At 47.3% G+C, this 143,483-nt stretch overlaps 1 protein-coding gene and 1 non-coding gene across 2 annotated transcripts; both read left to right on the forward strand.

Moving 5' to 3' along the window:
- The first annotated feature begins 22,760 nt into the window (after positions 1-22,760).
- Positions 22,761-22,947, forward strand: LOC119260035 (small Cajal body-specific RNA 16). The gene has a single exon (XR_005128675.1). It is a non-coding gene; the product is annotated as a small Cajal body-specific RNA 16 (non-coding RNA).
- Positions 22,948-24,600: 1,653 nt separating this feature from the next.
- TET3 (tet methylcytosine dioxygenase 3) lies at positions 24,601-118,111 on the forward strand. The gene is made up of 12 exons (XM_054701742.1): positions 24,601-24,649; positions 25,398-26,159; positions 40,338-40,397; positions 76,255-78,385; positions 94,964-95,054; positions 102,175-102,268; positions 107,250-107,458; positions 108,622-108,772; positions 110,935-111,024; positions 111,453-111,590; positions 114,964-115,300; positions 115,935-118,111. The coding sequence occupies exons 2-12, from the start codon at positions 25,857-25,859 to the stop codon at positions 117,722-117,724; spliced, it is 5,394 nt and encodes a 1,797-aa protein (XP_054557717.1). The 5' UTR covers positions 24,601-24,649; positions 25,398-25,856; the 3' UTR covers positions 117,725-118,111.
- The last annotated feature ends 25,372 nt before the right edge of the window (positions 118,112-143,483 follow it).

Consider the following 143,483-nt stretch of genomic DNA (forward strand, 5'->3'; position numbering starts at 1 on the left):
TAACATGCACTTTAAAATAGAAAGACTGTTCAACCTTCTTCAACTCTCACTTTAAAGAGTAGGCAGCTTAGATCTCTGGACCACTTTCTCCTTTTCGAACTTTTGTTTGGTGTCCTCTGGCTCTCTCCCTGCTTGGACTCTGACTTTCTGTCTCCTCCAATGACACATCTTTTCCTTCTCTCCCCTGAAGTGCTTGGTGTACCCAAGGCCCTCTGTGGCTCATCTGTCTTCATTCACTTCTCTGGTTGATCTTGTATTGGTTGTCTATTGCTCTCATACCAAATTACCTCAGTAGTTTAAGGCAACACAAATTTGTTATCTTCCTGCTCAGAACTTAACATGGGTCCTCTAACATTGAGTTAACTACTAACAGAGCTGCATTTCTCTCTGGAGGTTCTAGAAGATAATCCCTTTACTTATTTTTTCTGTCTTCTGGAAGCTGCCTGTATTCCTTGGCCCACGGCCCCTTCCCCCACCTTCACAGCAGCAGCTGTGAAGTTGCATTTCTGATCTTTCTTCCATCATCACAACTCTCTGACCACAGAGAGCCAGGGAAGGTTCTCTGCTCACATTGGGTCCTCATTATGTGGTTAGCTGGGTAATCCAACATGCCCCCCGCCACCCGATGGGAAATTTTGCTATGTGTAAGGTGACATTCCCCAGGTTCTGGGGATTAGATGTGGAGGTTTTTGATGGGCTATTATTATGCCTTCCACAGATCTCAAACACTGTCATGGCTCGTAATATTATGGGGTGAGGACTTTTTAAAGATGTGGAAATGTTACAGAAAAAGGAATCATTTGCAGCAGTGAAGGGAGTAGCATAAAGGACTCTGATATCCCCTTTATCCATGTTGTGGCACAGACAGCCCAAGATCGCCAGGAAAAAATGTGCAGTTTCACAGAATCGTATGTATTAACTCATTGCAATGGAGGAGACCACACACTAGAGGAACTGTGGGATGTCTCACCTAAAGGGAGAGACTTGTAGGATTTGGAGGGAAATTAGAGTTGCGTAAAATTTCAATGAAGCAGTATTTTGGTAGGCTCAAAACAAAGCAAGACTGTATACAGGAGTCGACACCTGGTCTGAACTGCACAGTACGCCCAGGTTCATTTCCTTCATAAGTACAAAGTTAAGATAAATGTGGATCTTTTTTTGTTTGTTTGTTTTTGTGGGACCCTCACCTGCGGCTGCGGCTGCGGCCGGGGAACAAACCGGCGCTGCAGAGGCTGCGGGCAGCCTCGCAGCCCAGCGCTCAACCGCTGCGCCACCAGGGGAGGCCCTAAATGTGGATCTTAAGTTCTGAAGCTCTGAATCTGGGTGGCAAGACAAGATGGCTTCTCTGTGTCAAAGTGGCTTAGATCCTTCTGCTAAGAGAAGCAAGTTTCATTTTCATTCTAAAATTTCTAACAGCGAAGTTTCGGATGGTCTATCATAGAGAACAAGATTTCTCAGTGAGTCAGACAGCAATAATCATGCAAAGAAAGGGGTCCTTAGGACACTTAAGGTGCAGCTGCCCTTGGGAGGAATATATTGAATAGTTTCATGATAACTTTGTAGCTGACCTTCCTTCTGAATCCTGGGCAGTTTTCTTTCTTTCTTTCTTTCTTTTTTTTTTTAAGATTTATTCATTATTTATATATGCAAGAACTGGGGTACAGGCCAGAGGTGCGGGAATGAGAAGGCTCACCAGAGACAGAGTGAGGAACAGAACAGGCAGACTGACTGAAATACACTGCTGAGGGGAGCAGCGGGCGAGTCAGGAGAGGTCTGCTGTGCCATGTGGGTCAGCTCCCTGGCTGGGGATTGAACTCGTTCTGCAGAGGCAGCGGATAGCTTCATAGGTTGTGTCTTAACTCCTTGTGCCACCAGGGAGGCCCCAGTTTTCTCTTTCTTAGTCTGAGCTACCTTTTATTTTCTCATCCACTTCAGTTATCTCCTCATAATCCATCTTGTTTCACTCATAGTGTACCCATCATTGTCAGGTTATTTTTAACAAGTCCCAGACAAAAAGGTGACTTAGAAAGCTGGAGCCTTTTTCACCTCCAGATGTCCTTTCTGCTTAATGGGTACCAGATTCCTCATCCCATCCTCTCTCCTGCTCTTTCCCACCCAGACAACAAAGCCTGCTTCTCCTGCTCTGTCACCCAGTTGACCACATCGGAAGCCCTGGAGTCATCTTGGCCCCTCCAGCTCTCTTCGCACATCCATTTCTCACGAAGTTGTGCCTGCCCATCTCTGAATTCCCTCAGAGCTTCTCTGTTTCTCTAGTTGAAGTTATAGTGGATATAATGGTTGGCTCCCCAGTTTTCACTCCACCTCTTCTCTCTTAGTGGTCACATAGCTCCCTCCCTAACAATAGCTGAGAGATTTGCTGCCCCCCACCCCCCCTGCCCACCCATTACTGCTACCCAAAGCTATCTCAACTAAACCCTGCACAGGAAAAAAAGTGGTCGCTCTGCAGGAGGACAGCATTGAGTCAGGACTCCTGCCACCAGGTAGCTACTGGCAGCCCTTATATGCAGAGGTGCTAGAGCCACCCTGCTTTTTCGTCTACCTCACCACTCATGCTGTCACCTCACTGCTCCCTGCAGTTCTAGAATACATCATTTCTGCTATATGAACTGCTTCTCTTTCTCTTTCTCTCACCTCATCCTTACTTGCTGGGAGAACTACTTATTCTGCCCGTCTCACGTATGCTTACTCCCTCTGAGGCTTTTCCCTCACCTTACACAAAAGTAGCCAGTCTTTGTGCTCTATTTATTAAGCTATGTCAAATGTATCAGACCCAAATAAAAGTTATATGGAGATATCTCTCCCCTCCTAGCTTTGTCATTCTTGATACAGACTATGTCTTGGTCACTTAGTACAGTGCTGGCACTTATCTATTTATTGCTGTTTAGTGGATGCCTAATAGAGACTTGATAAATAAATGAATGATGTAACTGAAGACACGATCTGCCCATTCTGAGGTCATTGGGTTTGTGAGCTCCACATTACAATCATCAATTTATGGTGTGCCTTGTATGCTCAGCCCTAGGAAGGAGAAAATAACAGGCCCAGACCCCACCCTCAAGTTGTCAAGAGAGCTGGAGATTATTTAATGCCTACTGTGTGCCAGCTACCCTATTGAGCACTTCTAAAATGTTCATTTCTCTCAATCCTATGAAGGAAGCCGAAGACCCCAGTTTTTATCAGTGGGGAGGTGGACGTTCAGAGTTTAGTAACTTACCCAGGGATCCTCAGAGCCAGGCCTCAAACCCAGGTCCATCCTGATTCCAGAGCATGTTCTTTTCCACAACATCTGTCTTGTAACAGAGACAATATTAACCCACTCGGGTTAATCTAGCCAGGAAAACCTATGCAGTTGCTGGTGCTGCAAGGTGGAGGCCCCATCGATGCTTCCAGTGGTGCAGATTTCTTCTTTGTAGCAACTGCCCCTTCAAGGTGTGAGTCCCTTCAGGGACTAGGTATTGGGGAGCAGTTGGAAGTTTGGTGAAAGTTCTGGAATTTCTATCCAATTCTCCATCCAACCAGTAGGCTGCTGTCAGATATTTTTCTTGATTGTATTAATAGTCTCCTTTAAATCTAAATGCAAAATGGTATAGTGGATTGAACCCAGGAATAGAAAAAAGACTTAGTGGAGAAACTAGTGAAATCTAAATCATGTCTAGCATTTAATTAATAGTAATGTACCAGTGCTGGTCTCTTAGTTATGACAAATGTACCATATAAGATTGTATGGGCAGGAATGGACACAGTGCAGGTTTTCTGATCCAGCAGACCAGGTAAAGGAGTCCTAGAGAGTCCTTGGTGGGTTTTGCAGACTTTTTATTTAGATTACCAGGCATATGGCAGGCAAGGGTGCTGGGGGGCCGGAAGGCTGGCAGTCCTCCCAGCCCCCAACAAGTCTTCGCTCTCTCTGGGCTCTCCGGCCTTCTCTCTGCTTCTCTGCTCTTCCGTTCATTCTGCTGCTTCTCGGCTTCTCTCCCTGCTTCTACTGGCATCCCCGTGACGCCGCCCTTAAAAAGCCCAGTCTCAGCCCAGGTGAATCCCATCTACCTATGCCCATACCCTATTCCAGGTGCCCGCCATCAGGCATGCATTCAGGACCGCAAGGATCCATCATCTATCCTGATGGCGGCATGGCAGAAAAGCCTGACATTTTTCTTTACCCTACAAAGATGTTAGTGGAAATTTGGCGAGGGGGTATATGGAAACTCTGCACTATCTTTGCAACTTTTCTCTAAGTTGGAAATTATTCCAGAATAAAAGTTCACAAGATGATCAAGCTCCTTAACCCGACTTTTGGGGTCCTCCAACCTTATCTTCCCTGCCCCCATGGAAGACACTTCTGTTCTAGATAAACACTTTTATCCACTGCAGCTCTGAACAGAGCGGTGCTCTCCCGACCCCTGCATTTGGCCTAGTCGTGTATCTTGCTGGACTGATAAACTGCCAGGGACTCCATCACGGGCCTTAATTGCAAACAAGCAAGTTACTGTGAACCCAATGAAGTTTAAGCTTACAGGCCTTTCATTTGCAAGACCTGGGAGCATCTGCCACAGCTATTAGGAGGATGTGATCTCCCTGCAAAGGCTGCTGCCCCGGAAAGTCCCTCACCAGCCTGAGTTTCTGGAAGCCACATCAGACTTGCAGGTCTAAGCCACATGCCCCTGACAGCCAAGCAGCTGCATGTGAGTCTGGAAAAGACCGTGTCTGATTTTTGTCTTCACCGCGGGAGGCAGGCTCTGCCTCCAGCCAAGGTGGGTACGTCTCCAAACACCTGAAGGGGATTCTTTTCCCAGTTCTCGACAAAGTGGCACATACTTAAGATGGTTTCTCCAGAGCCCATGCTTCTGCTGGGGACCATGAGGTTCAGGTGACACTGTGAAACTCCAGCTTGGTTGGGCCTGGAAATTGCGTGGCACAGACTACACTCCTACGTATGATTCACTAGACCATGGTCAAGGGAACTTAATCTCCCAGGGGCACTGGAATTAAAACCCTTGAAGTGAAAAGGCTCATGTGCCCACCTTGGGGAGTAGTGATGGAAAAGAGTGACACTGTGCTAGTGCTTGCCGCCTCTGAAACTGGGGTGTGTCCCTCAGGGCAAGAAAGCCCTCAGTCACTGGGAGAAAGCCCTGTATTCTGTCTAATCAGTTCCCATGCTCTACCAACCACTGTGGCTAGAAAACCAGGAGCATCTGACTCCTCCCTCTCATCCCTGTCAGCCTGGCAATCATCTGGGGTTAGCAGCTCCCCCCCAATACTTCTCAGGCATGTCTCATTAGCAGGCATCCTCCTCAGGCAAACTTGGCTGACCCCTCCCCAGATGTCCTGCATGCACTAATGGATGAGGGTATCTTATGGTTGCACTTATGTATTCAAATGATCTCGTTCCTTGTCTCTTTATTAGAGCATGGCATAAGTCTTACCCTTCTTTGTTTCTCTGGGACTTGGCTCAATAAATATTAGACAAATGGAAAGAAGAGAGAAAAGTGGAACGAACTTGAGAAGGGCCCTGAAATGCCCCCACATCCTTACTTCTGTCCTGCCTGCATGTGCTAGGCAGCCCCCAGCTGGGCTCAGAATAGCCTCTCCGCCCCTGAACCAGATTATGTGCTTACGAGATCTTTAGAAATAGAGATGGGCAATGAGTCCTTTGATTCTGCTCTCAGAACTCCCTCCAGGTGATCCTGGAGGACCACTGTGACCATGAAGTGCCTCATGAGCGGGTGTTGCAGAAAACAGAAGTCCCAGTAAACCTGCAGCGTCAGGCCTGGACTGCCCCACTCAGACTGCTTTTATAAGGGAGAAACTACGCAGTCAATTGCTTGATTCTCTCATTTTATCACAGCTGTGCTAGTACCTCCTGCAGTTCTGGGCTGTGGCAACATTCTCTTATCTAATTTGGGGCCCTGCTTGCAGGGCGGGTGCGTGTCAGAGGGCTTGCAACTAGGAACCCTAGGGATGCTGCCTGGTCCTGGGGACCCCCTGAACTTGTAGGTGGGTTCTGGACCAGCAGTGCTGGCACATGGGAAGAACAAGGAAAGGAGGTAGGGAGAAGCTGTGTCACCTTGAGCAAGTCAGCAGGTCTTCATACATTGTCTTCCTTATTTTGAAAGCAAGAACAATGATCTTCAAGGTCTTTAGTTTCACGTTCAAATCATTTACCTTATAAGTGAAGTGGTATTAAATAGATGGAGAAGGCCTCCCTGGTGGACAAGGGGTTAAGTCTCAGCACTATGAAGCTATGAGCAACCACTACAGCATGAGTTCAATCCCCAGCCAGGGAGCTAACCCACATGGCACAGCAGACCTCTCCTGTCTTGCCCGCTGCTTACCTGTAGGGTCAGGAATGACACAGTGCAGGTTTTCTGATCCAGCAGACCGGGTAAAGGAGGAATCCGAGTCCTCAGTGGTTTTTGCAGCTCTTTTATTGGGGTTCACCAGGCATACGGCAGGCAGGGGTGCTGGGGGGCCGGGAGGCTAGCAGTCCTCCCAGCCCCCAGCAAATCTTCACTCTATCTGGGCTCTCTGGCATTCTCTCTGCTTCTCTTCTCTCAGCTTCCGTTCGTTCTTGGCTTCTCCTTAGCTTCTCTTTCAGCTTCTACTGGCATCCTCATGACGCCACCCTTAAAAGCACAGTCTCAGGCCAGGTGAATCCCATCTACCTATACCCACACCCTACTCCAGGTGCCCGCCATCAGGCATGCATTCAGGACCACAAGGATCCATCATCTATCCTGATGGCGGGAGGGCAGAAAAGCCTGACATTTTTTCCTTAACCTACATCCCCTCAGCAGTGTATTTCAGTGGATCCGCCTGTTCTGCTTCCCACTCTGTCCCTGGTGAATCCTCTCACCCCCCTGTAGGGTAAGGAAAAAAAAAAATCAGGCTTTTCTGCCCTCCCGCCATCAGGATAGATGAGAGAACCCTGTGATCCTGAATGCATGCCTGATGGCGGGCACCTGAAGTGGGTACACCTGAGCTAAGACTGTGCTTTTTAAGGGCGGTGTCACGGGGACGCCAGTAGAAGCCAAAAGAGAAGCCCGAAGCAGAAGCAGAGAACGCCAGAGAGCCCAGATAGAGTGAGGATTTGCTGGGGGCTGGGATGACTGCCAGCCTCCTGGCCCCCCAGCACCCCTGCCTGCCACATACCCGCTGAACCCCAATAAAAACCTGCAAAACCAGGGCCTCCCCCGTGGTGCAGCGGTTGAGCGCTGGGTTGCGAAGCTGCCCGCGGCCTCTGCGGCGCCGGTTCGATCCCCGACTGCTCCCCGGCCACCGGAGGAGGGTCCCACATGGCGCGCAGACCTCTCCTGCCGCCCGCTGCTCCCCTCAGCAGTGTACTTCGGTCCTTCTGCCTGTTCTGCTCCCCGCTCTGGCTCTGGTGAATTCTCTCGCCCTCCCGCACTTCTGACTGTACCCAGTGCATGTATAAACAAAACAAACAAATAAATAAATAAAAACATGCCTCTATTAAAAAAAAAAAAAAAAAAAAAGAGAAAAAAAAAGGAAAAAAAAAAAAAAAAACCTGCAAAACCACTGAGGACTCTGACTCCTCCTTTACCTGGTCTGCATGGGATCAGAAAACCTGCTCAGTGGCCATTCCTGCCCTTACACCCCCATACCTCTGGCCTGTATGCCACCCCTTGTATGCATAAAAAAAATTTAAAAAAAAATAGATGGAAGGCTTGCATCAGAAAAACCTGGGTTCCAATTCTGGATGGGCTGCTGACGAGCAGAGCAGTGCAGCCTAGACAAGTTCCTAAACCTCTCTGAGCTTGTTTTCCTTAAATCTGAAAGTGAAACTAACTCTACTCCTACTTTGCAGGGGGTGTTCCTAAGTTTAGAAATACTATAGACAAACTTCTGGGCACTCAAGAAATGGAGCCAGTAGGTCTGTGTGGGTGGAGAGATGCAGAGAGTTGCCAAGTCCCTCACTAGAGTCCAGCTGAGCTGAGCCTTGAATGGTGAGGTAAGGAGTATGTTTGCAGGTGGCTTGCTAAAATATGCCAGGCAGGTGAGCAGCACGGGCAAAGGAATGAGTATGCATGATGTTATGGTGAAGAGAGGGTACATTGTGATCCCAAATGGGGAGAGACAGTATTTGCCTGTTTTTGTTTTTTTTTTAAGATTTATTTATTTATACAAGCACTGGGTACAGTCAGAAGCGTGGGAGGGTGACAGTATTCACCAGAGCCAGAGCAGGTAGCACAACAGGCAGACAGATGGAGGACACTGCTGAAGGGAGCAGCGGGCCCAGCAGGAGAGGTGGGACCCTTGCCCCTCGCCGGTGGCCGGGGATTGAACTGGCGCTGCAGAGGCTGCGGGCACCTTTGCAGCCCAGCACTCAACCTCTGCGCCACTGGGGAAGCCCTGTGCCTAAGTTTTATAAAAGACATTGTAACCAGTGCTTCCAGCTAAGGGAGCTTCATGGATCACATGGCATTCGAGCAGGGTGTTAAACGATGGTAGGGTTTTAGAGCAAAAATTGGGGTGAGAGTGGCTTTGGAGTAAACACCATGGGCAAAGGCAGGAAGTAAGAAGGTGTCTTGTGTGTTTGGGGGAAGGGCAGCTGCAAGGCTGGAGGAGAGAGCCACAGTGGATGAGGAATGCTCAACTGTTTTAAATAGAGTGTGGGGTCTCTCCTCTGCAAGGCAAAGAAGAGGCTAACTCTCCCTGCGTCCCTCTGAGGCCAGAGCCAGAACACCTGGGTCTGAAAGGAGCCCTGAGGGTCCCCTGGGCAAACTGGCAAGTGGCTATTGTGGGACTTCTGTTTAGAAGGTGCCTGGCAGAGAGAGCAGGCGGGCAGGCGTTCACTGCAGCTTCCTTCCCTCCTGGCAGCTGGCTTAGTGCCTTGAACTTGACCTCAGATGACCCGTGTTCCCCTCCTGGAAAAGGTTCCATTGCCAGGAGAGCAGTTGAGCTCCCTCTCTGGTTTTCTTTTTCCTTCAAAGCAGGGACGTTGTCTCAGGTCAGAGTGGCTGCTGGTGCTTCCTAAAGTCTCCCCATTACCTCAGCAGGACCTTGCTTTCCTCTGTATTGCATGACACCAGCACCTACTATTAGCAACCTATACTCTGCCTCTTGTCAGCCTTCCTTGTTCTCAGTTTAGATTCAGTGACTTTAAGAATGTGAGATCATTGCATAGATAAGGACATAAAGACCAAGGTGGGGGAGTGGGTGTGAAGTGTTTTCCCCAAGGCTGCAGAGCTAGTTAACAGCTAAGCTAGAAAACCCCAGAGTTGTGACTCTGGGCCCATCCTCTCTGTCCTGATTGTGAGCTGCTTAACTCCGACTCCTGAGTTCATTAAAGCATGGAAGGGTGGGCCTCAGCTAATTTGCAAGTGCAGATTAATGTCAGTGTCTGGCAGTCCTCGTGTGAAAAAGTGAGTTATGTTTCAGGCATTGTCCCTGTTAACAATACCATGTTTGAATGTTTTGTGGGTTGGTTTGGCATGAAAAATAATTCCAAAAATGTTTGGATCTGTCCAGTGTTGCTGCTTAGTGTTGCCTTAGGAAACAAAATCCAGTATTATCCCCAGGAAGGGGAAGGAACTGTAACGTTTTTCTCCATAGTCAAATGCATAGAATAATATATATATTAATAGCATACTTATCAAAGGAAGGGACTGATTTCTTTTTTTGTTTTTTTTTAAAGATTTATTGATTGATTGATTGATTGATTGATACATACATACATGCACTGGGTACAGTCAGAAGCGTGGGAGGGTGAGAGAATTCACCAGAGCCAGAGCAGGGAGCAGAGCAGGCAGAAGGACCGAAGTACACTGCTGAGGGGAGCAGCGGGCAGCAGGAGAGGTCTGAGCGCCATGTGGGACCCTCCTCCAGTGGCCTGGGAGCAGTCAGGGATCAAACCGGCGCCGCAGAGGCGGCGGGCAGCTTCGCAACCCAGCGCTCAACCGCTGCGCCACCGGGGAGGCCCAGAAGGGACTGATTTCTAATCAGCATACAAGTTATAATGCATTAGTCCCAAATAGGTTACTTTGCTCAAAAACATTTTCAGACATACCTTTGGAACCAGTTTATGGGTCCCAAAAGAGAGTCGAGTTCTGTTCACCGCTTAATAAAAATACATTGAACATCTGGGTCCCAGGCGCTGTTCGGGGCACTAGGGATACACTGGGGAGCAGCGTTGGTGCATGTACACACACACACACACACACACACACACACACACAGATCTTACAAGTGACCTCTTGAAAAATAAAATGTCTGGGCCTCCCCGGTGGCGCAGCGGCTGGGCGCTGGGTTGCGAGGCTGCCCGCGGCCTCTGCGGCGCCGGTTCGATCCCCGGCTGCTCCCCGGCCACTGGAGCGCAGACCTCTCCTGCCGCCCGCTGCGCCCCTCAGCAGTGTACTTCGGTCCTTCTGCCTGCTCTGCTCCCCGCTCTGGCTCTGGTGAATTCTCTCACCCTCCCGCGCTTCTGACTGTACCCAGTGCATGTATAAACAAAACAAACAAACAAATAAATAAAACATGAAAAAAAAATAAATAAAATGTCTTACATAGGTTTGAATGCCACCTTAATCATTAGGTCTGGTTCCGAAAGATATTTTTGGCTGTTTTCTAAAATTAAGCTCCTCTTCAAAGGGTAGAGAACTAATTCACTGATTGAAAATACTCAGAAAAAAAAAAATGTAGCTTAGACAAAGGGAAACTCAAAAGAGGAATTCCCAAGCATTGTAAGTAATGGTCACATAACACCTTCCCACCCCCACCCCCAAGGAGGCAATTTAGATCAGAACAATTATTTGGAAGTATTCATTCAGGGGTGTTAGTTTGTGAGAACAAGGTTTTGGCTTCTGGAGACCAGTCACCTCTTGCAAGATGACCAAATGGTCTGAACTAACCAGATCTATTGGCAGCCGTCCACTGCCCATGAGCCCTGTGGCTAGGACTGCCCTGGGGCATCCTCATTTGACAGCGCCTGCCTGCAGGATCTCTAAATCAAATCAAATTACAAGACTGACACAGCTTAGAAATCAACTTGCTTATTTGCCAAGAATATTTCATTGATCAAAGATAAGTCCTATCATCTGAGTTTCAAAGTTCTGGTAAAGAACACATTCTAAACGGTTTTTCTATTTCACATAGCATTTCCTCATTTATCATATCCTTGAAGCCACACCCCAACTTGCGCAGCATTAAATATTCCCATTTTGCAGACAGACAAATAGGGAAATAGAGAAGGCTGCTTATGGGGCTTGAATTACTAGGTCTTGCAGATCCTCCACCAGATGACAGTGGCCTAAACTTTAGAAACCAGTAATGGCTCATATAAGCAGTGTTTTACAGCCTGGCTGCACATGACACCCCATCTCGGTATGACTGGATGTTGCCAAGAACATGGGACCTGAGCCTCCATCCAGAGTCACCTAACTAGGATTTCTGGAACAACCGCAGAGTTATGTCTTTGGGCCCATCCTCTCTGTCCTGATTGTGAGCTGCTTAACTCCATATTTCTCAGTTCGTTAAAGCATGGAGGTGTGGGCCTCAGCTAATTTGCATGGGTAGTCCTTAAATTCTCCAGGTGGTTCCAAAGTGCAAAGTCACAATCAATAATCATTCCGATAAGAATCAGGAGTTGCTTCTCTTTCTCTTAAGGCATTGTTGTTCTATTTGTCCTTTATTAAAAAATAATTTTCTACTCATCAGTTACAAGGATAAGAACTATTTATTGTAGAAACTTTAAAAGAAAGGTGTGAGGCCAAGGGGGAGTGGGGTCAGGGAGAGACAGGTGGGAGGTCTAGGAAGGTGACCAGGACACAGAACCTAGGAGACTCCATTTAGAGAGGCCCTGCCTGGGCTTCTGAGGGCAGAGGAGCTGTGAAGGCACCAAGCAGGAGCAAGGCTGTGATGGGCAGCCTGCCTTATGCCAACATGCTGGGTGGTGGCCAGGACTCATCCTCAGGTAGCTCAGTAGGCCCATCACCACCTGGCCCCCTGGCGGGCACGCTGCAAGAAAGAAAATCCTCTGGGTTGCCTTGTGCACAGGAATCTCTGGCTGCAGGATGAATATTTTAGAAAAGCAGCTGGGAAAGGCAGCGCCTTTTTAATCTCAGCTGAAAAAAAAAAAAAAAAAAAAGAAAGGTGTGAGGACAAAAACAAAAACCACCCAGAGAGCCATTGTTAGTATTTTGATGTGTTCTCTTCCAGTCTTTGTGCATATTTATAAATTGTTTGATAATACAATATATACTGATTATTTCCATTTGACTTCATGTGGCAAATATTTTCCAGTGTTACCAAATATTTTTCAAAAACACTATTTTCAAAACAAAAGATTTTGAAAATGATTATCACTGGCCAGCAAATTCTTCTTAGATTTCTTTTTGTTTGTATATTCATGTTTTTCTATAATTAACCTATATTTAATTTTTAAATTAAAAAAATTATGATGGCTGCATCACATAGCAATGTGCCCATATCATATTAGCTAATTTTTCTTTAATGTTGGGCCTTTGGGCTGTTTTCTAATTTTTTTTTTTAGTGGATTACTTTTATTTTCTAAGTATATTTATTACATCATCCTTCTGTTTTCTAATTTTTAAAAAATATTTATTTATGCATAGAAGAACTGGAGTATAGGCCAAAGGTGGCGGTGGGGGCGCGGGGGTGGTGAGAGGATTCACCTGCTGCACCATGTGGGTAGCTCCCTGGCCAGGGATCCAACACAGGCTGATGTGGTGATTGAGACTTAACCTCTATGCCACCAGGGAGGCCCTTGTTTCTAATTTTTTTTGTTGTTATAAACAAGTCTCCCATGAAGATCCTTGTACCTATACTTTTGTGTACCACTTTCCTGGAAGTGAAACTATTGAGTCCGAGGACGTAAACATTGTAAAGAGTATTGATAAATATTGCTGAATCACTTCCCAGAATGGTACATGAGTAAATGGCCTCATCATTGGCATAACTTGGGAAAGAAAATTGTTAGTCTTTGCAAAATTGAGTATTTTCATTTTGTGATCTCTTGATTTGCCATGATTATTAGTGAGGTTAGACTTTTTAATATCTTTATTGGTTATTTGTATTTCATCTTTTGTGAATATTCATATCCTTTGCCTCCTTCTCCCCCTAATTTTGGGTATTTTTTTTTCTTACGCACTATATATCACTTTCCCTGTTCATTTGTTTTGTAACTATTTCCCTTGGTTTATCATTTAATTTGGGTTGTTGATATACAGAAGGATATAATGATTTTATGCCTAGAATACTTTTTGATTGCTCAATCATGTAAATAGTTACCAACATTTGTTTCTACCAGTCAATGAACAAAATGCCTGTTTATAGGGCCTCCCTGGTGGCGCAGCGGTTGAGCGCTGGGTTGCGAAGCTGCCCGCGGCCTCTGCGGCGCCGGTTCGATCCCCGGCTGCTCCCCGGCCACCGGAGGAGGGTCCCACATGGCGCGCGGGCCTCTCCTGCCGCCCGCTGCTCCCCTCAGCAGTGTACTTCGGTCCTTCTGCCTGCTCTGCTCCCAGCTCTGGCTCTGGTGAATTCTCTCAATTCTCTCGCCCTCCCGCGCTTCTGACTGTGCCCAGTGCATGTATAAACAAAACAAACAAACAAATAAAATAAATAAATAAATAAAACATGCCTCTATTAAAAAAAAATAAATAAACAAAATGCCTGTTTATAGAAGAGCAATTTTTCTGGTTAAGCAGAATTTTATCGGTCTGGACTAAGAAACAGTCTATCTTCTACAGAAACTTGACTTGGAATTATCAAAACTACAATAATTTTATATAAATCAGACATATTGCAGGGGAGGAGGAGGGAGAGGAACAGAGGGGGGGAGGGAAGAGCCCAGAAGACTAGTGATGGTACACGGGTGCCTTGAGGAAAAAAAGTCTGGGGACTCAATCTGAGGGGTGGGGGGAAGCAAATATTGTTTAAAAATAAAAAAAAATTTTAAAAACAAAAAAACTACAATAATTTTAGACCATTCACCAATCAGCTCATAGCTCACACCTGATGGGTCCACTGGTCTTGATGGGTCCTGATGGGTCCACAATCCACCAAATCTTTGGACCTCTCTACTACCTGCAGCCGGAGGGAGCCACAGCGTTAGGAGCTGGCCCTTTGGGGCCCCAGGGGCTGCATGCCCTGGAATGGTGGGATAGGGGAGCCACTGCTGTCTGCCATCACTGCTGGCCTGTGCCAGCAGCCTGGGCCCCAGTGGTGACTAATCTTTCTTTAATGTTGGACCTTTTGGTTGTTTCTAACTTTTTAAAAAAAAAATTAGAACTGGGGCCTCCTCTGGTGGCACAGCGGTTGAGCGCTGGGCTGCGAGGCTACCCACAGCCTCTGCAGCGCTGGTTTGTTCCCCTGCCGCCAGCGAGGGTCCCACAAAAATAAATAAACAAACAAACAAATAAACAAATTTTTAAGAATTTAAAAAATAAAATAAAATAATAATGCCACTGAAAATCCTAACAAAGATATTTTAAAAAAATTAGAACTGGAGTATAGGCCAGAGGTATGGGGGTGAGAGGATTCATCAGAAACAGTGGGGAGCAGGACAGATGGATTTACAGAAATACACTGCTAAGGAGAGGTCTGTGGTGCCATGTGGGTTAGCTCCCTGGCCAGGGATCAAACTCAGGCTGTCAAGGTAATAGTGCTAAGACATAACCCGTAGACCATCAGGGAGGCCTGAGAAGCCAGCTTGGGAAACACGCTCCCTCACTGGACTCTCAAGTCTTGCTTAGACGGCTGCACTCCTGCACTATCTGAGACTTGCTCACTCGGGCTCACTGGACTCACTTTGGTTCACTGGACTCCCTTGTACTGCACACTTGATCACGCAGGCTGGATGCTCTTAGACACATCCAGCAGCCAACCTCTGATTTTTTTTTTATTTTTAACTCTGCTGTATTCACTTTTCTGTGACCACACAGATCAACATGTGCTTATAAACCTAAGCTCTTCCCCAGGGCCTCACAGGTTGCTCCCAGGCTTCCTGCACTTCATTGTTGTTCTTCCTCCTTTTTCTAGCAGCTGTGAGGCTCCCTTGGACCCGAGGGTCTGAGTGGGTGCCATTGAGTGCCCACTACTGCCTCACTTAGGTGCCCTTAGTCCACTGCATGTTCTGTGTGAGTGGCCAATCTGTGTTCCCTATGACCTCTTTATCCCTCTAACAACCTATTGTCTTGTAGGCTTTTGATTAAATAGATTTTCCAAAGCCTGGAGGTTCAAATTCAAGTTTTCCTGTGGTATGAGAAGGCCATCTGTCATGTGGATACGGGTCATGTCCTAGTCATGCCACCATTAGGACAGTCCTAAAGAATGGCAAGAAGATTGAGCCATCAGCTGAGGCCTTGTTCCCTGGCTTAGCAGATAAGTAAGACAATGTTGGGAATACAGTTTCTCCCCAGGAACGGTGCTACACCTCAGATGACTTAATTCATTAATGCAGATGTTTCCAAGAACACTTTTCCCAGCACAATAGGAGATGCCTGTGTCCTTTTCCCCTTTAATCTATTATACTTTGCCCTAGCCCCTGAAGCCTTCTAAAATAGAGTTTCTCAGTCTTCAGGTGCCTGTGAGCCATTTGCAGGTCTTGTTAAAATGCCATTTCTCATGTACCTAGATGTAGCTCTGAGGCCTGTGAGATTTTGCGCTCCTACAAACTCTGGGTGCCACTGCAGCAGGGCCACAGAGCACACTGGCAAGAGTCTGAAACTTCTTTTCCTCATTGACTGCAGGATGACCGGGGCACCTGGTGTTTTCAATGCCAAGACCCTGGAAGGGACTGCCAGGACCCAGGCAATCTGAATCAAAAGCAGTGTGATCCACATCTATGAGAAAGGAGAGCACGGAGTGAGGGCTGGAGAGAGAGAGCAGGGTGGGGCAGGAAGGCAGGGAGAGTGAACAAGCTCAGGAGAGTCTAGAGTGGACAAGGGCTGATAGAATATGGAGGGAGCAGCGTCATTTCTGGCATTGACTCCTACTTAGCACTAAGCTGCACCTTGAGAACCTGCACACCATTCTCTGCTTGCCTTGGTGCTACATAATATCCTCCCTGGTTTTGCATCTCTTTGAGTCCTGGTGGTCATGGCTATATAAGGTGAGAATATTATAAGACCCTTCTCTTTGAGGTAGGAAGAAAATTCAGAGGGATGGAGATGAAAGAATGGGACTGTTTGAGTGCCTCCTGTATACCAAGGTCCAAGGTAAGACCTAGCCACTGCATGACTCATTAGAGCCTCTGCAAAGGAATCCGCAGAGGAGGCATCATTAGCCCATTTTCACAGACAGGAAGGAGGCCAGCCGGGAATTACTTCACCCGCCGTCACAAAAGAGTACATGAAGGAGCTGGAAATGGAGCCTGGTTAATTCAGAGGGAACATCTCAGTACGTGGGGAGGAGAGAGGTATCTTTGGGAGGTGGGGGGAGGGGGCAAAATGGGCAAGTGGGAAGAAGAAGTCTCTTCTAGGGGCTCTAAGGATTGGTTCCCCTGCACTGTGCAGTGGCTGCAAATGGGGCTTGACACTCTCCCATAACAGATATAGGGAAAGGGGACTCTCCAGAATGAAAGGGCTTAATATCAAGTTCAAGTTCAGATGGGACTAATAAGCTCTTGCTTAGCAGGGTATGGGTAGGAGCAACACATGGAAACAAGGTTATGGGCCAAATCAGTCAAAATTGAACCAGTCTTTTAGGGACACAGCTCTTTCCAATAAGTTTTTGCACTGCTGACTGGATCCTGAGCATTTGGAGTTCAAGAATTTCACCTTTTTTATACTCTACATATAGTCTGTGGTTTCCTCTCCCAGCTCCCCACCTGTTTTGTTTTGGTTTTGGTTAGGTTTACAAGTTCTTTTTTTAAAAAATACTGACCTTGTTGGAGGGTTTGATGTTGAAGTTTAACCAAGAAGTAGAGCAAAGGCTCTGGGCCCTGCCAGTTTCCTCTACTTGAACCTCAGCCCCCTTAATATGTGCTGCTTCCTGGGGTGTCTCGGTGGGCTTGTCCCAAAGGCATACAAATGGGACATGTCTCCGCTGTCCTCATTCGCCAGCCTGCCCCTCTAGGCCTCTGGGTATTACCGTCCACACTGGTGCCCTCCCAGGAACCTCTCTCCCTCTCCCCTCATCCAGTCAACCCCCATCCTATTGATTTGACTCCCTAAGTCTCTCTCCAACACTTCTTTCCATCCCCACTATCCGAATGAGACCGTCACTTTTTCCTCACCTGAGTTCTGACAATAGCCTTCTAGCTGGCCTCTCTGTCCCCCTTCTGAGCTCTTATCACGCTTGTCACAGGGGAAGACAGAGCCCCTGTCCACAGCTCATGGATGGGACAGACCAAGACACACCTTCGATCTGATTGGCTGGCCCATTCTCCAGAGCCTGTCAAAGGCTTCCTGGAGTGTCACCTCATGTACACAAGAAGGATGAGTGGGAGTGAATGGCAAGAAAGCAGGAAATACTTGTGCCAAAATTGTGCTATTTTCAAAGTTTCCTTTAGCCGGCAGGCCCCATTGACAAATATGCCCCGAGTCCTTTCCCTCAATGGATTTCTTTCTCTATTTACAAAATAATTTCTACTGCACTTGCCCCACTGCCATTCACCTTTTCCACCAAGCTTCCTTCAACGCAGATTTCTTTCTCCCTGATCTGCATCTCTGAACCAGTTATTTTTTAATACATTATTTTATTTTATTTTAAAGATTTATTTATACAAGAACCGGGGTACAGGCCAGATGTGCAGGAGGGTAAGAAGATTCACCAGAGACAGAGCGGGGAACAGAACAGGCAGACTGACAAAATACACTGCTGAGGGGAGCAGCGGACGAGACAGGAGAGGTCTACTGCGCCCTGTGGGATTCTCCCCGGCCAGCTGGGATCGAACCCGCACCCACGCGGCAGAGGCTGCGGACAGCTTCACAGTGTGGCGCTCAGCCACCTGTGCCACCAGGGAGGACCTGAACCAGTTCTTGTGTATAGAATGACAATACATTAGAGTGGGGACCTCAAAGGTATGTTCCCAGGAGGGAGAAGCACCCTGGAAATGGGCACTAATTGCATTAACACATATTTCAAATGCATGTGCATGCATACACACACAAACACACACACACACACACACATTCCCTGTATATAACTAGTCATTAGTGCTGCTAACCAAATTTTTTTTAAAGATTTATTTATTTATGCATACAAAAACTGGGATACAGGCCAGAGGTGCGGAGAGGGGGTGAGAGGATTCACCAGAGACACAGTGGGGAACAGAACAGGCAGACTGAAATACACTGCTGAGGGGAGCAGCAGGCGAGACAGGAGAGGTCTGCTGCACCATGTGAGTAGCTCCCTGCTGGCCAGGATCGAAATTGTGCTGCAGAGGCTGAGTATAGCTTTATAGTGCTGTGTTTAACCATTTGTTTGTGCCACCAGGGAAGCCACTGCCAACCAAATATTTTTGCTCCTCTTTCCAGCTACATGGGAGTATTATACCTATTGAAACTCCCAGATCCCTGTGCCCTTGTGACTGCTTTGGCCAGTGAAAGGAGAGCAAAATTTATGCATATTTTTTTATTTTTTAAAGATTTATTTTTATTTATTTACACATGCACTGGGTACAGTCAGAAGCGCGGGAGGGTGAGAGAATTCACAGAGCCAGAGTGGGAAGCAGAGCAGGCAGAAGGACCGAAGTACACTGCTGAGGGGAGCAGTGGGCGGCAGGAGAGGTCTACGCGCCATGTGGGACCCTCCTCTGATAGCCGGGGAGCAGCCGGGGATCGAACCGGCGCTGCAGAGGCTGCGGGCAGCTTCGCAACCCAGGGCTCAACTGCTGCGCCACCGGGGAGGCTCTATTTATGCATATTTCTTGTAGGTAAAAGTTAGTACTTGATTTGCCCCATCCTCATGCCCTGCCTTGAGGAGACAACCTGTCCAATTGCAGCAGCCTGTCTTCTTGAGCAGCTATGGAAAACAACATACTTCATGAATGGGGAAAAAAAATGTTATGTTAAACTACTGAGTGTTACTATAATACAATCTGACTGATACACCCCGTCAAATCCAGGTTGGGGGTACCAAGATTTTATGGCTCTTTGGTATTCAGCAACCTGAGTCTTTGCACCAGAGTTGCCTTCCTCCTGCCTAGCCCCCATAGGTTGGAAGATTTCCAGGTTATTATTCTTTTTCCCATTACAATGGGGACCATTATAGTCTCCTTGTAAGTTTTGAAGTTTACCCAAATCAACTTAAATTCAAGATGAAGTTGCAGAAATAGTTATAGAACATGAAAACATTTGCTGAGCTATTCAAAAACAGTCTAATTACTTTATATCTGTCACACTAACCAATGTATGACCAAAAGAATCCACTAATAAATCTCCCTTTCTCCAAAAGCAAAATGCCAGCTTCTGCTCCATATCAGCTCTGGTAGGCTAATTGTAGGTTAATTTCAGAGGTCCTGTCACATGGTAGTGAATGACTTTGGACAAATTACTTCTGAGTCCCAGTTCCCTATCTGAAAATGGTGATGGTGATGATGATGATGATGATATCATAAAAAAAAAGGAAAGGTGCATTTGGGCATTGAACATACTATCCACTCTACACATGGAAAGATAATGTGTGTGTACATGCTTTGAAAAGGGAAAGCTCTATACAAATACTAGTTGATAATATTTTTAACCAATACATGGCCCCCCCCAAAAAAAAAACCATCCAAAATCAAACTCCTCAACTTGTCCAATCTTTATAAACCAACCCCAGGTGTGGACATTGGTGTATATTTAATTTCTGCAAAATACCCCATAGTACAGAGCTCATTCTTTTTTTTTTTAAAGATTTATTTATTTATGCATACAAGAGCTGGGGTACAGGCCAGAGATGGGGGCGGGGGGCTGAGAGGATTCACCAGAGACAGAGTAGGGGGCAGAACAGGCAGACTGACTGAAATACACTGCTGAGGGGAGCAGCGGATGAATCAGGAGAGGTCTGCTGCGCCATGTGGGTTGCTCCCTGGCCGGCCGGGATTGAACTTGTGCTGCAGAGACTGTGGATTGCTTCATAGTGTGGTGCTTAACCCCTTGAGCCACCAGGGAGGCCTGGAGCTCATTCTTTAAATAGGACAAATTGCACATTAGCTAAAGAGTGGGGCCAGGCACCGCAGAGGAGGCAAGTCACATTCAATAATAATTGGCAGGCTCAGCAAACACCATGGCAGTGTTGGTTTCACAAAATTATTTCCTGAAGAACCACCCAGCATATCCAATTATACTTTGTGTGTCCTTTACCCAATGCTGAATCAACTTCAGTTCATCAATGGAGCTTTCAGAAGCCTTCACTTCCCAGCCCCACCTTCAGCCCCATCCAAGGAAAGGGCGCCTGCCTGCACCTCTTTATTCCTGCAGTCCTTCAGGCTTTTTCCTCACACTAGGGGAGTTCCCTTTCTTGCCCTTGGGGCAGCTGCTCAGCCAGGTCCTGACCTCTCCGGAACAGAAGCCTAAAAAAGGAGCCCTCAGCCGCTAAGGGTGGAGCCCGCCAAGCCAGCTTATAAAACAGCTTCCCTCGGTCTACCGCCTTTAAGCGCCTGGGGCCTGAGTGTGGCCACCGTCTAAGTGCTGACCTTGCTCTCAAGCGCTCTTCCAGTCCAGTGCTTCCCAAACTTATCACCTGAAGGGGCTGTTAGAACTTCCCTAAGCTGGGTTTCTCTCCCCAGTTTCTGATTGAGTGGGTTCAGGGTGGGGCCCAAGAGCTTGCTTTTCTAACGGGTTCACCATGTTGCTGCTGCTTGTGGTCCCGACCACACTTAGGGAATCACTACCTCTAACTTAATGCTGCTCCCACACAGAGGTGCCCGTCGCGCACCACAGTGCAGACCCCAGTGACTCTCCTGCCCCCCAGCACCACACAAGTAGGGATTGCCTGCAGCAACGGAGCTGAAGACCCAGGAAGGCAAAGCCTTCATTTCGGGGGGTTCCTGAAGGGTTTGTGTAGGTAGGAAAGCAGATAGGAATAATACCTTGGAAGCCTGGGGGTCCTCAGACTTAACAGGATATTTCATCGATAAGGTTGTACTCACCTGGTTTCTTCATTCAGCATATATTGATGGGTGCTAGGCCTAGGGTTACCAAAGTGAAAAGACGGGGTCTCAGCCCTCCAGGAGTTCATGGTAACTGGGAGGGAAATGTGCAAGCAGTTATAGGGCAGATAAGACAACTTCCTAGGGAGGGAATGTCAAACTCCTGTGCTGGGTGGGTAGGCTCTAAAATCTATCTGAGGAGCTGGGAGTTTTTATGGAAGAACTGGCACTTATGCCAAGACTTGTAGGATGTGTGGGAATTTGGCAGGTAAAAGGAGTAGATGGGAGGGGGTAAAGTGGGAAGGGGTTTCCCCAGGCAGAAGGCATAAGCAAGGGAACTGCTGTAGTGCAAGGTTCCAGAGGGAGAAGCAGCTGGGAAGATTTAACAAGCAGGTCTCAGGTCTGGGCCTAGTCTCCCTCTTCTTTGAGTGCTCCTTCTCTGTTTCCTGTTTGTCTCTTGTCAGCAGCTGGCCCTCATTAGTCCTGTCTTGACATTAGCCTTCTCTCACTGTCCATGTCCACTCCCAATGAGCGCCTCTACATCTGAGGCCTTACTTTCAATATGTTCACTGAGGCGGCCCTCATTTGTGTCTCCAGCCTAGGGTTCTCATGTCCCCAAGTATCTCTCCTCCTACTGTCTTGGTGAACGGTACCAACATCCAGCTACTTCTGTAAGCCAGAGGATTTTGTGAAATGACATCTCATAGAAGGCTGGTGAAAAGTAATTTGGTACGTTAAACTGCTGGTGCCATTTATTAAAACAGAATAGAGGAGGAAAGATGCAGGGTTCTAATTCCAAGTCTACACTCATTAGCTGAGTGACCTTGAGCAAATTACTTAAGCTATCTCTTATCTTTTTTAAAAAAAATATTTATGCATACAAGAGCTGGGGTACAGGCCAGAGGTGCGGGGTGTGAGAGGATTCACCAGAGACAGATTGGGGAACAGAACAGGCAGATTGACCGAAGTACACTGCTGAGGGGAGCAGCGGGCCAGACAGGAGAGGTCTGCTTCACCACGTGGGTTGCTCTCTGGCTAGCCAGGGATTGAATTCGTGCTGCAGAGGCTGCAGATTGCTTCATAGTGTGGTGCTTAACCCCTTGCGCCACCAGGGAGGCCCCTCTTTTCTTATCTTTAAAATGGATATAATGATGGTACTTACCTCACAAAGTTGTTCTATGGATTAAACAATTACATTGCTGCCAGTTATTAACTCCTGTGTGAAGTACTTTCCCTGGATTCTCTTGGAAATGGTGAGTTTCTGGCCCAAGGTCACTCTGCTGGCAAGTGGCAAAGCCAGATCTGGAACCCTGAGCTCTCTGGCTCCTAAGTCACCTTCACCTCATTGTCACAATGTTGATCTGGAGATTGTATCACAAAAGAGGAAAATGTATATGGTAGAATACTAAGTGAAAGAGCACAGCAGATTGTATAATCAATGTGAGTACAACTGTGTTATTAAAAAAGGGAAACTAATCTACAAATAGAAAAGGCTAGAAGGAAATACAGCAAATGGCTCAATGTGTTTGTATTGGGGTGATGCTTGTCTTCTAATTCTCTGTATTTTCTACATTTCCTTTAATACCCACAACTTTCATTGAAAATAAATGATTTAAAACATTAAAAATTTATTACATTAAAAACAGTTACAAGCCCACAACCTGTTTGATTGAAAATTACACTCTCTGTGGTCTAGGGAGAGGCTCCTGTGTTTCTAAACCTGCCCAATGGTGGGGGCTGCCTCGTAGCAGGAGCCCGCCTCCTGACCTGGAGTAAATTCCCAGGAGAAGTTTCTCCTGGGCTTTGAATTTGCACTAACAGGTGTGAACATCCTAGTAGTGGTTTGATGATTATATCTGATACTGCAAACAGACAAAAAAACTTTACACTTTATTGGTTTCTCTTCTCAGTTCTTGACTTACTTCCCTGAACAGAAAACTCTTCAGTCTGTAAAAGCCACGATAGGAAGTAGGTGTTGTAGCCATGTTGGACCACTCACCCACAGCTGACAACCTGGCCACTGGAGCAGGATGTCAAAATATGGCCTGTCAGGAGGGAAGTTCCAGACGGAACCCGGCTTCTCCAACCGCCTAGGGCTTTCTGGACAGCGCTCCTTGAGATCAGTTACATTTTTTTTTCTTCTTCTAAATAGCCGGCCGAATGCTCCTTTTACAGTTCTGGCTGAGTTGCTAGCTTCAGCCGAGCGGGGACGCCTGCCAGGTACCTGGCTCCCTGAACACCGCCCAAACTGGTCAGGCCGGTCCGCCCCGTGGCTGTTTCTGCCAGCACTTGCCCGCGTGTGTGTAGATGTGTGAGTTAGGGACCCACCCTTCTCCCCAGCAACTCAGGTGGATGGAAGGCAGCTGCGGGCACTATCAGCCGGGCAGTCAGGCCAGATGGGTGGAGCTGAATTAATCTAACCTGGAATTTCAACTTGGCCTGCACAACAGGTGAGGGAAAAAAGCAGACTGCCGAGAGAAGGGCAGTCTGGCAACCTGGAGCTATCTTGGTGCCTTGCCCCATGCCCCAGCCTGGAAAATCGCCCGGGAGGGACTTTTCAAAGTGCCTGCGCCGGGCGTTAGGGCTCGCTTGTTGGGGCCCGGCGGAGGCGCTGCGCGCCCGGCCCGAGGGCTGTCCTCCGCGGCTACCCCCGCGGCGCGCCCGTCCCCCTCCTCTGGGAGCAGGGCGGGGGGATCCGATTAGTCTTTGTTTTCGACGCGAAAGAGTCGAGCGCGGCGCGGGGGAGGCCGGCGATGGCAGGGCCCGGGGGTCCGCGGGGGCGCGGCGCTGGCGCTGACCCGAGCGAGGGTGCCCCGCGGCCGGCCTCTGCCCCCAGGTACCCCCTCTGCGCCGGCCAGGCTGCCCCGGCCCGCAGCCGCGCGCCGTCCCCCATTGTCCTGCCGCGGGAGGAGCGGGCGGCCGCCGGCGATGAGGGCCCGGCGGGCCCGGGGCGCAGGGGGGCCGGGGCGCGGGGGCCGCCCCGACCGCCCGGCCGCAGGGAGCGGCAGGAAGTGGGGCCGCCGCGCGGCGCCCGGCGCGGGCCCGGCCGAGCGGTCCGCGAGCCCCACCCGCGCGGCCCGCCTGGCCCGCCGGGCGGCAGCGGCGAGGGCAGGGCGGGCCGGCGCGGGGCCGCCGCCCGGGAGGCCGCGCGGCGCGGGCTCTGCAGGTGCAGGGGCTCCGCGGCGCCCGCCCGGCCCCGCGCCCGCGGGCGGCCGGCCGCCCCTCCCCCCGGAGCGCCCCCCGCGCGGCCCGGGGCCGGCGGCGGGGGCGGCGGGGCTCGGCGGGGCCGCACGTGCGCGCCCTCCCGGGCGGGGGAGTCCCCGGGCGAGCACGTGCCGCGGCGCGCGGGGGGCGGGGAGTCCCGCGGCCGCCTTCATTGCTGCTGCTGCTGCCGCCGCGGCCGCCGCTGCCTCTTCCTTCCTCCTGCGCCGTCCCCGCGGCCGGGCAGGGGCTCCCCGCGCGCAGCGAGGCCGGCGGGCGCTCCGGGAGGCGCGCGCCCCAGGCGGCGGCGGCGGCGGCGGCGCGGGCCGGGAAACTTTGCCCCTTTGTGCGCTCCGCCCCGGAGGCGGCGGGCAGGTCGGTGCAGTCGGTGCCTTTCCGGCTCCGGGGTGGGGGAGGGGCGGCGGGAGGCGTGGGGGGCCCGGCGGGGGAGGGGACGCCCTGGGGGGCCGCTACTTTGTGGCGGGGGACGCGCGGGGGGCCGCGGGCGGCCGCGGAGCGGCGCGGCCGGGGCGGCGGGGCGGGGCGGGGGCTGCGGAGCCGCCGGAGCCGAGCGGCCGAGGCCCCAGAACAAAGGAGCCCGAGCGGCGGCGCGCGCGCGGCCCGGCCCGCGGCAGGAGCGCGCCCCCCACCCGCCCCTCGGCGCCGCGGGCCGCCCTCCGCGCTGGCGGCGGCCCCGGGCGCCCGCGCTGCCCGTCCCGGCCGCACCCCTCGAGCCGCGGCCGTGGCGGGGGCGCGGGGGCGCCGCGGAGCCGCCGACAAACTTTATCCTGGAAGCCCCGCGCCCCTGGGGAGGGCCCGGCCACCTCCGGCGAGGGGAGCGCGGGCGTCGGAGGCGCTGCCCGGGCCGCGGGGGGGCGCGGGACAACTTTCCTAGAAATCTCACCCTGACCGCCCCCTTCGGCTTTTCCTCCGACCCCCGGCACCCCGTCCGCCCTCGGCCCTCCTCCCCGAGACAGGGAGCCGGCGGTGCCCAGCACACACTTTCGTCTGAAGAAGCCCCTGCTTCCCCCATTTTCTCTTTCCCAGAAGCAGGAAGAGGTGGCCTGTGAAAGTTGTCCCCGAGCCCCTGGTGATGTGCTTCCCCTTTCTGTGTCTCTTTCAGGCAGCGCTGCCTTCTCCATCATCCTGTTCAGGAGGAGAGAGAAATACCAGCAGGAGAAATCCCTCGCCCTGCCCTGCCCTGCCCTGCCCTGCCCTGCCCTGCCCCCGCCACACACTCACCTGCTCACCTCATGCCTGGGTCCGGGGTGTGTGAGGGTGAAGAGCCCACCCAGCCAAGATGATCCCATCTCTGGGGACTGCTGCTGGTGTCCTCCCCCAGATCCTGGGCCCCAGCAGGTGGGAGAGTGGCCCCCGACTGAGCCCTGACAGACTGCTGCAGAGAAGGTGAAGAGGGTTGCGAAGAGGCACCCATCCAGGAGACTGAAGCTAACATTACCTTCACCCTTGTAGACTCTTGACTGTTTTAGGAGAGAAGGACCTGTTGGTGGCCTTTGCAGGCAGCCAGGAAGCTGGACAGTGGCTCTGCCCCAGCACCTATGCCCCCATCCCTGGTCACATCATGAGCCAGTTTCAGGTGCCCCTGGCAGTCCAGCCGGACCTGCCAGGCCTTTATGACTTTCCTCAGGGCCAGGTGGTGGTAGGGGGCTTCCAGGGCCCCGGGCTCCCAATGGCTGGAAGTGAACCCCAACTCCGAGGGGGTGGAGATGGGCGGAAGAAACGGAAAAGGTGTGGTACTTGCGAGCCCTGCCGGAGGCTAGAAAACTGTGGGGCTTGCACCAGCTGTACCAACCGCCGCACACACCAGATCTGCAAACTGCGCAAGTGTGAGGTGCTCAAGAAAAAAGTGGGGCTTCTCAAGGAGGTAAGCTGGCCCTTGCTTGGCTATCCTGCACCGTCCTCGAGGGCACTGTGTTCACAGGTGTCTTTTAAAAGGCAGTTAAGTCCTTCACCTGTTCTCATCCTCTTGGTCCAGCGTCGAGGGGGGCCGAGAATAGGACTGCGCACCTGGTGGCAGCTGGTTTGTGCTCCTTGACCGGCCTGCCATTGTGAGAGAGTGACCAGGGCATGGAGGGCTCTGTGCTAGTGCTCTCATTTCTGATGCTTGCATGGGACACAGGACAGTGATAACCAACTTTATTTCTAGAAGTTTCTTACCCTGCTTGAAGCCTCACATGTTGTATTTCAAGGCCACACCAATGGGTGGGTGATACGGAGAGTCGTGGTGTCAGGTAAGGGATGGAGACAGGTGGATTTGGAAAGATTTAGAGTGACAAGGTGATTTTGTCCTGCTCTGGTAGGGTGAGAGGTTTCTTTCCCCAAACCTTTTCTTGGGTACCATCGTTTTTCTCAGAAAGACAGCAGGAGAGCCAGCTTAAACTGTTTGGGCGTTTAATGAGAAGCCCGTGATTTGGATTTCCCTATTAGACTGAGTAATTTTGAGGTCAAAGACCATTTTCTGTCTCTGTAGTCTCCCGACCTGGCTCAGTTCCTCGGCGTGTAGTAAGCACTCAGCTGTTAATTGAATGAATGATGTGCAGTTGAGTCAACCCGGGGAGGAGTCTTCCCGTTATTTGGAGTAGGGGGTAGAGGGAGGGAAGGAGGAGTTGGGATGCGAGTAGGGGGAAGTGGTGAGACAGCGACCCTGCATTGGCCATCTTTCCCTTCCATGCCGGTGGCGGACTGCTGACACAAGGTTGGTGGCAGCCGCGACAGCAGAGAGTTGGCAGAAGTAGGGACGCGCGAAGTTGAGCAGCATGGGAGGAGCGGTGTAGCGGCTGAGGTCGCTCCAGGCAACAGAACTGGCGCTGGACAGAGACGGAGGCCTGCGCTGTCTGTGGACTCCCCGCCTCCACCACTGATTTGTCTACGGGCTCATACAACTCGCGGCCCCTCTCTGGGCCTGTCTTCTCCCTGGGGAAATGGAAGGGTTGTGCTTGATGGCCTTTGAAGCCCTTTCCAGCTGGGCTGTGCGTCTGAGGGCTGGGGCACCTGTGGCTTCAGTGGGCTGGTGTCAGCTCAGGATTTCCCTGACTGCTGAGTGCAGAACTGTGCTGCAAGGTTGGTGGGGCTGTTGTGGCCCCACGGCTGGGGAGAAAGGCCCAAGTGTGGGGGCAGGGATGTTTCCACCCCTTCTCTCTTCTCATGTCCACTCCCTGTGCAAGTTGCATGTCACGGTCCAGGGAGTAGTCACGTTGGTGCCCTATTTCCCCAGTTTTTGGTTAAAGCGGACATCTGGATCAAAATAAGCAGACAACTGCAAGAAAGAGAACTGCTGTTTCCCACCCCAGCCTGGGAGACAGTGTCCAGCCCCTTAATGTTGCTGGTGTTGGGGGGAGTTGGCATCCTGCAGCCCCAGTGCCCGGAAGGTCATTTTGAAAGGGGAGGGTGGGATCTGGGCTTGGCATTCTTCCTAGACATGAGATCTAGTGTTTCAGTGTCGGGAAGCTCTATCCCTTCTACTTTGTAAAGCTTGGTTCCCTTCTCCATCCCCATTGTTTCACTACATTCTGCCCATAGTCAAACCCAAAGGCTCTCCAGGCTCTGCTTTATGGCCTGGATGTTCCTGGAATCAGTGGCCCTTGTGAGCTGGGTTCAGGCTCTTCTTTCAGCTGTAATGAAGCATACCTGTGTGAAAGGGGCTGGGCGTGAGCCCCGGGTTATCCTGTGTGTAAACTGCCAGCGCCGGCTGCCAGGTGGTTATGGTTAAGATCCTGGGGATCTGGGTTGCCTGAGGCTTAGAGGCAACCACCGCTGAGAGATGTCTGCCTCCCTGTGGACCTTGCCATGGCCGGCTGCCCCGCTTGGCCCCCACATTCCGGGGAAATGCAGCTGGTAGACTGCTGGCCCACAATAGAGTTCTCCCATTTTCTAGAGAAACAATGGAAAAGGGGCAATGATGTGCGCTTTTTCTTCAAGCTGACTTTCTTTGAAACAATAGTACTTTAAGAATACATCCTTTTACTTCTTTCTTCTATGTTCTTTCTCTTATGGAATGAAGATCTACTTTTCTTTTCTTTTTTTTTTTTTTGTAGTCCTGGTTAAATACACAGTGTCAGCTAGTGTCTGTCTCCACAACTTTTTTACTTGGCCCGTGCAGGCTGAAAGCGTGGGACTCACTTTATAGCGGTCCAGGCTCCGCTGTGTTTCACAAATACACTTCTGGCGGTGCTGACATGCCTGAGGGGCTCTGCCCCAGTGAGGGAGCCCGGAGAACCAGCTCAGCACTCACCATTCCCCCAGGGGACCACTGAGACATTAACCATCAGATCCGAGCAGCCAGCAGCCGTGTAGTAGGGGGGATTTGTCCAGCAATCTGGGGAGGCCAGGAACTGGGGTGGGGAAACATTCCTGGAGCCTGCGTTTTCTTTGGTTTTGGCTCAGGAACAGAGCTTTAGAATTTGACTTTGACTCCTCAGGTGGAGCAAGATTTAGCATCCCAGGAACCTCTTGGGATTAGCCCTTCTTTGCAAGATTGTTTGACGCTTAATTGAGATAAAATATGCATAAGGTTGAGCACATAGTAGTTAATCAGTGTGTGGTGACAAAACATTGCTAGAACATCTGGAAAAGAATTCATCTTCATGCATATTGTACATTAGTCTCTGAGTTGTAGTTTTCATTTTTTTATTTTATTTTTTTAAAGATTTATATTTATTTTTATACAAGAGCTGGGGTACAGGCCAGAGGTGCGGGAGGGTGAGAGGATTCACCAGAGACAGAGTGGGGAGCAGAACAGGCAGACGACTGAAATACACTGCTGAGGGGAGCAGCGGGCGTGACAGGAGAGGTCTGCCTCGCCATGTGGGAATCTCCCTGGCTGGCAGGGAATCGAACCAGCACAGTAGAGGCTGCGGACAGCTTCACAGTGCTGCGCTCAACCCGCTCTGTCACCCGGGAGGCCCTGAGTTGCACTTTTTAAAGATGAAATTATGTGTTTATCTCAAAACATCCCTTAACTTTTTCATAAAAGAATTGTGGGGCCAGGTAGAAGGACAGAGGAGTTTGCTTGGTTCTTTGGGGAGGAGGCTGGACACCCAATAGCAAGGAACTACTGTGCTGCTGGGCCGCACCGAAAGGTGCTAATGGGTGAGGGGAGTAGAGACCTGACAGGGAGGGTAGGAGAATAACCCTCTGTGAAAAGGACCTGCTTAGAAAAATGTGTGCATAAGGTCAGAAGCATGACTGAAAAAATGAAGAGGAATAGAAATATATATATATGGTGATATATGGTGGGAGAATCCTGGTTAGCCCTCAGCCAAGAGAATTCGGTGGCTGAAGCAGATCTCTATGCCAGACTCCTTGCAAATGGGACTCTCAACAGTATCAGAACACTTGACACGTCCTGGCTGTCCTTGCCAGTTCCCTTTCTGAAGATGGAGGCTGTGAAGAGGCATGCGTTCAGGCTGGACTAGTTCCCACCATAGAGGGAGGATTGGTTAATATTCTTTAGAGCAGTGATAATATTCTATAGAGCAAGGGACCCCACCTCAGGGTTTGTGAAGCCTGAGAGAAGACCTCTCAGGGCGTGGTGTTTACCATAGACTTTAGAAAGTTGTTTTTCAAATGCAGACTGTTTTAAACCCCATGGCCATACACTCTAAAAGGGAAGTTAGAGCTCCCTGCTAAAAGGGAAGAGAGAGAGTTAGTGGCTTTTTAAGAAAGAAATGCTGATGGACTATCCTCAATGGTGCCCTGAGGAGGGAGGCGTTGAAACTGGGGAAGAACTGAAGGGTCTGTGAGCGCAGATGGCCAAACTTTGCTCTTGTGTGGAAAGGGTTATGTGTCACTGAAGGCAGATGGAAGGGCAAGAGGAATGTCAGAAAGTCCAGTAGCCAGGATGTGCTGAGGTTGCTGGAAAATACTCAAGACGATAAAAGGCTTTTACATGTTCCCAGCAAGAACAAGAAGGAAAGGATAGGCTTACAACTGCCCAGAGCATCATGAATGACAGAGAGTGGCCAGGTCCCTGTGGTGTTAGGAAATGTCAACTGGGGAAAGACCTCAGCATGTGTGCTGGGGGAGCCAGCCTGCCTGAGGCTGAGTCATTCACTGCCCATGCCACACCTCCAGATACGCACGTGGAGCGATGTCTGGGAATTATGATTGAAAGAGGGCCGAAAGGCCAGAGAAAGGTAAAATGTCCAGTTTTTCAAGGAGATTTTGGAAATTATAAATGTGTAAACTCAAGTCAGCTTTTGACAGTTTTAAAGCAGATTGTTAAAAAGGTGGTTTGTGAGACTTTAGAAAGGCAAGTGGTAAGCTTTGGGGGGTCCCTGTGTTCTTTGCAATACAGCCCAGTCAAACTAATGGATTGGAATTTCTGCAAATAAATGAAGATATCACCTGCCAGTTCTTGAACAGTTCAGAGGGCCAGTTTCTTATTTAAGGTCACCCTAAAGAGAGGGCATTAGAATAACTGCCCTGTTCAATCTTTTTCCCCGCCCCCCGAATCTTTTGTATCAACCATGTGGATCAGGGGTGTCACATTGGGTCCCACCCCGAGGGATTCTGATGTAATTGGCCTGCCATCACCTTGGTGTATTTAATCTCTAATGAGAGTGGAAACTGATGCAGATGAGAGACGAATGTGGTGGGCACCTACCTGACTCTTCCAATGCAGTTGGCTTCCCTGGGCCACTGGAATGGCTCACAGCCATACTTCCACATTGCTGATCAGTGGGCCAGTGCCATTGACATTATTTAGGAGCTTCTTAGAAGTGCAGATACTGGTCCTACCTCAGATCTGCAGCCTCAGAATCTGCACCTTAACCAGGTCCCCAGGTGATTGCATGTTGAAGGTTAGAAGAGCTGACCTTACACCGCGTTTGTGACTGGGAGAAGGACATAGAAGTAAGTCTTGAACACAGGTAAAGAATTTCACTTGCCATCAAGGTTAGGAAGGAACCCTCATCCATTTCTTTACCCTGTAGGCCAGGGAGACAAGAACACTGTGAGATTTACTCCATATTTATTGTTATTCTTCTGGAATCCATTTTCTTCTAGTCTAGTAAGCTATCAATAAACCTAAGAACCTTGTATTCCTTCTGTTTGCTGCTCAGAAGCCTGACTTGGGAGTGAGTAGTGGCTGCTGGTAGTTGTAAAGAGGGTGGGTATGTCCATAGACTCTTGGGTCATGGAAGGATCTGGTGGTTTATGGAGCAGAGGGATGTGTGCCCTTTCCACATGATGTAGACATTAAGTGTGTCAGATCTCGGGTGGTTGTGGTGGTGCAGGTATTATATTAAATGATATTGAATAGAATAAGAGGTGAAGGAGAGTGGGCCATTGTGGAACAGTTGACCCCACCAAAATTGGTGGAATCTAATCATGGTAAATCCAAAATCCATTCTTGTTTAAAAAAAAATAAGTAAATGTACCAGTAAGGAACCTGGCTGCCTAACAGGTGGGAAGAGCTGAAACTCCAAAAAGGATGTTGACATCCTGTCTTGAGAAGCTCTGTCAGAGTGGTCCTATGTAGGACAATAGAAGGAAACAGGGTTGTTCAGCTTGGAAATGAGTAGAGGAACGCAGATTAAGGTTATTCTTGTATGGAAGAGGGTGTCAATTACTTCGTGTTGAGGGTATGCAGAACTTTTATTAGTGGATAGAAGTTATAAGCACGCAGACTAAACCTGTGTTAGAAAATCAACTGTCTAGTGCACAGCTCTTCCAAGACTGCAGCGCCAACCCCATGCCTGCATGTGTCTGGGTGGAGGCAGGGTGCTGACTGGCAGGGATGTTACAAGGACACCATTATGTGGGAGCTTCTACACTTGGTGGTCTCTTGTTAAAGACTATATAAAATACTGTCAGTTCTTTTTTTTTAAAGAATTATTTATGCATACAAGAACTGGGGTACAGGCCAGAGGTGTAGGGGATGAGAGGATTCACCAGAGACCGAGTGGGGAGCATTACAGGCAGATTGACTGAAATAACACTGCTGAGGGGAGCAGTGGGCAAGTCAGGAGAGGTCTCCTGTGCCATGTGAGTAGCTCCCGGGCTGGGGATTGAAGTCATGCTGCAGTGGCTGCGGATAGCTTCATAGACTGCGTCTTAACCCCTTGTGCCACCGGGGAGGCCCTGTGAGGTCTGTTTTTATAGACAACTACTTATAGAAGAAACATCTTTTCTTAGGCTGAATTAAGTTTTTGGTCAAGCCTAGACTTAATCTTTTACCAAGACCTAATCTCAGATCTGGGTTGGAATAGTTTGTGAACTTTCTGTAAACTTCAGCCAAAAATGTATGACTGTGCAGGATTGTGTTTTCTCAGGGAGAGGTCCACGGATTTTAGCAGACTCTCAAGTATTCATGACCTCCAGAAATTTAAGAAGCATCTCTGAATTATCCAGTATGTTAGTGTTGGGGGAGGTGCCATGTCCTCTGCCCCTGCTTACATGCAGCCTCCTTGGACTAGCCACTGGGATCGAGAGGGTGGGGCTGGGCGGCCAGGTGAAGGCAGGTAGTCTGAGAGAGGAGTCTTGTTCCTGCCGCCCAACTTGTACCTTGGTACTGCTGGGAAGGAGACATGTGGGGAGGCTGATGATGGCAGTCATTATCTTGATGTGGAATCTGTGAGTCGGCTTTGCTTTGGGGAGTGTGGATGGCCAGATCCCGTTAGTGGGTGCAAGTTTGTGGGTCCCGGGGTGCCCCTCGGTAGCATGCTAACAGTAGCCATTAACTATTTAAATTTGGTGGGTGAGTGATACATGTACATATATGAAAGAGTTAAAATGTAACCCTGAAGTTATGTAGGTATGTAAAAACGTGGCTAATTAACAACTGAGAATTTAAATTAATTAAAAATTAAATTCAGTAACTCGGTGGCATTAGCTGTTTTTCACTTGCTCCATAGCCATGTGTGGCTAGTGGCTTGTGTTTTGTAGGGCAGATGCAAGCCCCTTCCACCCTGTGGGAAGTTCTGCTGGACATCGTTGCAAGTAGACAGGAGTTTCCCCTGCTGGGTCTCTGAACCCTTCTCTGAAGCCTGTTTCTGGGTTGGGGAAATAGCTGTTTGGGTTGGTTAGCTGTTATGGGAAGGATTTTTTTTTTGGGTTAGGGTCCCTGTCCCCAACTCTAGGTGAGGTGAGGGATGTGGAAGGGGTGCGGGTGGGTTCCAACCCTCCAGGAAGCTCTTTGTTTCTCCCCTGAGGGTATGGGCTTGGGCCCCTTTTATTACCTGCTGGGAGGGAGGAATAACAATAGGAACTGGGCGTGGCTCCTCACCCATGGGCGGGCTCCAAAACTCCCAAGGGGAAAGTGGCCTCACCCACCCCGTAGCCCTGGTGAACCTTAGTCATGTTTCTTACCTGTCCCTAACTTCTGCTTGGACCCTGCCCTGAGTCATATTTTTTAGATTTATTTTATTTATGCATACAAGAACTGCGTGTAGGCCAGAGGTGTGGGGGGTGAGAGGATTCACCAGAGACAGAGTGGGGAGCAGAACAGGCAAATGGACCGAAATACACTGAGGGGAGCAGCGGGCAAGACAGGAGAGGTCTGCCGCGCCATGTGGGTCAGCTCCCTGGCCGAGGATCAAACTTATGCTGCAGTGGCTGCCGATAGCTTTTTAGTGCTGAGGCTTAACCCCTATGCCACCAGGGAGGCCCTGTTGCCCTGAGTCTTCTGCTTGGGCCTCTCATCCTGGAGAAGGCAGTCTGGTGACAGCAAGTTGGAAGACCACATCAGGGGTCTCAGGAGTTGTCCCTGACTTACCAGTCCCTCCCCTCAGTTCTTTCCAGGTCAGCTGGCTGTTTCTGGGAGAGGCCTTTAGCATCGTGTGGGCCTCTTCTCGGGTGCGTCTGTGGGAACTCAGGCTGCTGGCAAAACTAGAGTGGACACAAGCCCTCTGTGGCCTTGTTGCCTCTCATTTGCATAAGAAATTCTGGGTTTTTGTCACCAAGGAGGGCAAAAAAGAAAGCCAGTGGTCTAATGTGGGGTAACTGGCCAGGCTTTAGGTGGCCACAGGTCTGTGAGTTGCTTGTGTCTTCAGGGGGCACAAGTTCTGTTTCCATGCCCAGACTCTGACCTGTACAAGTTCCAGCTCAGCAGTGCCTACCGTCCTGCATGTTGGGGGGGCAGTTAGTGGACAGAATAATGCACCTCCTACTGCTGCTAGAGCTGCAATTCTAGATTGTCCCAATCAAAGAGGAGTTGTGTTAGGGACATTTGCCAGACTGCATATGCCCTATCGACCCCCCCCCCCTTCTACCCCCCAGTCCCACTTCTCCTGCCAAAGGAAACCTCTGGAAGGCATGTACAGACACTGGGTGAAAAACAAGTAAAAAGGTCTGAATTAGAGTCTGCCCTGCTTTTGTGCCATTCTTGTGGCTCCTCCTGTCTTATTGTCTCTGCTCTTGCTCTGCCCTGACATGGTGAGCTTTGGGTGTCCTGGCTCCCCTGTTGATACTGGGAATTTCCCTGGAGCCCTGGAAGTGAGACGGGATGGCAGACTGCGAGGGCTGGGTCCTGTCTGTATTGTGTTCTTGCTGCAGGGTGGGCCGGGGTGTGGTGGGTAGAGCGGTGGGAACCAGTGGGAGGAGAAGAGGTGGCGCTAGAGGATGAGAAGAGGCACCTTCCTGCAGCGCGTCCTCAGCCCCAGGACTTGCAGTGTCCCCTGTGCCCCGGGGAGGGCGGGGGCAGCGCCTCTTTCTGGCATTGCTTCAGTTTTCAAGAGCAGGATGTCATCTGCTTTAACTTGTGGATCCACAAGTTGCCTTCCCAGCCTCATTTAGTAAATCCCGCCTGGGACTGTCTGTGTGCGCGGCGCCACAGGACCCTGAGCATAAAGGGGAGGGGAGTGGCGTTAACGCCGTCCTTAATGAGCTCCTGGTCTGCGGAGAGAGACTAGCATGGAAACAAACAATCACAGCTCACTCTGGCGGGGTTGTAAGGGAGGGACACATTGAGGGCAGAGACCTGCTTTAGTCACCTTTGGGTCCAGAGATCCCCATGGGGGAAGGGAAGGGAAGAGAAGGGAAGGGAAAGGAAAGGAAAGGGCAAGTTTGGAGAGCTTCAGTAGTGGTATGTGAAGGATGATGGGTTTCCAGGAGGAGGCAGGCATCTCCCCTGAACCTGAGGTGTGTAGAGAGGCTCCTCCGATGCTCGTGGCTGGTGACGGGTGTGGATGGATGCAGGCTGCTCGGTGCCTGCCGAGGGTGCTCATGGACCTGTGGGCAGAAGGTAAGACACTTTGTGTTCATTCCTGTTACGTGTCTTCTTCTCGACTGCCCTCAGGTTTCCAAACCATTCAGCATTCCTGTCCTATCTTCTCAAGGACCTTTGTAATTTTGGGGGGGAGGGGGTGCTGGAACATTTGGTGATCCAAGCTATTGAATTTGGGACGGGGAAATTCTGTTGAGGTTTGGAGAGCGTAAGACCTTCCCACAAACATGCAGTTTGTGCGCAGAACCACAGCTTCTACTACCTGTCAGCCTGGAGGGCCAAATACGTTCTTTTGGTTGTTGTGGGAGGTACATGGGGAGTGGTCGGCGAGTCCTTTCTCCCAGCCTCACTTGGTGCTTGGGCTCAGTCTGGTTCTGCTGCCTCTTCAAGGAGGAGCAGCACCTTTTCTTCTGTTGCTGCTGCTGCTACTCCTCTTCCTCCTCCTCAGCTTCTTCCTCCCCGCTATTGCCATTGACACAGACTTCCGCTGCCAAAGCTAATTGTGAGGCCTGATCAGTGAATGAAGGCACAGGCAGTTCCCATGACAACCGCAAAGAGTTTCAAATATAGGGGATGATGTGTCTGTGATGGGCTGCAATTACTTGGGTGGAAATTGATGCGTGGACACCAGGGACTTCAAACATAGGCTCTGAAGGTGGAGGGGGTGTTGGGTTTCTTTGGCAGGATCTTTTGTGTGATGGAGAGGGAAGGAAGGAGGTCACAGACTCCCTCACAGTCTATTCCAAGTACCTTCGGTGTGTGGAATGTTGGGCAGAATCCTGCAGGGACTTTGGAGAGACACAGCTCCAGCTATTCTGGTTGGAGAGACAAGACACAAAGGCAGAGACAAATAGCAGTACGAGTGGCAGATGAGAAACACAGAAGTGCTGTCAGCCGGCAGAGGACTGGGGTAACCCGAGAAGGCTTCCTAGAGGAAATGGGTCTTGAACTGAACTTGTGGTGACTGACCTCGCTCAGGACACAGTCATGGCCAGGGAGGAAGAGAATGCCTTCTACCCACTGCCAGCTCTAGAGGAGGTAGGTTGATAAGAAAATCACAAGCTGCATAGAAAAGCTCCAACGGTGTCGCTGTGAGTGAGGGGTTGGCAAGGACCGGAGCAGCTGTTCTTAGCTCTGTGAATGGCTAAGTGTGTCACCTCTCTGTTTCCTAATTTCTCCATCTGTAAAATGGGTGTGAATAATGCCTGTCTTACTGGTTTGTTCTGAAGGCTAAGTCAGGCAGGGTACATTACATTTCAGGTCTGGGGCTTCACATGGGGTTGGGGCTAGGTCGGTGCTGCTGTAGCTCTCTCCACACCTGTGCTGGATATTCCCCATTCTCCACATGTCTCTGAATCTCTATCTCCAGTGTATCTCTGTATGTTCTGGCTTCTGGGTATCGTACCTGAGGGTCTTGGTGTTGATATTTTTGTGTGTTCTGAGAGAGAATGAATGCTTTCCTCCCTCCCCCACGGAGACTGAGAGTGTCGTGATGAAAGGTGGGGAGGGAGCCTCAGGAACTTCAAGTACCTCTGGGTCTGTCACTGTGAAGCCCAAAATGTAGAAAAAGGGGCTGACCGAGGGGAGAGTGTCGCTGCTGGAGACAGAGTGGCTCTAGCACTAGCCCCTGTCCCTCCTTGGGGTTCTTGAATTCCAGGTGCTTCACAAAAGGGCAGGAGGTCTGGTGAGTCAGGGATGTGATCAGGTGCATGGTCTCGGGAGCACAGGCTCCTCTAGGTATATTCAGGCTGTTGGTGGAGTGGGGTGGGGTGGGGAGGGTAGCACAGGGGTGGTGCTAGGCCCAGCAGAGTTAGGGGGACTTCTGCAGCCTGGTGAGGATGATGTGTCCTAGTTGAACAAGGCTGGGGCTAAGCTGCAGTTCAGTTGTGAAAGGTCCTGCCCTCCTGGGTGTCCTTCCAGTCCTTGGGAACTGCGGAGAGAAGGCTGACCAGGAGAGCGGCATCAGAATCTGAGTACCCCCCGCCCATCCCACCTTTCCTGTGTGGAAACTGAGCTCAGCACATTCCAGCTCTGCGTAGCACCTAGTGGAGTGGGGAGGCAGGGCCCCGCCCACGTGGGGAAGACCGCTGTATAAATAACTAACTCTGCTTGGTTGTGACTGGCGCTCTGGAAGAGGCCAGAGCTCCTCCGCGAGGCCCTCAGAGGAGCGCGTGGTGTTCACGGGCTTGATGAGCTGGGAAACTGGCAGAGGGAGGTGAGGTTGCACCATGTTAGCGTCACAGGGGTGGATGTGTGTGTGTGTGTGTGTGTGTGTGTGTGTGTGTATTGGGGGTGCAAGCTGGGGTGGAGGAGTGGGGTTGGTGGTATCCTGGCAAGATGCAGCATTGGGGGTCTCCAAGGCATGAAAGTCTCTATTCTGAAACTTATACCTTAAAGGGATGTGGTTGGGTTCAAGTACCCCAACCTTTTCCCCTGGGGTGGGCAGATAGGAGAGCCTAGAGAACTGGAATGAGAAAGGCCTGGATTGGAATTCTAGCCCCCCACTGCCCAGCTGTGTGTTGACGGCCAAGTAACCTGGCATCTCTAAGTCCGCTCCTGGTAAGAGACAAGGTTGTGTGTGGAGTAAGTCAAGTGAGATGCTCCCACAGGCAGCATGGCTGGCACAGGGCCTGGTGTGTAGCAGGGGCTGGATAAACAGTGGCAGTCAGAAGCAGCAGCAGTATTAGTTGCTACTGTCTAAGCAATGTTAGTTACTTTTCCAGCAGCAGACTCTGTGGGTGGGGCAGGGGTTTGGGTGGGGGGGGGGAGGGGGGGCACCAGGATAAAGGAGGGACTCTACTTGTGGGGGCACAAGTAGAACCAAAGGGTGTAGAAACCCAGTTTCCCATGGTGAGCCACTGCTCGGGACACTGGTCCTTGCCCTGCCTTGTGAGGAGCCCTGCCCTGGGGAGGAGCCCAGCAGGGCCGCCCTTTGTCCTCAAGGGTGAGGCACGTGCGGGCCCTTGTGCCTCCTGGAGCCTTCTCACCAGAAGCCTGCTTTGCTCATCCCAGTCTGGGTTCCCTCTTGGGGTGCCAGGGAGAAGGAAGCAGTTGGACATCTGTAGTGGAGCATGTCGCTGGAACTGGGGCCCTCGTGCATCATCGTAACGGTCCTGTGAGTGGACACTTGTACCTCAGCTTCTTGGTCTGTAAGAATGAGAAGGAGCACAGAGTGAGCTCTTCCAGAAGTTTGGAGTGAGGGTGCAAGTGGCACCTGACAGGGTGGCAGGCTCTGCTGCATTTCTCCACAGAATCCTGACAGCTGTGTATGGGGTAGTTGCATTGTAGTTCCATTTTGCAGATGAGCAAAGAGGGACGCTAAGAGGGAAGGGAGCTACAGCTAGGTAGTGGTGGCGGCAGGACCTGAACCCAGGTATGTGAGCTATGAAAGTTCCCTTCTTGGGGGGTAGAAACTGGGGTGTTCTCTACCAGGAGGGCGTGGGGCAGAGCCCAGGAGCAAATTGCAGCACCTCTCCCCTCTGTGTTCTTTCTTGTCCTCGCCTTCAGTCTCCTGGTTATGCAGCCCTCAAAGACTTAGTGTCTGGGAACTGGAGGTCAGAGCTCTTAGGATCCAGGCACCTTCCCTCCTTAACCTCTCCAAGGACAGGAGGCTCAGAGGTCTGGGGGGCCTGCCTCCTAGGAGAGGAGAAAGCATTGCATAGTGGGGAGTAGGGGAGGCTCTCAGGATGTGGTGGGATCTGTTCAGACACCAGGGATCAGTGACCCTGGGGTGAGGTGTGGGTGCCTGTGTGCATGAGGGGGTTGAGGTGGGCTCTGTGAGGCATCGAGCCACAGGGGGAGAATGTGGGCTTCAAGAAGAAACCTATTTTCTGAGGTGGAGGGAGATTGGAATAGGACTGCATAATAGTTCAGAGTCAGTCTTCAGAGTCAGAGGGATCTGGCATGGAATCCCAGCTCTGCGTTTTCTAGCTGTGTCACCTCAGGCAAATTAGTTAGCCTGCCTGCCTCCCTTTCTCCATCTGCAGAATGGGGTAAGAGTTCACACTGCCTAGGTTTTTTTTTTCTCCCCCTCTTTGAAGATGGCAAGGTTATGGCCTCATACCCCTGTCATAGTGCCTGGCACTGCCCTGGCTGCTGCTGGCATGCGGCAGTTTGCTGGTATCCTGGGGATAGAGTTAGGGGAATCCCTCCAGTGTGTGCCCCGCCCCAAGCCCGTCTATCCTCTTTGACCCCCGAGACGCAGACGGTGACATCTGGGTGTTACCTTGGGGTCTCCTCACCAGGAGGCCGGGGGCCCGGGGATCCCCTGCCCCCCCTGCCTGCCGGGGAGCGGTAGCGGGCCTGGGCGGCCGCCAGCGCGACTCTGCAGCACCCTTGGCGGCGCCCCTGCCTCCCGGCTGGGCAGGTCCAGCCCCGGCGGCCCTGCCCCCGCCCGGCCGGCCGCGGGGATTGGCTGGTGAGCGCGCCGCCCCCTCCACACCAGCCTGGCGGCGGGGAGGGGAGCCCAGCCGGCAGCTGGCCGCGCCGCCTCTGCAGTGCCGCCCTCCGCGCGCTCGGGCCGGGATAATGGGAGGCCCGCCGGCCGGGGCCCCGGGGGAGGCCGGCCGAGGTAGAGGGGCAGGGCGCGGGGGGATGCGCCGGGGCTGACGCAGGGGGAAGGGCCGTGTCCTCGCGGGTCTCGGGAGGGTGGAAAACGGAGAAATGAAAACAAAAACACACGGGAAGGCGAGCGCGCCCGTCCGCTGGAGTCTGGGCCGCAGCTGGAGAGGAAGATGGTGCCTGCTGTCCTTTCTTCCCCAGGCCCCCTCCGGCGGGCTCGCCCCGTCCCCTGCAGTGAGGCTGGGGTGCAGCAGGAGGACTTTGCTGCTTTCCGGGTGTCCGCCCGGCTGATCAGCCTCTGTGGCTCTTCTTTTGCAGGTGGAAATAAAGGCTGGTGAAGGACCCGGGCCGTGGGGACAAGGGGCTGCTGCTGTCAAGGTACCTTGTGTGTGTGTGTGTGTGTGTGTGTGTGTGTGTGCGCGCGTGTGTGTGGTGTGGAGTGAAACGTTCGGCTGGGTTGGATGAAGATAAAGGGTCTCCTCTGGTGATCCCTTAATCTCTCACTATGTGTGTAGCAGCAGCTGAGGGGGAGGGGCGGCGGGGGTGTGGGCGGCCAATGAATTCTCAGGCCTGTGTGGGTTTTGTTTGGATTCTTTTTGCTTTCTCAGCTGGATGGTTTGGGTGCAGTTGGGGTTGGGTTTGTTGAACTGTTTTTTTTTTTTTTTAAGGCATGCAGCCCACTCCCCACCCTTGCCTCTGGAAATCTCCCTGGCACTGTTGGTTAGCATCCAATCTGCAGAAATCCCTGAAGGGGGGGGGCGGTGGGGGTAAGAGGGAGGGGGAATTGAAGCTGAGTCTGAAGCTGATAGGGTGTCATTAGTCATGCTGCTGTCACCATGGAGATGGCTGGAAAGGAGAGGAGGTGGTGGGGGTGAGGATATTTTGGGTAGGGTGGGGGCTGATGCAACATCATGACTGGGAATCCGGCGGCAGGCTGGCGGGCGGACGGCTGATGTTACTCTGTGCGGCTTGGTGTCTGGGGGACTGGAAAGGGAATGTTCCCAGGCGCGTGGGAAGTGAGGAAGGGGGCACTGAGCTGCTCCAGGTGGTTGTCTGAGGGCTGGGGCTGGGGTATTTGGGGCAGGGCAGGGGAGAGTCTGCCCTAGTATCAACCATGACTAGGAAAAGCAGTGTTCCTCCCAGGCTGGCAAGGACGGGCACGGGTAGGTTTCCTTGGGCTTTACCCGTTTTCAGGACTGGGGACCCACCATGAGTTTGGGATTACTCAGCAGTATCCTCTGTTGGCCCAGGGCGGAGAAAACAGAGCGGCAGGCAGCTCCTTGTGGCTGCCTTTCAAGTCAGCAGCAGAGAGGCAAGGGAAGGGGTGTGGGGACAGGTGGGCAGAGGCAGGACGGGCTGGAACTTCTCCTAGAGGGAGGGAGCCCAGTCCTGCCCCTGCCTCAGCCACACCTTCCCCTCCAGCCCCTGGAGCCTGTGGGGAGCTGGGGAATCTGGTTGCTTAGGTAGCAGATGGGTGAGGTGCTCCTGTCCCCAGACACTCTAAGTCTTTCCTCCCTGGAAATTCTCCTCCGACTTCCTGGGAAAGCTGTGTGAAGCGGCACCCTCTGCCTCTCTGCCTGAGTGGGGACCCCGGCAGGGAGGGGCTCTGCTTCCCCACGTGGGATGGGGGCTCCTGGGTAAGGCTGTTGGGTGGTTCCCTGGCCTTCTTCCAAGGACCAAGGAAGTGCTTGGCGGAAGGCAAGAAGATTGCTTCTGGAGCAGCTTTGGGGGGAAGGAGGGGGGCCAGGTGGCATCAGCTCCCCTGAGGAGTTGGGCATGCCTTGGGGAGGCTGGGTTTAGTGGGAGATCACCTAGGATGACAGTGTGGGAGGCCCCTGAGGCAAGCAGAGGGTGGTTGATACTGGCAGTGCTGTGGGCAGGGAGGGGAATGGGGAGAGCCCTGAGCTCACTTCACGATCCTCTCTGGAGCAGAACCCTCGGGTTCCACCTCCACTTCCTCTGGCCTCCCACTACTGACTGGGGAGCTGTAATCACCGGGTGCTGTTGAGGGCTGTGGGCACGGAGATCACGAGTGCACCTGTTCTGCCCCCCACCATGGGGAAAGCAGGACGAAGGGACTGGAACGAGGACAGATGGGCCTAGGGAGGGGGCAGCTTCCTCCCTCTGTGTCTCTGGCCTTGTCCACCAGAGCTTCCCGTTCTGCTGGGAGGAAGGGCTGTTGGCAGGTTTGTTTACTCCCCAAAGCACCCCCTCCTGCCCGGTGATGATTGCAGCTCTTTCCAAGTGTGTTCTGTTTCTCCCTGCTGCATTCCGTTGGCCTGTAGTCCTGCTGGAGGCTCTCTGTCTAACGCCTCCACCCTTGCTTGTGTGGGCACATGGCAGGGGCTTCTTGAAAAACAGAGGAACCCCTTCAAACACATCTTCCTTCCCCCCTCCCACCCCCCCCCCCCCACCGCCTCTGCCCCAGAGCAGGGCTTGGGCTGCCTGTGTTTTTAAAACTCTGAGGATGTGTCTGTGCTTGTTTTTATTGTTGAGTTGTCTGTCTGAGAATCATAGCTTCCTCTTGGTGTGGCTTGGGCACTGCCAGCAAGCACTCCGATCTGAGGCCCCCCTTCTTCCTGCACCACCTTCTCCCTCCCCACCCCCGACTTGTCATTTTACTGTCTAGTGTGTTACATGTCTGCCTGTGGTATCCCAGGGAGCATGCCGTAGCACACACTGTTGCCTCCACCTCCTTCTTGGCAGCCTGTACAGGAGCGAGTGCCCAGTGCCCAGAGCACTAGGCTGTCCTGCTTTTGGGTTCCCACACTGCTCCCACGCTCTGCCCCATGGGAACCCTTCCTCTGGCTGAGGATGTCTGGAAACTATTTTGGGACTGTGCCCAGGGTCTCTGCCTTCTGTCTTTCCTTTTGACCACTGCAGAAATGCCTCTTTTTGGAGGATCTGTGGTCCTTGACTTTCCACACAACATGAACTCATTCCTACTTGTCCTCTTTTGCTTACGCCACCTCTCCAGTCTCTTAGGGCCCAACAGGAACTCTTTCCATCTGAGGTGCACTCATAAGCAGTAATGAACTTGGAAGATAGGGAAACAGGTGCGCGTGTTGGCCTAGAGTGGGAAGGGAACCAACCAAGAGCATTTCAGAACTGAGCGGAGGATGAGCGAGAGAGGGCTTACCCAGTGCGTATTGCGAACTGGAGTTAGAGTCCCAGAGCACAGCTCTACCTCCTTGGTGACCCAACTGCTTGTGAATGTCTTGCACAATACAGATATGTGAATGAGCTGAAGTTGAGCCTTCCTGTCCATCATGGTGCCTGCAGGGATCACTGTGATGGCACCTGGAACCCTCTTGCTGGGCTCCCTCCACCTGTACTTGGACATTTCTTTTAGAGAGAGTCTTTGTGGACTTGCCAGGTCCTCTCCCAAACCCCCAAGACTGTAGCAAATGGTTTGGGTGGCTAGGGGGTGGGGGCAGGGAGTTGGGAGGACTTTGGTTTAGTTCAGCAGCTGGGTCTTCCAGTTCTTTCAAGTTCTCTTTTTCCCACCTCTGACCTCTCCAGTTTTTGGCTGGTTTCCACTAACACTCTGGCATCTGGCAGTCAGCTGAAGACTGTCCCTTCTTCCCACCATCTCTGTAGCTTCTGAGGAGGAGATGGTTTCCTGGTGAATTAGTTTAGGAAACCTTAAGGCAAATGCAGGACAGGATGGCTCAGTCCATTTAATTTCTAGAGACTATCCTGCTGTCCAGGACTGTGACCCCATCCCCATTCACTTTATCTCCTTTCTTCTGCCCTTTGCCTTGCACTGTTTGCTGAGCTGTGTTTCAAGTATAGTACTAGGTCCTGAAAAATAAGAGAAATCATTATTATTTGGCTTTCACACAACTATTGCAAGTAAGAGACATTAAATGACCTGAAATCATCACTCTGAGTGGGAGAAGCAGCACCGACAGTGTTTGTGTTTTATACGGTCAACTCTTTTCCATCTTTGTGTCTGGGCTGTGAACTTGAGTGTGGCAGACGAGACCCCTTTACCCCTCCCCAGCTGTGTCTAGCTCTTTACTTTGCTTTCATCACTGGCTCAGCTGACCTCCAGACACTTCAAAGGATGAATCAACATACCAACCTTATCTCAATAAATTAGGATTCCTGGGATTAGGGAAGAGGGGTCAGAAATGGACTAGTTGGGAAGAGAGCTTTATACTGAAAGGAAGATGTTGGCTTTAGACATGTTGGGTTGAGATTCAGGTAAAGCTGGATGGAAATACCATCCTATGCAGCTTACCTTGAACTCGAAATTGCCTTCTCATTAGGAGTGGGGGTACTGCAGCCCTCTTTCTGGGGCCTCCCACGAGGCCATTGACAAGAGGAAAGCAAGAAGTGCATTTGTCCAGTTTCTTTCCCTCCCAGTTCTGCTTTTACTGATGGGTTGTGTGATCAGTACTGGGGAGGTCACTTAATGTCCCTGGACTTTAGTTTTTTCTGTAGAATAAAGAGGTTGCCTTGTGAAGTCAGTCTTTCTCAAACTGAATACGGGGAGGGGCCAATTTCCTGTTTTTCTTAATTTCCAAAGTGTCACACCAAAACACGGTCCTACTTTGTACAACTGGTTCACAGCTTGTGCCATGCCTGGCTCGCCTAGGGAGTTCAGCGCCATCCTGACTGGTCTATGAGCCACTTGACAACACTAGTACAGGGAATGTGCTCTTAGACATTGGCTTCTGTATTTATGTTGGGGTGGACTGGTGTGAAGCAGTTCATGGGTGCTACCATGAACAACATTGCTTTTTTTTTTATTTAATATTTATGTATATATACAAGAGCTGGGGTACAGGCCAGGGGTGAGAGGATTCACCAGAGACAGAGTGGGGAACAGAACAGGCAGACTGACTGAAACACACTGCTGAGGGGAGCAGCAGGTGAGACAGGAGAGGTCTGCTGCACCATGTGGGTAGCTCCCTGGCCGTCTGGGGATCAAATTCAGAGGCTGCGGATTGCTTAATAGTGCTGTGCTTATGTGCTGTGCTCCCCTTGCACCAGCAGGGAGGCCCCAACAGTGCTTTTGGATAGCTAGGTGAGCATGGGAGCTCTGTAAGACCCTCCTCCTCTCTCTGGACGTGACTTGCCCTCTCTTTTGCACTCTCCACCTGGGGACAGAGCTGCCACCTGGAAGAGAAGAGATCTTTCTCTCCCAGAGATTCTCTCAAAGATTGACTTGGTATCTCAGCTTCTATAGATAAGGATGCCTCCTGTCTGCCCTTTCATCTCTGCAAGTCTCAGATTCCATGGATGAATGTCAGAACCTGCAGGGCCCCCCGGAGGGATGGATATGGAAGGGGGTGGGTAGAGAGAGAGACATAGGTGGACCTGAGTCCTGCAAGACACTAAAGTTCTCTAGCTTTACGCAGGGCATCTTGAATTTTGAACTTTTCCATTTGGTGCCTCTTAGGTAATCTAGCTATATAGCCCTTTTCCTGTGGGGCCTGATCACAAACACCATCCTGATTTCTATAAGGCAGCCTTTTTCATTGCACGAGTTTGGGCATATCCTTTCTACTTTAGCCTAACTTCCTCCCACACACACGCTGCAAAGTTGTTTTGTTTTTTTTTTTTGTGCTGAGGATCTTTGGCCTTTTAGTTTAAAATGCTAAAGGTTAGATCAAAGAGTAGACATACTGATGGCCTTTACCCCTGACACCTCACTGCAGAGGAGAATGAGAAAGGGGCTAAGGAGTAGGTACTGTTGTCAGTCTTACCACCAAAATATTCCTAAAGAGGCAAACATCCCAAGGACAGTAAGGTTAGGGTCTGAGCAAATCCTGGTTACCTCTGTGGCCTGGAACTCTTATGCCCTTGGTGCTTAAGTAATTGGATTTCTCAACCCCGCCTCCAAGCATTTTTCATGTGTAATCCTAACCTCATGGGCTTTGCAAAGGAAACAAAGACATTGAAAGGGTTTGCAACTTGTCTTCTGACAAGTTGCTCCTAAACTCCATGCCCTGTTGACTGAGTTTTCCTGCTCTGCCCCTCAGCAGCATCTACCCACTCCCCCTCATACGCACTCACACATACACCCCACCCCGACACAGAAGACCTTCCTCAGTCTTTTGGCCATGTTTCCTAGCTCTGCTAAGTAAAGGGAATCATTTCCTGCCCGTCCACCTTCTGTACAGTAGAAAGTTTCCATCTCTGATTCCTGCTGGCCACTCTGCAGATGGTGGAGAGAACCAGGGAGGCCAGTAACTCCTGACAGAAGCAGGATCCTGGAAGCCAAGAGCCTTACCTGGTTCCCCAGACATGGTCTCTATTTTATCTTCTCTCTGAGTGTGACCCCTGAGCCAGGACATTTCTCTGCTGGCTTGAACAAGTTCAGGCTGGGTGCAGAGGGCTCCCCCACTACAGCAGTCTCTGCTGGAGCCAGAGAGGGACGACTCTGCCTTCACCATTGAAATCTTTGCTGCTCTGTACCCTGAGCTCTAGGAGGAATACAGAAATGGGTTTCCAGGGGAGCTCTGGAAGCTGTGCCCAAGAGATGCCCATGAAGCTTTTTTCCTGGCCCTGCGGATCCCTCCACTTCCCTACTGACTTCCCCATTCTACCCTTCATGGCCTCAGCCCATCTCCATTCTCATACCTCTTGCCTGCAGCTCAGCCCTAAGTTCTAGACTAAGCAGAGAGGGCCTCTGGGGATGCTGCTTTCTGGAGTGTGAACTTGTATCACAGTGGTCTAGGAGCTTGTAGAATGCTGTTTGGGGCTGCCTGGCCAGCTAAGATAGCCATCTGCTGGGGTCAGACCCGTGGGTTCCTGTTGTACAGTTGGGTGGAGAGGATGCAGGATTAGGGTGACTTGCAGGCCCCAGAGGTTAGTGGTGGAAATTCTGGGCAGGTGGACCATGTGGCATCTTCCTCCTCACAAGCCCTGCCACTTGTCCCTGAGCCTGCTCCTACCTGATGATTGAGTTACACCCTGACCTTTGCCTTGTGGCTGGCCTTCGCACCATTATTTCTCCTTGGTTTCCTGTTTTCCAGCTGTGGGTTCCCAGTGGTGTCATTTGGACCCTGGGTAGTAGTTAGGGCTTAGCTGTGGGGTTGTGTGGTTGGAGTGGTATGTCTTAGGGCTGTCCTGGCAAGTGGTCCAGAGCAGCCTGAACACCCCTGACTGGGAGCCAGAGTTCAGGGTTCTGTGGCCAGCTAGGGGATGCCCTTCTCCCCCACTTTCCAGAGGTTTCCTCCTCAAGGTGGGGGGTATTACTCTTTATTGGGTCTCTGCCTGAAGTCTAGGGGAAGCCGGCTGTGGAGGAGGACCTGGGTGAGTGCCAGAGCTCTTCAGTCCTAAATGCTCTCTCCCACCCGCCCCCACAGCCTCCATTAGGACAGGCAGGGGCCATGCTTCAACTTGCCTGAAGAGTTTCCAGTGGCCAGTCCCTCTGGTTCAACTAGTTTAGTTGTTCCTTAGTCCCACTGCACATTAGAATCATCTAGAGAGCTTTTAAAAAAGAAAATATCTATCTCTAGGTTCCAGCCCCGGGGAGTCTGATGTAATTGGTCTGGAGCAAAGCTCAGGCCCCAGCGTTTTTTTCAAGGCTCCCCAGGTGTTTTGAATGTGCACTAGGGGTTGGAAGCCACTGCCTTCATCCACTTTGCCTTTCCCTGTGTCCCATGCCCTTGGGTTACCCCAGAATGTTTTCCTTCATCCACTGATAATTTTAGAGATAATATAGAATTTGAAAAAAATTAAGATCATGAGCCATAGTAGACAAGATAGTGGATTGAATGTTCTGTTCCATAGAACTGATCCATGAGTTCACATTTATTGAAACTGGAATTTAAGACTGTAACACGACAGAAACATTCTTCTCTCCGTAATTAAAAAACTTATTGAAGTATAGCATACACATACAGAAGTACATACTATGCATAGCCCGGTGACTTTTCACAAGGCAAGCACACCTGTGTGACCAGCACCTGAATCAAGAAACAAGTACCCTTGCTCCATTCCCATGCCCAGAATGTCTGTGGCATTTGGGCAAAATCTGGCAGGCTGTTCATAGTACAGCAGCGTGTGCTGGCCGTGGGCCTGTGGCCTTCAGTTTTCCTCCTCCAGAAGCACCTCTGCACAACTGTCGTGACACTGAGTGGGTTTCACTGTGATCAGGCACAGGGACCTGTAGGACCCTCCCCTGTGTTACCTTTTCCCCTGTCCCCTTTAGTTTCCTTTCCATCTTGCCTGTAGGCCTCCCAGTCATCAATCTTGGGTAATCCAAAAATCTATATATCACATTTTGGCCCTTTATTCTCTTTTTTTGATAGTACCCATAATATATGTTCTTTGGAAAAATTAGAACTAAGCCAGGAAGGAAGGAATTACCCATATTACAACCTTGTTAACCACTGTTGGCTGGAGTATCCCTCCAGACTTGATTCTGTGCATACTGTACATTTGTGTTGTTTGTAAAAATAGTCCCGCTGCATCAGAGCCCACTTCACCTACATAATAACTAGCAGTAATGCTGTTTGTTGATTGTTTGCCTCGTGTGGGGCACAGGGCAAAGTTTCCATGGTTCTCTTGGCAACTTTAGTTCTCTTGGAAATACCAGGCAAGAGGTGGTAGCTCCACCCTTCAGATAAGGAGGCAGATACAGGCTACTGCCTCCCTCCTAGGATCCTTCTTCCATGTTAAATTCTTTGATAAATGTTGAGTAGAGGACATCTTTCACCTTTGTGATTTTTTTTTTTTTTCCATTTGAATGTGAATTTGTCTAATGTTTTACCTGGTATTGCTGATTGTTTGAGGTCTTCTACAAACAATGCACCAGCTCTTATTGACCAGTACTTATTGTCTTCTGTTCCTCAGACATTTCTGGCTGTGATTCCGGCGCCACCCTCTTGTGAAACAGGCCTAGGTCACACTGCTGCCTGTATCTGCCTCCTTATCTGTGTATCTGCCCGTCCCATGACTATTAGCATAAAACATTTACTTTATATTTTCCATGAAAGTAAATTTATTTTCCAATTAGCATAATGTATATACACTTGCTGTTTTTTTCAGTTCCCTCAGTATCTGATTTATTTCACTTCCTTAATGTATATTAATTTTCCCCTTTTCCTTCTTTAGCGTTGCCAGAGGTTTTTTTTTTTTTTTTTTTTCTATTTTCAAAGCTCATGGATTTATCAGTGTGCTTTCTGTTTTCTAGAGCACTAATTTCTGCCTTAGTCCTTATTGTCTTCTGTTCCTTAGGTTTATTTGGAATGTGCTCTTTCTAGATTCTCAGTTGGGTCCTTAGGACACTTTTTCTATTTTTTCTTCTTTGATCATAAACAACATGAAAAAATATAACTTTTTCTCTCAGTTCTACTGTGGCCTCATTCTCCAGGTTTTGATTTTTGATGTCTGCTGGAGCTCTTGGGAAGGTGCTGAGGGCACGCTCAATACGACGATGCCTATTTCTGATTTAGCCTGACTCCCCTTTCTCCTTTTTAAAAAGGGTCCTGCAAGGAATTCCTGTATGTGGATCGATGTCCGTTATAGCACCTGATTGTTCTTGGGAGCTGTCTTCAATTCCCTGGGCAGGGACCTAGTAATAGCTTAGCAACCAGGACTTTGGTGGGGGGAGATTGTTAATGTAAGCAGAAGTGGGGGGGGGGGTGTATTTGACTCTGAACTCATGGCCAACTGAGGCTGCAAGTTCAAGTGTTGCTCCCTGCTTTCTGGAAGATATGACCCGATTAGTATCCCTGAGGCAGAGGAGTAGTGTCCTAGGTCACTCAGTGGAGAAGTAGAGGGATCCACAGGGCCAGGAAAAACACTTCATGGGCATCTCTTGGGCACAGCTTCCAGAGCTCCCCTGGAAACCCATTTCTGTATTCCTCCTAGAGCTCAGGGGTGCAGGGCAGCAAAGATTCCAATGGTGAAGGCAGAGTCTCTCCCCTCTGGCTCCAGCAGAACCTGGTGTGGCTGGGAAACCCTCTGCACCCAGCCTGAACCTGTTCAAGCCAGCAGAGAAATGTCCTGACCCAAGGGTCACACTCAACAGAGAAGGTGCAACACCTTGAGGGGGCCAAAAAAATTCTTACCTTTATCTTGAGAGCAGTAAAGATCAGGAGGGAAGTATGGGTAGGGGGACAGAGAAGGGATGGATTTTGAGCTCAACCTAAAACTAATATTAATTGTTAAATTATTTTTGTTCCAAAATGGGAAAGAAAATTTTGGACTATAAATAAAAAGTAATACCAGTCCATATAGGTTGGTAACTGAAAATTCCTAATTCTCCATCTCAGTGAAAATTTATGCATAGCTTTTTTCAGACTTTAAAATGAATATATTTTATTATTTTTTAATGATTTATTTGTTTATGCATATAAGAGCTGGGGCACAGGCCAGAAATGTGGGGTGGTGGGTGTGTGAGAGGATTCACTAGAGACAGAGTGGGGAGCAGAACAGGCAGACTGACTGAAACACACTACTGAGGGGAGCAGCGGGCGACACAGGAGAGGTCTGCCATGTGAGTTGCTCCCTCGTGGGCTGGGGATAGAACTTGTGCTGTAGAGGCTTTGGATTGCTTCATAGTGCAGTGCTTAATGCCTTGCGCCACCAGGGAGGCCCTAAAATGAATATATTTTAAGTATTACAAAGAGTTTCATTTTAGGGGTTTATTGTAATTTGTTTCCCATTGATGGACATACATAGTTGCATTGTTTTCACAGTTATAAATGACACGGCAGTTAACATATTGTATATATATTCTTGTTCATTTGTATAGTACAAAATCACACAGATGATATTTTGATTGACTTTTCCAAATTACACTTCCACAAGGTAATTTGATAATATCTATCAAACTTATTCTCTCAACAACACTGAATGAGAAACTATCAGTCTTTCAGTTTTTGCCAGCTTGATAGGTGAAAAAGGCTGTGTCATTTTGATTTCTTGTATTAGTGACCCTGAATACTTTTAATGTTAGTGATTTTGCATTTATCCTGTATGTTGCTTGTTATATCTATTAACTATTTTAATTAGGTTGTCTTTTCACTGATCCATAAAAGTTCTAAATATATTAAAATGTTAATCTCTGTTATATTTTCAAAAAATTTTGGCCTCTCATCATCTGTCATAAAAATTTGATTTTTGTAAACTCAGAATTCGTGAACATTTTGGCATAAAAACTTTTTACTTCACAGATAGAGACATTTAGATCTCCAAACTGAGATTTTTGTCTGTGGTATAAGGATTGAATTTTTCACAAATAGCCTACTATTTCCAGTCTATTTATGGAATATTTATATTTCTCTAAATGGCTTATAATTCCACCTTAAGCATTTCATAGTGATATTCATGAGTGTTCCAGGGCCTCTCTCAGTTCCTTTGAATTATTTGTCTGCTTCTATGTCAGCGTTTTATTGTTTTAATTACTGCAGTTTTTATATAACAGTTTGGATTTTTAAAAAGATCTCAGTTTTTGGCCTTTTATATTTCCTTTTTCAAATAAGCTTATAAAAATTTGTCAAGTTCTGTGAAAAATGTTGATTTTTCAGTTGGAATCGCATGTAGCAATAGATTATTTTGGGAAGAATAGACAGTTTTATAGAGAGTCTTTCCACTTATGGAATATTTTTCCATTCTCCTCTTTCTGTGTGCTCATCAAAGATTTGAAGTGTTTTGCACAGGGGTCTTACCCGCTTTTCATCAAATATATTCCTGGGATCTTGTAGGCTAGTTGCTGCTGTGGTGAGTGGGATGTTTTCTGTTACCTTTTTATTTTTCCACCAGCCACTGCATGTGTTTCAGAAATGCGCTGGTTTTCACCAGCGGCTCTATAACACTGTCCGACATTCTTATTCCCGGACACAAGCAGCCCCGGTTCCCCGCCACACAAACGCATGCACGCTGTACCTCTGTAGCAATGCTTCAGCAGCTGGTGTGAGTTCCTGGTGATGAGGTGCTCACCATGATTAGTTTCATCCCAGTCTCTGGCAAAAAGCCTCGTATAGAGTAAATCCTTCTAATAAAGGCTGTGGAATCAAATTGATGAGAAAGACAATGAGCTTCACCTTCTCAAAGTGTGACAACCTGGGTCAGTGTAAGGGGCAGGCTAAAGTAGCCTGGCTCCAAGCTTGAAGGCTGTGAGCTGGATAACAGATATGGGGCACCTGCCCCAACCCCACAGTAAAAAGATCCTGGGCCATTTCCCACAGACAGATATCAGGGAGGAGCCCTCTGAATCCACACCTCATAATTATCCTGGGACCGACAGCCCACTTGTCATTAACCCTCATTAGTACTAAATAGGGAGAACAGCCTTCTTAGTTCCCAGACACCCGAAGGTAGCATGAAACACAGACTTACCTGCAACTGCTCTTTGGGGATGAGGACTCATCGAGACCAGAAGCAGAGGTTATAAAGACCACTGGTGAAATTGGTTCCACATCTGTGTGCCTGGTCACCCTTCTTAAGGTAGCCCTTTCTTTTTCTCCCATTTTTGAGAGTCGTGACCCTCCCAAGTCTTTCTAGGTGAAGTTTATTCTTTGTGCTTTTACTTGTCACTGTGGAAGGAAAGGCTCTGTTTCTTGACGGAGCTGTCCAACACGTGCCGGTTTGCCCTGCTCTTCACCCCTGCTGGTTGTCCTGTAGTCATGGTGCCCTGGTCTCTGCTGCCTACGAGCTAGAATGGAGATGTTCACCTGCCTAGGAAAGCAGGGTCCACTGGGACCTGTGAACAAGGGACCCCCTCCCCTCCCTTGGGGACAGGGGCTGTGGATCTGAGAATCCCTGCCATTAAGTTGAGGCTAAGCCTTTTGCCTGCATATAAATAAGGGGCAGGGCATCAACCTCTTTTGCTTAAGTGTAAGAAATACCAATAGAGGAGGGCTGTGAGTCTTGCCTCAGTCACTCTGTGTTGTTGTGCATCTGGTTCACTGTGTTACTGGGTTGCATTGACTGCTGCTGCGACCTGTTCTCATTCAGCCCCAGGTCTCTGCTTGCCCTCCCCTTCCATGCTCAGGGTGGCGGAGGAGATAGAAATGCTTACTTAAGCTCTGCTGCCAGTTTGTATAAATCTTTTTGGACAGGTGGAATCAAGGTATACCCAAGACGTAAAGGAGGTGGGTGGAAGCACTATTCTGGGGGTCCCACCATGTCATTCTTGACACCCAGTGCCCACTTGGGGAGCTGGGGAGCAGCTCCCAAGGCGAGTGAGGTTGCTGTGGGCCCTGCCTGCATGGTGCCAGGTCCTCGGGCCCCTCATGGCAACCCCAGCTGTATCTCTGCCAGCTCTGGAGGAGCCGCCTTCTCAGGGTGGCGAGCAGAAACTCTGACAGATGGACCTCCGTGAACCCGTGGAGTGGTTCCAAATGCCTTCTCTTGGAGCAGTGCGCATTCCGGCAGTGAGGCTGCCACGCTGCCGCCTCCCCGCTCAGGACTTCAGCTCACCTGTAGGAGGCCTTTCCTTCCCCTGCCTCCCCTGGCCCTGCGTTGCTGTCTTTCAAAGAGCACGGGTGCTGACCACTGACTGGCCAGCCTGCCTGTGCACAAGCTGGGTGAAAGAGCCTGCTGCCCTGGCCAACTGCTGAGACCCCCAGGTCACCCAGTTTCTGAACCAATTAAGACTTTCCTCTTTTCTCTGCTCACCCTCCCCCTCTAACCTAGGTCTGAAATCCCTCCATAGACACAGCGCTGATCTCTAGAGGTGGGGCCTAGGACCCTCCCTCTGTGGCCAGCTTCCTAGTCCTTTACTCACTAGAGTATGAGAACTGCTGGTCCGTGGAGTAACATAGTAGGGGCTGTGTTTATTTGGGGCTCCCAATATTTGATGAAGACTGAAAAGACATGCCTATAAGCACTGAGGTGATTTGTGTAGAGGTCAGGCATTATTATGCAAGCACTTGTGAAAATCCAAGAGCAACTAAGGGCAGAGTTGTTAAATATCAGATAAGATCGAACTGTAGGAAACAGTTAAAGCTTTCTGTTGTTGTCTATTACAAAGAATGCAGATTCATTGCAGAAAAATCAGAAAGTTCAGGTAAGCAAATAGAGAAAACATCTGTAATTTTGCCACTAGGAGAACTGTATCCTGTATTCATCTTTCCAGAACAGCTATATTTCAGTGTTTTCCCCTGATTATAAAAATAATATTTTTATTATATAACATTTTAATTGGTATAAAAATTAGTGTAAGGTGTCTTGATGGACAGATGTTTTCTTGTATGTGTAATTGTGATCTGCATTTCTTTATGGTATATTTTGATTTGCTTTACCTATTTTTCTTTTGTGTGATTTTTCTTTTTTATATATTTATTTATTTTCTTAATTTATACAAAAACTGGGGTACAGGCCAGAGGTGTGGGAGGGTGAGAGGATTCACCAGAGACAGAGTGGGGAGCAGAACAGGCAGAAGGACCGAAAGCATTGCTGAGGGGAGCAGTAGGCATGACAGGAGAGGTCTGCCGCACCATGTGGGACTCTCCCTGGCTGCTGGGAATCAAACCCGCGCTGCAGAGGATGCAGACAGCTTCACAGTGCTGTGCTTAACCCACTGCACCACCAGGGAGGCTCGTTGTGTGATTTTTCTTATGAATTTATATGAGAGCTTCATATATTAGTTGTATTATAAGACCTTGGCAAATCAGTACAAATGTCTTTTAATTTTTTAGTGTTAGCTTTTTTACTTTGACAAACTTTTTTTTACATGTTTATATGATCAGTTCTCTTTCTAGTAGTTTATTAGTTGAATTTTTTTCGGTTGTGTCAGAATAGTTCTTCTCTTGCCAATTTTAAGAGGAATTGAAACATAACAGATAAACAGTGCTCATTTTTTTTTTTAAGATTTTATTTATTCATTTATACAAGCACTGGGTACAGTCAGAAGAGCGGGAGGGTGAGAGAATTCACCAGAGTGGGGAACAGAACAGGCAGAAGGACCGAAATGCACTGCTGAGGGGAGCAGCGGGCGGCAGGAGAGGTCTGTGTACCCTGTGGGACCCTCGCCGGTGGCTGGGGATTGAACCGGCGCTGCAGAGGCTGCAGGCAGCTTCGCAGCCCAGCGCTCAACTGCTGCGCTACCAGGGGAGGCCCTGCTTCTCATGTTTTGATGTTCATGCAGATCACCTGGAATTTTTGCAGTGCATTTTCTGATTCAGCAGCTCTGGAGTGGGGACTGAGATTCTGCATTCCTAACAAGCACTCAGGTGATACTCATGCCTGGATCACACTTTAAGTGGCAAAGTTCCAGAATATTCATAATCCAGCTGATCACAGAGGTCCTTGAGGGACATTTTGGAGCAGTTTTGTGGGTCTTTTCCTGGAGATGTCAGGCAGTAGGAATGAGTCTGCACTTGGCCACAGCAGGTAGGACTTTGAGACAGCGTGTGACCCTTCTGGGCTCTTGGATTCCATGATATAATCATAGGGACCTGAGATAATCAAATGAAAGACTAAGAGAGATCAGCATCTTTTATGAGCTAGAAAAATAGTGTAAAAAACAACTCTTGGGCCTGTGCATTTTTGGGGGGGAGAGAAGAACGAGTTCTCTGGCAAATTTCTAACTCTAGTGATTGATACTTTCAATATTTCTACCTCCTCTTATATAAATTTTTGTGGAATAGCATCCTTTCATCCATATTTTCAGTTTTTAGTAAAGCATTTCCTGTCTTATTCGCTGATGGTTATATTCCTTTTCACGTTTCTAATACTGTTTTCTTTTTATTTTTAAAAATTTTATTTTATATAATTCTTACATCATTTTTCATCTTTGCACAATGTATGCATTTTCATTATGGTTATATTCCCCATACAATTGCACCCCCCCTTTATTTTGACTCTAGTCCTTCCTTTCCCCACCCCCTCTTTTCTTTCTTTAAATGATCAGTTTTGCCAGAAGTTTATCTTACCAGTCTTTTGGAGAGACATTTTTTAGATTCCATTTATACATACCACTACATTTTCTAATCAACTACTTTTGGCTTATTCTTAACTGATGCCTTTTCCCTATCTTTCTTAGTTTTTATATTTCATCTTCTTTGCTTGAAGCCTTACTTTGCTCATTTTTCTTCTCATTTAATGAAAGTATTGAAGCACAAATTCTTCTTTTAATAGCAATTGTTTTTGACGATATTAATTTTCAAATCTGTTTTTACAAAACAGCTGTTTTTACATACATCAGTTTATATGTTAATGTTATCTATTTATTTTTAAAGATTTATTTATTTATGCATACAAGAAATTCGGTGCAGGCCAGAGATAGAGGGGTGAAAGTATTCACCAGAGACAGAGTGGGGAGCAGAACAGGCAGATCTACTTATTACATTGTTGAGGGGAGCAGCGGGTATGAGACAGGAGAGGTGTGCTGTGCCATGTGGGTTAGCTCCCTGGCCGGGGATTGAACTCATGTCATGGTGGCTGGCAGTAGTTTGATAGCACTGAGACGTTAGCCCCAGTGCCACCAGGGAAACCCACATTAATGTTAATACATTCTTACCATAACAAGTAGGACTATCATAAACAGATTGGAAATAAATGTAATGTTTTTTTCGCCTTGACTGGCAAGTTTATTTAGGAGACTTGCTTAGAATTTCCAGATGTTGTGTTCCTTTGGTCAGAGAGGGTGTGTCCAGGTCAGCCCAGGCTGCCTGTGATGCTGTGCTCCACATGGCCTGCGTGTCCTGGTGGAAGCTGGTGCCTGTGTGTCGCTGAAGCCGCTCATTAGCTCATGTGTGGGAGAAGCCATCTGCGCCCTGTGTGTGTGGAAGGAGGAGACTCTCCATTTCTGCCGACATCGGTGGACACCGTCATGGGAGTCCCTTCCTTCTTATGCTGGTGGTTGTCGCCCAGTGCCTGGGGTGTGCCTAGGGCTCACTGTCACGTGGTGGCTGGGGCCTGCTGGAGCGAGGGTACCCAAATCAGAGACCCCAAGTTCTAGAGCCCTCTTCCTCCTGCTGACCATGGGCCATCACCATCCTGTTTCTTTTTCCTCATCTGTGCAATAGGAGTTAATATTACCTTCTCACAGAAACTGGAAGTCTTGGAGATCATCTAGTGATATAACTCTTTTAGGAATTTTTTTTTTTAGATTTATTTATGCATACAAGAGCTGGGGTACAGGCCAGAGATGCGGGGGGTGAGAGGATTCACCAGAGACAGAGTGGGGAGCAGAACAGGCAAACTGACTGAAATGCACTGCTGAGGGGAGCAGCAGGCGAGACAGGAGAGGTCTGCCATGCCATGTGGGTTACTCACTGGCCGACCGGGTATGGAACTCGTGCTGCAGAGGCTGTGGATTGCTTCATAGTGCGGTGTTTAACCCCTTGTGCCAACAGGGAGCCCTCGTTTAAGATTAATCTACTTTGGCACAATGTCATAATTTTAGAAAAGTTGCAAGAATAGTACAAAGAATTCTCTTCTAGACTTCTAAATGTTCACCTTTTATTGCATTAGCTTTATTTGTTTCTCTCTGCACTTTTTCTTTTAACGATTTATTTATTTATGCATACAGGAGCTGGGATACAGGCCAGAGCTGTTGGAGGGTGAGAGGATTCACCAGAGATAGAGTGGGGAACAGAACAGGCATATTGACCGAAGTACACTGCTGAGGGGAGCAGTGGGTCAGTCAGGAGAGGTCTGCTGTGCCATGTGGGTAGCTCCCTGGCCGGCCTGGGGACTGAACTCATGCTGCAAAGGCTGCAGAAGCTCAATAGGTTGCATCTTAACCCCTTGTGCCACCAGGGAGACCCTCACTGCAGTTTTTATTTAAACTTGTGATAATAAATAGCTGATATGATGCCCTTTATCTCTAAATTCCTGTGGATTTTGTAAAATTATATAAATAACTACAGTGCCATGATTAAAATCAGGAGGTTAGCATGAATATACCACCACTACGGACTTAGTCTTCACACCTCACTACACTAAGGACATCACTAACACAACACTGTTAACAGTAAGGACACGCAGCTCTAGACCTTACTCAGATGTTGCCAATTATCACATCTTCTGCTATAGGAGGAAAACCCCAAGTTGTATTCAGTGGTCAGGTTTTTTTTTGTTTTTTTTTTTTTGTTTCTTTAAGTCTCCTTTAACTTTTTTTAAAGCAGATGACAAATTTGAGGTCCAGATAGGTAAAATGACTTGTAGCAAGACAGTCTTAGAAGAGCTGCGGTCTGGACCCGGCCCCTGCAGAAGTACTCCTCCCCACCACAGCCCCTAACAATCCAGTTAGAGCTTAGCGCCTAGGTTTCTGTCCTCAGCCAGTGCTTCAGGCAGAGAGGTGGGGCAGGGAGCTGCCTTCTCCTCCCTTCCCCCTCTCAGTGCAGTGCCAGGCCACAGCACTCGCCCCACCCCTTCCTTGGCTTGGTGTTGGCTCGGGATCAAGGCCATGGCTAGGAAGAGGGACTTTAAAACTGGTCCAGCCACTGCCTCTCCCTTGAGAACAGGGCTGAGGAACTAGGATCTTGGTCTTGGGTGGGGCACCAGTGCTGCTTTTTGAGGGAAGACACCCTACAGGTGTGTGTGGGCGTGTGGGTATTGATTAACCCCTTTGACAATTTTGAGGTTAGTGACTGGGAGCTTGAGATGTGCCCCCAGTCTGGGCCAGAGTGAGCAAATCATCTGCTCTTCTGCCCAAGGAAGGTCCTCTTGTTGAGTTTCTGAAATGGTCGTTTCCATTGTACAAGGGGGATACCTACGGATAATTGACAGCAAGGTTATCTTGCAGAGCCTGCTTGTATTAAAAACAATTCATTTTTTTGGCGAGGGTGTGGAGAAAAAGGAACTCTTTTGCACTGTTGGTGGGAGTGCAAACTGGTCTAACCACTGTGGAGAGCTGTGTGGAGATTTCTGGACCTACTAAACATAGAGCTTCCATATGATCCAGCAATTCCACTCCTAGGTATTTACCCAAAGGACACAGAAACATCAATTCCAAAGAGCACCTGCACCCCTATGTTTATAGCAGCACTATTTACAATAGCTAAGCTTTGGAAACAGCCCAAATGCCCAAAAATAGATGACTGGATCAAGAAGATGTGGTACATATATACCATGGAATATTACTCAGCATTCAAAAAAGATAAACACATGCAATTTGCAGCAACATGGATGGCGCTGGAAGGGATCATGCTCAGCGAAATAAGCCAGAAAGAAAAAGAAAAATACCGGATGGCCTCACTCATAGCAGGAATCTAGAAAACTTAAATAAGCGACCAGGAAAATGAATAACTATAAGAAAGTGAAAATCAGAATCAACAAAAAACTATGAAACAGAGACACTTTTGGGGGGGTGGGGGGGCGGGAGGGGAGGGATTGGGATCAGAAAGGAGGGGTTGCAATTTTATGGGGAATATAAAAATAAAATTTATTATTTAAAAAAAAACAATTCATTTTTCAACAAGTTGATTTGCATTTCACTTTCTAAGGACATGCTAATTGCTTAATACATCTTCTTTGTGTTGTTTGTTTTTATTTTACTGAATCTTTAGCAAGTTTACATTCCCAACTTTTTTTTTTTTTTTAATAATGAGGACCTTTCGAACACCCTACATTTCATGTCTGACAGTTACCTGTGACTCGAACTCAGCTGGCCTGCAGGTGTTTGTTTTTTTTTTTTTTTAATTTACAAAGATTTATTTATTTATGCATACAAGAACTGGGGTAAGGCCAGAGGTTGGGGGAGGGAGGGTAAAAGGATTCACCAGAGACAGAGTGGGGAACAGAATATGGCCTGCAGGTTTTATGTCAATGGTTCTGGTGCATTTTTTGAACTCCTCTCTCTTCATCAACCTGGAGCTGACTGCCCCAGCTCTCCTCTCAGGCGTTACCTACCCCCCCAGCTGTCTGAGCGGGTCCTCCCCTCAGAGCTTGGTGCTCCCATCTTGACCACCACCTCTTCTCCTGAGATAAGACCTCTTTTGTTCTCACTTCCACTTTTACTCATAATCCGATAGGGAAATAAAGGGAGTGATAATACTTGAGGGACTTACAGGGAAGTTTTACTGCTCTTCCTCTGTCCCTTACCTCCTCCCCTTTGGGGTGGAGGTGGCAGCTCCTGAGCTCAGCCCTCTGCTGGGCCTTTGTCCAGAGCTCCTTATAGAGATAGGGACCATTTTTTTTTTCAATTACAGTTTTTTTGAGATATAATTCACATAACATACAACTCATCCATTTAGGTGTACAATTCAGTGGGTTTTAGTATATTCAGATAGTTGTCCAGCCAGCACCAGTATTTCAGATCCTTTTCATCACCCCCCAAAGAAACCGTGTACCCAGCAGTATTTGCCCTCTTTGCTCTCCCAGTACCCTCAGCTGGAGGCAACCACTGAACTGTTTCTGTGGATTAGCATGATCTGGACATTTTTATAAGTGGAATCATACCGCCTTTTGTATCTGAATTCTTTCACTTAACAGTGTCATCAGAGTTCATCCTCGTAGTAGTGTGTATTAGTTCTTCACCCCTTTTCATATCTGTGCAGTATATATTGTGTGGATACGCCATGTTTTGTTTACCGTTCATGAGATGATGGACATGTGGGCCCACTTTTGGCTATAGTGCGTAACAGGTTTTTGTGTGATCATGAACATTTTAAAATGAGGTCATCTTTTTATTAGTGAGTTGTGTTTTATACTATATGCAAATCCTTTATCATATATGATACCCATTTTCTTGATGAAGTCTTTTGGAATTCAAAAATCTTTAATTTTGAAAAAGTCTAGTCACTTGTTCTTTTTCCCCTTTGACATCTGTTTTCATGGGGTCACAAGTAAGCAATCATTCCCCAATGCAGGGTAATGTTAGTGTTAGCTCTTACATTTGGTCCTTTTTGAGTGAATTTTTGTATATAGTGGGTAGGTGGGCCTTAATTCCTCCCCCCCCCCCCTGCATGTGGCTAATTATTCCAGTACCCTTTGTGAAAGACCTATTGTTTTCCCACTGAGTTGTCATGGCACTGTCTGAAAGTCTGAGATGTTTATATGAAATGAGATAGCTAGATTGGTCAGTCTTTTTTGTTGATTATCTGCATGGGTTGACTAGTATGAACATTTAAAAATATTGTAGATCAATGCTCCTCAGAATTTCTGGTAGACTAGCTATAAAATTTTCTAATCCATCATTGTAATTTTCTAAAATATGCTAAAAATAAATTAGACAAATAATCATGTGCTTATTGAATACCATAGCAATGTCAAGTTGTGATACAAATTCCTAAAGTTAGTACTTATTTTCAGTTTCTGTACTTAATTACCTGGACCGACAGAGACTGCAGACCGACACTGGTTTGGGGACCACATTTGTAGAATATTAGCATAGATTTGTCTTGCTCAGTCTGCTTCTCTCTCGCTGGGCTGGTCTCATGCCATTGTTTCTCAAATCTGGGACTTGGTGGGCCTCACAGTGTCCCCCAGCAGGTATTTCTGCTGCCCAAATCTTGAGAGGGAGGGTTTTTGCCAGGGGCAGACTAGAGAATTACTTTCTAAGTAGTCACCCCGTGAGTTGAAGCCTGTCCTCATGTGTGTAGGATTCTATTTGTTATTGAAGTCTTACCTACAGCTTTTGGGGCTGCTGGAGTTCATCTGTACGGCTAAATCAGAATCTTGACTTAGTGCCAAGTTTTTCATCACTGTCCTCAAGGAAATCACAAGCCCAAACAGTGATGGGAGAAGGAAAAAAAAACTACTCTAACACCAATACATGCCCTGGGAATACATGAGAGAGAAAATGAGAGACAACCCAGACATTCAACCTCAGGGGCTATATACATACCAGAGAAAGCAGTACAATTATTAAAAATTAAATTCTTGAAGAGTTTGCAAGTGGGAAAATACTTTTGATACAGCAAGAGAACAAAATAGCATTAAAAACCTGAAGAGACTCAGTGACTCTGTTGTTAAATTTGTGAGAGCGTGGTGTGTAGACCAAAAAAAGATGCCAAATATCAACTATGGTCATCCCTGGGAGGGGGGAGTTCCATGTGTTTATCTCTTTGTTTCCCACTTTACAGTGACATGGCCTCCTATTCTCACATCTCCCTGAGCAACTACTGCAATGATTCTTTGCCTTCCATATGGTTCTGTTCTTATGACCTTTTCTTTGTTCTCATGGACCATCCAAGAGAACTGGGGTGTGCCTAGGTTCTGCAATGACTTTATAGTATGCCTTCATTCTTCTCTCAGCAGTTACACAAAGGGCAGTTTCACTTAGATAAATTCACAATTCTTCTCATTGCTTTTATCATAAACTTAAAGCCACAGAATATGAAACATAGGTTTACACTGCCACACACATTTTATTTATTTATTTATGAAAGATTTACTTATTTATGCAAGCACTGGGTACAGTCAGAAGCGTGGGAGAGTGTGAAAATTCACCAGAGCCAGAGCGGGGAACAGAACAGGCAGACTGAAGAAATACACTGCTGATGGGAGCAGTGGGCATGGCAGGAGAGGTCTGTCGCACCATGTGGGACCCTCGCCAGTGGCTGGGGATGGAACCGGCGCTGCAGAGGCTGCAGGCATCTTCGCAGCCTTGCATTCAACTGCTGCGCCACCAGGAGAGGCCCCATTTTATTTTTTTTTTAATTTTTTAAAGATTTATTCATTTATGCATACAAGAGCTGGGGTACAGGACAGAGATGGGGGTGAGAGGATTCACCAGAGACAGAGCGGGGAACAGAACAGGCAGACCGACTGATATACACTGCTGAGGGGAGCAGCAGACGAGACAGGAGAGGTCTGCCGCACCATGTGGGTTGCTCCCTGGCCAGCCGGGGATCGAACTCATGCCGCAGAGGCTGCGGACTGCCTCATAGTGCGGTGCTTAACCCCTTGTGCCACCAGGGAGGCCCCTGCCACACACATTTTAAAGGTGGTGATGCAGTGTCTGCCTAAAAGGAACTGCTTTGGATAGGATCCAAAACAAAGCCAGCGAATGGGCAGGGACTGACACTTGAGAAAGTGTCTGAAATTAACATTCAAGTAGTAAATGCTCAGTACATATTCGTTAGAGTGATGAATGAATGAATGCATAATTATAAATATATATACAATATATAGACACACATGTGTTTATGATTATGTAATCATATATGTTCATACATAGAAGTTTTATAATATGCTGATAGCATCAGTAGGTAAAATTTCATTTCATTTTTCTCTGGGGCTGCTACAGATATTTTCACTTTTTAAGATTTATTTTTATGCATACAAGAACTGGGGTGTGGGCCAGAGGTGCTTTGGGGTGAGAGGATTCACCCGAGACAAAGTGGGGAGCAGAACAGGCGGATCTACTGAAATACACTGCTGAGGGAGCAGCAGGTGAGACAGGAGAGGTCTGCTGTGCCATGTAGGTTAGCGCCCAGGCTGGGGATCAAACTCAGGTTGTGGCAGTGATAGTGCTGAGACTCTTCCCTGTGCCACCAGGGAGGCCCCTATTTTCAATTTCTTTTAAAAACTACTTTTCCCCTTTTGTCACTTGCTTGCATGGTTTTACATAGTTATAATCATAACCTTCATACAGTATGGTATTCTCCTATTTATGCTTACCATTTATCCAACATTTTCATCCTTGGTGTTTATAACTCAGGGGTTTTGATGGGTATATAATATTCTACCAAGTTGTAGTATAATTTGTCTATAGAAAAAAATTTTTGAAGTGTAAATTTATAAACCTAAGTTCCTAGGAGCAGCAGTAGGAGATGGAATTAGTGATCTAGCGGGCACTGTTGCCTGGGAGCTGGGGCATATGGGTTCTTGGGTCAGTGGATTGCAAGGGGCCCCCACAGTGGTGTGCTGGGTAGGGGCAGGCGGGGCTGGCCAGCCAAGGAGCTTCTGCAGAGACTGTCCCCTTTGAGGGATAAGACACAAAAACTGCTCAAGAGGATCAGTTGGCTGGACTAGGGTCTGTTTTCATGGGGAAGCATAAAGAGGAGAACATCCAGCTACCTCACAAAAACTAGGGAGGAGGTAGGGGTGGGTAGGAGAGTAGGGCTTTGCCACAGAGGACTACAAGCTTCCTCCCCACCTCCATTGCAGCTAGGACTCACAGATGAACATGCATACGAACTCAAATTACTGGCCTCTTTCAGTTACTTGGGCGCCCAGACCAATCAGGGTAGATAATGAGCCTACACTGAGATGTGTGGTGTGATTTCCCAGGTTAGCGTAAATGAAACGGATTTGCACTCCTAATTTCCTGCCTTTTGGGCCGCAGCAGCTGTTCTGAAATGGCAGACTCCCCTTTCCCATTTTCTAGCCCACTGTGTGATGGGTAAAGGCCCACAGGCCAAATTACTTTTCCTCCAGATTTTGGGGTGGTGACTTAAAGTGCCTTTTCTTTGAATGAAAAAGAATTTCAGTCTCTTGAGCCCTTGAGAGAGGAATGAGTGGGGAAAACTTACTTCACATGTGTCTCAGGGAGCAACCCATAATTACTGAGATTCTCCTGCAAGTGTTAGGGCTCATTCTCCTAGACTAGAATGCTGGTATCTCCAGTGTTAGACCTTAGTTAAGAGCCTTGGGTTATGTTAATCTCTGTGCCTTGATTGCTTATCCACCAAAATGAATTTGGGTTGTTGGGACAATTGGAAAGGTCATATTTACAGCATGAAAGTGCTTACTTAACCCAGCATTTAGCACTCAGCACTCAAAGCTGGGCGCTGCTATCACCAGCATGCTCTGGCCCAGTCCCCTTTAACACACCTGCACTGCTGGTGGGTTACGCTCTTCAGAAAAAGTGCACAGGCCGTTAGTCCAGGGTTGACTCTTTGTCAGTGGACTGTGGTGTTGGCAATGTTTGCTTTCTCATTTCCTTGCCGTGTTAGACTTTTGGGGTACGAGGTGGGTGGTTAGCTCTAGGTAGAAGCAGCCTCACCTGGAAACTGATGGAGGCTTTTCAGGCCAGGATGGTCTGCTGCTAGAGGTGGGGGGGGGGGGCGTTCTTAGGAGAGTCAGACTCTTGCTGTCTGAGGAGCCACTCTTAGTCCTGACATGGTTCTCATGAGCTGTTGACTTCTCCTGTAGCTGCAGTTCCTTTTTTGCCAAGTCTCAGATGTGGTCGGCTACATTTCTTCTCCCAACTGGCCCCTGGCTTGGCTGCCACTGCCACTGGCTGCCTGAGGCAGGGGCTTCCATCAGGAGTGCTGGCCCCCAGCCCCCTGGCCTCAAATCTAGAGGCCAGCAGGGGATCCTGCGGAGCAGCCCTCAGTCCTGCTCCCTGCCCCCTCACCACCCTTTCAGTTCTGCCTGGACCGGGGATGGCTTCAGGGGAGGAGCCAGTTGCTGGGGAAGGGAGGCTCTGCCTGAGTCAAAATTGCAGGCTCTTAGTTTGGAATTTTGGTTGGAGCGTTGCAAGTGACAGAAAACTTTTGATGGTGGGGAATTTTCAGTCTCAGCACCCCATCTCAATCAGATCTTGTCTCCCCTCTCAGACTGCTGCTCATCCCGTAGAAATATTCTTACTTTCTGCATATATGTCATGTGTGTATGTGTGTGTAGGTGTAACGCAAGCAGCTCTCTAGCAACAGAAATAAGAAAACTGATCCACAAATCCCTCTCCCTAGAAACTCCCTACTAGTCGTTGTTCAGAGGCAGGCATAGTTTGTGTGAAGTTTCAGGTGTATTGTAGGTAACTGTTATTAAACTTTTCCCCTCCTGAAGAAAATTATTGCGCCTACAGTACATCCTGGAGACTGACAAGAATTTGTTTCTGTTCTCTGCCACCTAGAGATAAGCACTGTTCACATGTCTGCATGTTTCCCATTAGCGGTGTGTGTGCACAGGTTTAGTGTTAATGGAATTGAATTCTTAAATGGGAAATATTTTTTTTAATATTAATTTTATTTATGCGTACAAGAACTGGGGTACAGACCAGAGGTGGGGTTGGTGGTGGTTGAGAGGATTCACCAGAGACAAGAGTGGGGAACAGAACAGGCAGATCCACTGAAATACACTGCTGAGGGGAGCAGTGGGGGAGTCAGAAGAGGTCTGCGGTGCCATGTGGGTCACCTCCCCGGTCAGGGATCGAACTTGTGCTGCAGTGGCTGTGGATAGCTTCATAGTGCTGAGACTTAAACCCCTTGCGCCACCAGGGAGGCCCAATTAAATGGGAAATATTTGGAATCCAGTTTTTCTCCCTCTTCAAATAGAATAAACATCTTTCCTGAAATAACCCTCAGAAAGCATCTATTTGAATATAAATACATTCTGGAGTTTCATTTTTTTATTTAAGACCGTCCCCTGGGTTTTTATTTATTCTTAATTCTTTATCATTTTAAAAGCAGGTACACATTTAATTTTGCTTACATATTATTTGAAACATATATGCAGTGTCTTAACATGTTACACAGATAACACGTAATAATAAACACAGGTTCACCCTGCCCACATACAACTTGCCAACATCATTGAGACAATCTGGGTGTTCCCTTGATGCTGCCCCCACTTCCTTACTTCCAGAATTCTGTGTTTAAAACCCCCTTGCTTTTTAAAAAAAAGTTTGTTACATACATTTGTATACATTTATTTTTGCCTGAGCTTTTTAGAATTGGCAGACTGTGTAGTCTTTTGAGGCTTGCTTTTTCCCTTTTTTTTAACTCGCTGTAGTTTCTGAGATTCATTCCCAGCGCTGTATAATATTCCATTGTCCATCCCATTGTCCATGTGGTTTTGTGGGCACTTAGAATATTTGCATGATTTGGTTTTTGTGAGTAATGCTGCGAACACTGTGTGCATGTCTCCTGATGCAGTTTCTCTAGCAGTGGAATTGTAGGACCGCAGGGTTATGAGCACCCTCCACATTAAAGACAGCAGCACCACAGACCTTTCCAGAATTACTGTTGTTGTGCCCTCTGTCAGTGGTGTGTAAGAAAAAGTTCCTGCTAGGGCCTCCCCGGTGGCGCAGCGGTTGAGCGCTGGGTTGCGAAGCTGCCCGCGGCCTCTGCGGCGCCGGTTCGATCCTCGGCTGCTCCCGCCCCTGGAGGAGGGTCCCACATGGCGCGCAGACCTCTCCTGCCGCCCGCTGCTCCCCTCAGCAGTGTACTTCGGTCCTTCTGCCTGCTCTGCTCCCCGCTCTGGCTCTGGTGAATTCTCTCACCCTCCCGTGCTTCTGACTGTACCCAGTGCATGTATAAACAAAAAACAAACAAACAAACAAATAAATAAATAAACATGCCTCTATTAAAAAAAAAAAAAAAAAAAACAAACAAAAAGTTCCTGCTAAACCCCACCAGAAGTTGGGATTAAACTAAAATACCCATTCACGGTGCTTACTATGTGTTGGTACTGTTATAAATGTTACTCATGTACTAATTTTTTTATATGAATCCTCATGGTAACCCTGTGAGGTTAGGAACTGGTATTAACCCCCAGTTTACAAATGAGGAAAAGAAGGCGTGGAGAGATGAACTAACAGCAGGCTGACAGATTATGAAATGAGGCACAGAGAGATTAATTACCTTCTCAGGGTAGCACTGCTTGTAAGTTGTGGACACATGATTTGAACTAAACATTCTTACTCTTAAATTCTGTATACTGGAAATAAAATGGGATCTCACTGTGGTCTCATTTTGTATTTTGCTGATTATTAATGAAATTGAGTATTCATGTTTACCTCCATTCTCTTTACATGAACATTTACCATAACATTTGAAAAACACCTCCCCCCCTATTGTTGGGACGTGTAGGTTTTTTTAATTCTTTACTGTTAATGCTTCAGGAAAAATCTTTGGCATAGGTAGCATTTCCATTCTATTGTCTTATTTTGTAAACATTTCTTGAAGTGAGATTAAGAGTATTTTATGATTAAAAAATGACTTGCTCAGAATTGCTGTGTGATCTTGGAAATTTACATAACCTTTCTGTGTTTTGTGTCCTCCTCTATGGAGGTAAATCTTTACCTTGTAGAAGTTTATGATGATTGAAAGAAATAAATCAGCTTGCCTTGATTTGCGTGATCCTCAGCCTGTCAGAAGAGTGTGCCATCACAGTTACAGAGAGACCTTTCCTAGCTCCCATCTTCTGTTCTTTCCCTAAAGCCACATTAATTTCTTTTGGTTCAGAGAGTTTGAGTAGTCTCAATTGTGTACTTCTGCCAGATATGATGACCTCAGGGAATTTGGCCTCATTTCAGCTTTTCCCCAGTGTCACTCCAGCCATTGAGAGATCTGCTGTGTCTGTCCTTCTTGTACTAGAAAAAAATTTGAGATTTTAAAATGTTTTATTGATATGTACATAGTAACCACCAGGACTTGCTGACTCCCAGCACCTCACACAATAGCACCCTCTGCCCAGCACACACCCAACTGGGGAAGTTATACCTAAACCCCCAAGATTTGCTTGTCTACAGAGAGAGCTTGGATATGGAGAAGCAGACACGGATGGGCTCTCCAGTGTACACACATATACACTCACACTCCTGCAGAAATCAGGCAGATGTGCACCTCTTCAGAAAGGATTCCCCTAAAAGTCTCTTTCCCTACAATTATTTCATCAATAAACCCCAGGAGGGGAAAACCCTCTTAAGAAATGAATAATTGATCCACTCTAGCTGGAACACGCCATAAACACAGCCTATGTGTTAGAGGGAGTTGGGTCACCCATTTGGGGGAGGGGAGGAAAGAGCCTTGTCTGGAAGTGGCTGCTGAACTCCAAGACTGGGGAAAGGGTGGAGCTGGAAAGTGCAGCCCCTTGACTAGCTGTTGGAGGGACAGGGGAGCTGATCTAGTGGCATCGCATTTGGGAAAGCTCTGGGTGGGGTTTACTGGCCAGCTGGTGGGGAGCAGCCTCTGCTCCCTAGGAGTCCCCTGAGAATCATTCTTGGAGATTCCACTCTAGAGATTGTGCCCAGACTGTCCCTGCCTCTGCGCTACTGGCCTCTGTGGGCGTTGACCGCAGACTTGACTCACTTCACCAAGGTGGGAACACCTTCTTGGACACTTTTCTTCTAAGCTTGTGGGTAACCGCTGACAGTCGTTAGAATAGCCCAGGTCCCTTGTTACTTGCTCTTCTTAGTGGCCCTGCGTCGGTATGGTCAGTGAGGGCTGGTCTCAAGAGAATAGCCCGTATCTTCCATCCTGCCTCTGGTTCCTTCAGTTGCTGGTCTGGCTCTGATGCGTTGGTACTCTGACAGTTGGCACAGACTTGGCACAGCTAGTGTCATTCTGCGCCTCTCACCTGTTGAGTCCTTGGTGGCGAAGGCTTTCTGAACAGTGCCCGGCAGCCTGACTGCGCACTGTGACGGGTGCCAAGTAGAGGAGCAACTCACTGTCCAAAGCTTCGCAGAGCAGAGGGCTTCTCCCAGCCAACCCTGGGGAGGAATACACTGCATGCTCTCCGCTAGGCTCCAAGGTGCGATGGAAGCCTTGCACCTTGGGAGCTCACGCTGTTTCTTACATACTTAGGAAAATCTCTCCCCCCACAACTGAAGGTGGCTGTGGGTGGTGCCTGAGTGGGATCTGGTTCAGACCTTGGGGTGGGCAGCACTGATGAAAACTGTCCAGAGGCACGTAGTTTCGCTTGTCTCATCCCCTCCATGTAATCATTTCGCTCCACACGTAACCATACCTGATTCCCATCTTTCTGCTATGGCTTTACTTTGGGCCTTTATTATCATTGATCTGGACAGTGGCATTGGTTCCTACCTGGTTTTCAGGTTTCCAACCTGTAATGCTGCAGTCAGTGCTCTGCAGGGACCCCTGAATACCCCCTTCCCCTCCACCCTGAAATGTCAGCCTGTTGCGTGTGTGTACACGAAGAACCACACACCCACCCTCCCCATGCCTTATTCCTGGCGCATGGAGCAACTCACCTTTCCCTGCTCAGAGTACTCTAGTCCCTCCATCAGGAATTCTCCCTCCTTCACCTGCAGATCACCTGCCAGGCTTTCAGTCTCATCCCAGAGGTTACTTTGAGATGTGACTTTGGTGACACACATGTCCACCTGTGGGGATAGAAGTGACCTCCCCACCCATTGCTCTTGTCCCAGGCCTCTTGTGCACTGCTTTCACACTGATGTGTTTGTTTATAGGTCTCTTTCTCCCCTTTGACCTTAAAAACGTCTTGATGGTCCTGAAATATATAGTCTGGTCAATTATTGGATAAAAGACCATCCCACACTTAGAGGTATAAAACAGCAGTCATTTTGCATGCGTGGAGTCTGAGAGTCCAGAGCCAGAAAGTGCATGGCTGGGGTGTCTTGTCTCTTCGCCTTGGTGTCTGGGGCCTCAGCTGGGAAGGCTCAAAAACTAAAGGTAGCTCAACAACTTGGATTCCTTGAAGGACTTCTCCCTCCTGACTGGTACTGCCAGCCAGGCACTTTAGGCCTCCAAGTGCTCTGGGTGTTGTCACAGCATGGTGACTGGGCCCCAAGAGTGAGTGTCCTAAAAGAAACATGCAGAGACCGTAGGCAATATCGTGTGTAAGGCAATATCGCTACTGGTATGTTCCACCATTGTCACAGGTACGCCCAGATCCCAGGGGTGGCAACGTGGGCCTCACATCTCAGTGGGAGAAGAGCTCAAGTGACATGGTAAGAAGTGCATTGGGAGGGGAGGGAAGAGGGCCCTTTTTGGAGAACACCCCCTGGCACACACGCTAAGCGTGTGATACATGCAGGTGTCTTTCTTAAATTCTGAAGCTTGAGCAAGGGTAGAATGAATGTAAGGAAAAGTTTGGAGTTGGTGGCTGGGGCCTTCAGGGAGGGTAAGATGCCATCAGCATTAGAGATCATAGTGTAGAGAAAGGAGTGGGGGTGCGGTGAGAAAAGAGACTTGGGGCTACATAGGGTTACTTAAGCCACTGGCAGGTTAGACCATTAAAAAGTGTGTGCATAGAGAGCATTCCCCTTTGGAATCGTTTGGATCTGGTGACTGGGTGCATTGGGTGAGTGCAAGAAAACGTGCCAAAATAAAGTTGGGAAAGGGACTGTTGGAGGTGGGGGGGCGGGAATTCAGTTCCATTTTGGAAACATTACTCTCAGGGCTTGTCACTGGCTCCAGGGGTTGTTGCTAAGCTGGAGGTCAGCAGACATTGAGGAGTGTCCTGATGACTGTGTTTGCTGTAGCCCAGAGGGCAAGGAGAACTGAGAAGATGTGGGAGTTGTAGACTTGGAGCATGTTAGAGCTGGTTTTTGAAAGGGCCTAAACTAGCCTCCAGCCTCCTCCAGCATTGTCCTGCCTCCCTGCCAATAATGGCCAAATAAATGCTTTTTCCTTTAAAATACCTCCTGATTGTCAGAGAGATGGGGCAATGGTTTTTGTTTTTTTTTTTTAATTGCCTCTTAAGAAACGTCCCTAAATTGAGCCTAAGTTCTAATTCCACCCCTTTAGAGCCACTGGAGTAAATCTAGTTGTCCTCCCAGGCAGTGGACCTTCCCATGTTTAAAGACCTTCTTGAGTTTTGTCTTCTTCAAAATCAAAGCGGGCCTGATCCTCTCAGGTTTTGCTCTCTTTGTGCCCCCACCCCACCCGCCAGTGTACAGTCCCAAAGGGAAGCCCATGCTCAGTGGGGACTGTCTGAGCAGGGCCAGCCAAGGACCAGGAAATCAACTTAGAAGGTTGCAACCTGTAATGATGGGAGAAGGAAGGAAGGGATTCATGTATGGAGACAGGGAACACTGTTTTGCAAACTTGTCATGTATGTAAGTACATAGTGGATCACAGAGTAAAATGTATTTCTTATTGTGGATTGCAGTGAAGAAGTTTGACAGAATCCTGGGTTTTAAGAGTCTTTGAAGCTGTCAGATCACATCATACTGCGTGTACCAACAGTTGTTTTTTTTTTAAATTCTTATTCCAAAGACATTTTTGGGCACACTGCTGCACTGTTATGTGCTGCTTCTATTTTAAATTGACAGCTGTGGTTTGGGGCCTCAGCATAGGACCCTATTCACCTTGTTGGATTTTTTTTTCCTCTACCCCCTCTGTTTACCTTTTGGCACCTGGTCCTGTCACTCACCAGCTTTACCCCTCCTATTTCCAACATCTGCCTACTTGATAAATGTGCCTTTGCTATTTGGATTATAAATCTGTTGGCCAGGACAGTCATGAGGACACAGCCCAGTGGCAGACCACTAAAACCCCTTTCCCCAAGTTGGTTCAGCACTTGTCCCTGTTGAGCATGGTCATTCAGCCAGTGGCAAGCCAGCCTGTCCCGCTCATAATTCTCTGTAGCTGACCCTCAAAGGGATCGTGACAGATCTTGTGAAACTTGAGCATTTACAGCCCAACTTGTGAACCCAGATGCCTACAGGTGCTTGGCAAGTAACACAAATGAACGAAATGACAGTTAATTCCTGCAATTAATAAATAATCCTAGCCCCTGGCTTTAGTTTCAAAAAGGCAATGCAGAGTGGTGAAGCTGGGGGTGAGCTGCTGCTCAGTTGTAGACAAAGTTGCCAGGCAGAAGTGTAGACCTTTAAGAAAATCTGGGTTTCATATGACATTTTATTTTTTTTAATGTTGGCAAAACAAGCAAAAAGCTAACACTGTATAGGCGAACAAAACAGATGTGTGGTGGATCTGGCCTGTAGCCGCTGAGGCTATGACTGTCGGCAGGGAGGTCTCCCCATGTCTCAGTCCTGAGGCCATGCGCCACAGAGCAGAGGCGGTCGCTTGCCTGGCTCCTGTGGTCTTGTACTCCCCACTTGGGGTTCTGACCTTTTCTTGCCCATTGGCATCTCCTCCTGCTGGCAGGATTCCCCAGGATCACCCACAGGTGCTAAGGAAATTATCAGTGGCATCTCCTGGCTAGAAAACGGAAATACAAAGTTTCTTAAAATCTCCTCCACCCATCCTGGCTTCACTTCCCTCATTTCTGTTTCTACCCTTCCCTTTCTTCTCTTTTTGGTCCAAAGAGCATTTTCCTTCTCTTGGAATTCAGAAGCACAAGAGTCTGCCTCGCCCTTCCCTATTCTTATTCACACACCAAAAATAACTTTTTTTTTTTTTTTAAGATTTATTTTATTTATGCATACAAGAGCTGGGGTGTAGGCCAGAGGTGTGGGGGTGGGGTGGGGTGAGAGGATTCACCAGAGACACAGTGGGGCACAGAAAGGTGGATCTACTGAATACACTGCTGAGGGGAGCAGCGGGCAAGACAGGAGAGGTCTCTTCGCCATGTGGATCAGCTCCCTGGCTGGGGATAGCTTCATAGTGCTGAGACTTAACCCCATGTGCCACCAGGGAGGCAAAATAACTTTTGCAAACTAAAGAACTTTTTAAATCCCAAAATAACTTTCTAAATCCTTTTCGTTGTCTTGACCATTTTGGGGCTGCCTCAGCTCGCGCAACATTAGTCTTCCTGACAACGTTTTTTGTAAATCCATTTATGTGAGCTTCTCTTTCCTGTTTCTTCCTGTTACGATTGCTCTTTCTGTCTCTTATACATATGCATGTAAAATTTGACCTCTTCAGATTTTGGAAGAGGCCATGCTAGTTTAGGTTTCTAAGAAGGAAGGAAGGGAATACCACATTCCTAGAAGAAAGGTGGCGGCTCTTAGCTCCTAGATGTGAAAGGTCGTCTTCCAGCAGGCTCTAGAAAGGGGGAGGGGGGCATGGGGCACGGGAGCCCCTTCCTTGGGCGGAGAGCATGGCGCTGCAGCAGTGTGGGCAGGAGTCACAGAGGTCACAGAGTCCTGAAGGCGCTACTATCTGGTGGGGGAGGTGGCTGCTTGAACAAACACTAGTAGTGGCACGTGGTAAGTGCTGATATAAGTATGTACAAGGTGCCTTGGGAACCAGGGGAAGGAGCCACAAGTAATTCTGCCAACTAGGTCAGGAAGGAGGGGCCACTGAGCTGATGCTTGAAGGATAAGCCAGAGTAGCCTCTCTAGGAGCCTGGAAAGGCCACTCCAGGCAGTGAGAGTTGCATGTGCACGCTTCAGAGAGCAGGTTGGAAAGCACGAGGGCCTGTGTGGCCAGGCGTGGCGCGGTGACAGGGATGCGGCAGAGCCCCTGGCTGGTCAAGGCTGATTCCAAACTGATAACCGTTTAACAGTCCACTTCTGCCTGAAACACTATATTTACCCGAGGGACTAATTTCTTTTTTAACTTTTTATTTTGATAGAATTTTAAAACTTAAAAGTTAGGGCCTCCCCGGTGGCACAGTGATTGAGCGCTGGGTTGCAAAGCTGCCCGCAGCCTCTGCAGCGCCGGTTCGATTCCCGGCTGCTCCCCGGCCACGGGAGGAGGGTCCCACATGGCACGCAGACCTCTCCTGCCGCCCGCTGCTCCCCTCAGCAGTGTACTTCGGTCCTTCTGCCTGCTCTGCTCCCTGCTCTGGCTCTGGTGAATTCTCTCACCCTCCCGCGCTTCTGACTGTACCCAGTGCTTGTATAAATAAATAAAAATAAATCTTTAAAAAAAAAAAACTTAAAAGTTAAAAGATTAGTTTCCTGGTCTCCCCTATACCTAAATTATTTACATTTTGCCGTATTCACTTTAAGAGTTTCTCTGCCTTTATATATTATGTAATTTTCCCCTGAACTTTGTGAGATTAAGTTGGAGATACTGTGTCCTTCCACCTCTAACTACTTCAGTGAGTGGGTGTCCTAAGGACTGGGGTATTCTTTTGCATAACCATAGACAGTACCTCATTCTAAGTTAAGAAGAAACTATTTTTATTGAGGTAACCAATGGTTTACAACATTGTGTATCATTGGGGGGATCGGTGTTATGCTGATGTTTGTTACAACACCACATCCACCCCAAAGCCCTGTGGCACTCCATCATAGTCCATTGAGTCCACTCCCTCTCCCACTCTGACAGCTTCCATCTATAAGATTTGTTTTGGTTTAGTTTTTTTTTTTTCTCATTTACTTTCTCTATAATCCACTTATGAGGGAGCTCATCTGGTATTAGTTAATTAGTTAATTTCTCGTGACTTATTTCATTTAGCATAGCCCTTTTCAGTTCCATTCATGTTGTCACAATTGGTGAGGTTTCAACTTTTTTATAGCTGTGTAGTATTCCATTGTGTATATATACTACATCTTCTTACTCACCTGTCACTTTGGTTGTGTCCATGACTTTGCTGTTATAAATACTGCTGCAGTTAACATAGGCATACATATATCCCTTTGCACTGGTGTTTTTGCATTTTGGGGGTAGGTACTAGGCGTGGGATCAGGTTACACATTTTGATTGGAATTTTATGTGAGTGATGTTATATATTCTTGATGTATTAGATCAAGAAGCACATGATGATGGTTTGTCCCAATCTTGCTGATAACTTTGTAATTGAGTAATTTTTGAATTGTTTTGAGATATCTGTCTTGTGCCTTATCAAGCTTTCACCTGCTAATCGTGGCATCCACCGATGAGTTTCCTAATCTGTCGTTCCTTCTATGTGTTTTCATTGACATACTGCTGCAAGGAAGAGCATTCTTTTATGGAAGGATGAATTTTGCAAACTAAATTGCGTTTTGGGGTAAGCTTTTAACTTGCTGGGATGGGACCCACCTGGTCCCCTCACTCTGTGCCCACCCCTCCTGTGGGCTTTGGTGGACATCAAGTGTGTGGTGGTGATTCTTGGACTTGGGGAGAGGCCTGGCTCTACTTCCAAGCAGCAGCTCATGGTCATTGGCATGATTAGCTCAGCAAGGGGCTAAGTACATGCTGTGTCAGATCATCAGTGTTTCCCTCAGGCTTGCGACTGGAAGTGCAAATGTCATCTTGTAGCCAGCTCTCTGAGCTCAGCCCGGCTTAAGTGAGAACAGGAACAGACAGAAAAAAGAACCGCGGGTTTCTTCCCATTGAGAAGCAATGCTGATAGCCAGGCTGAAATTGTTAATCAGAGCTTCTTGTTCCTGTCCCCACCATATGCACGCTTTGTTATATAGTGTGCCTGATTAACTTTTATTCTTCCTGACAAAAACAAAATCTGCATAGTTGTGTGTCTTTAACAAATGTTTGGTTTCGGGGCACCCTGTCAGCATGAGTGATCTGAGACTCCAGAAAGGTATTAGCAACATTCAGAGTTCTGCCTCAGGAGCTCTTAAAAATCTGCTTTCCATTTCCATTCATCGTGAGATGAAGCTGGCTGGGAAAGAAGAACTGGGAAGCTGTGTCAGAGACAGGGGTGCAAGAAAAGCGGGGTTAAAGGTGTGCGTCTGAGTGGTGTGAAGCAGGGCGGATACTCTAAAATATCATGGCTCATCTTCTCCCTCCCCCCATCCCCATCTCTTTCCCCACCCCTCTTTCTCTCTTTCCCTCCTTCCCTCCCTCCCTCTCTCCTCCTCTCCCTCCTTCTCTCTCTCTCTCTCTCTCTCCCTCCCTCCCTCCCTCCCTCTCCCTCTCTCCAGACAGGCTCAGAGCTCAGCCCAGTTGATGGACCTGTTCCAGGTCAGATGGACTCAGGGCCAGTGTACCATGGGGACGCACGGCAGCTAAGCACCTCAGGGGCGCCGGTCAATGGTGCTAGAGAACCCGCTGGACCCAGTCTGCTGAGGGCTGGAGGTCCTTGGCGAGTAGACCAGAAGCCCGACTGGGACGCTGCCCCGGGCCCAGCTCACACTGCTCGCCTGGAAGATGCCCACGATCTGGTGGCCTTTTCGGCTGTGGCCGAAGCTGTGTCCTCCTATGGGGCCCTTAGCACCCGGCTCTATGAAACCTTCAATCGTGAGATGAGTCGCGAGGCTGGAAACAACAGCAGGGGACCCCGGCCAGGGCCCGAGGGCTGCTCTGCAGGCAGCGAAGACCTTGACACGCTGCAGACAGCCCTGGCCCTTGCACGGCATGGCATGAAACCACCCAACTGCAACTGCGATGGCCCAGAGTGCCCTGACTACCTCGAGTGGCTGGAGGGGAAGATCAAGTCTGTGGTTGTGGAGGGAGGGCAGGAGCAGCCCAGACTCCCAGCCACTCTGCCTCCTGGTGAGGCTGGCCTCCCAGCACCAAGTCCCAGGCCTCTCCTCAGCAATGATGTCCCCCAGATACCTCCCTCAGAGGGCCTGCCCCTGTCTCAGAGTGCCCTGAGTATCGCCAAGGAAAAAAACATCAGCTTGCAGACCGCCATCGCCATTGAGGCACTCACACAGCTCTCCTCTGCCCTCCCCCAGCCTTCTCACTCCACCTCCCAGGCTTCTTGCCCCCTTCCCGAGGCCTTGTCCCCTCCTGCTCCTTTTAGATCTCCCCAGTCCTACCTCCGGCCCCCCTCCTGGCCTGTGGCTCCCCCTGAAGAGCACCCCTCCTTTGCTCCTGAGAGTCCTGCCTTCCCTCCAGCCACTCCTAGAACAGAGTTTCCTGGAGCCTGGGGCACAGACACCCCACCAGCAACTCCCCGGAGCTCTTGGTCCATGCCTCGCCCAAGCCCTGACCCTATGGCTGAACTGGAGCAGTTATTGGGCAGTGCCAGTGATTACATCCAGTCAGTATTTAAGCGGCCAGAGGCCCTACCCACAAAGCCCAAGATCAAGGTGGAGGCGCCCTCTTCCTCTCCATCCCCATCTCCAGTTCTCCAGAGGGAGGCTCCCACACCAGCCCCAGAACCCAGCGCCCACCAGAAGGCCCAGACCGCCCTGCAGCAGCACCTCCACCATAAGCGCAGTCTCTTCTTGGAACAGGCTCATGACGCCTCCTTTCCCCCTCCCTCGGACCCTCCTGCTCCTGGCTGGTGGGCACCATCAAGCTCACCTGCCCCACGGCCTCCAGACAGACCACCCAAGGAGAAGAAGAAGAAACCCCTGGTGCCATCGGGAGGTCCCTTGGGAACTGAGAAAGCCACCCCTGGGATTAAGCCTAGTGTCCGGAAGCCCATTCAGATCAAGAAGTCCAGGCCACGGGAAACACAGCCTCTCTTCCTGCCGCTGCGGCAGATTGTCCTGGAAGGGCTGAGGCCTCCAGCCTCTGAGGATGCACAGGCACACCCACCTGCTCCCCTCCCCCCCGCCTCACAAGCCCCTGCTGTCCCCCTGCCCCCAGAACCTTCTCTTGCGCTATTTGCACCTAGTCCCTCCGGGGACAGCCTGCTGCCCCCTACTCAGGAAATGAGGTCCCCCAGCCCCATGGCAACTCTGCAGCCAGGCTCCACCGGCCCTCTTCCCCCTGCCGATGACAAGTTGGAAGAGCTCATCCGACAGTTTGAGGCTGAATTTGGGGACAGCTTTGGACTTCCTGGCCCTCCATCTGTGCCCATTCAGGACTCTGAGAACCAGCCAACTTGTCTCCCAGCCCCTGAGAGCCCTTTTGCCACCCGCTCCCCTAAGCAAATCAAGATTGAGTCTTCGGGGGCTGTGACTGTGCTCTCAACCACCTGCTTCCATTCAGAGGAGGGAGGCCAGGAGGCCACACCCACCAAGGCTGAGAACCCACTCACACCCACACTCAGTGGCTTCCTGGAGTCACCTCTCAAGTACCTGGATACACCCACCAAGAGTCTGCTGGACACACCTGCCAAGAGAGCCCAGGCTGAGTTCCCCACCTGCGATTGTGTCGGTAAGTCTGCCTGGGTGGCAGGGGAGGGCAAAGGCAGGCTTGGGTTTCTAGGCTCTGTCTTTGTGCAAACATTGACTGTTTGCCAACCACCTCACTGGGGCCTGGGGACACAAATGAGCTCACAGGCCAGTGGGAAAGACATTGGAGGAAACTGCTTGGGATGCCATGTTGTGTGTGGCATGTCACTGACTGGCGCTTTGTTGCACTAAGTGAGGTGAAGGCCTCATGGGGGCCTTCCTGTGGGAGGTAGTGCTTGTGCTTGCAGAGATACCAGATGGAAAGGTGACAAGCTGGGAAGAGGGCACCTTGGTGGCTCTGAGAGGGTGGGACTTGCTTGGACTGCTTTGGGTCTGGAGGGAACAATCGGGTGGGGTGCGTGTGGGATGAGCAGAAGGTGGCTTGGAGACGAGTGGGGGCGAGACCCTGCAGAGTCAACAAAGGAGTTTGACTTGATCTTGTGGGCAATAGTGAGCTCATGACCTTGTGCTTCTGAAGAACCTTCCCTCATGCTTCTGAAGGCTTTCCTGGCATGTGCTAGGAAGAGAGATGTTGGGGAAGCCTGTAGGAAAGGTGTTGTCATGAGCCAGGCAAGGAATAACAAGGGCCTGGACTGAGAGTGAGTGGGTTTGAGGGAGGAAGGCATATGGCAGTGAGGACAACTTAGGCTTCTGCCTTTGTTGTAGAGCAACCCCGATACAAAACGGGGTGCTTGACTGTGGGTCCTCACCCGCGCGCTTAAAAGGACTTATCAATGCTCTACTGCAGGCACACGTGAAAGGTTAATAAGAGGTTTATTTACAAGGGAAGGGGAAATGAGGAAATGTACAGCTCTGGGAGAAAAGTGGGAGACAAAGTTTTAAATGAGTCCTACCCAATCCACCGATCAGGAATCCCAAAATGGCGCTCTCACAGAGTTGGCCGCCAGCCAGGAGCGGTGAAGCCAGGAGGCGAGCGATCGCGAGCCAGAGAGAGCCCAAGGCCCACGTGTTTGGTTTTTATATCCAACCTGGCTACCCAACTCCACCCTCAGGTCCCAGCCACCCTCCCTTGGTGGTGATGGGATTTGTCTTTCCCAATGTCTTGATGGCTTTAGTCTGGAGTGGGGGTGGGGTCCACAAAGCCTGTATGGGATTAACTCAGGACATCATTTCCCCCTAACACCTTGAGGGTGGTGTTTGCTGAGAACAGACCTAAAGTAGAGGTGATGAGTTCTGTTTGGGCGAACTGAGCTTGAAGAGGCTAAGACCAGAGCAGACTGAGTAAGAGGTTTGGACCTAGTTAGCACTTGGGTGGTGACTGAGGCTGTGGGTGAATAAAAGCACTGAGGAATTGGGTCCATTTCTGTAATGAAAGCAGGACCTGGCCTATGCAGACTGCTCGCGGGGGTCTGCTTTCTCATGGAAGGTGACCAAGGCATTGGTAAGCTCCTTGAGGCTCTGGTTTCTGCTACTTTTATGGAATGATCTGTGAAAGATGTGCATTTCAGATGCTGACAGAAAACCGCATTGAGCATGTGGAAATCTTATGATTATATCATCCACAAACAGGTCTTTACCTTCAGGTCTGTGCTCCACTCCCTATGGCAATCTATCCTGTTTGGGTCTTATGCCTTGTGATAAGGCACTGGTGCCTAAGGGTCCGACCTCATTCCCCTCAACCCCCACCTCCTTGTGTGAGTCAGGTTTTAGTCTTGTCAGGCCTCCTTTCCAGTTTTTTTCACTCTTGTCTTCTATCTGTAGCAGAGGGGTGCCCCAGCCCTCTGTCCTGCGTACCTCAGGTCAGAAGAGCCCCCACCAGAGGGGACAAGTCTTAGCTTGGAGCTGGTGAGCCAAGGTGCAGGCAGTGCAGTAAGCATCAGAGGAGCCAGCTGTGGCACCACTGGCAACTGCTTCAACTGCTGCCAGAATGAGTCGGGATGACTTTTTAGGGCAGGGGCAGTGGGCAAGTGAGAAGGGGTAGAGCTTCCCGCCACTGTCAGTCATTTGCTCCATTTTATATTTTATTTGTGTCTAATGCTAAACAAAGAATTAGAAACCAAACCTAGCTATGGTAAGTGATAAATTATGGGACAAGACTTAGGTGAAAATAGCAGATACACATAGTACAAATAGTTAAAACAAAAAAACCTACTAGAAGAACACCAGCAGCTGTTGTCAGACTATGAATGACTTCTCTTATGTTTTCTGAATTTTCTATAAAGATTTCTATTTTACAGTCTAGAAATATTTTAGAAAGTGCATCTTAGAACTTGCTTAAAAGATGGATTGGTAAAGGATGATAACTTTGCAGGACACCAGTAAGGAAGCTATTGTAGTAATAGTAACAACAATAACAACAACAACAACAATAGTGGTAGTTGTATTTATGAAACACTTGCTCTATCCCAGGCACTGTGCCAAGTGCTTTACAGTCACCAGCTCATTTAATCCTCATAACATTGGTATGAGTTGAGCACTGTCAGTAGTTCCATTTTAATGATGAAGAAAGCGTTAGAGTTGGGTTAAGTAATTTATTCTGGTTATAAAGCTAGCAAATGCTGGAAGTGAGATTTGGACCCTTAACTAGCATGGCAGACTGTAATTGAAATCTTTTAGTTGAGAAATGAGTCCTAACTAAAGTAGAAGTATTGGGAGTGAGTAGGGCCAAAGAAGAAGGTATTTGCTTGGAAACGGTTTCTGGAGGTATGGGGCTTCATGCTGGGAAGACCCTCCTGTTTTCCAGAAGTCACTGGGCACCCCATGTCTGGACAGTGGTTTCTTCTATCAGCTGGTGTGTCAGAATTTGTGAATGTGGTCTCAGGACAAGGGTTAGGAATAAAGGTCACTCACTCTGGGATTAATGTCAGTTGAGAACTGCCTCATATTCCAGAGGGAAACTCATCCCCTCAACAGTGAAAGGTAGAGAGGTGCAGATTGTAGGTCAATGTAGGGAAGAATTTCCTGTAGAGGGCCTCCCTGGTGGCACAAGGGGTTAAGCACAGCGCTATGAAGCTATCAGCAGCTACTGCAGCACGAGTTTGATCCCCGGGTTTGATCTCCGGTGGCCAGGGAGCTACCCACATGGCCCAGCAGACCTCTCCCGTCTCTCCTGCTGCTCCCCTCAGCAGTGTATTTGTCAGTCTACCTGTTCTGTTCCCCACTCTGTCTCTGGTGAATCCTCTCACCCCCCGAACCTCTGGCCTGTTACCCAGTTTTTGTATACATAAATAAATTTTTTTTTTTAAAGGAAAGTTCCTCTATTTTTTTCTTTTTTATAGAGGCATGTTTTATTTATTTGTTTGTTTATACAAGCACTGGGTACAGTCAGAAGCGCGGGAGGGTGAGAGAATTCACCAGAGCCAGAGCGGGGAGCAGAGCAGGCAGAAGGACCGAAGCACACTGCTGAGGGGAGCAGCGGGCGGCAGGAGAGGTCTGCGCGCCATGCGGGACCCTCCTCCGGTGGCCGGGGAGCAGCCGGGGATCGAACCGGCGCCACAGAGGCCGTGGGCAGCTTTGCAACCCAGCGCTCAACCTCTGCGCCACCGGGGAGGCCCATAAATAAATCTTTTTTAAAAAAAAAAAAAAAAAAAATTTCCTGTAGAAGTGACAGCAAAATTTGGTAATGTTATTATGTACGCATAATGAACAATTGATAACAAATTATGGGAACAACTTTATAAAAGCCTAAGAAAGTCTTATAACTTAGCAAAAGAAACCTAATGTTAAAACTCTGGTGATTTTTTGCCAGATAAGAAGTTTTGGTTAGTATGAGCCTCCTGGATAGCCAAAACCCCAAAACCAAGAATATTGTTTTACTTTTGTGTAAAGGCTTTTGGTTTCTAATGGAATGGATGGAATTCATAAGGACTTGTTCTCTGATTCCTTAAATACTGGAATTAATGGCATCCCTTGAAAGCTTGAAAGTAAATTTAGAGGACATGATTAGCAGTGCCTCACTCCACAAGGTAGTTTATGTACAGGTTTGAGAAAAGTTAGCACAACTTGAAGTTCTGTACTGACTTGTTGGAGGAAGAGCATATTGATATATTTCTAATATTTTGAGGCACACACTGGAGAACCCCCTAACCACTCCCTAAGTATAATGCCATTGTCCAAGACAGGACAGTGAGGTGCAGTGACTGTTGACTAGGCCCTGTATGTCTTTCATCTAGTCTCAGAAACTGGGAAATTCATGAGAACGAGTTTCAGACAGAATGAGTCCAGATGACTTTTTAGGGGAAAAGCATCCTTTGAGATCATCTGTTCATCCTTTCATAGATAAGGAAACAGGTCTGTGTTAACTTTCAAGTCTTGTCCTGATGTCTCTGAGGAACAGCCCGCAGGCAGCTGGAGACATTAAATTATAGCAAAAGCAGGAGATTAGGAAACAGATTTTAGGGGTTGCCTTCTTAGAAGTGCTGCATTTTCATCCCGTTGGTCATCCTGCCCTAACTTTGTAGCCAAAGGCTAACATGAGAAAGACATCTTTGCCTGGGCACGACAACAGTCTGGGTGAAGAAGGGGTGTTGCCCTGCCTCAGTGTGGACTGCCGTTCTGACTGGGGACACAAGTTACTCTATTTACAGTCGTGTAAAGTCTAATTCTATGGTCTTTATGTGAATGTGTCCCCCCACCCCTGCCGCCGCATTCTGTTTGCAACAAAGAGGAACTTCACGTTTTTAAATACTTATTTTTTAAGATTTATTTATTTATGCATACAAGAGCTGGGGTATAGGCCAGAGATACGGGGGTGGGGGGGGGTGAGAGGATTCACCAGAGACAGAGTGGGGAACAGAACAGGCAGACTGACTGAAATACACTGCTGAGAGGAGCAGCGGGCGAGGTAGGAGAGGTCTGCTGCGCCATGTGGGTAGCTCCCTGGCCAGCTGGGGATAGAACTCGTGCTGCAGAGGCTTCTGATTGCTTCATAGTACATTGCTCAACCCCTTGCGCCACCAGGGAGGCCCTTTAAATACTTTCTTAGATAGTAGGATATTTGGACACCAATATAAAGGTGGGAAATCTGACTCTGGGTAGGGGGGTATCAGAATGAACTTCCTTAGAGGAGGTGGTGTCTGACCTGAGTTTTAATGGATAAGTAGGAGTTTAATAGATGATTAGAGAGAAGGCAGAGTGCTTCAGGCAAAGGGACATAAAGATCATAGAGATGAAAAGCCACATGAAGATGTGGAGATGAGAAAACATGGGGAAATACAAGTAGTTCTGGTGTGACTGGTATGTTAGATGAGAGATTGGGTGTGGCTGGAGCGGAGAGTTTCAGGGGAAGAGAGGGTGATACCGAAGGCAGAGAAACCAGTTTGCAAGCTCAGACAGAGTTCAGGCAAGAAATAATGGGTGCTTGAACTAAGAGAATGACATTGAGTAGGAGGAAGGAGAAGGGAGTGTGTGTGTGTTGGGGGGGGTGGGGGTGGAGGTAAGGACAAAATAAGAAAAAGAACTGCCTGGTTTAGTGACTGGTTGGATGTAGGAGTTGGGGAGAAGGAGCAGTCACAGGTGACTGCTGAGGTGCCAGGCTGGGTGATTGGGCAGACGGTCGAGCCATTTACCAATGTTCAAAATCGTGGGAGAAGAGCAAGTTTGAACTTTGGAGAGGCCTGGAGGTGTGCATCTGGTTGTATCTGGGCAGTGGTGGTTCTGCAGCAAGCTGTGGATAGCGCAGAGTGCAGTTATGGCCGTCTCACCGGGCTGCATGTGTGGGTGGAGAAGAGGCTGGAGAGCGGAGAATGCTAACATTTAGGACAGAAACTCCCAACCAGGAGGCTAGGCTGGCCCGGTGAAAGGGATGGAGGAGAGGGTTAAAGAACCAGCAGGCAGTCTGGGACATTGGGAGGGCACCCAGGACTGACAGCAGCGTCTGTAACAAAGATGTAATGATGGACTCTTCTTTCTCTTACCTGATTTGCTGTTATATATATATATATATATATATATATATATATATATATGTACACTAATCTGTTCAGATAAATCCCATGTTCCTTCAGGGACTGAATGTTGTATTTCTAAAGCAGCTAGACTGGTGCTGAGCATATGATAAGTACATGTTTTTTAGTTCTTTTATTTAGTTCTTTAGTTTATTTAGTTTTTTATTCTTTCTTTATATTTAAACTTTACAGACTGGTTTAGGCATGCTCTCCTTACCTTTCATCTTGGTCATCAGTGACTGTGTATGGTGTTATAAAGGCTGCAAAGGGATTTTTATCTACTACCAGCAGGTCCAACATGACCTGAGAGGCAACTGACCTGATTTTATTCAAAACAAGTTCCTGGCTTACCTGATCCAATGTAGGGCTGGGACGTTTACCTGCCCTCTGCATGAATTTGCCACTTCCTAGCACCCCGTTATTGCCTGTCGAGGAAGTGAAATCTAACTAGTTACAGGCTTAAGCTGGACAGCTTTAAGTCCACTAAAATTACCTGGGAAACTGAGGCATTATGTAGGGCTGTCTGGGTAGCCTTGACACCTTTTCCCCCTAACACCTTCTCTCTGCCAGTGTTGTAAAGAGAAGAAAGGCCTTATGGGGTGGGGGGTGGGGGGCTTGTCCCTAACTGCCAGACCCCCCTGGTCTCTGTAAGGGGGGGTGAGCTGGAAGTTTCATTCAGAAATTAAGAATCCCTCGTAGGGTTAGGCAGGAATGAGTGGTTTCTTGTGTTTGGTATCTCTTGCTGAAAGCAAAAGGATACATTTCCTTCTCTTCCCAGCATACTGCAGAAGTGGAACAGAGCATATTTTTTCCCTTTCAATGAGTATAAAATTAAGTGCATAGAGCGAAGAAAAGTACCTAGAGCCACATAACCAGCATTTTCTCAAAAATTGGATTTTGCTCTCCTGAGGTCTCGCCCAGAGCTTTCTACTATATATTTTAGGAGAGAAAAGCTTCACTTCTCAAAGCAAGGCATAGAATAGGTTTTTTTCTCTAAGGAGAGCTGAGCTGTTTCCTCACCATGTCACTTTATATCTCTATGGAGAAGGAAGGAATCTAACACTGAGACTAAAAAGAAAAATGGTGACAGCAAGTTAGCAAAATACTCCTTTCCTGAAACCTGGCGAAAGGAACCAAAAGAAACAAAAACAGAAGAGAATATTTCATCAACTGAGATTTGGAAATAGCCCCAATCTTAAGCCATGAATTCCAAGGGCTCCGTGCCAGTTTAAGGTCAATTTGAATTAAAATAAAGGGTGACATGCGTATACAACTCCCAGTGTTGGGAAGAACAATAGTGGAGGCTCAGAGACCCCACAACGTGGAGAGATTGGAGAGAGACCACCCATCTAGAAGGCATGCTCTCTGGAAAGTGGGGAATGCAAGCAGGCCCCCTTTTCCCTTTCTGCTCCAGTTTCTGATGGGGGTAAGGTCTGGGGTGAGGATGGTTGCCTGGAGAGATGGGAAGCTATATCCTAGGAGCCAGCTTTGTAGCTCAGGGCCAACAGCACCAAACAAAGGCTATTGTGCCGAGAAAAATATTTGCAGAGCCACCAAACAAAACTTGTGCAGACCTGTGGGGGGTTATTTTAACTTATGTGTCTTATCAGAGTGACCAGTTCACTCCCATATGAGGAAATAAACCGAAATCCTAGCAGCAGGACAGCACAACCCAGCCCCCAACACACAAACATATACCCAAATTCAGAGGCATTGGCCCTGACAAACAATGCATAGAAATGAAATCTCTCAGTTTGCAGCTGTCCACAACCAGCCCCCAGTTCCTCCCGCCACCCTCAGGCTGCTGAACTTTGGAACTAACAATTGAAACCTCTGCACAACATTCGCTTTTCTAGCTTGCTTCTAAGGGGGAAATGGAGCAGTGTCTGGGTACATAGAGACCAGGAGACTCTACCCTAGCTTTCATCCCGGGGGCTGTTTTACCTCTCTCCTCCCGGGGCACATTTGGCAATGTCTGAGTGCATGTGCCACAGTAGTGTGGTGCTACTGGCATCTAGTGGGTAGAGGCCAAGGATGCTGCTGAGTGTCTGCAGTGCATAGGACAGTTCCTACAGTAAAGAACTATTCAGTCAAAAATGTCCATATGGGAGAAACCGTGGAGATACACTTTCTCTCTTGAAAGATTAACAAGCAAACGAACAAAAAATCCAACCTGCAGCCCATTCAAATTCTGTGTGAAAAATGGAGGGATTAATAGACTGTGCAAAAAAGATTTACATAAAAATACAAGAAAAGTTTGAAGAACTGGTTTTATACTTCAGGGCAGTTGAATGAAATGTTCACGGTGAAACCAGGAAAGAAAGTATTAGAAAAAAATTACAAGGAAGCCATGATAACTATAGGCTGAATTCCAGGAGAAATCTCCCACTGCACAGAGCATTTACAGCTGCACTAGGAGATGTGGAAGCAGAATCAGAGCTACAGAAAAGCAGATGGTGAGGAAGAGAGAGAGGCTTGAAAGATGGCTCCAAAACAGGGAAAGCGTGGAGATTAGGGATGCAGAAGAGAGATGGGGGTCCTGCCCTCACTCACTCTGCCGGTATGTCTGGAACCTTCATGGGTGTTCCAGGAAAGAATCTGGAGCAAGCTCAACAAAAGCAAGTGTCAGAGATAGAATAGAAAAAACTTACGAAATGAATAAAAATCAACAAATAATGATCCTTCAAGGATGAAATTAAAAAATATGTTAACCAGAAAATTAAGGTGGTCACAAATTTGGTTTTTTAAGCTTTTTTTTTTAACTTTTGGGGAAAATACTTTTTAAAACCATTCTTCTAATGAAATACACGTATAGGTGTAAGTCTTAATTTCACAAAAGGCATATGCTGTGGAACCACAAGATCAAGACTTTTTGCCAGCTCCTTAGGTAGTCCCTCATGCCACCCTCAGTTACTTAAACCTTACCAGACAAGTCCTTACCACTTTTCAAAACTAATTTACATTACTTCTCTTAGAATGCAACTGTAGGGTGCCGGACAAGTCAGGAATGGAATATTTTGCAACTGTTATGAAAATGTTTTATCCTCTCCTTTCCCTCCCCCTCCCCCAAGACTGCATTTTATGCTAAATCCACCTATTTATCCATTCAGTTGTTGATGGTCTTTTGGCTTGTTTTCAATTTGGGGTTGTCATGAACCATATGAACCCGATACAATGTTCTCTTGTCTCCTTACATGTATGTACGTGTACACATGGTGGGGTTATTTACCTGGGACTGATACCCGGTGTGTTCAGTTTTAGCAGGCACAATCGTTTGCCCTAGTGCTAGTAGTAGTTTAAAACTCCTGCTGTGCTCTGCATTCCTCACCTGCAAATGGTATGAACTACAGTCTCTCTGCCATTGTGGGAGGCGAGGTGTATAAACTCTTTCCTGTGGCCTTAATTTGCATTTCCATAACGACTAATGAGACTGAGCACTTTTTCATATGTCCTCTTTTGTCGAGTCCCCATTCAAGCCATTTGCCCATTTTTCTATTGACATTTTTCTTACTAAAAGGTAAGGGTTCATTCTTGAATCTGGATATGAGTTTTGTGTTAGATAAATGTATTGCAATTGTCAGAACACTGAGATAAAAAGTCGACCTAAGAATTCTGTACCCAATAAAGCTGCCATTCAGTTATATAGGCTTCATAAAAACATTTCCAAATATGTAAGAGCTCATCCTTTCTGAAGATGACTCAAAAAAAGCAACAGAATGGAGAAGTTATGGGCAAAGGGGCTGCAGTGTTCAACACTGATATTTCCAGAAGTAAAGACTAAATTTAATATAACAGTAATTATTTTTCTAAAACAAAAGGTAATATATTTACTCGAAGTACTTTTATCTTTTTATGAAATATCTCTTCCGATAGAGGGCGGGAGGCATATGTTTATAAGACTGGCTGGATAGTAAAGTGAAGGAAAGGGTGCCGACTTCTTTCTCTCCAACTATTAACATTACTAAGAAGATACTAGATTTTCCAAACTGAGGAGAGGCGAGGAATTACAGAAACTAGAAACTCCGTAAAAAAGTTTAAAAAGAATGACAACACAAACATGGAAAACATAAGATGACAAAAGACCAGGCATATTTTACAATAATTATATAAATTAGGATAATGAAATTTGTAAATGTGTACTCCTTTTAAAATTTTTCACTAAGAAAGTTGACCTTAAGTGTTACTGTTAGGGGGAAAAGGATGTCCTACAGCTAATTCCATACAGGCTTTGTGGACTCCACCCCCACCCCAGGCCAAAGCCTGTGTGGAATTAGCTTTAGGACATCCTTTTCCCCCTCACATTACCACCACGCACAAAAAGTCGTGACAGTGTGAAGTGATATGTTAATTAACTTGATTGTGGTCAGTGTTTCACAATGTATATGTATATCAAAATGGCAAGTAGCATACCTTAAATATATATGATTTTTATTTGTCGGTTTTTCCTTAGTAAAGCTGGAAAAATACGACAAAGCACAGACGCCTAATACACACAGTGAAAGGGGGAAGGAGGGGGACATGGGGCGGATTCAGAGCCTCTACTGGGATGCTACTGCTGCTCACTATGTGATAAAAAGATCTCATTTTTTATCATATGCTTATAATCTTTACATATAATGGAAAAATCATCAGGGATGTAAAAAGAGGAAAGGGAATAAGAATCATGTGAAACATAAGGGATCACAGCTCTTGTTGGTAAAAATGAGCCAGAAGTTAGACCCCAAGGAAGAAAGGCAGGCGCACAGGTAGGGCTTGCTTTAGATGAATGATCACTAATTTAAAAAATGACTTTTAAGAAAGATAGTGAATGGGGTCAAATGCCGATACTTAACAAAATCTCAATGTACACTAGTTTTATAACTAAGCATACTTGCTTGTGATGTCCAGTTTCTTTCCATACAGCCTCTGCCTGTACAGACATATAATCAGGGGAAGGGATGCTTGAAAAGAACAGTCCTTCTGGAAGACCCCCCCTCCCTCCCCCCCCCATCTGCCTTGTAAACTGTAACAGGGAAAGTGACTTTTATTTTGAACTGCATCTGTGGTCTTGCAGAGAAACTCAGCCATGCGGTTTCCAGGTTGACTTGCTATGGGGTCTTAATGTCTTTTTTCTTATTAACTCCTGGGATAGAGTAGCCAAGACTTGGATTGCATCTTCCTGAGAACTCCTTTCTCTGCCTTTACCTATATAAATTTGGAGTTTTTTAGATTTGGGGCAGAAGCTACCCAAAGCTACATTATGTTCTACTTCCAATGTGGGCCCTGTAGTCAATCCATTACTTCTAACTTTTCTCCAGACAACAGAAACTGGAACAGAGCCCAGAAGTCCTGGCGTATTCTTATGTTCTATTTTCTGTGTTCCATGTCCTCTCTGAGCATCTTTAAAGAGCGCTCCACCCACTGCCGCCAACACCCACTGCTTACATTCTCTTTTCCTCCCCCCCCAGGCCCTCCCTCTCCCACCTTCACATGCTTCCTTCTGTACTCCTCTCTGTTTCATGGCTCAAAATAGTGTGTATTTGGAACAAGTCATTCTTAATCCTTTCGTTGAAAATATTAATTCATGAAACATTTAAGCATTGATAGGTTGAAGACTGGGCTTAGTGTCTGCATCTTGTGTTATCCGCAACAATGAAACAGTGTTGGACACATCACTTTAACTGCTTTAGGACCCACGAGGGTTGTGTAATTTGGCCACAGTCACACGATTGGTTTGTTCTGGGCAGCAGCTACTCATCCAGCACATATGCTACACCAGATACTTGCCCGAGCCCTCTATGTATTTTACATGTGTAGGTGTGAGCGTTAGAGAGGCTGGGAGCCGGCCTTGTCACCGACACCTGTATCTTTCTGCAAAATCTGGTTCGTTCTTCTGTGCCACATTAACAGTCAAAATGTGCTCTGATACACTTCTTATTCATGCATTATAGGCACGGGCTCTGGGGGCTGAGCAAGAAAATGGGCCTGAGAAGTCCATGAGGGTTTTGCAGAAAAGGCAGCATTTAGATGAGGCCTTAAAAGATGAGCTTTTCCAAAGAGGGAGGTAAAGGAAGGCACTGTTGTCAGTGAGGAAATGCTGAGTGATTTAGGGGCCTCTCGCTATTGAGGTGTGAGCTGGGTGACTGCTGCGGGAGCTCCTCCGGAGGTGTGCAGAGGCACTGCTGCTTCTGTGGACTCTGCACTGGAGTTTGGGTTCTGGCTTCTGTCTAGTGTGGAGTCATCCATAGGAAGTGGAGTGATCGGATTCTATTTGGGGAGTATAACTGGTGGTATTGGGTAGAATGACTGAGGAGGGCTAGACCCATTAGGTGATTATGACTAAGTCAGACAAGGACTTGAATGGGGACTTCAGTGGGGTGGTCAACCTGTTGTAACTTTATGTATTCTTGAGCCACATGCATTCACCTTTCATTTTTTTTAAAGATTTATTTATTTATGCACATAAGGATTCACCAGAGAGAGTGGGGAGCAGAACAGGGGTATTCACTGAAATACACTGCTGAGGGGAGCAGCAGGCGAGTCAGGAAAAGTCTGCTGTGCCATGTGGGTTGTTCCCTGGCCATCAAACTCATACTGCAGTAACTAGCGATAGCTTAATAGCTCTCTCTTTAACCCCTGTACCACCAGGGAGGGCCCTCAAAGAACCATTTTTAATTTTCTCTGTTGTTATAGACGTTATTTAACTCTGGGAGTTCTTGACTTACTAAGGAAATTGGCCTTTTCTTTGATGTGAGTCCCAGATAGTTCTCCCCAGTGTGTTTCCTTAAGCTTGACTTTTGGTGTCTTTTGGCTTGGTTGTGGTTTTGGGGTTTTTTTTTTTTGTTTGTTTGTTTTTTTGGTAGTTTTTGATGCATATTTTTTTCAGTTAATTTTCAGTTAAATCACGGGTGTGTGTTTGTGTGTGTGTGTGAGATACTGTACTTGAGAGGACTTCCCTTCTTCCACACTGATTTTTACTTTTTCATTATCTCTTTGATTCTTTCAAAACTTCTGTAGTTTAATTTTTTGATATTGATATCTTTCAACCCCGTGGAATGAATGAATGTGTTTGGAGATAAGGTATTAAGTGTACCTTACACTCCCATCCGCCGCCCTCATTTCAACAACATGCATTGAAAAATCTAATCTTTCTGCATTGATTTGAAATGCCACTAAATATCTTCTTGTGTGTGGGTTCTTACCTAGCCAGCTAGATCATATACTTTTTAAAGGCAACAATCAGGTGTTATCATCTATTGTACCCCCATAAAGCTGAGTATAATCTACATAAAATGGCATGGCATTCACTTGTTTTACATTTTGAAAGTCATGCATGTAAGAAACTGCACAGAACATTCATGTAGTGTAGTGAGATCTGCACAATGAGCACCTGTATAACCACCTCCTACATCAAGAGAGGGGTCATTTCCAGCTCCCCGCAATTTCTCTGGGACCCTTCCCAGCCACCTTCCTCTCCCATCTCCCAGAGGTAACCACCCTCTTGACTTGTGACAATGGTTTCCTTGCTTTTCTTTTATATTAAGTTTGACCCATAGGAAATTGACATTTTTGTAGGTTAAAAAAAAATCATTGAATAGCTGCGTTTTCATATTTCAACCTTGAGATTTTACTAAGTATCTCCAAAAGATAGTTTAGTTGAGCCTGTTTTTGAATACTATTAAGATGGAACTTTTTTTCCCTTTTTCTTTTTTTTTTAATTTACTTTTATTTATTTATGCATTCAAGAACTGGGGTCTAGGCCAAAGGTGTGGGGGGTGGAAGGATTCATAAGAGACAGAGTGGGGAGCAGAACAGGCAGATTGACTGAAATACACTGCTGAGGGGAGCAGAGGGCGAGACAGGAGAGGTCTGCTACACCATGTGGGTCAGCTCCCTGGCTAGGCATCAGGGATTGAACTCAAGTGTTCTTGAAGATAGCAAAGGACAGCACTGAAACTTAACCTTTACACCACCAGGGAGGCCCTAAGATGAAATCTTACTGTATTTGTTGTTCTATGCTAGGCTACTTTTCAACTCAACATGCTGTTCGTTAGTTCTCATTGCTGGCTGTATCCCATTATATGACTTTACCGTGTTTGTTATCCAGCCATTCCACTGTTGCTGGCTTATGGGTTGTTTCCAGCTTTGACTATTGTAAATAATGGTGCTATGAAATTCCTTGTAGATATGTGACCAAGATTTCTTCTAGGCAAGGTCAGCAAAGGGCCCCCTGCTCAGTTTTTGTTTTTGTTTATTTTTTTTAATCTTTATATTTTGAAATAACTTTAATGTCTGTAAAGTTGCAGAAATGGTACAGACAGAGGCCCACAGCCTCTGCAGCGCCGGTTAGATCCCTGGCCGTCCACAAGGGTCCCACATGGCACACAGACCTCTCCTGCTGAGCCCGCTCTCCCCTCAGCAGTGTATTTCGTTGGTCTGCCTGTTCTGTTCCCTGCTCTGGTGCTGGTGAATTCTCTCACCCTCCTGTGCTTCTGACTGTACCCAGTGCTTGTATAAATAAATAAATAAATCTTTAAAAAAAAAAAGAAATGGTACAGACACTTTCTGTATAGCCTTTAGTCAACTTCCCCTAGTATAAATGTCTTACATAAATATGGTGCATTTAAAACTTAGAAACTAATGTTTGTGCAGTAGACTCTGGGTCTCCTCAATTTTTCCACTAATGCCCTTTGTAATAGGATATACCTTGCTTTTAGTTGTCCTAAATGTATGTTTCCTTAGACATGAAACAAATTTGCCATCTGTAGTGCAATATTTGTGTAAAGTTTTTGTTTTTAGCTTTATGGTATCCAGTCAAGCCATTGTTTTCCAAAATTTACTATTGTATAGTCTTTTGGGTCTTATTCTTTTACTTAGAAAAATTCATTTAAAATCCATGCGTGGGGCCGCCCCGGTGGCGCAGCGGTTGAGCGCTGGGTTGCAAAGCTGCCCGCAACCTCTGCAGCGCAGGTTCGATCCCCGGCTGCTCCCCAGCCACCGGAGGAGGGTCCCTCATGGCGCGCAGACCTCTCCTGCTGCCGCTGATCCCCTCAGCAATGTACTTCGGTCCTTCTGCCTGCTCTGCTCCCCGCTCTGGCTCTGGTGAATTCTCTCACCCTCCTGCGCTTCTGACTGTACCCAGTGCTTGTATAAATAAATAAATTAATCTAAAAAAAAAAAGAAAGAAAAAAGAATTGGGACTTTAAAAAAGTTTAAAATCCATGCGTGTTATATGAATCAAAAGTTTCTTCCCTTTTTTTCCCTTAATAGTGGTGAACTTGACATAACAAAAAGTGGTTGTTTTAAATGAACAGTTCAGTTGTAGTTAGTACATTCACAGTATTGTGCAACCACCACCTGTTTAGTTCCAAAACACTTTCATCACTCCAAAACAAACCCATTAAGCAGTTATTTTCCATTCTTCCCTCCTCCCAGCCTCTGGCAGCCTCCAGTCTACTACGTGTTTCTGTGGGTTTGCCCGTTTGGTGCTGTGTATGAATGCAGCCGCACCATACGTCATCTTGTGTGTGTGACTTCACTTAGGGTGTTCTTGAGGTGCAGCCACCCTGTGCATGTATAAGCAACTTGTTTTTAAAAAACTGTGCTGAAACAAATATAACATAAAATTTGTCATGTTAACCTTTTTTTTTTTTTTTTTTTTTAAGATTTATTTATTTATACAAGCACTGGGTACAATCAGAAGCGCAGGAGGGTGAGAGAATTCACCAGAGCCAGAGCGGGGAACAGAACAGGCAGACTGACGAAGCACACTGCTGAGGGGAGCAGTGGGTGGCAGGAGAGGTCTGCGCACCATGTGGGACCCTCGCCCAGTGGCCGGGGATCAAACCGGCACTGCAGAGGCTGCGGGCAGCTTCACAACCCAGAGCTCAACCACTGCACCACTGGGGAGGCCCTGTTAACCATTTTTGAGCCTGGTAGCATTAAGTACATAATGTGCAACTGTCACCTCTCTGTTTCCATGTTTTTCATTACTCCAGACAGTAATGTCTTAAGTAATAACTCCCCATCACTCGCTCCTTCTAGCCCCTGGTAATTTCTGATTTCCTTTTTAATGCTATGAATTTGCCTATTCTGGATTATTTCATTTAAGTGGAATCATACAATATTTGTCCTTTTGTGTCTGGCTTATTTCACTTAGCAAAATGTTTTCAAGCATAATCCTTATCACGTGTATCAGCACTTCATTCCTCTTTATGGTTGAATAATCTGTTGTGTGGATATGCCACATTTTGTTAATACTCATTTATGTTGTTTTCACCTGTTTCGCTCTAATGCTGCTATGACTGTTAGCAGACAGGTATCTGAGCCTTTGTTTCTAATGCTTTGGGGTGTATACTTAGGCGTCAGGTGGTTTGCTGCACCATGTCTGGGATATGTATAATGGGAAACTGAATTCCAAAATGGTTACACCACTTTCTTGACAGCACTTGGTTTTATCGTATTTTAAATTTTTGTATGTTTTTGGTCATTGTATTTTCATTGTATTTTTAAATCTACTCTTATGTTCTCATTTCTAATGGGGGTTGAGCATAGTTCCACATGTTTATAGTCATTTAGATTCCCTGTTTTGTAATGTGCCTATTAATTTTCCTATTGGTCGTTTGCCTTTTGATGAAGTGATGTCTCCAAATAATGTTTACTCTATGTTTCCACAGAACAAATAGTGGAGAAAGATGAAGGTCCATATTACACTCACCTGGGATCTGGCCCCACGGTAGCCTCCATCCGGGAACTCATGGAGGAACGGTGAGTGATGTGCACGTGTCCAGGGAGAAGTGGGCACATTGCTAATGGAATATGGACTTTTAAAGACCTCTCATTTTCATTGAGAAAAGGAGTCCTGGGACCAGATTGTAGAAGGTCGACTAGGGTTCTTATTCCCAGTGCTTCTGGGTTTCTTTCCATCTGTGGTTCATCTTCCATATATCATACTCTCCAACCCCCTTTTCTCTCTTTCTTGAAATTTTTTTTACTGAAAAAATGTGGTTAACTGCTTATGTGTTCCAATGAGTTTGCCATGGTCTGAATTTTGCTGGCTCTCCTGTGGTATTGTTTAACATGTTCCTCTGTCCTGCCTGGTGTCTCACAAATTGGTAGTTAGCTCTAAAGGTTTGATCAAAATTGGGTTGTTTCTTCCTTTTTGTCACAAAGACTCCATAGGTGATATTTTGTATCTCCAGTAGGAGGAACGTGATAGCTCATCTTTGGCCAGTTGGATGCCTGTGTTGAGTCGTTTTGATGTGGTGCCAGGAGTCATTGATAGCTTTCTTAGTCTCGTATGACAAGACATTCTGGGTTCATGTTGTATGTTTATGCAAGAAGTCTTATTTCCTTTTATTGGGGAAAAGTACTTAGAACATAGACATTGGGTACTAGGATGCTTATTTTTTTTTTTTTATTTTTTTTTTAGAGGCATGGTTTTTTATTTATTTGTTTGTTTGTTTGTTTTTGTTTTTTTTATACATGCACTGGGTACAGTCAGAAGCGCGGGAGGGTGAGAGAATTCACCAGAGCCAGAGCTGGGAGCAGAGCAGGCAGAAGGACCGAAGTACACTGCTGAGGGGAGCAGCGGGCGGCAGGAGAGGTCTGCGCGCCATGTGGGACCCTCCTCCGGTGGCCGGGGAGCAGCCGGGGATCGAACTGGCACAGCAGAGGCTGCGGGCAGCTTCTCAACCCAGCGCTCAACCGCTGCGTCACAAGGGAGGCCCTAGGATGCTTATTATTTCTAAGCCATTTCAGGGGAAAGCTAGTATGTTTCATTCTTGTTACTATTTAATAATTGAATACATCATGAGTTTATATTGACACTTTCAATTCAAACTCCAAGACTACAGGGTTTTTACCAAACAACCCTGTTTTATTTATTTATTTGTAAAGATTTATTTATTTTTATACAAGAACTGGAGTACAGGCCAGATGCGCGGGAGGGTGAAAGAGGATTCACTGGAGACAGAGCAGGGAACAGAACAGGCAGACTGAAGAAATACACTGCTGAGGGGAGCAGTGGGTGAGACAAGGAGAGGTCTGCTTTGCCATGTGGGATTCTCGCCTGGCCGGCTGGAATCGAACCCATGCTGCAGAGGCTGCGGACAGCTTCACAGTGCGGCACTCAACCACCTGTGCCACCAGGGAGGCCCAAACAACCCTGTTTTATTTTTTAAAAGACTTTAAAATCCATAGCATGTATATGTCCATAGCAGACGATAAATACTCTGAGCTCTAGTATGCAGAGAGGTCATCTATCTCAGTGGCCCTTTGGGGCCAGTCCTGACCCTGTACTTGTTGCTGAGACCTTGGGTGGATTGCTCTACTTCCCTGTCATCCAGCTTTCTTATCTGCAAAATGGAGGAGATGTAAAAGTACTCTCTGTAGCAGAGTTGTGAAAATAAACTGAATTGATGTGTGGAAAGCATGTAGTGCTTATTAATAAGTACTACACATGGGGTGTCTAGCTCACATACATATGCACTGATTGCATTTTTATAACAAGCATTATTAGTATTTTAATAGAGGCAACCATTATATAGACAGAAGCATGGGTTTGCTCACTTGTGCACATACAGATGGTAGAAGATGCAGTGGCTTAGAATTTCCACAAATTTGGGAACCAGATTTTGTCTAACTGGGGGAGTGAAACTAATCCTGCCATTAATATAGCAGGGGGTAAAGTTTTAAGCTGAATAACTGAATAATCCAGCCTGCCTGAATGAACACAAGGCGAGGTGGGTGAAGGACCGCGATCTGTTGTCATCATTCTTAATTACCCTGTATCATCTGGATACATTCATACCCAAAGTAGCCTATCAGAAAACCAGGTGGTGGAACAGGGGTTAAAAACAGCACTGTCAAGCTATGGGCAGCCACTGCAGCATGAGTTCCACCCCTGGCCGGCCAGGGAGGTGACCCACATGGCATAGCAGACCTCTCCTGTCTCGCCTGCTGCTCCCCTCAGCAGTGTATTTCTTCAGTCTGCCTGTTCTGCTCCCCACTCTGTCTCTGGTGAATCCTCTCACCGCCCCCCGCACCCGTACCTGTGGCCTACACTCCAGTTCTTGTATAAATAAATCTTCAGAAAAAGAAAAAAAACCAGTTCACCAAAAAGCCAAGCTGTGGAGGGAAGCCTGGTTGACGGTCACCTCTGTGTCCCTGAGACAGACTGAGAAGAGAGTAAGTGCTGCCTGGACACCTGTTGTGCCCCTGCCATGTGGGCTGCAGTTTCCAGGCTGAGCATCATGGTGGCCAGTGGTTTTTCTAAGGAATCCTGACACTGTTGTTTTAGGGCTATAGGGGAGGCAGATGTACAAGTTTGGTCTGAAAAGCTGTATGTGTGTAGGGGGAGGTAACAATTTTGTAAGATTTCTAGACAGCATTCTAAATAACTTTTAGTGTTATAAAAGAGTGTGTTTTGAAACAAGGATTAAGAGATAGTGATTAAGTTGAGATTTGCCTTCCCCTCCCCCTATTGCTTTAAAAATAAAGCAATCTACAGCCAACTGTAAATGCTTTAGAAACTGATCCAAGGAAGGAATTCCTCTCGAGACCAGGAATACTTGTGTTTTTCTTCAGCAACTGGTTTATTTTTATCTTAGGGACCTTGTAAATCATGTAACAGATTGCGTTTCTATCTTTATGTTGGCTGCCAGAAAGCTCGGAGCCAGATTTGTGTACCCCCATTAGGAGCGACGTAATTTCTCATCACTGGTCTGCGGGAGCTGCTTCCATTCACTGGCAAGTCCTTTTGACATGACCCGGAGGAGTCTTCAGTAGTTTCCCTGATTTTTCATGTGTTGAGATGTTCGGGCTAAATAAACTCACAGATACACACAGGACCCCCACGCCCAGCACTCTGTGTCCCAGCACCATGTCCGTCTTGCCCCCATTTACTCTGATTTCATCACCTGCTATTTTTATCTTATAATGGACCTCTTTTAAGTTCCTTTCTGGAACAAGGAAGTGAATGTACAATTGATGAAAATCCCTGACTTGGGGTCTAACTTTGTAAATATTTCTGCCCCAGGTCTCTTCCCACTGTACTTTGTCTGTGGGACCCTGTTCTGCACAGTTGTTGGCCAAAGGCAGGGAAGGGTAGCAAACTGAAATCAAGGATGTTGGTGATTTTAGTTTCTCTGGTAAAGATTTTGGAGATATGAGGAAGTCAAAAGCAAATGCAAAAAAAAGCATCCCCATCTATTTATGGGTTCCTTGCCTCCTGGATATCCAGGTTGCTGGAACCAGTTGTTCACACCCAGAGTGGAGGTCGGCGAGCTGCACAGAGGCACATTCCTCTCACTTGTAGGGGAATCCCTGCAGCCTCGTGCTAGTAATGGAGAGTCAGCCCTGCTAGCAAATACTCTGAGTTTGGGGGAACTGGTCTCATTACTGTGCAATAGAGGGAACCCCAAAAATCAGTGGTTCTCAAACGGGAGTGAGCTTCAGAATGTCCTGGAAGGCTTGTGGAAGCACAGATCACTGAGCCCTATCCAGAGTGTCTACTACAGCACCTTGAAGAGGAGACCTGAGAGTCTGGTTCCCTCCAACTTTCTGGGGGATGTGGTTTAGACACTGCCCCTGAGAACCATGGACTGAGAGGGTCAGAGTACCCTTTAGATTTAGATTTTAGCCTATCCTTGCAGGCTTAGTTTAGGGTCTAGGAACTCAGCTGTATCTTAGGAGGCTATTCTGTAAATGATAGGCTGGGAAGTATGACATTTAAGGAAAAGGAGCTAAGCCTAGAGTGGATTGGTTTTCTTTAAACACACAGAGACAGTCTGATTAAAAAAAAAAAAGAAAAGAAAAAAAAAGGCTAGCTGATCAGACAGTGCTTGGCCCTTTTATTTGCTTTAGAATATGAAGTTTACAGCAGGAAGTATTTCTCACAGCAGCAGGATGGTGGGAAGTTCCTGGTCAGAAAGCCGGGCCTGGTGTCCTCAGCTCACCCTGCTGCGGGGAACATGATATCCTGTCTGTATGGGCGAGAGCAGTGTGGGCGCCGTGGGCTGGCCCCACAGTGGCCCCCAGACACAGTGCCACTTGCAGGCTGCTTCCTGACAGAGGCTCTTGAATTGAAAGTTTTCCAGGGACCACACAATCGCACACTCTCCGGTCTTTGCCTCTTGAGCCAGAACATGCCATAGAAACTCCTGAGTCCTGCCTTCATCATCTTCTATAAGGAGCTCTCATAACCTTAGGATGTTAATGTGGTCTTTATCAGAGCTGCTTTTCATCCCTTTCCTGAGACCTTGCATGAAATAGAAACACTGAACTCAGAAAAACCTTAGGTTAGTATTTTAAAAATATTTGTTCTCTTTTCCAATTGAAAAAAAATTCTATAAAAGGCCTTTGTAAAAAAGAGTCTAGAGTGAATAAACTCTAGCAATTATTCTTCCCTGGAAAATTTTTTTTAAATTGATGCTTACCTTTCAGTTTTTTTCCTAAGCATTACAAAGATATATATGTCTAGAGAGAGAGAAATTGGACAAATGGGATCAATCACAATACACCAACTATTTGCAGCTGTATTTTCCTCCTGACTAAATTTCTTCCATGTCAGTATATATAATTCTGTCAAATCTTTTTTGATAACTGCATGGTTTTACATTGTGTGGAAATTTGTTATATGTATTATCTTTTTTTTTTTTAAACCAGTCCTATACTGGGTATCTATGTTGTTTCTGATTTTTTCTGTTGTTGATTTAACAGTGGATATCTTGTTCCTAAATCTTGGTCTATTTGCACAGTTATTTCTAAGGTAGAGATTTCTAGAAGTGAAGTAGATAAAATAAAGAATATATGGGGCCTCTCTAGTGGCACAAGGGGTTAAGATGCAACCTATGAAGCTATCCGCAGCCTCTGCAGCACGAGTTCAATACCCAGCCAGGGAGGAAACCCACATGGTGCCGCAGACCTCTCCTGACTCGCCCGCTGCTCCCCTCAGCAGTTTATTTCAGTCAGTCTGCCTGTTCTGTTCCCCACTCTGTCTCTGGTGAATCCTCTCACCCTCCCGCACGTCTGGCCTGTACCCCAGTTCTTGTATGCATAAATAAATAAATCTTTAAAAAAAGAATATGTGGAACTGTGATAACTAAGATAACATCCCCTCTTAAGTAGTATGTGAAAATAATGTGCTGTGATCAAATGGATTCATTACAGAAATACAAGAATAGTTTGAATTAGGCAGTAAACATAAAATACCTTCTTAATTGAACAAAGGAGAAAAACTATTCAATCACCTATCTCCTTAGAAGTTATAAATGTAGATGATGAACAGTTCTTGATTAAGAATCCTTAGAACAGGAGACACTTTGTAGAACCCTTCAAAATAAGGGATTTCTGTTTCTGTCCCAGAGTTAGCTTCATGCTCAGTGAGGAACTGTGAGAAGCATTTGCAGTGAAGTCAGGCTAAGCAGGGGTGACCGCCAGCCACACGCCGGACGGCACAGAGACGAGAGGCTGGAATAGCGGCATCAGGGGTGGGATGGGGCAGCGGCAGATGACCGTTACTCCCAAGTGGTGGGGTGTTGTACCTGAGACTAAAGCACTATTAAAACTGACAAGTCAGTAAGCTTGTTAGGGGAAAAGGCTGCCCCAAAGCAAATTCCATACAGGCTTTGTGGACTACACCCCCACCCCAGGTCAAAGCCAAAGACACTGGGAACTCCAAATCCCATCACCACCCAAGGGAAGGTGGCTGGGACCTGAGGGTGGGGTTAAGCAGCCAGGTGGATACAAAAGGCAGACATGTGGGCTTTGGGGCGCTCTCCATTTTGGGGCCCTCGGCCAGCTCGCGGCGTCCGTCTAGCTCTGAGAGTGACTTTGGGTTTCCAGGTCGTCGGATCGGGTAGGACGCATTAAAGACTTTATTTCCCTATTTTCTCCCTGAGTTGTACATTTTCCTTATTTCTTTTTCTCTTGTAAATAAACCTTTTATTAACCCTTTGGCGTGTGTCTGTAGTAGAGTATTCATAAGTCCCTTTAAAGCGCGCGGGTGAGGACCCACAGCCAGGAACCCGTTTAATATCGGGGTTGCTCTATAACAAGCTGACTGTTTACATTATTAAGATTTACTCATATTTTGGGTTCTTCCCCCATTCCAGGAACTTCAAAGCATTTTAAATAATGCAGTTCCTGTGGATTTGATGTTTTTCCCAAGCCTAGGTGGTAGGGACCATCTTTACCTTCATTTTGCAGAAGAGGAAGCTGAAGCTTTAGATTTCAGTGACTTGGCCGCAGTCCTGTAGCAAGAAGGTGCTCCAGTCTGTCGGACCCGGTGAAACCTGCCCTAACATCTTTGTCCCTGCTGGTTGTGTGGCTCTGGGCAGGTCATTTTGGCTCTGGGCCGTCGTCTCATCATCTCTGACCGGTTTGCTCACTCAGAACCCCCGGGCTGCGGTCAGGGACATGTTCGCGGGCACCAGGCGTGCCTGATGCCGGAGGAATCTCAGAGCCAGCCTTTGTCTTCCTCATGTTCAAATGTCAGCTGGGGATTGTTGAGAGAGAACAATAAGGGTTTCCCCCATTTATTTTCTTTTGTTCAACTAACTTATAAATAGCTAGTGCTCCTGGCGACTGGGCTAATGGTTAGATGCAAATGTCTGCAATTAGCCTCCGGTTTGAGCCCTCTTCTAGAGGTCAAGAAGGAATAATCAGGGATGTTTCTGCTGGACTGGCCCCTCTGCCCTGGGACAGAGGTGTGGCAGATGGGCCAGAGGGCCTGGGATCTGCTAAACACAGGATAAACATTGATTAAACCTTCCTCTGTCTTCTCTATTGTGCCTGTAGTAGCCCAAGCTGAGCACCCTGAGGCTACCTCCTTGCTGGAGTTGCTCTGTTCCTCTCTGCTGATGCTGGCTTCTGTCTCCCTCTCCAGGTATGGGGAGAAGGGGAAAGCCATCCGGATCGAGAAGGTCATCTACACCGGGAAGGAGGGGAAGAGCTCCCGCGGCTGTCCCATCGCAAAGTGGGTGAGTGCTGAGACCCTGCAGCCAAGCCTGAGCCCCGCTTACGGAGACTGGCTGGGCAAGCAGAAGAAACAGACATGTTTCCCGTCCCGGGCAGCCTTGGAGCTGGAATCTGGTGCTTGCTTCATGAGGGTCATTTCCCCCCAGCCATTTGTCCTCATTTTGTTTAGATGCCAGTCCCTGTGTCCCGGGCTGGCTTGGGAACTGCTCTGCTCCTTACACTCAACTCATGCTGTGCCCCAGCTTAGCGCTGGGGGAGGAAGAGGAAGCTGGAGGTGTTGCTTATCCATGCTGGGCCCCACTGCACACCCTTGGCTCCTTCCCCCAGAGCTGCCCGTGTAGCCATCTTCCGTGTGAACAAGGCCAGGCCTCCGGGCCGGGGCGGGCCCCCTCCGCGTGCTGCTTTGCTTCTGAGCCGCTGTCTCTAGCAGCCAGAGAATCTTGGCAGGGAGATTCTTAGTGACTCAGTTCCCAATTCTCCAGACCCCAGTTTCACCCAGACAAGGCCTCTGACCTTGCCCTTCCAATTACAAAGAGGTCATTGGGGCTGCTGCAGAACAGGTGCGCGGGAGCAGACACCGGCTGGTGAGGTGACTGTGAGGGGGGCTGTGCCGGGCGCTCCGTGGGGGAACACATGCAGAAAATGGAGGGCTCTGTCCCTGTGGTCAAGGGGCTTGTGACGGGGAGACCCATGAAATAAATCGTGGCGATTTGAATATAATCAAGGTTTAACTCTGAGAGGCAGCCATGGGGCTACAGAGTTCAGGGGTATGGGGGACCGTGGGAGAAGGGGTGTTCAGGCCCCTCAGGTTCCCAGAGGAGGTGGACGTGCTTGTGCCCCAATGTGAAGTGGGCAGAGGGGAGAGTAGACAGACGCCTGCTGAGGAGAGGCCAAAGGCTGGGGGAGCACAGAGTGGGTTCCCTTTGAGGGGAGGACAGTGGCCAGATGGCCGCGTGTGCACAGAAAGGAGTTTATCTGGTGTATGCGCCATGCCTTTGCCCCTTTGTAGCTAATGATATAAAAACTGCCTGAACTGGAACTGCCACTTCTCTGTTTGTAGCAGTTTTCAGTCAGCATCGCAGCGTTATAGTCCACGAAGGAATCTGGAGCCTCATAGAGCTTTTACGGGTACTAAGCAGCCGTGTGCCCGGCCCTTAGGGAAGATGGTGCCTGAAGCAGGAGGTTGCCTGTGACTATCCAAGGCTGATCGGTGGGGTGTCATCACCCCAGACCACCCCTGGGAGATGACATCTGCCTCTGGCTCTTGCTCAGGTACCATTGAGGGCTTCCCAGGACTCGGGTGGGAAACTAAAGATCCTTGGTGTGCAGGTAGAGTCAGGGACTTGTTCAGCTTCAGACAGACTTGGTGTTTTCATCTTAAGCAGAGAAAACAGCTGGTGGTGTGGCTGGCACATGTTTTCCCAGCTCCTGGATACCAGAGTGAAGCTTAACTCTTGAGCATGGTCTGTGTGTCCCTGCTGATTGTGGGAAGACTGCCTGGAGGTGGCTGAGCTGAGGAGTGAAGGTGATGGAGGGGATGGGCTTCGTCCTCCATCGAGGGCCTCGGGGTCTGTGGACAGATGCCCAGAGCAGAGCGCACACAGCACAGTGAGGCTGAGGTTTAGCCAATGGCCGGAACTGTCTGTGGGTGTCACCAAGCCCTGGTGGATGATGCAACTTTGTATAAGACCAGCTAGAAGAAATGCTCAGGGACAGTGTTCCCAGGGGTGAGGAAATTCCTGTGTCTGGTGAGTGAAGATAAAAGGAGAGAGGAAAGATTGTTTTTATGAGAAGTGACGTCTGCCTTAGTATGGTGAACTTCTGGTGGCTTTGTTCGTGGTTGTTACACAGCCTCCAAATACTTTGGTGTTGGGGCTTATCTGAATCGTACTTCCTTGGAAGTTGGAGAGGGGCAGGTGTTCCCTTTTCTTGCCTTGTAAACCCCCCCGCCCCAAGGAGGTGACTCTGACCCTCGAAACACCCAAAAGGACAGATCATTCTTCGTGGCAGCATGGCATCAAGAGCCAGGCAGTGTTCTGTGGCCACACAGAGGGGAGCAACATCTGGTTGCTGTGGTGTGGGCCATACTTGCTGCAATGTGTCCCACCCCACCTGGCACCATGTCTAGAGCCTGAGTTTTCTTTGCCAACAAGAATTTGTGTCTGGAGCAAGGTCTGCTTGTGTCTGGTGACATTTGTGCATTTACCCCTTGAGAAAACAAACCAAGACAACCTAAGAGGATGTGACCTCAGTGGCAGCTCTGACAGGTGAGGCGTCTCCCTGTGTGCACCAAACGCATGTCCCACGAGTGCAATTAGCTGGTGAGCTGCCCCGGGCACGGAGCAGAGGTTGGTGGTGGTGCCGCAGAAACCCGGCCACGGGGACTGCTCTTACCAGTGCCTCCACATGTGCCGATGCCCAGGACCTGTCTGGCTCTGTCACCGGGAAGCTAGGCAGTCGCGGAGTTCTGACATGGCATCATGATTTGATGACGTTTGTGTGTTACTGACCCTCCCCCAAATATTTTATTTTTATTGGTTTACAACACTATGTAGCTCAGAGGTATAGGATTACACCTCTTCAGACGTACATGACCACTCCACACCCACCACCAAGGCGCCGATAGGCCTCTACCATAGTCCATTTGGCTCCCTCCACACTTTGCCCTCCAATTTCCCCCACGCCCTCTGATAGCTTCAGTTTCAGTCAGATTTCTAAGATTTGTTAGAAATCTGGTTTGGTTTTGATTCAACCTTTGTTGTTTTTTGTTTGTTTTTTATTCCACATATAAGCGAAACCATGTGACATTTGTCTTTCTCCTTCTGACTTATTTCATTTAGCAGAACCCTCCAGTTCCATCCATGTTGTCTCAAATGGCAAGTGTTCATATTTTTTTTTGTTTTATAACTGAGTGGTATTCCATTGTGTGTATACACCACACCTTAATCCACTCACCTGTCCTTGGGCACTTAGGTTGTTTCTATAACTTGGCTATTGTAAATAGTGCTGCAGTGAACAGAGGAGGGTTAAAGGACACTTTGCAAGCTAAAGAAAACACCTTTCTGGACCATAAATTCCTACTTTGAGCCACTGTGATGATGATTACATCATTGTTTTTAAAATTGTTTTTGGGCACTAATTAAACAGAATATATGCATCTGTGCTGCAGCATGGATGAGCATTGACATTCTGCTAAGTAAAATGAGACTCACAAAAGGAGTTTCGGCTTGGGAAGATGGGTGCTCAACAATGTGAATGTACTTAATGCCACTGCACACTTAAAAGTGGTTAACATGGTAAATTTTATGCTATGTGCATATTTCACCACAATAACGGTAATTGAATTTGATGCACAACTCTTTTAAAGGGGAGATTTCATGTAAACATCTGAACTTCTGTTTTCTTCTTGCAACATTAGAAGAGGTAAGTGCACTAGGCTGGAATTCCCACCCAGCAGTTGGAGAGAAGGCCTGGTTCCCCCCTTCTATAGGACAAGTACTGTTCATCGTTGCCAGTCTTCACCTCTCCCCGGCCTTCCAACCAACTCACTCTTTACATACATGGCCTGCCTGTCTGCCTCTTTGACATCTCACCGATGTGCTCAGACCAAAGCTGTCTCCAGACCAGGCAAGTCCCCACCTCCAGACCCATCTTTTGGGGTCTACTAGAGATAGCCACTTGGTGTTTGCTCCCTCTGCTCTAGCATGTTCCCCAGAAACACACACACACCCACACTGCTGGGCCACAAAATGTGTAGTCACTTAAGGTTTTTCCTGGCCCCTATAGTCAGGTCATCTGTTTCTCCTAAATGTCTCTGCAATCCATTCCTTGCCTTGACATGACTTTTTGGTAGGGAGGGGAGAGTGAGGTGTGAGGAGTTGGAGAAGGCCCTTCAGGGAGCAGAGCAGGGCCCCGGGCCCCGACTTCCTTTGTTGGGGTTGTTTTCAAATAGCCCTAATGAGATAGATGTCACACATCCCCTGCAGTTTGCCCCTTTCAAGCATACTGTGGTTTTGGTGGATCTCATTTTTTTTTAAGTTTGGTTAAAATTATACACAATATAAAATCTCATTTAACCTTTTTTAGCCGTTACAGTTCAGTGGCATCAACTCCATTCACATTGTTTTGTGACCATTACCACGATCTGTTTCCAAACTCTTCATCGACTCTACACTCCCTCAACAGTAACTCCCGTTGCCTCCTCCCCTCAGCCTGGTACCTTGCCCGCGCTCTCTCTCAACCTGCTGGAGGCGCCCTGTGAAGTGGAATCACGCAGTGTGTGTGCTTCAACGTCTGGCTTATTCTCAGTGCCATCTTCTCACGAGGCGTCATAAAGTGTGTGTCAAAGTTCCGATTCTTGCTCAGGTTGAATGACACTCATGTTTGCTCCCAGGTGGGAGCAGGCCACACCTTGCTTATCCATCCGTCAGTTCGTGGGTCCCTGGGTGGGCCCCCGATGGTTTCCACCTTCTGCTGCATGCTGCTGCTGGCCTGGGCACGGTGTACAGGTGTCTGCCTCAGCCCCTGCGCTCGGGTCCCTTGAGTCTGGTTCCAGGCATGGCCTTGCCTGGTCACGTGCTCATTAGCTTTAGCTTTCTGGGGTAGAGGTAGCAGGTATTTTCCATAGCACCAAGGCTCTTGCTTTTAAACTAAAGGCAGAATTTTCTCTGCCAGTGTCTTAGGACAAAGTAAAAAATCTCTGAATATACTTTGATTTAGAATTTTATATGTATTTTATATGTATTTTTCACTCCTAAGTCCACATAAATGGTCAGTAATTTAGATTTTGTAGTACTTTATTTTGTTCTTAAAAAATAACTTTTGTGGTTTTCCTCCACCTAATTTTAATGGTCTCTTCACCTGTACGGTCGCTGTCATCAGGGTGTGACACCCCTAAAGCCCTTCGCCCCAGGTACATCGGCAGAGGAATGTGGGTACCTGGCTCCTGCAGGTAACAGCCCCTGCCCGCCTTTCTCCCTGCAGGTGATCCGTAGGCACACGCTGGAGGAGAAGCTGCTCTGCCTGGTGCGGCACCGGGCAGGCCACCACTGCCAGAACGCCGTGATCGTCATCCTCATCCTGGCCTGGGAGGGCATCCCCCGCAGCCTCGGAGACACCCTCTACCAGGAGCTCACCGATACCCTCCGGAAGTATGGGAACCCCACCAGCCGGAGATGTGGCCTCAATGATGAGTACGTGGCGGGGTTGCAGTGGGAAAGGGGAGATACGGGGCCAGAGTCCCCAGAAGGGCATGAGCCGCAGATGCAGGGGACTTGGGCAGCCCCAAGAAAACACTTGTGCCGTGCAGGACCCCGCCTGGCCAGCAGGGATAGGACTGGTGGAGAGTGTGTCCCCGTGGGTTGCATCCAGGGGCTGCTCGTCCTGTTGGGGCAGCTCTGTTGACTTAGCTCAACTTTGCTTTGGACCCCAGGTTGACTCTGAGGCTCTAATGATGGTAACAGGTGTGAAAAGGTGCATGCTCCCAAAGTAGATGACGTCAGTGGCATTCACCCAGAGAGGGCTTTTCTCCTCTTTTTAAAAACTAAGGTATATTTACTTAAAGTAAAATTCCTCTCTTTAGGGATGCAGTTTGAAGAGTTTTGACAAGTATTTATAGTCATGTAGCCCCCACCATAATCATGATCTGTCATTGCAGAAATTCCCCTGTACCCCTTTTACAGGCAAGCCCTACTGCTCCACCCCCGGCACCTTCTGATCTTACTTCCTGTCTTTGTGACATGTCATATAAATGGAAACATACCATGATAGCCTTTTGATTTCTCTGAGCACAGTGTGTCCAACATTCATCTCTGGGTATCATTAGTTCATTCCTTTTTATTGCTGAGTAGTAGTCCACTGTGCAGATGTTTCAAGATTTGTTTATCCATCCCCAGTGAGAGATTGTTTGGGTTGTTTCCAGATTTTATTAAGTGTTGAGTTTTAATGTTTATTTTGCTTAACGGTCCTTTAGCATCGAGGCCTGCAGGAAATAAGCATTTTCAAATCTTGCAGTTGATGCACTTCCCCTGCTTGTGTGGTCTGAGTGGAGGTGGTAAAGATACTGAGACAAACTCTAAACTTCATTGGATTTTTAACTACATTCTTCCCATTTATCTCAGGCAGCCCATGTGCTTTCCCAACAAAAGACTCAGATCTTTGGGCTAAGGAGTGGGAAGCAGAGCAGGCTTCTCAGAGCTGGCTCTCCACCCAAGGAAATTTGGGAAAGGAGTTGAGGACGGTGAAGAATGTCCTAGTCACTGGGTGGATGCCAGGCAGCAGGGCCTCCCCAAGGGAGAAGATTCTAGAACATGGAGACAGCAGGGTCTGTATGCCTAATGTGTGGTGTGTGTTGCAGCCGGACCTGCGCTTGCCAAGGCAAAGACCCCAACACCTGCGGTGCCTCCTTCTCCTTCGGTTGTTCCTGGAGCATGTACTTTAATGGCTGCAAATACGCTCGGAGCAAGACGCCTCGAAAGTTCCGTCTTGCAGGGGACAACCCCAAAGAGGTGAGCAGAGTTCACAGGGCTCAGCGGGTCCCACTCACCCTGTCCCCCCTGGTATCTAGTAAATGGGGTGCGTGGAATTAGCACTCTGTGACTTGGATGTGCAGAAGGTGGAACTGGCTTTGTTTTTTTAACTGACCTTATCTTGCTGTGATAAAGGGTTTGTAGGGATATGTGAGTGAAGAGGGTATAATGAGTGAAAAACTAAACTTAGTATAGGTACTTCATACTCTCCCATTTGAAAATAGTATCCTCAAGGTATATATTCAGATTCCTCACTAGGATTTGACCTTCTTAAAGGGTCATGTCTTCCCAGCACATCTTTCTGGGTGTGGGGGCCCTCTGGGTCTTTGTAGGACTCCCCGAGTCATCCATCATGGCCTCCTTGCTGAAGGCCTGGTCAGGGCCTCTGTCACCGGGCTGGCCGCTAGGCCTAAGGCCTCCATCCACCCACATGGCTTCCCCCAAGCTTGGTCACGACAGGGCAGGGGCTTCATGGGCTGCGCTCAGGCTGCGGGAAGCAGGAGCACAGGCCAGGAGACCTCCCTGTGCAGACCATTCCAAGGGTGGTTCTGAACACAGGTGCAGCACGGGCCTGTCTCTGTCATTTAAACATCTCTAGCTTGCCTTTCTCCCTTCCACCTGCCTGAGCTCGTACGAGGTGGGCGCTGGTCCCTTTGCTTGGATCCAGGCACCCACTTGATCCGAGCCTCTGCCTTCCAAATCTGAGGGCCTTGTCCCAGAAGGACTCCCTCTTTTCCACAAGGTTGGGGCTCTCCATGGCCATGTTTTTTCTACCCCACGTCTAAACTGTTCTCAGATTTCTAAGCTTGCTTTTCAGAAGTCAAAGAAAGCAGTTTCAAATTTTAAGCCCCTTTTATCCCCTCAAAGCCTGACTTGCAGATTGTTGCATGAGCTGGTCTACAGTCTAATTTGACTCTAGCCTTTTATTTACAATGGCATCTTCATGCCCACCCACAGAAGCATCAGAGGGCATTGCTTCAGTGAATGGAGGATCCCAGGAAGTAGGGGTTATGAGCCATGGAAATACACCAGTTTAATTTTCCATAAACCTTCCTCTGCTGCATGAGCCACCACCTCACTTAGTGCTGGGTGCTCCGGCCGGCTCGTCACCGGTGTCTGTTCATTCCACCCACCCTGGCCATCTGGGCACTGTTATTCCTCTACAGAAGCAAGCAGCTTGCCCAAGGCCACATGGCAGTAAGTGGGAAGACAGGATTTAAACCCAGGCCTGCCTTCCCCAGAGCTCCTGCGCCTGTGTGTCCTGGCTTCAGGCCCACCCTGCCCAACACAGACAGAGCCGCCGGTCTTACTCGTGTCTCTACTCTGTAACTTGGTTCTCTTTATCTTTTCTCTTCCTCCTGCTTCCTCATCCATAACGTCTTCATGCCTGTGCTCTAGGCCTGCTAGGAACCCCAATGCCCTGCTAGTCAGACACCTAAAAATTCTCCACCAAATGTGGGGGGCGGGGGGACCACTCCATCCATGGCAGCACTGTGCAGTGGAACTTTTGCTCTTTGGAACAGCAGCCAGCAGAGCCACATGCAGCTGCTGAGCGTGTGAACTCTGACTAGTGCTACAGAGTCACTGGCTTTTAGTTAAAATTAATTTAGATTCCATAGCTACGTGTGGCCTCACACCTGGGATGGTGTGGGCCTAGGGAGCAAGCTTTAACTAGTGGCTGCCTCTGGGCCTGCTGGTGCTGCTCTTTCTAGCATAGACCTTGTCCGCCCCTCTGCCTTTATTTACCTGCGTGTAACCCAGGAGGAAGGAGCCACACTTGGGGCTCGTACTGCTGGCCATACTGCACCTGGCCATACTGGCCATATTGCACCTCTGGCCTGGGGCACTAAGCAAAAAAAGCAAGAATCTGTTTCATGTGTTCTTAGCAGCTCTGGCTTGGAGCCTGTAGAGCAGTAGCTGAGCAGCAAGGTGACTTGATCTTTTAGAAGGTAGTGGCTTTCCTGGTGAGCTTTAGTGCTAAGTGTGCATAGCACCATTCCCCTCCCAGGCCAAGGCTGTAAAAACGAACTTCCTCTCCTCCCAATGGCAACCTGGCAATGGTTCTGGAACGGTGGTGCATTTCCATGGCTCGGTCCCGCAGCAGAGCTGTTCTGCCTGAGTAACTGCTCTTCTCTCCGCAGGAAGAAGTGCTCCGGAAGAGTTTCCAGGACCTGGCCACCGAAGTCGCTCCCCTGTACAAGCGGCTGGCCCCCCAGGCCTATCAGAACCAGGTACGGGGTCCTGGACCTTCCTCTGCCCACATGTCATCCACATCTCTGCACATCTCCCTGAAGTTGGGAAGTGGAAGAGTGGGCTCCTCTGTGCCCCTTTGGGGAACACAAAGACGTAGTTCTGTGCTAAGATCCTGTACGTACACAGGTAACGCCATCCCAGACCATCTCTCCTCTATGCTGGTCTTCATCCTCCTCCTCTAGTGTCCCTTTGACCCTGTGGGTTGGTTCCCGTGGCATCGTCTAGACCAAATGAGGAGACTTGAGGCAACCCAGAAGGAAGTAATTCCTCCTGGAGCCTCAGCGAACCTTCCTCTGCAGCCAAATGCAGGGCAGCTGTGACCCTTAACCTTCCTCACTCCCCCCGAGATCTGTCCTCCCTGGGTGCAGTCAGCGCCACTCACCTCCATCCTCGGCTGTGCACACAGGTGACCAACGAGGAAATAGCGATTGACTGCCGCCTGGGGCTGAAAGAAGGACGGCCCTTTTCGGGGGTCACGGCCTGCATGGACTTCTGTGCCCACGCCCACAAGGACCAGCATAACCTATACAATGGGTGCACAGTGGTAAGGAAGCCCATCTCCTGTCGCAGCGCCAGCTTTGGGAAGACTCAGGTTTGGGGCGGGTGGCGGGGCGCTGACTGGTCTGTGCCCGGGTGGGGTCAGGCTGGGGAGCTGGGCTCTCAGAATGCCTACTCTCTCCTCTGGGGATGCCTTTGCTGGAATGCATGGCCTCGTTTCTGTGTCCGAGTGGATGCTGCAGAATGCGGGTACCTTGGGTACCTGCAGTCCCACAGTTGTGTGAAGTGCGGCTCCAGAGCTCTGTGGACACTTGGGTTCATGCCTTGAACAAATGTTCCCTGAGTGCCAGCAGTGCCTGTAGCACTGCTCTAGATGCAGAGTCCTGCCCAAGTATGTGATTTAATGTCTGGTAGTGATGAGGGTTGTGAGGAAGATGAATAGTGATAGGAAATGAGGTTCTGGATGGAGTGGTCAGAGGTGGCCTTGAGGAGGGCGCCTGAGCCAGAGGAGTGGAGGAAGCAAGAGGGTGGGGTGCTCCAGGCAGAAGGACCAGCGCAAAGGCTGGGGAGAGGGAGTGGCCCGGGTGTGTCCAGGCAACTACAGAGAAGCCAGTGAGGTGAGGCAGAGCAATGCGATTAGAGGGGCGAGCAGGGAGCCTGAACATCCGGGAGGTCTGGGGGCTTCATGTGTGGAGGGACACACTGGGCACTTTTCAGCCGGGTTGGTGAGCTCTGATTATAAAATTAGAAATGCTCTTTTGTCCTGTAGATGGAGAAAACATCCACAGGGTTGGGGGTGAGAATTGGAGAAAAGAGGCCAGGTAGGGACTGGGCGGTTGTCCAGGCCAGAGGTGACAGGGCTGGGGCAGGAATGAGGTGGGGTAGTTGGACAGATTTTGGAGATTGTGAAGGTGCAGCTATGAGGACTTGCTGGTGGACTGGATGTGGGATGAGAGACTTAGGACTACACCGAGTGTTTTGATTGGGCAACTGGGCAGGTGTTGGTGTTATTTACTAAGACATAGAATGACTTGGAAGACAATGTCTAGGCTGAACAATCAAGAATTCTGTTCTGAGGTGTCTGCTAGATGTCCAGGTGGAGCTGTGGAGCGGGCAGGGGAGGAAGACTGGAGAATAGGTTGTTCATGGTTAGACCCATGAGGCTGGATGTGGTCCCCAGGGATGAAAGTGTAGACGGAGGAGGAGGTCTAGGCTTGGGTGGGGACACCCTAGAAGGATGATGTGCGCTCTCTCTCCTTGCTTTTTAACAAGGTCCTGAACCGGGAAGAGGCAGGGGCGCACTCACCTGGAAAGGGCTCCCAGAGTCTGATTCTAGTTTGTGTCCCCATAGGGATTTGATGACCCAATCCTAGGATTTTGTTTCTCCACCTGTCTCCCTTCCCCATGTCCAAGACTAAGAAACAAGACGGGTCAGGCTCCTGCCTACACTGGTTTGTAGGTTTCCAGCAAAAATAAAAAGCACCGACCATCCAGGATCGGGGAGGGGGTTGGCTAGGTGGGCAAGCGTGAGAAAACAATGAGTGTGTTTGGACCTAGAGCTTCTGGAGGAAGAAAGTCATTTTATCCAAAGTGAATAGTATTTTTTGTCTAATTAGACGGCTATTCATTATGAAAAAGGTTAAAGTATAAAGTAAAAATTGCCTGAAATCTCAGCGAGAACCACTGTTAGCGTTTTGATGACCTTCCATCCAGAGGCCTGCGTGTACCTAATGCACATATGTGCGTGTGCGTGTACAGTTACGAATTTTACACAAACGGGGTCACATGTTGTGTACCTGCTGTTCCCCGACCTGCTTTATCCAAGGGTGCGCAGCTTTCTGTGTCAGGGGATGTGCGTGTGTGTCGGCACGTCCGTAGGGAAGGTGCGTAGGGCCGTGGGCAGCCCCACCCTGGCAGCGCTTTCCCACCCCCTTCTGTAGAGCCAGGGAGGGCCCTCGGTCCACACCTCTGTGCCGCCCGGCGGGTCCTCCAGGTCCCAGCGGAAGGGTGTTAATCCACTTCCAGTGTGACTGCTCCAGCTTACTCGCCACTCGGGGTTTCTCTTCTTGTGTCCTGAGGAGCAAATGTACAACCTCATTATAATTTGTTTCCTTTATGACTAGAGAGATCAAACATTTTTTCGCCCATTTAGTTTCATCTTTGCGATGAGCTGTATATGTCTGTTACTTGTTACTTTTTCACGGATAGCGTTTTTCTGTTGATGCTGTAAGGCACCTCCAGATGGGGGGGCTAGAAACGCATCTCTGTCCTCTCTGCCTTTCACCGTGGCTCTGTGGTGTACCTCGCGAGGCAGGGCAGGTCGTCAGGCCAGAGCAGCAAAGCCCCCACTCATGCTCCGGGAAGATACAAGCTTGGTATGGCACCAAAGAGATGGCACCAAAGGAGACACACTAAGTGTTCAGAAAGATGCACACGGCTCCTGTATACATTTCAGCAATAACATACCATAATCAAGTATTCGCTTTAAGAAAAATGAAGTAATTATAAGACTGTGCATAATACGATGCTCTTTAATTCCTAAAAAGCGTGCATGTGCGACCAGGGTGCTTACCGTGCTTGCTCCGGAGGAGTGAGATTATGGAGACAATTTTTTTTTTTTTTAATAGAGGCATGTTTTCTTTCTTTATTTGTTTGTTTGTTTTTGTTTATACATGCACTGGGTACAGTCAGAAGCGCGGGAGGGTGAGAGAATTCACCAGAGCCAGAGCGGGGAGCAGAGCAGGCAGAAGGACCGAAGTACACTGCTGAGGGGAGCAGCGGGCGGCAGGAGAGGTCTGCGCGCCATGTGGGACCCTCCTCCGGTGGCCGGGGAGCAGCTGGGGATCGAACCGGCGCCGCAGAGGCCGTGGGCAGCTTCGCAACCCAGCGCTGAACCGCTGCGCCACCGGGGAGGCCCTATGGAGACAATTTTTATCTCTTCCTTGTTGGCCCAAAGTTTCTACAACCGGCACATGTAGTTTTAATAAAAGGGAAAAGTATTTTAAGAGCCAAAGAAAGCTGAGTGGTTAGGGCAAGGGAAGACATGCTGGGAGAGCCCCAGTCGCTGGGGTCCAGCTCGGGACGTATGTAGCGCCGTGGCGGGGATGCGCTGCCGGACGGAGGGGCACAGAGCACAGCTCCCCATCCTGACCCCCTTGCCAGCCCTGGCGCCCTTATCCCCGCGGCCTTCCTGGGATCATGTGTGACAGCGTGCGTGGCTGTGCGTCGAAGACTGCAGAGCCGACGGGAAGTGTTGGTGTTTATTTTACTCGTGACCAGGACAAATGTGCTTTTTAGATACTCAAGGACGTAATAAGGGACATCGGGCCCAGCGGATGGCAGGGACTGGGAAGGCAGAGGTCACATATATGGGTGCTTGGGCCCCCAACCCCATGCCCTCTCTCCCTTGGCTGGCGCAGGTGTGCACTCTCACCAAGGAAGACAATCGCTGCGTGGGCAAGATTCCCGAGGACGAGCAGCTGCACGTGCTCCCCCTGTACAAGATGGCCAGCACGGATGAGTTTGGCAGTGAGGAGAACCAGAACGCCAAGGTGGGCAGTGGGGCCATCCAGGTGCTCACAGCTTTCCCTCGAGAGGTCCGGCGCCTGCCTGAGCCTGCCAAATCCTGCCGCCAGCGGCAGCTGGAAGCCAGGAAGGCGGCAGCAGAGAAGAAGAAGATGCAGAAGGAGAAGCTGAGCACTCCTGAGAAGATCAAGCAGGAGGCCCTGGAGCTGGCCGGCGTCCCCACTGACTCAGGTGTGTGGAAGAGGGTGCCTGCTGGGGGTGTCATGGGTACTGTCGAGGGGCGGGGCGGAAGCACTAGAAGCTCCTGGCCCCTGCCCTTCCAGACAGAAATGTCCTGGGGCCTCTCTCATCCATCTGGTCCATCCCACTGTCTTTGTGAGTCGGCACCAGGATCCCAAATCTGATAGGCGCTTGGGAGCCAGGTACACAGAAGACCTACCCTCCTGGGATTGGACTTGGAGAGGAGCTGGGTTTCTCCAGCTTGCCCTCTCCCTGTGCTCTGAGAGTGTGCACAGAGTTCCATGGCTACAGGCAGTGGGGGCACCAGGGTAGATTGGCATGGGACAGAGCTTATTCTCCTGGGCCTCATCCCTGCGGTGACCCTCAGCCAGGGGAGGCAGCCAGCACTGTGACCCCTCCAAATGCAGACTGCACTTGCAGGGGCCACCAGGGGAGGCCGTGAGCTCTGTGACCCACTTCTCCCAGGGCTTGGGCGGGCCTAGGAGCAAGTCCTTACTCATTTTGCTCACCCCGCAGAGGAACACTCCTAGGGAAAGAGAGAGACAACAGGCCCCTCCTCCTGCCCAGGGCGCTGGCTGACTGTGGTTCTCTCTGCTCCTTTCCTCTCTCCCCCCTGCTTCCCTAGGCCTGTCTCTGAAGGGTGGATTGCCCCAGCAAAGCCTGAAGCCCTCCCTCAAGGTGGAGCCGCAGAACCACTTCAGCTCCTTCAAGTACAGTGGCAACGCGGTGGTGGAGAGCTACTCGGTGCTGGGCAACTGCCGGCCCTCCGACCCGTACAGCATGAACAGCGTGTACTCCTACCACTCCTACTATGCACAGCCCAGCCTGACCTCCGTCAACGGCTTCCACTCCAAGTACGCTCTTCCGTCATTCGGCTATTACAGCTTTCCGTCCAGCAGCCCCGTCTTCCCTTCTCAGTTCCTGGGTCCTGGTGCCTGGGGGCACAGCGGCAGCAGTGGCAGTTTTGAGAAGAAGCCAGACCTCCATGCTCTGCACAGCAGCCTGAGCCCGGCCTACGGTGGTGCTGAGTTTGCCGAGCTGCCTGGCCAGGCTGCCCCCACAGACACCCACCACCCCACTCCTCACCACCAGCAGCCTGCTTATCCAGGCCCCAAGGAGTATCTGCTTCCCAAGGCTCCCCAGATCCACGCAGTGCCCAGGGACCCGTCTCCCTTTGCACAGAGCTCCAACTGCTACAACAGAACCATCAAGCAAGAGCCGGTAGACCCGCTGGTCCAGGCCGAATCTGTATCGAGAGACCCTGGTAAGATGGGCAAAACGCCTTTGCCTGAGGCCTCTCAGAATGGGGGACCCAATCACCTGTGGGGACAGTACTCAGGAGGCCCAAGCATGTCCCCCAAGAGGACTAACAGTGTGGGTGGCGGCTGGGGTGTGTTCCCTGCTGGGGAGAGCCCTGCCATCGTCCCTGAGAAGCTCACTTCTTTTGGGGCCAGCTGCCTGACCCCCTCCCACTTTGCGGATGGCCAGTGGGGGCTGTTCCCTGGCGAGGGGCAGCAATCGGCCTCCCAGCCTGGAGGACGGCTTCGTGGCAAGCCTTGGAGCCCCTGCAAGTTTGGAAACACCACCTCGGCCTTGGCCGGGCCCAGCCTGACTGAGAAGCCATGGGGGGTAGGGGCAGGGGATTTCAATCCTGCCCTGAAAGGGGGTCCTGGGTTCCAAGACAAGCTGTGGAGCCCCCTGAAAGGGGAGGAGGGAAGGATTCCAACCCCGGGGGCCAGCCAGCTGGACAAAGCCTGGCAGTCCTTCGGGATGCCCCTAGGCTCCAGCGAGAAGCTCTTCGGGGCCCTGAAGTCCGAGGAGAAGCTGTGGGATCCCTTTGGCCTGGAGGAGGGGATGGTGGAGGAGCCCAGCAAGGGGGCGGTGAAGGAGGAGAAGGGAGTCGGGGGCAGTGGTGCTGCTGAGGAGGAAGAGGAGGAGCTGTGGTCTGACAGTGAACACAACTTCCTGGACGAAAACATCGGTGGCGTGGCCGTGGCCCCTGCCCATGGCTCGATCCTCATTGAGTGTGCCCGGCGGGAGCTGCACGCCACCACGCCCCTCAAGAAACCCAACCGCTGCCACCCCACACGCATCTCGCTGGTCTTCTACCAGCACAAGAACCTCAACCAGCCCAATCACGGGCTGGCCCTCTGGGAGGCCAAGATGAAGCAGCTGGCGGAGAGGGCGCGGGCACGGCAGGAGGAGGCTGCCCGGCTGGGCCTGGGTCAGCAGGAGGCCAAGTTGTATGGGAAGAAGCGCAAGTGGGGGGGTGCTGTGGTCACCGAGCCCCAGCATAAGGAGAAAAAGGGGGTTGTCCCCACCCGGCAGGCACTGGCTGTGCCCACAGACTCAGCGGTCACCGTGTCCTCCTACGCCTACACGAAGGTCACCGGCCCCTACAGCCGCTGGATCTAGGTGCCAGGGAGCCAGCGTACCTCAGCGTCGGGCCTGGCCCGAGCTGCCTCTGTGGTGCTTTTGCCCTCACACTTGGGGGCGGGTTGGGGGTGCAGAAGTCTTTTTATCTATATATACATATATAGATACGCATATATATGTATTTATGGTCCAAACCTCAAAACTGACCCGCCCCCCCTTCCCCCTACTTCCCCAGCACTTTGAAGAAGAAACTACGGCTGTCGGGTGATTTTTTCGTGATCTTAATATTTATATCTCCACATTGGTTTTCTTCCCCCTCTTGTTTGGGGGGATTTTATTTTCTCTTGTTTTTAAAACTCTATCCTTATATATCACAATAATGGAAAGAAAGTTTATAGTGTCCTTTCACAAAGGAGTAGTTTTAAATTCCATTTAAAATGTGTATTTATTGGATTTTTTTAAAAAGCGACAATAGTAATGGAAAAGGATCGGCAGGAACGGCCAGACGTGCTCAATCCTGCCCAGTTGCGCTGGGGCCAGAGCGCCCGGCCCTCTCGGGAGCGGACGAGGTTCTCTCAGCCCTCTGCCCCTCATGAGCCAAGTGCAGATTGTAGCCACCCAGTCCATCCCTCCTGACAGGTAAGCCTTCCTTCAGGGGAGGGAGCCCTCTGGGGTCCCTTTCCAGTCACCGGCTTGGGAGTCGGGGGGCGGAGGGGCAGGTGCCCCCCAGGCCAGGCACCTGAGATGCTGGCGTAGATTTCCCCAGAAACCAGGTTGGAAGTAGTCAGCTTCGAGCTTGCTAGTCTCCACACTGAATCCCCTGTCCGTTATTTATCGAGTCACAGATGTCATGGTTCCCTAGGCAGCACCTCACGATGGAGCTGGAGTTGAGAGGCTCTTAGGAGCCGTTTCCACCAAGTTGGCAAGCCAGTGAATTCTGGGCTGAAGGAATTTGTCTTAGTGGCAACTTTTTTTAAATGCCCCAAAGTCTATGCTGATACCGAAAAAGGGCTACTGTATCTCTAAAAACAAGAAGTCGAACCCAAGCTGTGAAAAGCCGGCGTTGCTTCTCTCAGCGCTGAGCTGAGCCTGGTGCTGTAGTGAGTGTTGTGCTGGGACTTCCTAGACTCTGGGGCGGGTCGCACCCAGCGGGAGTGCAGCACGCCAGTGTAACAGCAGTTCACGCATCTCTCCTTATCCCTGGATTTCCGCAGTGGACAATGGTGCATGCCTCACACCCAAGCCCTCCTCCTCCACGCTATCATTTGGGGAGCGGGCCTATACTTAACAATTTTAAAATGCAAGAGTCAAACGTTTTCAGCAGGTAGCTATGATTTTCCTTCCTAATTGGTGCCATTTCTCTATTGGTCATTTTCTCCTTTCCTTCCTCCCCCCTCCGCCCACCTCAACACGCCCATTCTAAAAATCTGGTGCATTCGTTCAGTTCCTTGAAGTGAGAATGTGGTGCTTCATTTTTGCGATGTTGTTGAGAGAGGCTGGGCCTGACAGATGGAAGCAACATTCATCGACAATAAGTCAAACTTCCTGGAGTGTTTGTTTTTCCTGTGGTATTAACAGAAAGTTGCTCGAGCTACCCATGTGGATGTGTGGTGAGCGGGAGGCTTCAGCGGGACGCGGGGGGATATGGCCACACAGCAGATGACAGCCAAGCCCTGAGGTGAACAGCAGATGTTAACTGAGCAGTTTTATTCAGATGTGGGTCTTCGTGAAACAAGTCTAACAATCAGATGACCATGCTAAAGGCAAGTTCCTGAGCTTCCAGGTGCCTTGTGTAAGAGCTGAGACCGACCCGCTGGGTGTTAACTGTAACCGTTTCGGAAGCACTGGCGGCGAGTCGCTGTAAGATGTCCTGAGCATTTATGTGGTCTGGTTTTAACTGTAAATAGTGAAAGATTTTTTTAAGCACTTTTGCCTAGATTTAAACAGCAACTTGAAAATATGTTTTAACATGTAATTGTGGGAGAAATTGTAAATAGTAGCTGAATATTTAACGTGCTTTGTCTATCCTTCACTTTTACCATATTCTGTAAAGTTGCATTTATTTTACAGGACAAAATGAAATATTATTGCTTTTGACATAAATACCCAAGAGCTTATCAGGATTTAGAATTATTCAGAACTCAGATTTATAGGAAAACCTCTGACCTTCAGTTTGACAAGCTAAAGGAAGCAGAGTCTTTAATGAGCATGCTAATTTTCTAGTTTTGAGGAAAAGTTGGGTCCTTTAAATGCTATTTTGCTTATCGCATCAGTACTTTTATGCAGGTCTCATTTGACTCCGTGCTTAGGTAGATGCGGGGGTGCCTTGAAAACTTCATTTTAAATGATCTTAAGCGAGAAATACAATATTTTACGAAACATTTGGAGAATGTGACCGTCTGTATGACCCGTGAAAGCCCCAGGTTGGCTGTTGGTTTGGAAGGTCCCGAGTGTAACCCAGGTGATTCTGATACTTGGCATGTGTGAATCTCCCTGATGTATGTTCAGCCTAGTCTTCCCCTCGTCATCCTTTGGTAGCAAAGCCATTAGCTGAAAGGAGAAACCAATACAAGCTAAAAAGCATGTGATGTCTGTCCCCCCAGCCCAAACAGCCTTTGCTTCATAAATTTCTGGATTCGCAGACAGGCTGCTGAGAGGAGAGTCAAGAGGCAGTCTCCATTGGACGTTCCCATTCCCCTCAGAATGGTGTTTCAGAAATTAGGTGGTGCTGTTGCCGTGCTCAAGCCCATGCTGATTTTTACACACTACATGTATAACCTACCTCAGATCTCAGTCATTAAAATTAGCATGCTTTAGACATATATTTAAAAGTAACTATGCACAGCTGTTTATCCCCCTTGCTGCTGAAGGTTTCTTAAAGAGTAAAATCAAATTTTTATTTTTTACTGGCACTATCATTTTTTAATTCCTAAAGATGATTAACAATTTTATCATGAGAAGAAAAATAAAGCCATTGCAACTAAAGAACCTAACAGCATGACCAAGTTTTAAGAGTGATGTTATAGCAAGTCGTCTAGTCATCTCCCCAGCGGGCCCCCCCCCAACAAAACACCACTCGCATGCAGTGCAGAGATGCGCTTCCTCTTTTGTTGGGTTGTCCCTGCCTTTTTGCATGCAAGGGAAGTGCTTGCAAAGTTCTGTGCTAAGAGATTTTTTTTTAATAAAAAAATCACTTCGAGGCAGGTTCTCACAAAATAACTGGTGCTAGCTCAAGAAATCATTACCTAACCATCAGAAATCTTGACTAAAGGTGTTTCATAGATTTTGAGGTTGTTTGTTTTTGTTGTTTGGTTTGTTCTTTAGCAGGGCCTAAGTTCCCACACCCTGGCTTCAGGGGAACTGCTTTGCCTTCTCACTGAGGTGACAGTGTGGTGTTCATGAGAAGAGATTATACCTGCTCCCTCTGTTCCTTCCACCAGCTGCTTTTGGAAACGGTAATTGGCAGAGCAAGAGATCTTTAAGGAAAGGAGTGAAGTTTAATTGCTTTGAATCAGACAGCAGTAGGTGTGAGGATGGTCGTGGTGAGTAGATGGTCACCTGACTTCATGGAGAGAGATCCAGCCAGACTTTGTGGAGTTTAACCACCACCAGATCTCAACCCAAGGCAGTGCTAGTGGAAAGTGATATTCCTGACGTGCCTCAACCAATATCTCTTTTCTTTTGTTACTGAAGTGTGTTTTATGGACTAGGAAGCATTTTTATGAATTGAAATAGTCTAAATAAAATGGTGCTATGGTGTTTTAATGTGACTGTCCCTGATCCTGTCTTGCTGAGGTGCTATCAATGTTCTGAAACCATAACCAACCAAAAACTAGGTGGGCTCCAGTCTCTCTTGGCTTATTCCCTCTCCTCCTCCCCCTTTTTTCGGTGCTGTCTCCTTAGACCTCTGTTTACCATGCTCTAACCTGCTCTGAGCAGTTCTTCTGTTGTGTTTTGTTGTGCTTCCCTTGGTGGCCAGACAAGGAAAGGCAAGTCACAGAGACCGCCAGCTCCCTTACTGCAAACAGAGCGGGCCTGGCTTGGTAGGTGCTTTGGTTTCACGTCTGTCCTCTCAGGCCTAATGAGGAAGGAAGGGCCAGGGCTTTTTTTCCCCCCTTTTCTCTGGAAGGGGTGTGTGGGACGCCTGCCTCTTCTAACATGGCAGGCGTAGCCCAAGGTGCAAGCAGACAGCTCAGAGGCCCACAGGTGCTCTGCAGGCCAAGGTGGACCCGATGGCTCTCCTTCCTCACCTGGCACTGGCCGGGACCATGGTGGGCAAGGAGCTTGTTCCTTTGCTCCCCACAGCCTTTGCCCCAGTGTTGCTTCTGCCCCTCAATGGTAACCCCTCGTGTTCAAACTAAAGGAAGGAGCTGTCCATGCTCACTTGGTGCCACTGAGACTGCTTTTAAGTTGGTGCTATTCTAAAATTCCTTGAGTCCCCAAAAATTGATTTAAAAAATGTAACAGGAAGCTCCATTTTGTGTCATCTGCTGTCACGATGATTTTTTTTTAAATACCTCAAGAACAGGACATCATGACAACTTAAGGAAAGTAGATTCTGTGAGAATCTGACACCTTCAGGTTGTCTATATGACGACATGGCTGGACCTTAAAGAATCTGAGGTCATTTTATTTTTCATTCTTCAGCAGTTAAAAATGACAGAACACCTAAAGGAAGGTGCAGGGTCGGCTTTCTTTCATTTTCTTTGTAAGTTTTGCTTTTGGATAAAATGTGAATTTCCTATGTCCATCTCATTGAGCTTTTTTAGTCATTGTTGCTGTATTTGAAATAACTCCCTCAAATCCTAGTTTCATCAGCCAGCTGTATCTGCTATAGTCCGTGGCCAACTTCAACATCACCCTGGACCAAAACAAACATTTTTTGAGGTGCAACCCCTAGCATAGGTTATACAGCCTCACCCCGCAGTGGGGCCCTGTCTTGGCGCTGCCAGCCCTTCCTCCTGCAGAGCTGCCCGTACGAGCAAAGCAATAGGCTTTTCCCCTGAGCAGAGACTGCAGCACAGAAATGTAAGGTCTAAAGTTGCTTTTTTGCCTAAGAATCAGTGAGCGATTTGGCCTACTTCCTTGTTTGCTTCTATTCTGAAATCAGGGATGCTTTTTGTAATGGTATCGTTTGCTCTCTTTTCTCATTTGGACTACCCCGTCATTCAGGGAAACTCATCACCATTCAAGTGGGGATTTAAAAAATACTATTGGGCACATTTGAACATCCAAAATTTCTTGATTCCAAACTTTTTTTGTTTTTTTTTTTTTTTGAGGGGAAAAAGGAGGAGAAAAACAGGAGCGACATGTCATTTCTTTTTCACGTATTCTAATTCAAAGAAACAAGGGCAGGTTGTATTGTGACATACTAATGCGTTAGACTTATCCCTGTAGCTTTTTGATGTGTTTTGTTTCTTCTCTCATTGAATTCCTGTTTGGTTACTTGGCTTCCAATGGAGGTGAACTTAACAACCATACTTGAATATTCCGTCTTGACTTTGTAACTGTGGCTACTTGAAATGAAGTTTATCTGGGGTTGATGGATGAATGGTAGATTTTTGCAATGTCTCAAGGCAATAGGATGTGTATTAAACTGTAGATATTCTTAGTACAGTAAATTTATGCTGATAATTTTATTTTGTATAATTTTTACTTTTTGTTAATATTTTTTCCTCCCACTTTATTGGTTTGCCTCCTGAGCTACCCCTCCTTACCCTCCCTTCTCCCCCAGTGTTTCAGTAAATTTAATTTAGGGTGCCTAGAAATTTCAAGTATGTATCCTTTTTTTGATTTGTATTTTATTATAATTTACACAAACAACTGGGTTTGTGAACTGTATTACTCCTGGTATCTTTAAAATATTGTGGGTGTTTTAATAAATTTTATATTTATTTTTTGCACTCAAATTCAGTGTGGGTCCTTTTTCCCCCCTCCCAGTATAGTTTGTTCATCTACAAGCAAGCCCTAGTAGCAGCGATACTCTGTTCCTGCCCCCTTCCCCACCCGCGTGTCATGAAATATTCAGAGTGTGTCAGCTGATAAAACGGGGTGTAAAGGTGGGGTGGGGGAATAGAGATGGCGTTTTTTCCATCTGTTTCTCCTTTTGTTTCCCTCCACTTAAATTAGTCACTTGTGATGTTCTGTTTGCTAGGGGTCCCTGAGTCCTCGCTTCTGATGTCCTAAAAAGCAAATCTAGTAAGGAGGAGTAAACAGAGGACCCTAGTTTCTGCTGTTCTTGGAGCAGAGCTTCCTATAATACCTCGTGCCTACTTGGGGCTACTTCTTTTCACTTGAATTGCCAGTTCTCGTGGCGGCTCACCTTGTAAAGGCAACTATGAATTGAGGGAAAAGAAAAGGAAACAGGAGAAACCTTCCTCTCCTAGGGGTTGAAACCTCTGACCGAAACGCAACGCCTCTGAAAGACAACCACCCCAGCAGTCCATGAACACTTCAGCGCTCTTCCCGGTTGAGGCCAACAGCCCATTAGCTCTCTAGACAGTGAGCTGCTCTCCGGGACATCTGACTGAAAACCCCAGTGGGTGCCACATGAAAGGCTCATGGTTTTATCTCCATTCTGTCTCACTTGCCGGGGAACCCCTGGAAAGGGACTCTTCATACACATTTGCCAGTATGCCAGGTAACCTTTTTTCTACTTGTCATCTTGGAGGGGAAAGAGACCTAGTGCTGTCCCGCTGCCCAGCCCCCGTAGTGTCGGCCCCTTTGCAGGGCCTCAGGAGGGGTTGGAAGATACCTGCTTCAGTAGAGACTGACTCATTACCTGGTAACTATATACTTGAATCTCTTCCATAGAAAAATTAGAAAACAAGTTTTTTTGGAAAGTATCTGAAATTCTACAAAAGTGTGAACATTTTGTATGTGTAAGTGAAACCATACATGCACACTTTTAAATGAATAGTGCAGTGCTATGTTGTGATTTTTTTTCACTTAACACATCTTTAAATATAAGTAATACAGAACTGTATCTTTTTTAAGAGTTGCTTAGTAAAGGCTCATTCTCAAAGGCAGCATAGGAAGACCTGAACACACTTCCTCCCAGAGACACAAACTTACAGCGACATATAGAAGAATTTCCTCTGAAATAGATGTGAAAACTAGCAAAAAAACCTTTACAACAGTGGATAAAAGAGCCACACTATGACAGTAGAAGCAGAGACACAGTCTTGCCAAAAACTCCACCCCCGATGTGATAACCCACAATCAGGAATTTAACAAACATGGGGCTTTCACTGAGGAGCAAGGGGTTTGTGCCTGCATCAGTGACCCCAGACCTTGGAATTTACTCTTACAAGCCTCCACAAACACTGAAAACTAATGGACCACAGAGAAATAGGGAATGGAGATTCTACTCTCAAAGGGTTCAGGCACAGACTCCTTATGCCTGAGACCCAGCACAAAGGCAGCAGTTTGAAAAGTGCCTAGACTGTATGTCAGGGAGAATCGTTCATTAATCTCAGGGTGTCAGTCAGAAGGGCAGGAGTATGTTGGGAGTCTCTCTGGGGCAGAGGCACCGGGTGCAGTGGGCACATCTTGGCACTAAGCTGCTAGCCCTGCCTCCCAATAGTGCAAATGCCAGCCAGCACACATGGGGACACCCTTTAAATGCACCAGTGATTGAGTTTGGAACTATAACAATCAGAAACAATTGAAGAGACAATTTTTGGCTGCTCAACAACTGACCTGAGAAAAATCAGGTTGCTTAGGCAATCACAAAGGTTCAAGAGACAAATGAGCAAAGTTAAATGGTAATATTCATCCCCACTCTAGGACACTCCTTCAAGACTGGAAAAGAGTGCTTTTATGTATTCAGCAAAACAGCTAACACAGAGTCAAGCAAAATGAGCATCTTCCAAATGAAAGAACTATATAAAAACAAAAGGTAAAAGCCCTACCAAGACTACTCTATCTACCTGGAAAGGTTATCACTCAGAACTGATGGAGAGATTTTTCCAGACAAGCAAAAGCTAGAGGAGTTCATCACCACTAAACTGGGCTGCCAGAAATACTAGAGGGAAAAAAAGCTGAAAAGTAACAGAACTAAGCAATAACAAGAAAATATGACAGAAAAAATATCATTGGTACAGGTAAATATATAGTAAAGTAGTAGATTGATCACTTATATTGCTAATGTGAAGATTAGAAGTAATAAAATTGAAACTAAAGCAATTAGTTAAAGGATATGTAAGAAAAATAAAACTGATCTCATGAACAATACAAAGAGGGTTAAAAATGTAGAGTTTTAGAAGGAGTTCAAATTTAGCTTGCTATCAGTGTAAAACAGACTTGTAACCTCATGGTAATCACAAAGCAAAAACCTGTAATAGAAACAATAAAGAATGAGAAAGGATCTAAATTTAACATTAAAGAGAAGGAAAAGGAACAGAGAAACTACCAAAACAGCCAGGAAATAACAAAATGGCAATAAATGCATACCTATCACCAATTACTTTAAGTGTAAATAAACTAAATTTTCCAAAAGATAGTGGCTGAATGGATTAAAAAAATTAAGACTCATCTCAATTCATATAGCAGTCCACCCCAAGCAACAGAATACACATTCTTCTAAGCACTCACAGAACATTGTCAGTGATATACCAAATGTTGGGACACAAAATCAGTCTCAATAAATTTATGAACATTAATATATTGAACATCTTTTCAGATCACAATGGAATGAAGCTAGAAATTAACCGAAAGAAGAAATAGGAAAGTGACATTTCCCACAAATGTGGAGACAAATAACATGCCACTAAATAGCGATTGGATCAAAAAAGAATTCATAGGACCTCCCCAGTGGTGCAGGGAGCCACTGCAGGCAGGAGTTGGATCTCCCGCCAAGGAGATAACCCACGTGGTGCAGCAGACCTCACCTGCTCTCCTGCTGCTCCCCTCAGCAGTGTGTTTCAGTGGATCTGCCTGTTCTGTTCTGCACTCTGTCTCTGGTGAATCCTTTCACCCCTTGCACCTCTGACCTATACCCCAGTTCTTGTATGCATAAACAAAAGAAATCTTAAAAATCAAAGGTAAAATTTAAAAAAAAAATACATGGAGACAGAAGACACAACTTACTAGGACCTCTAGGATGCAGTAAAAGTGGTAGTAAGAAGGAGGTTTGTACCTATATAGGCCTACGTCAAGAAAAAATGAATCAAAAATTAAAAATCTAAACTTACACCTAAAGGAGAGAGGAAAATCACACCTAAAGTAGAAAAAGAAAAAAACTAAGCCAAAATTCAAGAAAAAGAAGGAAATAATAGAGCAAAAATACATGAAAAAGATAAAGACAACTCAAGACATGAAACCAAGAACTGGTCCTCTGAAAAGGGTAAACAAAACAGGCAGACCTTTAGCCAAACTCACAAAGAAAAGACATAAGACAAAGGAGAAGTTACAACAGATACCATAGAAATACAAAGGATCATAAGACTGTTATGAACATTCCTATGGCAACAAATTTGACAATCCAGAAGAACTGGACAACTTAGAAACAACGTTCCAAGAATAAATTAGGAGGAAGTAGAAAACCTGAACAGACCAGTCACAAGAGGAAACTGAAATAGTAAAGCCTCCCAAAAAACAAAAGCCCAGGGCCAGATGAATTCACTAGTGAGTCTACCAAACATTCACAGAATACCTATCCTTCTCAAAGTCTTCTAGAAAACCAAAAAGGAGGAAAAACATCCAAACAAATTTTTGAAGCCCACATTACCTTAATCCCAAAACAAGGACATCTCACACACACACCCCCTAAAGACCAATATTTTTGATGAACAAAGATGCAAAATTCTCAACAAAATACTAGCAAATGGAATTCAACAATATATTAAAAGGATCATACACCATGAGCAAGTGGGATTTACTCCAAGGATGCAAAGATAATTCAACATATATAGCACATCAACAAAAGGATAGAAATCACATATCTCAATGATGCAAAAAAAGAAAAAGCATTTGAAAAGATTCAACATCCAATTAGAGTAAAAAAAGTCTTCCACAAAATGGGTATAGAAAGGACATGCCTTAGCATAATAACAGCCATATGTGATAAATCCACAGGCAAAATGATACTCAATGCTGAAAACATTTCCTCAAGGATCAGGAGCAAGACAAGGATGTCTACTCACACCACTATTATTCAATCATGGTTGAAAGTCCTAATCAAAGCAATTAGACAAGAAAAGGGTTATAAAAGGTATCAAAAAAAAAATAAAAATAAAAGGTATCAAAAATAGAAAGAAGTAAAACTATCACTATTTGCATGTAGATGACATCACAATATATTTAAAAATTCCAAAGGCTCCAGTGAAAAGCTATTAGAAATAATAAGTGAATACAGTAAATTAGCAGACTACAAAACATATAAAGATTTGTTGTGTATCTATATGCAAATAATGAACTAACAGAGAAATCAGGAAAACACTCCATTTACAATTGTGACCAAAAGAATGAAATACCTGCCTTGGAATAAATTTATCCCAAAAGGTAAAAGATCTATACACTGTATACTGTAAGACAGTGTTGAAAGAAATGGAAAGATACTCTGCGCTCATGGAATTAACGTCATTAAAGTGGCTATATTACCTAAAGCAATATATACAAATTCAGTACAACCCCCATCAATATCCCGGTGTCATTCTTCATAGAAACAGAACCAAAAGAATCACAAAATTTATTTGGAACTACAAAATACCTCAAATAGAAAACACAATCCTGAGAAAAAAAGATCAAAAATGGAGCTGTCATCCTGCACAATTTCAAACTAATCTACAAAGCAACAGTAATAAGAACATGGTATTGGAATAAAAAGACACACACAGATTAATTGGCCAAATGGAGGACCCAGAAGTAAATCCACGCACATATGGACAACTAATTTATGACAAAGGAGCAAAGAACATACAGTAGAGCAAGAAAAGTCTTTAAATAAATGGTACTGGGAAAACTGTATAGTCACATGCAAAAGAATGAAACTTGAACATGATCTCTTGTCATACACATTAATTCAAAATGGATTAAAGATTTGCATATAAAACTTGAAACCATATAATACATAGAAGAAAATATCGTGATATGCTCCTCAACACTGACCTTAGACATGTCTTTGGGGACTCAACTCTAACATCAAGGGAAGAAAAAGCAAAAATTAACAAATGGGACATCATCAAATGGAAATATGTCTGTACAAAGAAACTTTTTAAATGAAAAGGTATTCTATTGAATGGGTGAAAATATTTGTATACCATATATATCTAAAAGGAATTAATATTCAAAGTACATAAAGAACTAATTAAAAAAAATAACACCTGACTTAAAAATAGGCAAAGGATCTGAATAGACACTTCTCCAAAGAAGACATAGAGATAACTAAGAGGCATATGAAAAGATGTTCATCTTTTATTATTAGGGAAATGGAAAACAAAACAATGAGATACTACCTCACAGCTGTAAGAATGGCTATTCTCCAAAAGACAAGTGTTAGAGAGGACATAGAAAAGGGGAATCCTGTACACTATTGTTGGGACTGCAAATTGATGGAGCCATGATTGAAGGCAATATGCAGATTCTGCAAAAAATTAAAAATAGAAATTCCTGGGATTCAGTTATCCTGTTTCTAGGTATTTACAGAAAGAATACAAAAACTGATTCAGATTGATATATGCATCCCCATGTTCACTACAACATAGCCAAGTAGTTGAACCAACCAAACTGTCCACTGACAGATTGGTTAATGGTGCAGTATGCATACATCATGAAATACTACTCAGATATTTAAAAAAAAATGCTGGAATCCTGCCATCTGAAACATGGATGGATCTAGAAGGCATTCTTGGTGTCCTGCGTAGTGAAATAAATCAGATGTAGAGGGACAAATGTCAGGGTTGGAGTTAACAGAATAAAAGGTGAAGTATTCAGATCAGGTGTATGGTAAGTAAAGAACTGGACTTTTACTGGTGAACTTAATGAAGTATACATACAAGCTGATTTTGAATGATGCACATGTGAAACTGACATGCCATACTGTTACTTCAATTAAACAACAATAATAAAGACAAACACCATATGATTTCACTCATGTGATACATAAACAAACTAAATGAAACCAAAACTTCTAGACTATAAAACCAAGAGAAGGAAAGAATAGATTGTTCAGGGACAAGAGTTCCATTGTATTGTGAAGTATAGAAATATTAGTCCTGAACTTAATGTGGAATATACAGATGTTGATTTATGTGATGCACACCTGAACTAACAAAGTTATAATGCCATATAAAAGAATTTTTAAATGCCTACAAGAAACCCACTTCCACTGTAAGGACACACACAAAGTGGAAAGATGGAAAAAGATTCCATGCAAATAGAAAAAAAATATGGAATCGCTGTATCAGACAAAATATACTTTAAAACAAAATCTGTAAAAAAAAAAAAGAAAAATGCAACAAGAAGATATAACATTTGTTAATATGTATGTCCCCAACATAGGAATACCAAAGAACATAAACTGACCTATAAGGAGAAATTGACAGCAAAGCAATAATAGAAGACTTTAACACTCCACTTACATTGGTGGATTGATTGTTCAACAGAATGTCAATAAGGAAATATTGGCCTTAAATAACACATTAGACCAGGTGGACAGATATACAGACTAGTCCATCAAAATCAGCAGAATACACATTCTTCTTAAGTGCACATAGAACATTTTCTATACTAGATCACGTTAGGCTACAGTCTAAATTTAAGAAGAGTGAAGTAATATCAAGCATCTTTTCCAACTGCAATAGTATGAAACTAAAATTCAATTATAAGAAGAAAATTGGAAAAATTACAAAAATGTGGAGAATACACATTATTTAACTATTGGGTCAACAAATAATGGAGAAATTTAAAAATACTTGATAAATGAATATGTGTGGGTCTTCTAGACTTAAGTGGCCTGTTCGGCTACCATTCTTTGTTACCTGCAGTTCTGCATTCCTTTACAAGGTTGGAACTGTCTGGTCAGTCAGTCACTGGAGCCAAACCTTACAAGGTGCCTTTCAAAACAACCAGGAGCAGAAAGCTTGATCACTCTGGGAAAGCTATGCATCGTGCATTATGACCCAGAATACCTATGGGGCTGTGGATCAGTGTATGACAAGGGACCCCAGGACCTGATCAGTGGAATGCCTTGTTGATAAGATTGGAAACTTGGCTAGGGGTTTAGGGTGTGGTTTTGATTACAACACTTGATCATCAAGCAGATAAGAATTATCCAGTCAGCAGACTTATGTCCCCCTGAAGCCCTAAATAACAAAACGCATTCTTTAATTTCACTAATCTTTTTTTCTCTGTCCTCTTATCCCATATAACTGATGCTGTATGATTATTCTATCAATAAAAAGGTTAGGATCTTGCTTGTTTGGCAGCATCCTGCATTGTGCAGTCTGCTCCATGACTCCTGTTTATCAGTGTGGTGTTGCCAATGCAACAAAAAATGAAAATAGGACATACCCAAATCTATGAGATGCAGTGGTTCTAAAAGCGATGTATATAGCAATACAGACCTTCCTCAAGAAACAAAATCTCAAACAACCAAACTTTATACACAAAGAATTTAGAATAAGAGCAAATAATATGAGAAGTTAATAGAAGGAAATAATCACAGAAATAAATGAAATAGAGACTAAAAGACAATGGAAATGATCAATGAAATGAACTTTTTAATAAAAATCAAGAAACCTTTAGCTAGACTCACCAAGAATAAAAGTGCAATTAAATTAAAAATGTAAGAGAAGTTACAACAGATACCACAGAAACACAAAACATCGTAAGAGACTACTATGAACCAACAAATTGGACAATTTAGAAGAGAATGATACATTTTTGGAATCATATAATTTTTCTAGACTGAATTATGAAGAAATAGAAAGTCTGAATAGACCAATTACTGATTCAATCTCTTCACTAGCATACAAAAACCACCAAATGAAAAGTCCAGACCAGATGATTTCACTGGTGAAATCTACCAGACACTCAAAGAAAATTTAATATCTATCCTTCTTAAAACCTTTTTAAAAATTGAAGAGGAGGGAGCACTCCCCAATTCATTTCACGTGGTTCACATTACCCTAATACCAAAACCAGACAAGGACATCACAAAAACATAAAATTACTGACTAATATCCTTAATGAACATGGATGCAAAAATTCTCAATAAAACATTAGTAAATAAAATTCAACAATACTTCGAAAGGTTCATATACTGTGATCAAGTGGGTATTTACTCCATGGATACAAGGATGGTTCACTATCCATAAATCAATCAATTTGAAGCACCACATTAACAAACTGAAGGATAAATATCATATAATCATCTCAACTGATACAAAATTCAACATCCTTTTATGATTTAAAAAAACAAGAAAACCATCCCTTTTATAATTGAAACAAACAAACAAAAAAAGCCTGGAAAAAAAACTAACAAAAGAGGTGAAGGCCCTATACAAAGAAAATTATAAAACATTGTTGAAAGAAATAGAAGAAGACACAAAGAAATGGAAAGACACACGCTGCATTTACAGATTCAACAGTATTCCCAATAAAAATTTCAATGACATTCTTCAAAGTAATAGAGCAAACACTCATGAAATATTTGGAGAGCCAAAGCTCTCCTGACTAAAAAGAAGAGAATGGAGGTATCACACTCCCAGACTTTGAACTATATTACAAAGCCATAATAATTAAAACTATGGTACTAGAACACAAACAGACACAGAGATCAATGAAATTAAACAGAAAACCCAGAAGTAAACCCACATATTTATGGACAACTAATCTTTGACAAAGGAGCAAAGTATATGCAATGGAAGAAGGACAGTTTGCTCAATAAATGGTGCTGGGAAAACTGGACTGCCACATGCAAAAGAATGAAGCTCGACTATTACCCCTCACCTTGCAAAAAAACCCACTCAAAATGGATAAAAGAGTGGACATAAGACCTGAAACCATAAAATATATATAAGAAAATATAGGCAAAACACTACATGACATACATCTCAGTAACATCTTCAAAAACACATCCCCCAAAGCAAAGAAAGAAGGAAAATATGAACAGCTGGGACTACATTAAATTAAAAAGATTCTGGGCCTCCCTGATGGAGCAACAGGTTAAGACACAACCTATGAAGCTAGCCACAGCCACTGCAGCACAAGTTCGACCCCCAGCCAGGGAGTTACCCACATGGTGCAGCAGACATCTCCTGACTCGCCTGCTCCTCCCCTCAGCAGTGTATTTCAGTCAATCCACCTGTTCTATTTCCCACTCTGTCTCTGGTGAATCCTCTCACCTCCCTCCCCCCCACAACTCTGGCTTGTACCCCAGTTCTTGTATGTATAAATAAATCTTTAAAAAAATTAAAATAAATTAAAAAGCTTCTGACAGCAAAAGAGACATTAACCAAAACAAAGAGATGCCCTACTGATTTGGAGAAAATTTTGCACACAATACTACTGATCACAAAGGGACTGATCACAAAGAGCTTACATGACTCAACAAAAACAAAGTAAACAATGCAGTCAAAAAATGTGCAGCAGAGTTAGACACTTCTCCAAAGAGGAAATGCAAATGGCCAACAGGTAAATGCAAAATGTTCAACATCACTTGTAATCAAGGAAATGCAAATCGAAACCACAATGAGATACTACCTTACACCAGTGAGAATGGCTCACATTAAAAAAAACAGGAAACAACAAATGTTGGTGAGGATGTGGAGAAAAAGGAACTTTCCTACACTGCTGCTGGGAATGCAAACTGGTCCAACCGCTATGGAAAGCTGCATGGAGGTTCCTCAGACTACTAAAAATGGAGCTTCCATATGACCCAGCAATTCTACTTCTAGGGATCTAACCAAAGGACACAAAAATATTAATTCAAAAGGATACCTGCCCCCAATGTTTAATGAAGCACTATTTACAATAGGTAAGCTATGAAAACAACTCAAATACCCAAAAAAGATAATTGGATCAAGAAGATATGGTATATATACACAATAGAATATTACTCAGCAATCAAAAAGGATAAATTCATGCCATTTGCAGCCATGTGGATGAAGCTGGAAGGGATTATGCACAGTGAAATAAGAAAGAAGAAATAAGAAAAAAAATATCAGATGGTTTCACTTAAAGAAGTAATGTAGGGGAACCACATAAGGGACCAGGAAAAATATATATAATAAATTAAAAAACAAAATTAACAGGCAACTATAAATCAGAGACACTCTGCAGGGGAGGGGCAGGAAGAGGGATCAAAGCAGGGGAGGGAAGAGCACAAGGGACTATGGTGATGGTGCACGGGTGAATTGGTGGTGGGAATTATACAGGAACTACACCTGAGAGGAGACAGCACACATTATACAAAAAGGAAGAATGATGTAAAATATATATAAAATTTAAAAAATTTAAAAAGGGCCTCCCCTGGTGGTGCAGGTGGTTGAGCACAGCGCTGTGAAGCTGCCCGCAGTCTCTGCAGTGCAGGTTCGAACCCGGCTGACTGGCACGGGTCCCACATGGCGCAGCAGACCTCTCCTGTCTTGCCCGCTGCTCCCCTCAGCAGTGTATTTCGTCAGTCTGCCTGTTCTGTTCCCTCCCTGCTCTGTCTCTGGTGAATCCTCTCACCCTCCTGCGCATCTGGCCTATACCCCCCAGTTCTTGTATAAATAAATAAATCTTTTTTAAAAATAAATAAATAAATAAACCAACTAATTACTTCATGCCTGGAATTTCATGCCTTAGACTTCAGGAGCACCCAGAAGATGTAGAAAGAACTGGAGGTGAGAAGCCACAGTGCCTGAACTTTATAATCTCAGTGGAGTGAGTCAGAGCAATGTCTGAAACTGAGGTGGCTTGGTTTGTAAATGTAAAGAAGCTATGGATCTGCCAGTGAAGTGCCACTCTTCAAGAATTTCAGGTAGATGGGCCTCCCTGGTGGCACAGCGGTTGAGTGCTGGGTTTTGAAGCTGCCCGCAGACTGTGCAGCGCCGGTTCAATCCCCGGCCGCCAGGCGAGAGTTCCACATGGCGTGCAGACCTCTCCTGCCACGCCCGCTGCTCCCCTCAGCAGTGTACTTCATCGTCTGTCTGTTCTGCTCCCTGCTCTGGCTCTGGTGAATTCTCTCACCCTCCCGTGCTTCTGACTGTACCCAGTGCTTGTATAAATAAATAAATAAATAAATAAATAAATATTTAAAAAAAAAAATTCAGGTAGGGCCTCCACTGGTGGCGCAGGCGGTTAAGCGCCGCGTTGTGAAGCTGTCCGCAGCCTTTGCAGCACCAGTTCGATCCCGGCCAGCCAGTGAGAATCCCACATGGCGTGGCAGACCTCTCCTGTCTCGCCCACTGCTCCCCTCAGCAGTGTATTTCGTCAATCTGCCTGTTCTGCTCCCCGCTCTGTCTCTAGTGAATCCTCTCACCCTCCCGCACATCTGGCCTGTACCCTGGTTCTTGTATAAAATAAATAAATAAATCTTTTTTTTTTTTAAAGAATTTCAGGTAGATGAGCAAAAGATTATCTTCGCAACAAATAAATGAGATAAAGATAAGAAAGCACTTTATGAAAGTACAAAGAACTAAACAAACATAGCTGTTTTCTAGTAGCAAACATAATATAGGTAGCAAGCAACTAACTAAAGTTAAAACATGGATATAAAAATAATTTTTAAAATACTGAAAATAAAATTAGCACACAATACATGGAATAAAGCCTGTTAGAAAAACAAAAACAAACAAATGAAAACCCAACCCTCAACAAAATGGGATCAGAAGTGGAAACAACATAATAAAGATCATATGTGACACATTCAGATCTAACATCATACGCAATAGTGAAAAGCTGGAAGTTTGTCCACTGAACAGGAACAAAACAAGGATGCCTGCTGTCTCTACTTTGTTCAACATTTTATTGAAAGTCTTTGCCAGACCAATTAGGCAAGAAAAGAAATAAAAGGTATCCAAATTGGGAAGTAGAATGTAAAATGTCACCGTTTATGGATGACAGGACTTGATTTGTAGAAAACCCTAAATATTCTACACACAAAAAAACTATTAGACCTAACAAAAGAATTCACTAAAGTTGCAAGGTACTGGCCTCCCTGGTGGCGCAAGGGGTTAAGCACCACACTATGAAGCATTCCACAGCCTCTGCAGCATGAGTTCGATCCCTGGCCGGCCAGGGAGAAACCCACATGGCGCAGCAGACCTCTCCTGACTCACCCACTGCTCCTCTCAGCAGTGTACTTCAGTGAATCTGCCTGTTCTGTTCCCCACTCTGTCTCAGGTGAATCCTCTCACCCTCCACACCTCTGGCCTGTGCCCCAGCTCTTGTATGCATAAAATAAAATAAATCTTTAAAAAAAGAAAGTTGCAAGGTATATGAGAAGATATGAGAGAAGATTTTTGCAAATCGCATATCCCATAAGGGTCTAATGTACAAAATATATGAAGATCTCAGCCAAGTTCAGTAACCAAAAAGCAATCAATTTAAAAAATGGGTGGAGGAGCTGAACAGACATTTCTCTAAAGACAAAGAGAGAGTCAACAGTTACATTAAAAGATACTCAACATCACTAGTCATTTGGGAAATGGAAATCAAAACCACAACACTCTATCACCTTTTACCTGTCAAAATATCTGTTGTCAAAAAGACAAGAAATACCCAATGCTGATGAGAATGTGGAGAAAGGGAATCCTCATGTATTGTTGGTGGGAATGCAAATTGACACAGCCACTGTAGGAATCAGCATGGCGATTCCTCAAAAAATAAACAACTGCAGCTACTAAATGATCTAGTAATTCTGCTTCTGGGTATTTATTTATCCAAAGAAAACAAAAATACTAATTTTAAAAGATATGAGGACCCCTGTGTTCACTAACATTGTGTTAATAGTCGAGATATGGAAACAACCTAAGTATTTATGCTTCTCATAGCTGAATGAATAAAAAAAGATTATATATGTACATAGATACATGAGCACTAAATGGAATACTCCACAGTCATAAGAATGAACGCAATCTTGCCATTTTTGACAACATAGATGGAACTTGAGGGTAAGTAAAATAAGTGAAACCAAAAAAGACAAATACCATATGATTTCACTTACATGTAAAATAAAACAAATGAACAAACAAAACTCATCAAACAAATTGGTGGCTGCTAGAAGAGAGAGTTGTGGAGAGTGGGCAAATGAGTGAAAGAGGTGAGTACAAACTTCCAGTTATAAAAGAAATAAATCTTGGGGATGTAATGTACAGCATGAGTTACAGTAAATAATACTGTAAAAGATCTCATGTAGGGGCCTCCCCGGTGGTGCAGCGGTTGAGCGCTGGGTTGCGAAGCTGCCCTCAGCCTCTGCAGCGCCGGTTCGATCCCCGGCTGCTCCCCGGCCACCGGAGGAGGGTCCCACATGGCGCGCAGACCTCTCCTGCCGCCCGCTGCTCCCCTCAGCAGTGTACTTCGGTCCTTCTGCCTGCTCTGCTCCCCGCTCTGGCTCTGGTGAATTCTCTCACCCTCCCGCACTTCTGACTGTCCAGTGCTTGTATAAATAAATTAATTAAAAAAAAAAAGATCTCATGTAGGATATTGGTGATAGCTGCATGACAATGTGAAAATACTAATGACACTAAATTATGTAATCAAAGTGGTTAAAATGGTCAATGTTATATATATTTTACCACAATAAAAAATTTTTAACTAAATTTTTAAGAATTTATGTCATTTCACTATATGAATGTAGATGCACTTAACCTCCCATATATTATTATTTAACTCTAAGATCCTGGTTTGTTACAATTGTAAATCAGCCTCCATCTAAGTCCCACCCATTGAATTTCTTTCTACTCTAAGAAGCATCACAAAAGATGCTTCTCATGACTGCATTATCCTCTCAACCACATGGCTGCATTAACTCCCTGAACACTCTGACACCACAGCTCCAGACCCTACCTTACCCTACCTTTTCCCAGCCCTTGTCTGTTCACACCCAGAGCATCCTTCTTCACATTGGCTTCTCTAGAAATAAACACTATAGATGGGATCTGGCTGCCCTAAACCAAACACAGAAGTCAAGGAGGCCCATTATCTGGACATGTCATTTATAAATACACACCTAGGTTTATTTGCTTTTTATGATCAAGTCTAGCTGAGGACTACTATATGAGCTACTGTGTAGCTCAGTAGAAAGTACCTGGTTCCTGCACTTCAGTTGTGTGACATGAGATGAACCTTTTTCACTTTGTCATTTTCTCTCTCTGTAAATCACACTAATGATACAAGGTTGATATGAGATCAAAAAAATACTGCAGAAGTAAAAGTACTGGGTATTTAGGACATAATAGGTAATTACTCTTGGCATATACAAAGTTTATTACTCTTGGCATATACAAAGTTTAGGTCATTAAAGAGTCCAAGACTCATAGTGACATCTTACATGAATTATGCCCAAATTCCTAATTTCCAGCCTTCATACAATTTTTTTAATTCTACACTACACACACACCTAAGTTCAGTCACAAGGACAGTGCAGAAGACACAATTGAAGCTTTACCAAAGTCTAGATCTTTCCAACCTCATCCCCTTCCCACCTGTGAAAGCCTTGTCAGAAACCTGCTCTTCTCCTGTACTCGGAAGCCCCAAGTCCAATGAACTTGCCCAAGTTCCCTGCCATACACATCTTTATCTTCCCATTTTTTTCCATCTTTTTTCTTCACACACTGATCCCTATTCCTAGGGGGAGCTATCCTCCCACTGAAGTTTTCCCTTGATTTGTACACTTTGCTCCTCCCCTGGGACAGGCGTCATCAAGTACTTCCTTTCTGCAGTCCCTCTCCCGTTCCCATCATGACCCAGTCCTGCCCTGTGCTCTTCACCTCTCTCATCCTTCCTGTTGCTGCCAAGTTCCTGCAGGTATAGATAGGGTTGGATCTGAGCCAAGGACCACATGGCCCCTTTTTTTGTCTTTAACCTAGCAGTTTAGTTTAACACTATTACACAGTCCTCAGGCCATGACAATGTGTTACACTATGCTTAAGATATTTTTGTTCCTGTGAAGGATGCTGGTAACATTGAGGGTCTTTTTTAAATAACACAGGAGAGAGAACCTATTCCAGGAAGGTCATGGACAATCCAATGGCTGACAGTCCCTAGATTGTCCAGTGCCCTCCCAGAATGAAGGAACCCTCCTTGCATACATGTCCTCACATTCCTTTCTTTCCTACATAATCTTCCTTCACAAACATTTGGAGAGATTTTTTTTTCCAGAGTACTAATTGCCATTCTCCCCATGTGATGACATTTGCTAATAAAAAGCTTCCTTTGTGGAAACGATCTCATTGTTCTGTCTGGCTTTCTCCGTGGCAAGCAACTAGGTTGGGTCTGTAACATAGACAACCTCCTGGTTTCAACTTGCCAACACTCACTCATCTGCGCATGGTCTCTCCAGAAAGAGCAGTCTTCTAGACCACTGATTTGTTCCTCACTGGCTTCTCCAAAGCCTTGACTCTGTGAGTCCCTCTGGAGGACACCCCCCCCCCATCTTTGGTTGTAGCACCAGTAATATCCCATTGTCTCAGGGCCCTGAAACCTGCTGCCCTTCTCATGGTCCCTCCATGCTCCCACATTCTTGAAACACAGATGCTACCAAGAAAATTTTCTTAGTGCTCAGAGGCCTCAACTATGTCACAATGCTGGTGATTTCCAAATCCTTCCTCATGAGTTTGGGCTGCTGGATGGTTGTTTGGAAGGGCCACAGCTTTAACTCACCTGAAAATGATCTCTCAACTCTCTACCATATTTCTTTTTTTTTTTTTAAGATTTATTTATTTATTTATTTATTTATACAAGCACTGGGTACAGTCAGAAGCACGGGAGGGTGAGAGAATTCACCAGAGCCAGAGCAGGGAGCAGAGCAGGCAGAAGGACCAAAGTACACTGCTGAGGGGAGCAGCGGGCGACAGGAGAGGTCTGCGCACCATGTGGGAACCCTCGCCCAGAGGCCAGGGATCGAACCGGCACTGCAGAGGCTGCGGGCAGCTTCGCAACCCAGCGCTCAACCACTGAGCCACCGGGGAGGCCCTCTCTACCATATTTCCTTCTTGACAGTTGATGTCACATGCTGGTCACATGCTGACACCTGCCCACCCTGAATTTTACCCCTCAGTGTCCTCAGCCCTGCCCCTCCTTGCCATTTAATAGCAGCCCACATTATACATCTGCATAGGCTACACGCCATTCACACAGACTACCAAGAGGGCCTTCATCACTGGCATCCTGTCCCGGGGCAGGGGAGTGCAGAGACCACAGCAGAGCTCTCTGAAGCAGGAGCTTGGGTCAGGTCTCACCTTGGTCTAAAATTGAGATGTTAGAAAGAGCAAACTACAAGACCTCCCATGAAGTGGCATAACCCACAATCTAACCAGGTGTGTCAGACAAATCCTGTGCCCTGTTGAAATATTCCCCTTCTTCTGCACCTTGAGAGTCGTGCACCCACGGGCTTCACAGCCACACTGGCAGGAGTCCACCCACAAGCAGAGCTTAGGGCCTGGGTCTGCAGGATGAGGCCCAGGCCACACCACAGTGGCTCTGTGGAAGGCAATGCTTTTTAGGGCCTTTTCAGTGTCTGGGGTCGATATCTGAAAGGCTGCATTCTGGCCCCACCTGATGTCCCTGTCCAAAGCCAACCTCCTTATCTAGATAAGCTCCCTAAAAACCAGTGGGATGATATAATATTTCCCTGTAATACTCCTCAATGCTCCCCATCTGGTCCAGCACCTGGGATAAGGGACAATATCCAAATTTTGGTATAGGACCCCACAGAACCCCACTTGCATTTCCAGCACCAATTACAGGCCACTTGGTATTTTGGTCTAATTACTTCTCATCAGTCCCTTCCCTCCACCCCAAGTAGCTTCTCAAATATGAAAGGGCTTTCAGGCTGATGGTAGTATAAGGATACCACCAAGAACTCCTTCTAAAATTTATTACAATATTTATATAAACTATAAAATTACTCTAAATAAGTTATCAATAAGAAGGAAAAGAGCAATAAGATTTTACTGAGGAAATATGAATAAACAGGAAGCCAAGTTATCTTTTAACAATAAACCAAAACATTTGCTGCCAAAGAACAAACAAGCATTAAAAATTCAAAGACTAGCACTGAGTCCTTTGCAAGAACTACAAGAGGTTAGATGGTGATTACAATCAATTTTCCAGAAGGTTAAAAAGAACACCCACCTACTGAACAAAAGCAAGATTACTAGATAACAGGCCATAGTATCTATAGTGGAAGCACAATTGCTGTGCCGAGAACAGAATAACCAAAGGAGACCAGGAAACAGCTATTTAACATGAAAGAATGTATGAGGAGGTCGGTGCAAGAGGCCATAAAGCCCATGAGACTAGAGCACTGATGTACTTGAGAATACCGGGAGCTCCCAACTAAGGACCCAGAAGAAATGGTTCTGAATCAGTAATCTAAGGTCAGTGAGAAGAAAAATGTCCTGAATGAGGTGAGATGAGAGCTGATACCTGAAAGGCACTGCAGGCCATGACTCATCCCATTAAGAAGTCAGAGTGCTGGGCCTCCCCGGTGGCGCAGCGGTTGAGCGCTGGGTTGCGAAGCTGCCCGCTGCGCCGGTTCGATCCCCAGCTGCTCCCCGGCCACTGGAGGAGGGTCCCACATGGCGCGCAGACCTCTCCTCTCCTGCCGCCCGCTGCGCCCCTCAGCAGTGTACTTCGGTCCTTCTGCCTGCTCTGCTCCCTGCTCTGGCTCTGGTGAATTCTCTCACCCTCCCGTGCTTCTGACTGTACCCAGTGCTTGTATAAATCAATCAATCAATCTTGTATAAAATAAATAAATATTAAAAAAAAAAAGAAGTCAGAGTGCTATACATGAACGTCCCCCTGATCTGCTGGGAAAGCATTTCTGCAAAGACATCCTGACTCTTTGGCCATGTTCTTATTTGAAATCCCGAGCAAAGATTGCAGTTCCACAGCCCATAGGTCCAGATCCACTCACTCCAGAGGCAGCACCTAGCACCTTGCTGAAGGATCTCAGAGGATCCTGTGCTGGGGATACCTCAGAGGGCCAAGTCCAAGCAGTTTAGAACAGAGGACCACGCTAGAGACTTGAAGGTCCAGCTGTTTATTATTTGCCCTGTGCACTGGCAAGTCTAAACCATATCATCACTGATACAATAAATGAAGAAAGTAGTATGGTACAAAAAGGGAAAAATGAATAAATCCTTTTGTTTTGTTTTGTTTTTAAAAGAGTAAACTTTATTTTTAGAGCAGTTTTAAATTTATAGAGAAACCGGCCTCTTAAATACGAAGAGTCCCCCAATACCCAGCTTGTGAGCACAGGATTAATAAGGGTCGATGAAGTCTCCCTGTAGGCCAAGTCACCAGGCGTAGATCGACCACATTAGCTTCTTGCCCATAAATAAAACCTGGATGTGGTAAGAATCATGTATACAACAAGCTTCCATGTTTCCCTGAAAGTGTTTTATATAGACTCTCCGCCGCAAATAAAGGAACAAGCGAGAAAGCCCGTTGCAAGGAGTGGAGACAGCACAGGAACAAAGACATCCCTGGAGACCTCCCCCTTCACCCCCCACTAAACACCATATAACTTCAGCTCACAGTCCCCTCTAGGAGGGGAAGCACTAGGAGCAGAAGCATTTGGAAGCACTAATTTCACTCCTTTTCTTGTCACCAGGAAATAAATATTTGTCCTTTGTACACTTCACCTTGGCAGTATCTTATTCGGTCCAGACACCCACAAGAGAACCACTGAGTTTAGCTAAACCTCATCCTCCCCAACTCCCCCTATGACTAGCATCTTGCACTAACGTGGTACACCTGTTGTGAAGGAGCCGGTGTTGATTAAGAAAGTCCTTAGCTTACACCAGGGATCACTTTGTACATCCTGTATTTTAACAAATGTGAACAGTAGGTATCCACCACTATATACAGACGAGTTTCACTGCCCTAAATGTCCTCTGTGCTCTACCCATTCACCCCTACCTCCCCTCCAACACCTCTCCCTATTCAACTTTTTCACCTTTTTTTTTTTTTTTTTGCCTATTCCACAATGTCATGTAGCTGGAGTCGCATGGTGACTTTCCCGATGGGCTGCTTTCAGTGAGGAATATGCATTTAAGGTTCCTCAGTGTGTTTTCAAGGTTTGAGAGCTCATTTCTTTTCACTGCTTAAATGAACACTTTTTATAATTGCATTAACATGTACTTAGAAAAGGGGAAGAAAGAGTGTTTTATGTGGACAGAGTAGAAGCTCTGGGGAAGGGCACCAGGAGGAGATGGGGCAGGAAGGAAACGGGAGGCAGGAGTGACCTGATGTGGTTGCAGTCCCTGCACTCAGGCTGCTGGGGCAGCGGTGAGAAGTGCTGAGCAGAAACACTGAGTCAGAAGGCGGCTGGAGCCGGTTCCTCCAGTGCTCACAGAAGTCACAGTTCTAAGGATTGCTGCTCTTACTGTTACAACAGTAAGTAACTTCCAAATGAGCACCACATTCAAAAGTACTCTTTACCAAGCACGATATTCAGCAGGCAAATTCATCTGTAAACTGAGTCTTTTAAGAACAATGTCATTCTCTTAACCACAGTGCAAGTATTGCCCCCAGGATATTTAACATTGCTAGAATTTTATCTACTATAGAGTTCATAAGCAAATTTATCCAACTGTTGCAATTAAGTCTTTTGTAACTGTGGCTCTACCCCCACGCCTCCCCC

Source organism: Talpa occidentalis, unplaced genomic scaffold (genome assembly GCF_014898055.3).
Source record: "Talpa occidentalis isolate TD23 unplaced genomic scaffold, MPIMG_talOcc4v2.1 talOcc4.5, whole genome shotgun sequence".
Lineage (NCBI taxonomy): Eukaryota > Metazoa > Chordata > Mammalia > Eulipotyphla > Talpidae > Talpa > Talpa occidentalis.

Coding starts and splice junctions, on each gene's coding strand:
- TET3 (XM_054701742.1), top strand. CDS start 25,857: ATGAGCCAGTTTCAGGTGCCCCTGGCAGTCCAGCCGGACCTGCCAGGC. Junction 26,160..40,337: donor AAGTGGGGCTTCTCAAGGAG/GTAAGCTGGCCC, acceptor CTTCTTTTGCAG/GTGGAAATAAAGGCTGGTGA. Junction 108,773..110,934: donor CAGGGGACAACCCCAAAGAG/GTGAGCAGAGTT, acceptor TTCTCTCCGCAG/GAAGAAGTGCTCCGGAAGAG.